General features: G+C 41.5%; 3 protein-coding genes across 6 annotated transcripts; all 3 read right to left on the bottom strand.

Annotated features, from left to right (window-relative positions):
• Window positions 1–11895: 11895 nt before the first annotated feature.
• Window positions 11896–36898, bottom strand: TRIM36 (tripartite motif containing 36). 2 transcript variants are annotated; one of them, XM_059874202.1, is made up of 10 exons: window positions 36740–36896; window positions 35558–35792; window positions 27655–27980; window positions 24290–24436; window positions 23159–23254; window positions 22017–22270; window positions 21289–21413; window positions 20184–20477; window positions 19628–19925; window positions 11896–16649 (listed from the first exon to the last, which is right to left on the bottom strand). In XM_059874202.1, the coding sequence occupies exons 1-10, from the start codon at window positions 36764–36766 to the stop codon at window positions 16295–16297; spliced, it is 2157 nt and encodes a 718-aa protein (XP_059730185.1). In that variant the 5' UTR covers window positions 36767–36896; the 3' UTR covers window positions 11896–16294. The 2 variants fall into 2 exon arrangements, with proteins under 2 accessions (XP_059730185.1, XP_059730186.1); XM_059874203.1 differs by lacking the exon at window positions 11896–16649 and adding an exon at window positions 16672–18872 and having other exon boundaries at window positions 36740–36898.
• A 21004-nt stretch (window positions 36899–57902) lies between these two features.
• On the bottom strand, window positions 57903–94535 carry PGGT1B (protein geranylgeranyltransferase type I subunit beta). Its single transcript, XM_059837197.1, is given in 10 exon segments — window positions 57903–62190; window positions 62193–62327; window positions 66026–66134; window positions 66421–66605; window positions 68282–68327; window positions 73917–74049; window positions 75483–75634; window positions 81281–81348; window positions 89499–89617; window positions 94392–94535. Coding segments are annotated over 10 exon segments (1128 nt in total). The 5' UTR covers window positions 94529–94535; the 3' UTR covers window positions 57903–62146.
• Window positions 94536–94748: 213 nt separating this feature from the next.
• Window positions 94749–103491, bottom strand: CCDC112 (coiled-coil domain containing 112). Of its 3 annotated transcripts, none has more exons than XM_059837194.1 (10): window positions 103424–103491; window positions 102957–103072; window positions 101704–101825; window positions 100019–100108; window positions 98638–98713; window positions 97668–98058; window positions 96479–96886; window positions 95647–95742; window positions 95036–95151; window positions 94749–94958 (listed from the first exon to the last, which is right to left on the bottom strand). In XM_059837194.1, the coding sequence occupies exons 1-10, from the start codon at window positions 103469–103471 to the stop codon at window positions 94928–94930; spliced, it is 1494 nt and encodes a 497-aa protein (XP_059693177.1). In that variant the 5' UTR covers window positions 103472–103491; the 3' UTR covers window positions 94749–94927. The 3 variants fall into 3 exon arrangements, with proteins under 3 accessions (XP_059693177.1, XP_059693179.1, XP_059693178.1); XM_059837196.1 differs by lacking the exon at window positions 103424–103491 and adding an exon at window positions 103263–103290; XM_059837195.1 differs by lacking the exon at window positions 95647–95742.
• Window positions 103492–134673: the final 31182 nt, after the last annotated feature.

The following is a 134673-nucleotide window of genomic DNA, read 5'->3' as shown; positions in this document are numbered from 1 at the left end:
ATTGAAGAACATGGTTAAAATCCTGTCTCCACTGAAAAGGAGAAATAATTATGTCTGCATCAGATATCGACTTCCTTTGCCTCAGTTCAGGAAGGTGTAATTAATAGATCACTTAGAATTCTGTCCTTTTTAAAATAGAATATAACTTTGTTTTGAAATTAGAAAAAATTGTAGGTTTGACAATTTGTTTTTTTCTCAACAGTACCTGTTTTTCTTATTGTTATCCTCCAAAAATGAGGGAATCATGGGGAGAAAAAAGTACTGTATCATTTTAAAAAAAATAATCAAGTGTAAAAAATTTACTTTTTGTGAATTCCACAGTAGGAACAAATGGCAACTAAGAAATCAAGTTAGTGACTAAGAAATCTTTCTCATATTGATAAAGAATATTGTTCCCTAGTGATGGCATAAAGACCTTGAGCAGATTTCTCAGTGTAGAACCCAAACCTAAATTTCTTCTGGCAAAAACATTGCAAATGGGAACAATATTGATGTGAACAGAGAAACAGAGTACAATCATCTATTGAGTCACTCTGGGGAAGGGCAAGATTTTAACTTAATTTTCAACAAGTTGGTCTCTGCAAACCTACTTGTTGAACTCCATTTCAAAAGGCCAAGTATTGCTTAGCATAATATCTGTGGAAAATAAGAATATGTTTCTCTCTTCCTTTGCTTCTCAAAACCTTTTGATAGTCACTCTCTAGAATACATTTGCATTGTATTGTGCCATATTAAAGGGAGCAGAGAGGCAGTCACTGGAGCAGTGGTTTTGTCATTGGGTTTGCATTTCAAAGGAGAAGAACAATTTCCCAGATTTACTTCTAAGCAGCCAGCCCTTGTGCCTTTGCCTTTCTTGTGTGGTCTGTTGAGGACAACCCAGTGCTACCAGCAGCACTGGAAAATACACGAAAGCCTCGTTAGTCCCAAGTCAAAGAGCACTTCACAGAGCTCTAAATCTTTCGCCTCTCCCTTGAGAAGTAAATGGGTACTTGTGAGAGTGCAGATTGTACAAAGCAAAGCACACACTGACTGTACATGAAGCAGAACAAAAAAGAGTCAGCCTGTTTCCCAGGAAAAACTACAGATGGCTTCTGTGAAAACAGATAGCCCATCTCTCCTAACTATTTTTGTTTCTGCTTATTCATCAATATGTGTTGACTATGCATTCTTAAAAATATTTCAACATTTCTTCCTTGCTGCCCTATTATGTGTTCCAGGCTCACCAGTACACACAATTGGCTTTATTAGGGTGAACTTGGAGCTAGCACACGCAGGTGTGTCCTGGAGTAGAGGATCACACCAGGGCACCTTGGGGAGTTTTCATAAACAGGCAAAACCTCAGTGTTGATACCAACAGAGGGATCCAAGACCCATGAGCAGGGAGAGCCAAAACTCTGAGGGACAGTGGCCATCCCTCCACGTGGACAACAGCAGAGCACAAGCAACCAGGATAAGAGGCCAGGGCATCTGCTCTGCTCCAAAATCAGCATCCAAGACCCAACAAAAAAACATGGCAGGGCCCCGTGGAAAGGCTCAACAAGACAGTATGTACTCACTGCTCTCACAGCAAGTCACAAAAGGGATGCTGGAAGATAAACTCATACTCAGTTACTCTTGAATGCATGTACACCACAAATCTATGATGGGTGTTACTGCCCCTTGGTTCAGAGCAGTAAGGCACCATTGTGGGTGCTGGGCCTGCCAGGTGCACATGTGCCTGGCTAGTGCAGGGGGAACTGGATGGGACTTAGAGCTGGCCAGCCTGCCTCCGTGCAGCCTCACAAAATACAAACTGCATAAAATTTAAAAAAAACACAAAAATCTGAGTTTGCAAGAGATTTATGGTATTTGGACAACAAATAGAATTTACACAGAAAAATCTTACTTTTCTCTCTAGCGTCTTGGAAACACATTTCTTATTCTTTTTTATGTCTGGGAAAAAATGGAGGGCTCTGAAATAAAATTAAAATAGTACAAACCTGGTACTATATGTGATTTTTTTTTTCTTCTCACAAGTCCCAGTCTTACCCTTCTTCATCTTTATCCTTCTGTCTCAGTGAGTCTCTAACATGATCTCTATTGTCATTTTAAAAAAGATAAGTCAACACTTTGGATTACATTTACTTTCTGTAAGGGTTTGTTTTCCTGTTTCCCTGTGGAAGCAGGAAAAAGTCACAATAAAACAGACATGAATGAATTCACACCTGCACAAATACCCGGAGTATCAGGAGGAACCTGATTTATAGCATTTTCTAAATAGGGAAATAAATGACAAGTTCAGCTCAAGTCTGGAATGCCTGTGGTAAACCTGTTTCCTTTGCTAGTTAGCTCCCAGGCAGTCCACAAAGAAAGTTTCTTCCAGACCCTGAATGGGCATCCTGTGGACATGGCCACAGAGAATGGCCATCTGCCAGGTTAGAGATACACAGGAATTGGGCTTGAAAGGTGCTCCTTAACATCATTCCCAACTCTAGAGTCTTATTACTCCCAAGAAACGGCAGGGAGGGAGCTGAAAGTGTCTGTGTTGTCTACAGGTTTGGTGAGGAAAAAAGTGAGAAAAAAGCAATCCTGTCAGCTTCACTGGGGTACAGTGCCACATCTTCACAACTTCTTTTGTCCTAATGTTCACAGGTGGAGGGGATGCACTGACCCAGTTCCTTCTGTCTCAAGTAAACTGTCCCTTCACCCTGTTCACTCCCAGGTGAGGAAAGGAAAGGACCACCCTCTGCCATCTTGATAATGTAAATACCTGGCTGCAGTGAGCACACTTAGCCCAACAATATGCACAGTTCTGAGTAACATGGGCCTAAGAACAATTATCAGTATTATCTGAATAAATCCTGCTGTCTTCTGGCTTTCCTAAAAATGCCGTGAGTAGTCAAGTAACTTTCCAGAAAAAAAGATACATACACTTAAGCACAAATATAAGCACATTTACCCAAAATATATACAGAGGTAGGTTCTATGAGAAATTAAATTAGCTTTTCCTAGCCAAGTACTTAGTTCAAATCCCTGCAATTCTGTTATGAAATGACTTCTCAAATGAATTCTCATTTTTCAACTTTCATTTATTGCTTACCTTGGTTTTGAAGGAGTATTTATGAGATTATTTCTCAAGCTTTTTTCTTCCACCCGTTTAGTTATGGTGTTTTTGTTGCATGCTATATAGCAAAAGCGTGATGACTCACTTAAATTAGATTGCTATAAATACTACTCTTAAAAGTTATACCTCAGTTCTCCTTTTAAGAAAGGATGGATACATATGGCGACAATGTTTTTGTTGGAGATGGACACCTTTTAAATCGACTAACACAGACAGTCTAAATGTATTCTTTTTATTCAAGTTCAGACAGACGCAAAGCCACTTGCACATTATACCAGAGGAAGAAACTGAATGTTCCCCTGTTTTAGCCCACCAGGTTGCAGTGGCTTACCAACCCCAGAAACAGTTCTGGACAATATGCCAAGCTGTTCTGCGCATTGTCCATGTTTAGAAGCACTGATGGGAGCCTCCTCTTCCCTGCTCAACCACCTACACAGAATGGTCACGCATAGAGTCCAAGGAAGGAAACAATTATTTTTCCTATCTTCTGAAAATACTTGTCCTTTCTTTCCTTTTTCTTTTCCTACCAAGTTGAATGTTGTCTGTTCTACGTAGGGCACTTACTCTCCACCTTCATCTAGTTTAAATATAGCTCTGTATTCTTTTTCTTTCTTTTCTTCATCAGTCAGAGTGAACAGAGGAGCAGAATACTGCTGCTTTAGTTGTTTTCAGGTCTGAGAAAAGAGCAGGAAACCAGCTATGATAGAGCAAAAGAGAGGAAGAATTTAACAAACAGACAGGAAAAAAATTAATTTTTGAGAAAAGTATTTTTTATAGTGTTTAAGTCCCCTACTTCTCCCATGCAAATGTCAAATGTCTTATGGGATACAGGAGGAATAAAATGGTTAAGAACAAGGACAAAGCCTGTCAAACCAGGCAGCCTTGCTAAAACAAATGGATCCTTTCAGGCTAACTTGCATTTTCTCAGTACAATGTTTATAGTTGGGCAATAAATACACAAAAAGCCTTACTATTTTACCAAGGAGCTAGAAATATCCTTCAAGCCGAATCAAAGCTACTTCTTTCTAATTTGAGACTCCAGTGCAAACTGAAATTCTCTCTCACACAGATGCACCATTTGTTTTTCTGAATCTCAAAATAGGCTTTCAGACACTTGGCTCTGAGCAGGAACTGAGCCAAAGACCACGAACCATCTCAGGTTTCCACTGATGGCAAACACCCTGGAAAGCACCAGACAGCTCTGCATTCATGTGCTGGTCGGGTGCTCAAAATATTCTTCACAGCCCTTTTCAAGTGCTTCCTCAGACACCCTTCTGTCTGTTTTACTACATTTCAGTCAAAAAACAAACCTGTCATTTATACCTTTGAACAACATACTGGAGAATGGCAGCCAAATCAAAAGCTTACTCATAGCGGGCAGCTCTCTACTAAGGGGCACTGCATGGCCCATCTGCCAGCCTGATGGAGAGGCAGAAGATCTGTGCTGCCTACTACGGGCTGAGGTCCATGATGTTGCCTGGAGAGCAGCCCAACTTGCCAAGTAGCCACTACTACCTTTTCATGTGGGTGCAGATGACGCCGCAAGCCAAAAAATAGGATCAAGGAAGGCTTTACAGCCTGGTGAGGTAGGTAGAAAATATCAGTGCCCCAGTCCTCTTCTCATCTATGCTGCCAGTTGGAGAAATAGAGACAGAAGACAAATAGAAAGACAGAGAGAAAGAAATAAGATACAGGGAAACAGACCCATGGTGCAGATAAAGATCTGGATTTGTTATGAACAATTTTATACGTTAACTCAGTTAATCAATAGTTACCGTGTTTGTGGGTTGCTAAATGTTGATCACCAGGTTGAAAGCATTGATTCTGTTAATTACCTGTATTGTTAATCACCCTATCCAACAGTCCCTTACCTGTACCCTTTTTCTTTATTCATCGAGTATTACCTCCTCTGCTTCCCAAAATGGCCCTAGTTATAAAGAAGAAGATAATGTCACAGGTGTATATGTAAACTGAGAGACATCTGGTACCCATCCGGTATTCAAAGGAATAATACCTCAGAAAAGACGAGCCAACCTGCAGTTCAAGAGGCCAAGTGACCTGTCCTACTTGAGAACTGTCCTTCTGTTCCATCAACGTAATTCCAGGTTGTCACCATAACCCAACAAGAATTGGACCAGGGTGAGGACTTTAGACAACGAATCCAAAGGCGTCTTTCTAGGCACACTCGAGAGGACTATACAGCAAAGCTGCCTACCTCCTCTTCCACATCACCAAAGGGAGCAGCAGCAGTGTGTGCGACCCCTCGGGCCCTCACCCAGAGCTGATTTCACAATAAAGGTGTCAAAAAGGAGCAGGTCTCCTTGCCCATTCATTTCAGCTGGAGACTCGTCTGGGATAGCCACATCTGAAGAAGACCAGAGACGGGACGGCCACCCGCCCTCTTGGGCCTCCAGGACAGCTGGCAATCTGGACCAGAGGAATCAGCCTGGGACCAGCGACGTCGAGGAGCGACGGAAGGATAAGAAATTCCAGTGGCGGGCATAGGAGGTGTGTGGGTGGTGTGTGAGTGAGACGAGGGCTGGCAGCTTGGACCCTCAAAGTGAGTGTGGCCCCCTCGTACCACGGTTCCGGACTCCCGTGATGGGGCCGGCTGGGAACTGAAAGAAATTGTTGAGTGAGGCACCTCCTGGAGACAAAGAGGGCCCCCCCCCGGGTGTGCAGGGGATATCTGGGTGTGAGTCCCACACATTAGGGCTGGGCCTCCCCTGGTAAGGCCATAGCGGCCTAGGCGGCTCCAGGAGCGTGGAGAGCCTTGGGTGTGGTGTGAGTCACGCACGTCCCTGCAGGAGGGGCAGACCGTACCAGGGTTTACAGGATGTCCCCTAGACACTGCCGATACCCAAGAGCCCACGAGAGTCCCTGCTTTCCAGGACTGGGCCAGACGCATGGTAGGTGGTGTGCTGCTGTGGTCCTAGGGAGGGGGCCATAAACCCATGGCCCGAGAGCACAGGGGTGGGGAGTCAGTGCTGGGAGCAAGGTGGGCACCACACATAAACACAATCATCCCTTTCCACAAGGATACTCTGCTAGGGGAGGAGTAGCCAAGCCAGACATGGTGGAAGGCAAAGGGGTCAGGCCCCGCTTTGGTTGATCTTGGTAACGAGGAAAAAGTGTACCCCCAGGTAATCCCACGGAGTCTCCTGTGCCCTCCTACCTCTGCAAAAAAAAGTCAGGAGGGAGACGGCACTAGGGTTAGGATGGTTCTAGCCTGGGGATCGGACTATAGGTCTGGCCTGGTGGGAGGCTAGGCAGGGAAGGTCCTGAGGCCTAAGGAGAGGACCCTAGTGCTAGGGACCCTGTTGTGTGCTGCAAAGCGTGCTCAGAGTGTCAGAGGTGAGGCGAGGTACATAGGGGGTAGGGTCACGAGGACCTACACCAAGGGAGAAGCAAGAAGTCCAAGCCCTTGGCCAAAGCGGAGGCAGGGTATTGCCGTAGGGGCCAACCAAGTGTGAGTGCAGTGTGTCTGCCTGGGCAAGGGAGAGAGAGGGTCCTCTCTCTCCCTTGAAGAAGAGTGTGTAAACCCTATCCTTTATTCCAATACCATATTCCCTGTGTGAGAGTGAATATGTGAAAGGTGTAGGAGTAGTAGAAAAAGTGTAAGTTCAGATCAGTAAAAGGATTTGTGTTTAAGTGTTACGAGTTAAGAATTCGAGGTAAAATAAGTAAGAGAAGTCAAATTTTTAATTGCTTACAAACTTGTGTTGCCCGTCAGTATATTTCTGTTCGGTAGGAGCACCTTTGAAGTTTTAGCTTACTGGTTTAAAAAATGGGTAAATGTGTTAGCAAAGAGGGAGGCCCCCTAAGAAGAAAGGAGAAAGTGAGAAGTATCCCCCTTGATAGCCCACTCGGGCAGTTGTTAAGACAAGTGGGATACTCGGAAGGCCACAAAAAGCCTAGACCAAATCAAGATGGTTCATTATTGTACAGAAGTCTGGCCAAAGTTAAAGTTACAGGGAGAGTAGCCTTGTTATGGAACACATCATCAATGGATGTTCTCCCAATTGAGTCAGCATTTAAGAACACAAGGAAGTCCAGATGTGGAACAACTAGCCTATGCTGCCTGTTGGCAGAAAAAGACCACAAGTGACAAAAGTATAAAAATTTGTAAATTGAAGAAAAAGGAAAAGGACAAGGAGAAAAGTGAGGGAGAAAAAGAAGTTAGTAGGAATTGGGATCCCCTCATGACTGGTGCCATCGAGTAGTTTTTGACTTTGATGACAATGGGTTGTACTTTAACCATGATAACCTATCAGGGATCTTTGGGAGTAGGCTGGCCATTTTGGTGAGACAGGCTTTAAATGGAAAGATTGAGGGCAGGGGATCTGTTGTGTCTGAAGTGGCAATGCTCCTGCCACTGCTTCCTCCTGGGGAGCCAGTGCAGTGACAAATCTCCCTTGGCTGCCTCTCAAGATGAGAACCATAGGGCTAACCACATCAAGGTGTGTATGGCTTTGGTAAATCCTTTCTAGGGACCCTGGATGCTGCATCACATCTCTGAAATGTCAGTACCCAAATGCACACAGCATGGGGAACAAAAAAGAACTAGAAACCAAAACATGGCCTTGAGGTCATTGCTTACATTACTGGAATGTTGTCATGGATAGCTGTGTACTTTATAGAAAGGATGGTGAAGTGTGGCGAGGTAATGGCATTGCTCCTTAAGTGAGAGAGCACCGGGCATGTATTGAGCACTTTCCAGGGGCATATGAAAGAGCTGACAATTTATGGGTAAGAAATAAGGGGCAAGCTGACAAGGGGGACGTTGCTGTAGGTGGTTGCTGCTGGCCACCTGATCGGGAGCAGGAAGTTGATGAGGCTTTCTGTGGGCAGCTGGAAGCAGCCTCACAGTCACAGACTCTAGTTTTCCTGGGGGACTTCAAACACATTGATACTGTTGGAGGGACAACACAGATCAGCACACCCAGTCCAGGAAGTTGACCATTGACAGTAACTTTTTGACGGAAGTGAAAGAGAACCCAAGAAGGAAAAGTATGTTGCTGGACCTTATACTAACAAATCAGGAGGGTCTGATCACAGACAAAAAGGCTGGGAACAGTCTTGGTTATAGTGACCATGAGATGGTGGAACTCGGGATCCTTCATGGAGGAAGCAAAGCACTAAGGACTAGAACCCTGAACTTCTAGAGAGCTAATTTCAGCCTCTTCTAAGATGAGCATGGGTTAGGGCCCTAGAAGAAAAGGGGGTCCATAAAAACTAGTCAATATTCAAACATCACTTCCTCCAAGCTCAAGATCAGTGTGCACCCATGATAAAAAATTCAAGCAAAGTGGGCAAGAGACCTCAATGGATGAGCAAGAAACTTCTAATTGATCTCAAACAGAAGAAAGCAATTTATGTGTTGCAGTGCTCTTGGTGTTATGCACTTGACAGGGGTGCAATACCTCCCCAGGACCCTGAACCTCCTAAGCAGTCGCCGAAGGAGAAAAGTAGAAAAGCAAGATGGACCTTGCTTGTTTATCCAAGGATCGTTTATTAAACCATAAGGGTGAAAATAAAAACCTCCATAACTCAAATGAAGAACACAGGCAAGGACATGAACAAGGGCAGTGGGTTTTAAAGGACAGGACAGGGCTGGATTTTAGGGTAGAGAACCGATAACAAAGGGACTTGGGTGGAACACAAGGCGGGGATTACAATGTTTAAACCAATAGAGAGTTACAGGGGAGGGGAATGGTTTAACTAAGCCAATGAGGCATCAAAGGGTACAAAATTGACAGGGAAATTTCTGGAAAAAGGGGTAGGCATGACAGAGGACTGACATCTGGACTAAACCAATACCTCGCCGGGGGGGGGGGGGATACAAAACCAACTATTGAAAACAATTACATACAAAAACACACCACAACATTTATGGGATGTAGAAAAAAGGACAGGCCACGTGGGAAAACGATAGGAGCATCATTAGAGTATGCAGGGATGCCATAAGAAAGGTCCACTTGAAATTGAATCTGGAAAAGGATATCAAGGACAACAAGAAGGGCTTCTGCAAGTACATCAGCAGCAAAAAGAACATTATGGAAAATTTGAGGTGGCTGCTGAACCAGTTGGGTGTTCTAGTGACAGAAGACACAGGTCAGGAAGGATTACTGCCTTCTTTGCCTCCACCTTTACTGCTGAGGCCAGCTCTCAGGAATCCCAGACCTCAGGGTTAAGAGAGGAATGCTGCAAAAAGGAAGATCTCCCCATGGTCACAGAGGGTTGGGAGCTGAGGGAGCCAGCAGATATCGCTGTTAAGATACTCTCCATCATCTTTGGAAAATGTTGGAGAGCAAGAATGGTTCCTAATAAGTGGAGAAAGACCAATGTAACCCCATCTTCAAAAAGGGAGTACACAGGAAACTACCAACCAGTCAGCTTCACCTCCCTCCCTGAAAGGGTGATGGAACAGGTATCTCTGGAAGTCATCACCAAGCATGTAAAAGAAAAGGTGATCAAAAGTAGTCAGTTTGGATATACCAAGGGGAAGTCATGCTTGACAAGTTTGATGGCCTTCTGTGATGGCATGGCAGGATGAGTTGGTGAGGGGAGCCTTGGAGGTTGTCTACCTTGGCTTTAGGGCTTTTGACACTGTCTCCTATAACATCCATGTATGTAAGCTCAGGAAATATGCATGAGGGCAATGGACAGTGAAGAAGATAAAGAAATGCATGTCAGAGCTCAGAGGGTCAGCGGAGTAGAATCCAGTTGGAGGCCTATGGTCTGTAGCATTCTCCAGGGATCAGTACTGGATCCAGCCTTGTTTAACTTGTTTATCAATGATCTGGACAAAGGTGTATAATTCACCCTCAACAAGTTTGCTGATGATATGAAACTGGGGCTGATGTATCAGAAGGCTGTGCTGCCATTCATTGAGTCCTTGGCAGGCTGGAGAGTTGAGTGGAGAGAAAACTAGTGAGATTCAGCAGGGTCAAGTGTACTACAACAGGGGAGGAATAACCCCAAGTACCAGCACAGGTCAAGGACTGACCCACTGGAGAGCAGCTCTGTGGAGAAGCACCTGGGAGTCTTTGTGAATGACTGACTGTGAGCCAGCAGTGCCCTTGGAGTCTGGAAGGCTAATGGGATCCTGCATCAGGAAGAGTACTGCCAGCAGTGCAGGTCAGGACGTGATCCTGCCCCTCTACTCAGCCCTAGTGAGGCCACATCTGCAGTGCTGTGTCCAGTTTCTCAGTACAAGAACAAGGAGCTAGTGAAGAGGTTCAGCAGGGGCCACAAAGATGATTAAGGGTCTGGAGCATCTCTCTTACAAGGAGAGACTGCAGGAGCTGGGCCTGTTTAGTCCAGAGCAGAGAAGACTGAGAGGGGACCTCATAAATACAAACATCTCAGATGTGGGAGCCAGAAGGATGGTGCCAGACTCTTTTTGTGGGGCCCAGTGACAGGACAAGGAATAATGGCCATAAAATCAAACACAAGAAGTTCCATGGTAACATGAGGAAGAACTTCAACTGAGACTGGGAAGGCACTGGAACAGGCTGCTCAGGGAGGTTGTGGAGTCTGCATCACTGGAGACATTCAAAACCCACCTGGAAGTGCTCCCATTCTCCCTGGCTCTGGGTGAATGCCTTGGTTCCACCCAGGGCAGAGTTAACCTTTGCAGCAGCCATAAGTGGCACAGCCAGGTTATTTTATTCCAGCTCAGGCCCTGCACAGTGGGGACAGGACAGAGGGCTGTGGGGTTTCTCACCGAGGTGTGCGGGGTGTGCCCTCAGGTGGCACCGGGTTCCATATGCTGAACAATCCCATGTCAATTATTCGCCTGTCTTCTATACTCTGTTATTAGCATTGCTGTGGTTGCTGTTAATTTTCTTATTTCATTGGTTTTTTCTAGTAAATTCTCTTTATCTCAACCTGTGATCTTTACCTCTTTGTGCCTCCAGTTCTCCTCTCCATCCTGCCACAGTGGGGAAGGAAGGGAGAAAGCAGCACATGTATGGGCTGTTTCCATGGGAACACTTAACTGAGGAACACCATTCCCAAACCATGACAGTGACCCTGCCTTTGCAGAGGTATTGGATTAGATGATCTCCAGAGGTCCCTTTGCACCTTAACTGTTCTGTGATTCTGTGAATATTCAGCAGAATACTGCTCCTGGTTTCACAGGAGTATCAGTCTGCCTCTCCTAGAACATCCACATCTCCATATTGGCTGCTTTAACTGCACAGGCACAGCTCACAGGAGATTCCCTGTGGATACAGCCTCTCTTGCTTCCATATGCACACACAGCTGGCCTGAAGGCAGCAACCACCGGAAGCTGGAACTTTAAAACGCCTTGCAAACAACAGCATCAACCAATGTAAACACTGAATGAAACAAGGAATGCAGATTTAAGCAGTGGCACCAATTTTCAGGACTGAAGAGACAGGCAGGTCCACCCAACCTGAGGTCTTTTGGCAGAGCTGTACAGGTTGAAGAGCTAAGCAGCATCTGCCTCCTCTGCTAGGGAAGGGGTAGGTCCCCTTGAAAAAGCTCAAGAGCCCGGTTCTTTCTGGATGCACATTTTCCTTCCCTCACAATGGAGGGAGGCTCAGATAGTCAAGTTCCTAACATCAACATCTTAAGTAAAAGCCTGGCAGTCAGTCCAAACTACTCTTTAGTCCTCCTAAAATCAGAGGTACTGGTATAGGAGAACACTTGAGAATCAAAGCAATGCTTTCTCCCCACAAGTCACCTGTTGTCATGTTTTGTAGGAAAAATTATTTCAACCAGGATACTCAGGAGCTGGGATGTAATAATGTGAATGACTAAGATACTGTATTTAAGCTTTTATTAAAAAAAAACCCAAGACATCACTTTTACATTTCAGAATATTTTCAAACAAGGCCTTTCTGTTAAAGCTTTAGGTATCTAAAAAGTGTCTACATGATTCACACCTGTATGTAGCTTTGCAAGTCACACCATAGTCACCAAACAGCTATATTGCACAAAGATCCACACAATACCACACCATTTTTAGCCTAGTCTACATTGTAAAGTGCTGTTTCATAGGGAGAAACTTGAAAAAATAATTATCTGGATAGGCAAGTACTGCTGAACTGTATTTCTGAAAGTTGCACTTCCATAGTAGTGGAAAAAATATCACAGCATGTTGTCAGTGCCTCTTGACAGTGTGTTTTTCATAAGCTGTAAGAAGAAGTAAGGAGTAAGCACCACAGAGTACTGTCTGGAATGCATACTAAGTATTCAAGTAACACCAAAAGCCAAATTAATTTTTAAATGAATGAGATAAATACAAACAGATATATCAAAAGGTAGATAAATGTTTAAAGTAGCATCAGTTTCTGTCCAGTAGAGTAATTGCATAGTAGAACACATGTTAAATTAATTTGAAACTCTAGTAGAAAAAGCCCCTAAATTTTGAATTTCTTACTTCTACAGTCCCAAACTAATAATCTTTTTTTTAGATCATTGAGTCTGAGACACTGCCTTCATTTCTGCAATAGACTGTTCCATTTATAAATATTTCTATAAAGTAAAAAAGGTCCAGTGATACAAATGCAGATGCTTATAAAAAATCTATATGTGGAAATGTGGAGGGCTAACCATGACATAAAGCCTCTAATTTAGACCAGTTTCTGAAACAGAGGAATCAAAAATGAAACATTTGTCTTTGGAAGGAGATTTGGTCTGGAAAAGAAAGTTCAGCCCTACAACCTACAGCTCTAAGCCAATTCCTGGTGTGGTAGATGAACTGACCATTGCCAGTTATAGAAGGGGAGAAGTCACAGCTACTGAAGTGAGTCCTTTCTCCTGGCTCTCTCTGACTGCTGCACTCACACATAAGATCATGACTCACATACTCAACAGAATATGCTAATGTAAGTTTTCAGTGCTTGACTTGGGGTTTAATAAATATTGGAGGGGGGGAAGAAGTGGAAGGAACAAAAAATCTTAACAGCAGAGAGATATTCTGAGTCTCACTACAACTTAGTTTGCTCCAAGACCTGGAAAAGCAAACAAACAAAAACATGGGCATGTTTGTGTTTCCAATTAAGCTACTCAGGAACATCCAAGTCTAGAAGTGACAGAAGGCCCTCAGAACTTAGTGACTAGGTAAACAAGCATTATCAACATAAACAAATGCAAAACAGCACACAAGGTGGGGAAAACCCTGCATGCACAGCTAACCATCAGGGCTGCAGGAAAAACACTGCAGAAGAAGCTTCATCATGAGCATGGTATTGGGTATCAACCAAATAAAAGGCAATTATGGTTTTAAGACGACAAGAAGAAGAAAAACACAAAACTTTACCATCCTTCACAGCAACAAAGTGTTTTATGGACGGACTGTTCAGTCGGTCTCAGCAGGCAAGAAGAGAGCAATAGCTTAAATCCAGTAAGAGAGATGAAAGGGAGGAAATGACAGAAATTAAAGGCTATAATGATAGCTATCTAAAAGAGAAGAAATTACTAAAAAGGCTAACTAGTAAGAGGCAGTTTGTCTTTTCTCCTGCAGGAGAAAATTCCAAATGGTACCTCATACTTCACACCTGCGTCTGGGACATCAAAGAGTTTCTCACACAACTCACACTGAATCTATGGAGTGTACTTTCACACAGCCTTATCAAGACAGAACATTTGCAGGTGAGATGCAGACAAGAAGTCACGCTTGCTCGGCCTTTCTGGCTGTCATGCTCGTGCTGACATACACAACTGCTTCTGACAGTTTTTCCAACAGTGGCCACAGTCAGAGGTTTAGGAGACAAGACACTGGGAGAGGTGGACTCCAGGACAGATCAGTTCAGACAGCAAAGCCTGCAAAAGATTTGCATTATGACCTACATTTACTTAACTGTATTGTGATTTTCAGGTACCATTTCAGAGCTCTGCAGCTGAATACATGTACTTAGTAAGCATACTTCATACACATTCATCAAGATGCAACACTATCCCCAAATTACAAAGCATATCCCCAAATTAGAAAGCATATCCCCAAATTAGAAAGCACCAAGTACTTACTAGAAACATCCTTCACTTTAAATCCTTATTTTTCCACAAGTCAACAGCGCACACACTCTACTTTTTTTTATACATGGGTTTCTATAAAGAGAGGCAGTTCACCTCCATTCTCAGTAAGATCATGTAACATATCCTCCTGGAAGATAGGTCGAAACTTATGAAAGACAAGAAGGTGATCAGGGACAGCCTGAGTTCACCAAGGGCAAGAACTGCCTGACTCACCTAGTGGTCTTCTGTGACCCAGTGACTGCAGCAGTGGATAAGGGAAAAGCTAAGAGATACCATGTACCTGGACTTCTGTAAGGCCTTTGATAAGATCCCCCACAACATTCTTACCTCTAAACTTGAAAAAGAAGGGTTTAAGTGTATGGACTGTTCAGTGAATAAGGAATTGACTGGATAGCTACACCCAAAGAATCACAGTCAACAGCTCAATATCCAAGCAGAAACCAGTAATGAGCAGTATCCCTCAAGGGTCTGTCCTGGCACCAGTGTTGATGTGGATCTCATGAGGTTCACCAACCACAGGGTACTGCACCTGGACCCAGGAAACTCCACTATCAATACTGGGGCATGGAGAGCAGCTCTGCAGAGAAGGACTTGGGCATCCTGATAGATGAAAAATTGGCCATGAACCAGCAATGTGTGCTTGCACACACTGCGTTCAGCTCTGGGGCCCCCAGTACAGAGTGGTTCCAGAGGAGAGGCACAAAAATTGTCAGAGGGCTGTAACACCTCTCCTGTGAAGATGCTGTAAGAGATGGAGTTATTCAGCATGGAGAAAGCGCCAGAAAGACCTTATTATGGCCTTTTAATATATAAAAAGGATTTTAAAACAATATGGAAGAAGGCTTTCTACCAAGGCCTGGAGAGACAGGACAAAGGGCAATGCTTTTAAACTAAAAAATGATAGATTTAAGTTGGAGATAAGGAAGAAATTTCTAACAATAAGGGTGGTGAGACATTGGAGAAGGTTTTCCAGAAATGCGGTGGATGCCCTGTTCCTGGAAGTGTTCAAGGTGAGGTTGGATGCAGCTTTGAGCAGCCTGGTTAGTAGAAGATGTCCCTGCCCATGGCAAGGGGGGTTGGAACTAGATGGTCTTTAAAGGTCCCTTCCAACTCAAGCTGTTCCCATGGTTCTATGATTCTGCAAAGGTGATACAGTTTTTAACATTAAAGGAACTGAAATTTGAAAGGAGACATCCTTTAAGGCAGAAATTAGGCCTCAAAACTTAACCAGTGCATTTTTAACATTCTTACTAAGAAAAATTCAAGCTGCTACTAGATTAAAAAAAAAATTAGAAAATCAGGTATTTCTTTAATAGTTGCTTTCATAGGTTAATTTTTTAAATTCACATATAATTACTCATGTCAGCAACTAACTTGCTTTTGCCTAAATACCAGGTACCATTATTCACACATGCAAACATTTCTGATTTTTTATTCCAAATTCTGACATTTAAGATGCAATTGCACTTAATTTTAGATAGCTTATAGTAAAAGCCTGGAAGAATAAAAAAACTTACCAATATGCCACCAACTATATGACACTGAGTGACAGAACTTGAGTTTTAACTAACAATCACATTAAGGGTATATAACATGCAATCAGATTCAAGTTTACCTTCATCATTCCAAGTATAAGTTAAACATTCAACACCATTTCTAATTTCTTCTTCTTTCATATTATTTTTTTTCAATATGCTATTCTGTGCTGAAAGGCCCAAGTGGTGCTCAGGGGTTGGTAACTGGAAAGCATTTAACCCTGCAGAGGCATTCAGGCAGATTTCTTAAAAGGAGAATGGCAATTACACACAGTCAGCTTTGACTTCATTAAATACAAAACTGACTATGTAACGATTTAAGTTAAATAAAAGGCAGATTTCTACCCCAAAGAGTAAGTTTTGGTTGCTAGTCCTGAAAAGTAAATTTTGGTTGCTAGTCAGACTTCTTCCCTGCTTCCCCCAGGAAAAGAAGTCTTTGGAGAACAGCATTGCACATATCACAAGAAAGGCAGGAGAATTCCTCTGGTGCAGGAAGTGTCTAGACCATTTATTTAAAAAAAATCACAGGCCAGAGGCTTGTGAGTAACATGTAGGTAGAATATAATTTATCAGGACTAGAAGCTAAGGTAGAATTCTTCTGCTTTCATTTTCTGTCTCAGAACAGCAATGGGAAGAGATTACCGCACTAGATGTCGTCGTGGTACTCCCTGTCGTTGGCTGTGACAGCCTCCTGCAGGCGCACTGCCGCACCACCCATCAAAGCAAACACTGGGTACATTAAGCCAGAGCAATCCACCTCACATTCGTACAGGCACTTCATACAGCCTGCATCGTAAAACCCTACCCTGCCTCTGTCACAGTCAAGGCAAATGCCCAAGCACAATGGCAAGGGAAGGATTCTGCTGGCTGGATCCTTGAGAGCAGCAGGTGTAGCAGGGATAAAGAACTTATTCATGCCTAAAGTGACCAGTGTGCAAGGCTGTGATGAGTCAAAGAAGGCATCTTCACTCCCACTGTCATGACCGCTGTCTTGCTCGTATCTGGAACACAAAAAAAAACCCCATGTTCTTTTGTCAAATGCTGAAGTGGGATCAGTGATGTGAACAGGAGAAGAACATTTCTGTAAGACAGACAACACATGATCACAGAAAAATCTTGGGTGGTAAAAAAAATCACAGAATCATAGAACATCCTGAATTAGAAGGAAAACACAAAAAACATTATATTCCAAGTCCTGGCCCAGCACAGGATAACCCCAAGAGTCACACAATGTGCCTGAGAGCATTGTCCAAATGCCTCTTAAGCTCAGGCAGGTTTGGTGCTGGGACCACTTCCCTGGGGAGCCTGCTATAGAGTCCAGCCACCCTCTGGGTGAAAAACGTTTTTCTAATATACAGCCTAAGCCTCCCATGACACAGTTTTATGTCATTCCTTTGGGTCCTGTCAATGGTCACCTAAAAGATGACATCAGTGTCTGCCTCTCTGCTACCCTCAATCTCCTCTTCCCCAGGTGGCACAAGCCAAGTGACTTCAGTCATTCCTTATAAGGCTTTCCCTCCAGACCCTTCAAAATCTTCATGGCCCTCCTTTGGACACTCTCAGCTCAATGCTGTTCTTGATCCCAGAACTGCCCCCTGCACTGGAGGTGAGGCTGCACCTGAGCAGAGCAGAGCGGGACAATCCCCTCCCTTGCCTGGCTGTGATGCTGTGCCTGATGCCCCCCAGGACACGGGGGCCCTCCTGGCTGCCAGGGCACTGTGGGCTCAGGTTCAATTTCCCATCAACCAGGACACCCAGGGCCTCTTCTAGAACACTGCTCTCCAGCCTCTCCTTTCCCAGTCTCTCTGTACATCCAGGGTTGCCCCATCCCAGGTGCAGACCCCAGCGCCTGCCCTTGCTGAATTTCATACATTTGGTGCCTGCCCCATCCTCTCATTCGGCAAGGTGTCTCTGCAGGGCCTCCCTGCCTTTGAGGGAGTCAGCTGAGGGAGTCAACACAGTTTTCTATCATCTGTGACCTTACTTAGTAACCCTTCCTGTCCTGTGTCCAAGCCATTGATGAAGCTGTTGAAGAGCACAGGGCTGAGCCTGGAGCCCTGTGGAACCCCCCAGTGACAGGTGACCAGTCTGGTGTCACCCCATTCACATTAACCCTTTGTGCCTGACGTGTGATCCGGTTGTTAACCAATCACATGATGTGTTTATCCAGCTGTGTGCCAGACAGTTTGTCCAGGAGGATCCTGGGAGACACAGCATCAAAAGCTTTACTGAAATCAAAAGAGATTACGCCAACTTGGTCAGCTCATGTGTCACGAAAGAAAAGTAAGTTTTCCAAGTCCTTTTCTAGAACTTTCCCCTGATGACTGCACTGTTCTTCAGTTGTCAAGTAATTCCCAGAAAAATCTTCTCCATATATTTACCAGTAACTGAAGTGAGACTGACAGGCCTGTAGTTACCAGGGTCATCTTTCCTGCCAGTCTTGAAAACTGGGACAACATTTGCCAGTTTCTAGTTGACTGGCACCTCCAAAGACCATTGAAACATCAGAGAGGTCTCACAATGATATCAGCCAGCTCAGTACCCTAGGATTAATCCCATCAAGCCCAACAGACTTATGGGGATTCGGGTGGAACAGCAAATCTTGCACAAATCTGGGATTGACTGGGAGTTAGTCATTCTCACAGTTGTGGTCCTTGAGTTCTGGGACCCCCAATGCCCACCACTGGTGTTGAAAACCAAGGTCAATAAAGCATTAAACATCCCTGTCTTGTCTCTGTCCCTTTTAGTGAGGTGAAAGTCCTCCTCCTATAACAGGCCTATGGTATTTCTGACTCCCTTGTGCTATTAACGTATTTTTAAAACACTCTTTTTATTGTTCCCAGCAGTTCTGGCCAGCTTCAGCTCCAGTTGATATGACCAATCCTTACAGACAAGAACATGTCCTGTGAGTTTTCCATGATGCTGCTATGTTACAGTATCTGTAAAATTACAAGACAAAAGGTAGTGTTTTAGTAGTTTAAGTCTGGGGACTTTTTTTAAAGTGTCCTTTCTGAAGACTTCCCTGAACAGTTTCCCAGATGGTTACTGGAGAGTCTGCAGACATATTTGGTCAGTCTACATGCTTTTCTCTCCACTTCTGTCCTCAGATAAAGACACATGGAGAAGCACACATTCTTCAGCAGAGACATTCCCTACTTAGGATTTCAGTTTTGGGATGCTTGTGGGGGCAGTTGTTTCTGTGTCAGCTAAAATTCCGCAGATATCTAGATGGAGAAGGAAAAAGAAATCAGGAAATTTAGATCTAATTTCTCACTTTGCAAATGGCTCCATCTGGCTTTAAGGAGCTCAAGATTGTGCTGTCACATTTTCCATGTGTTATACAGGAAGAAGGCAAACATTTGTTAAATTTCTGAATAAAGTCCCCAGGAGATAGCCTCCCTGCCTGCAGTTTCCACATATGTCCAGGCTTGCTACAATTGCTGGAATTGTGAGATGGAAATCTTTTTATTGGTTTGTCCACTGTACTTTGGCTTGAGCTCAGTAGCACTCCAATACAGTATGCAAGCATGTAGCCTGGGGTGAGCCAGTGACTTGGAATCCACTGTGACACAGTTACTGCAAAAACATACAAATATGTACAGTGAACACTGTTCCTCTGAAAGGCTGCCAAACCTTGTATGCCAAGGGAATTAAGGCAGAGCCTTACTACTGATAATCAAGCATTGCTTCAATCTGAAAACTTACACTTTTTTTTAACCTTCTTGCTTTAACTGACATTCCTTGGCATCTACAGGAACCTGACTTCTTTCCCAAAAAGAAAGAAAATAGGACTCTGGATAATCAGGACATCTTTCTGCTAATAACGGGACAACTTGCTTACACCAAACCCTTCAAACTTTTCACTGGTTAGGTTCACCTTGTGTACTAACTGAGAACAGACTTGCTCTTCATTTACTTTTTAAAAAAAAACCCATCCCCTTATGTAAAACATGCATTAAAGCAAGAGTATGCAATTTACCTTGGACTGATAACATCAGGGGTATTGTGGAACAGTTTCTGTATCTTGCTGCTAGGAACCACTCCCACTTTCACCAGGTACGAATAGGCTTCCACATTAAAAGCCCAGAAGTGTTTCCCTTTGGCAATCCCAGTGTCGCCAATGATGTAATCCAGGGTTGTGAAGCATCCAACCTGCAAGCGCTCAGATCCCAGAAGCAGAGGAAATCCAGCCCTACTTTCCACAGATGTTCTTCTGGGGTTCAGCTGGAGATGTTCATTGTTGTACCCACATTTGTCATCGAAAAGAAAACTGAAAACTGAAAAACAGTATCCCAAAAAAACTTCTGTTTAGTTATGTATTTGGCCTTCTGTACTTATAAACTACATTTTAAGTCATACTGGCATTAGAATTTGCCACTTTGTCACACAAGCTAACAGTCTCTGTATGTTACTGACTTAATCTATAACAGGGCTTCTAAACATTTGTGAAACTGGTAACAGTGCAGGAAATATTTGGGAGCTACTGGAAACTACTTTCAGCTCTTGACAATGACGGACATAAGAAAAACCCCTACCTGGAGCTGGAGGAGTACGCATAATAACTTCTCGGCTCCAAGGGCTACAGATGGACCCTTTGTAACCTCGAACTCTAAAGGCGTAGCTGCTGTCATCATCAAGATCTGATAATACTTTGCTCTTGCCACAAACTTCAATCTTCTGCCATGTCACACTCTCCTCTTCTTTATTAAGTTTATGATACTCAAGGACATAGATATCAGCTGAATCTGTCTTCCCAGGGCATTCCCAGCTGATCAGAGCTTTGTTGTACATTCTGCTTTGCTCTTCATTGATTACTGGTATTTCTAGACCTGAAACACATGAGGAAAAAAAGCTCTGAAATTTAGATACATGCTGTTTTGGAGTTAACCATACAACCAGTCCTGGCTGTATGGTTAACCCAAATTGTTACTGTATTCCAAATCTAGCTGTGCCCCAGTGAGATTTCAGCCACTTTGTAACTAGGGACTATTACAGTTATTTTTGACCCATTGCTATTTTGTTTTTTTAGTAAATTGTTATTTTTTTTCACTTCTATATTTTCATACTTGTTTTTCTTTATTGGTGGAAAGGGATTAGTTAAAACTATATTGGGAGGAAACTCATTTTAAAGCGTCCGCCTCTTAAAACTGTCTTAAACCAAGAGATAACTCCTTTGTTGAGCTATAGGACTGTTAAAGGAGAGCATCTGACTCTCAGTTAAAAGGAGTAGATGAGGATGGTTCTCTGTTCATACACTTAAATAAATCCCCTATTTTCTGTTTTTACTTAGAAAGGCTTGAGCCTTTTTTTTTCTGGCAACTTTAAAAACTATTACTTTCTGTCATGCAATAAAAAGCTTTTAGAAAGACTGGGTGTGATGTAAATACAGTATTTTGGAAGCCAGTGCAAACTGGTACTGAAGGAAATGTCATTTTAGCTTCTTTATGAAAGCTGAAACTAACACTGCTGGCAGGTAATGCCTTCTGAATCATGGAGACAGAAGGAACCATGCAAGTCACAACACTGAGCCCTGCAACTGCTGCCCTGTGCAAGTTCTGTCTTTCTCCAGAGAAGCCCTTAAAACTTGAGAAAGACCTAATGAAAAGAACTTGAGAAAGACCTAATGCTCTCAGAATTTACCATTGGAATGGAAGGACAAGTCACCAAGGATGTCTTCTTGCTTGGCAGTGTCCACCACAAAGTCTTCAAAAGTAGTTTCAGCTGCTGGCCTGAAGCTCTTCAGAGACTCTGTAGCTTTCTGGATTCTGAAAACACAAAAGTGGTATAGCACAAGAAAAAAAGAAAGGCAATTCAAGTGGGCCATTCCTTAAAGTAAAAATGCTAGGTTTTGCATTAAAAAAAGTTCTGCTTTCATATACATACTGATGTCTCCCAGAAATTTTCACTAGAATCTCTAGAAAGATTGTCAAATGCCAAATTTAAAGTCCTTTTGTGTATCAGTGTAAAGATAATGAACAGGTAGTCATTCAGTTGGCAAAACATTTAAACAATTTGGAACATTACATTCAAAGAGCAAAACTGATGTGGGGCATTAGTAGAAAACACAAAGATCAAAGAGCCTAAAGCCAGAAGAGCCCTGTTAGATTAACTTGCAAATACCTGATAAAATCTCTGAGACAAGGAATTTTTCAGGGAGTTAAACAGACTACCCTCCCACTGCAGTCCCACTGAACAAGGCTAGGCATTGTGGCAGGACAAGAGCACTCTTCTCCTGAGTATTGTTTCCTAAGGCACGCTCTAATGCAGGAGTTCCAGCTGAACATGACCAGGACCATCTCCTAGAGAATACAACTGCACAGACATCCTAGAACAGTACTTGCACCTCAAACAGAAGATATTTAAGATACCTGACATGAAGTTGTTTTGCTGTTTGAACAAAACAGGAGGGATCTGTTTCTTTAAGCACTTCTTGAGCATATCCTACAAGGCCATTATTTTCCAGGAGCCCTTGGTATTCTTCCATTTGTGTTTGCAATTTTTCCAACCTTATATTCTTAGAAGTTTCAATTGCCCTAAGAGCTGCAGACTTCTTCTCTTCCAGGACACAATATAATTTTTCAAAACTCTGAGATGCTTCTTGTTTAGCTCTTTCACTGTTGCACTAGGAGCAAACAAAAGACATTTCAGACAGATTCTACATCACTGTGACTCTGTACAGAAACATACTTAAGGTTGTTCAAGACATCACAGCCATCTAGTCATCCATTTGACAGGTAAGAATAATGAGCTTTGTTATGCTATTCAGCGCTGAAAATGAGATCAGCACACCACCCAAGCTAGTCAGCATTTGCTGTCTTTAACAGAGAATGAAGAGCAGGAAAGTATTCCTCTGATTATGCCTTGAGTTATGCATTACATTTGTCTAGATAGCTCATGAAAAAGCACTGTAAAAGCACGTCAGTCTCTCTGAAGTCTTCATGCCCAAGAGCTAGATGCTCTTCCACCTTCCCCAACCACCCTGACCTGAGGGTCCGGTCCAGCTTCTCGAGTACACCCTCTGAACCATAGTGCCACCCCTGAATACTGCCCTGGATAAAAGGAACTGCAAAACTCGGAGGCTGTCTGTAATCAAGACACACCAGTACTAGGAGCTTCTTCAATTTCTTCCTTCATGTTGTTCAGCTTGTATGTGACTCTTCTGCAGGGAGATTTTGCCCTTAATCCTGCCTTTGTCAAGGTAAACAGGCAGCGTAAATAGTGCACCATCATAAATACACAAATACCCTATGTTTAACCCATTTTGGTTAAGGTATCAAGTAAGCTTTATTCTATTTAAATTTGCACAAAAGTAAACTTCCCTTTGTCTGCTTCCCATACGGGCAGGACTAGGTCTTACCATGTGTGATTCAGTCTACCACAAACTGTTCAAAAATTATTTTACTACTTAACTGAAAAACTCAAAGTTTGAAACATTTCACTAAAAACAGTTTTGAATCCTTCCTGTGTCTGTACAAAGGCCAAACCCAGACAACCTTGAAGCCACTCTTACCTCTGTTTCTTTCATCAGCAGATCCAGCTGTGTGATGTGAGTTTTCACCTGGCTCTCCTTACTGATGAGGTACTGAATATCTTTTGAAAGTTTCTCCTGTTGAAGTAAAACAGCAAGAATAGGGCATCTCACACAAAGTGACAACCAGCACAGGCAGGTCATCCTGTTTGTCCTCAGTTTATCTAGCCACAAGGACAATAGCATGACACCAGTTATGAGCAGCAGTCCTGTGGAGAATTGTTTGGTGATCTGCAGTGACTGCAAAGCAACTGTGAGTGAGATTACTGGCACAGGCTCTAAGGATCAGAGGCAACAATGCCAGCTGGCTCCCAATCACCCAGGAATCACTCTCTCTTAGACTGGGAAAAAGAGACTTCGGGACATTAAACTTACAGAAAGGAGCTGATAGTTATTAAATCATTTGTAGTAAGAGTTGCTAGAAAAATTAGTAGTTCAAATCACAGGTTTGGCCCAGTGCTTCCTTAGCTGCAAGAGTTAGCAGGTGTACAGGAAAGGCCTTGGAAACCAGTGAGGAGGCCAAGTAGCACAAGGCAAGGTAATCTGGTCTTTTTTTTTTTTTTCCTTTTTTTTTTTTTTTCTCCTGAGAGCAAGAGAGGAAGAAAAGGAAGAAGAGGAAGTAGGTGCTGTCTTCAATAACAATCTGATGTTTGTAAGTCTTTACTGTAGTGCTTTGCTTAGGAAATTAACAGCTATGCAGCTTCAGAAACATACAAAGATCTCAACAGATACTTGAGAAGCCCATCTGAGAAATTTGCCTCTGAAGTATCCTCTACCACAAGCTACCTGAGCACTTATATTAAAAAAATTTGATTATAAAGTTGATTAACTAAAACCTTCTGTGTTGTCTGTACTGCTGTACAATTAGCTGAAATACGATGACAGCACTTTTCTAGGGTTAAGTTTCAAGCATCATAGCAAATAGTTTAGTTTCTAAAACATGCCCTATATCAGATAATATATACATTAACAAATGTTGCACAATGACAGGGCTCAAAACTAGTTCAGGGTCTCCTAAACACACATCCTGGCTTCTATCCAGTGGGAGTTTGCCCTCTCATCAAAAGTACTCTTTCCCTTCTTAAAGCCAGGTCCAATGATATTTTCTTTTACCTTAAGTGTTTTGTAGGCAGTGCTCATGGTTGTTACTCTATGGTTTGCATGACTTCCACCCAGTTTGCAAAGGTGACAAACAGGCCTTCTGCAGATTTCACAGTACATGTTTACTCTCTCCATTTCATGTTCTGGACACATCAAAATCTGTGGGGGAAAAAAAAAGAGCAGTAACAGTACAGGTGTACTTCCAAAAATTGAGGTTCTCAACAAAAAATCAAAACACACAACGAACCCTAAGCAGCCTGTGACTTCATCAGTGTATTTTTTATAGTCAGTTTATCTTCTACCTTTTATATTTGTCAATGCCATTGAAAGCCAGCAGATGAACACACACAGTTTCACAAGGTTTACAGTAAGTAAGCCTCTAGCAGTCTCTGTGTACCCTCCATATAGCAATCAATCTTTTGCTAAACCCTGCCCATGTTGTTTGCAATGCCTCCAGCACCCTACACTCCAACTCAGAGCTGTAAATGCAATATATAACACACCCAGACTGTCAAACTTAACCTTTCTCATGCCAACATCTCTTGCAAGAGCTATGAACTGTTTCTTAAAGCAAGAGATGATGTAACATTGTAGCAATGTTAAGTCCAAGCTAGATTTTGATAAACCACATAGCCATTGCTCTTGGAGCTACCAAGTGCAGCCACCACCTACAAGTACAGTCATTTAAAGAAAAAAGACTCCAGTGTTTCAATCTTTCCGTCTGACTCCAGTTACAAGCTGTTCACATGGGCTGCTACTTTCAGGATTAGCTCAAACAGCATTGCAAGAAAGCTGGTGTTTGCTAAAAATCACCTTTCAAAACCAGAACTTGTTGAAATAAATGCTCAAAGAGTTAAAAAAGTGCTGCTCAAGTCCAAGCTCAGGCAACAGATTAAACCATATAAAGCGCGTATGTGTGTTTGTGTTTTTAAAAAAAGAAACAATGCTTGCTTTGCCTCATTCTAGAGCACTGAAAGACAACATCTGGGTCATCTATTGCATTGAAGTTACCAAAGAGGAACTTTTGAGGAAGATTTTCAGTTTCAATATGCCCCCACACAAGAAAGGTCAGAAAAGGGCATAAAAATAGAAAACTGTGAGCAGCACAAATATGGACACAATAGGCTAAAACCTGAAACCAGCTTTCAAGTCTCAAGTGTTTTCTTAAGGTATGGTGAAAAGCCCAAAGGCACCAGTCTCACCAGCACCTTAAGACTGTCCTTAAACCAAATATGCAATTAGCGATCCCATTTGGATTGACTAGTGGATTTGGAAGAAAATAAAAAAGGGAAAAAAGGAAACTGCCAAGAAAATCAGCTGTGCAGGCAAACATCTTCAAAAGCTACAGTCATGCAGTTAATCTGTGGAAGTAATTTTTCCACAGCAGTGTACGGCCACACCTCACAGAAAATCCTTATTTTTATTCATCTCCTCATATAAGCAAGAACTGCAGCCTGCAAGCAAGAGACAGCAGAGGTCAGCAGACTGCCTTGTCTTCTCTCAAAACTCAAGAACAATCAGCCCAGTATGTTCTTCTCCCATCCCCACCACACAGGCTACAAAGTGCTCTCCAGCCTGGTTGCAAATTAAAGTGGTGACTGAGGACATTGTTTAGGAAATCAACAGATACTTCATGCTTTCAGCTCAGGTCTTAAAAATGCAGTGCAATGAAAAATGCACTTCTCTTTATATTAGGCTCAAACAGTCCTCAGAAAAGTTTCTGTAAGATGACAGTAAAGATCATCTTACCATGGTTGGGAAGTTTTTCAAAACAAGTAGATGTATCTAAAGTTAACTACACCATGCTTTTCTCCTTTTTTCCGTTCTTCCTGTCTTCACATATAATTAGAAATGCTAAATCCCACACATGCACACATAGTCAATACTTCAGTGTCACAATAATCTAAACCACTTCACCCCATTTTGCTCTGGTTCAAGAGAATTCAACTACTGACTCTTAATCCTGAATTCAGTCTGCATGTAGTGTAACACCACAGGGAACCTTTAGGAGTGCACAGGGATCAGAAGATGCCTTTGGTACTTTCCAATAGCAACACTGCAGCTGTGAGGGTTTAGATGCCATAGAAGAGAAGTTTTTAAGGAGCTGTATGGCATTTTAAAGAGCTAGAAGATAGTATGCAAACGTTCACCTTCCTCATTTATCCAATAGAGGGACAATTCACACAATGTGTGTGCAAGTACATTTGAAAGCATATGAAGCACGTGCTCACTTTTAACTGGAATTCATGTTTTAGACTCAAGGAAAACACCACCAAGTGGACTTCTGGATGTTCACTATCTCCCAGCCTGCTAACTTTAGAGGCGCCAATTTTTCCAGTCGCAGAAGGAAAGTACACCAGTCAAGAGCTTCTTACACATTGCATATTAATCAAATTTACTTAATCATAATTAATCAGGACTCCCTGACCATCAGCATTTCTGGCACCCTTGGGACATCAAGCAAGGAGGTTCAGGCACATGTCCTTTAATGTGCCCCCACATGTGCTGGGAAATTAAGGCCATTATTGTGGTCCCTGGTTAGCAAGACAGCATCAGTGACAGGTAACATCTGTGATCTAACAAATTCAATAAGGCACTGCCACATACTGTACCATGCTCAGCATAAGACACAAAGGTAGAGGCATTTTGTTATCACTGTTTTGTCTGAATGCAGTAACAGCAGCACCAGTGTAAAAAGGTTGGCATTTTGCTATAACATTTTTATCTCTTCTACTAAAGATAAAAAAAAATAATGGTGTCATAACAATGGAGACCATAACTCCACCTTTTACTCTTGTTAGATGCAAGGAAGGAGAGAAAGATGCTTGGTGATGGATCAAATTCAAGCACAAAGCATCCAAAGGGGATGTACCTAAAAGGGGCATGGAAGAGGCCAGGTGTGTTGGGGTTTTTAAGTTTACCACACACAGGCATCCTTCCTTGGCAGTCCATTCTAGATGCTCAAGACCAAGGTGCCAATAAGACCAAAGGCATGGATTCAATTCCTGTATGAATCATTCACTTAAAAGCTGAACTTGATGATTCTTGTGGTCCCTTCCAACTTAGAATATTCTGTTATTTGTGATCACTAATCCTTAAAAAAGAAAAAAAAAAAGAAAATAAAACAAAGACTCAAATCACAAGTAACACAATCCATTCCACAAAGTAAACCCCTTATTTTTACGGGACCCTTCAAGTATGTTCTCAATGTCCCCTTCAATGACAACAAGGAGCAAAAGCTTGTGGTTCGCTCAATAAATAACAGCAATTGTCAATAAAGCAATCATGGTCCTAAGAAGCAACTATCATGGCACAGATATGTCTGCAGCTACATGAGAATGCTGCAACCTGAATTCGGTAAGGTACAGTATACTTACCTTGGGTCTGAAGTTGGTGGTTGGTCCTACGTATTCATGCTGGGCTTTCACAGTTCCCCAAGGATGGTGTATTTTGAAACATTCATTGCAATAGCTTGCACTGCAGTCCATGCAACTCTTTGTGGACTCCTGAGGTGGAGGCTTGCAGAAATCACACATAATAGCAATGGCTGCCCTGGCTGCCTGTCTGTATCTTTCCACAATGGTTTCCAAAGTGAAGTTGCGAAATAAGCCATTGATGCCACGCTCCCCGAGATCAACATCCCGCTGGCAACTCGGACAAGGGAACAGAGTTGATCTGGGAGTCAGTGAATTGCGTTTTCTGCCTGTGTAGACACCAAAACCTAATTTAGGATGAGCGTAAACCAAACTGGCTTAGATTTTAAAAGAAGCACAGGAATTTACAAACCAATTCCAGACTGTAGCACATCATTCAAACCAGTACAACACCAATTCATATGCAGTCTGCCAAGCCAAAGAAAATTCAATTGCCCTGACAAGGTAGTGTAATGTCTGACTCCAAAGAACATTACAAACTACTACTCAAAAACTTAATTTTATGTTAAGATAAATTTAGCTCTTCCAATACCATTTTCTTTATCTAGTTTTGGATGCACTCAAGCTGTAACCTTTTGAAACAATAAACACAAAACTTTGTGGAAGCCAAGTGGTTTTAACTAACTGGTTACCCGTATAGAAAGCAAGAGCTTCCTAACATATTGAAGTGAAAGATGCTTACTCCCAGAGCAAAAAAAAACACATAGCCAATCTTGAGCTCCCTGAAATTTGCTTTGGCTGAGTTCAAACTTACTTTACTCATCCCAAGAGTAAAAAAATACTCATCCCGTGACAAAAAAACCCAGGAAAACGAGGGAACAGTGTGACATCTTGTGGATGTGACAGCCTGGTCAGAGAGTGAGGAAACTAGGTAAGTTTTCCCAAAATCAGCTTGAGACACTTTAGGGAGTTAAAGATAAACAATGATAGCTTATTAGTATAAAAAACCTGCAGGTGCTGCTTTCCTACTCTCTGTTTTCTTGATCTTCTCAAAGATTGTTAATAGCTAAGGTGTCTTGTTAATTAGCCCATCAGGTGGAATGTATTGATTAATTCACCAACCAGGTCAATCTGTATTGGAACAATGTATAAAAAAGAGGACCCAAAGTAAAGCTGCTATGCTGTGCAAACCAGTCTTCTAGTGAGTCTGTGACGTTTCTTACTCAACAGCAACATCACCTCAGCCAAATAATTTAGTCAAAAAATGCTGAGGCTCACTTGGCCCCTCCTGAAAGGCCTCAATAAAGGAGGGCTGCTAAATAAGCCCTGGGGAATCTGAGGCAGTTATGTCTTCAAGTTACTCTTCTCTGAACTGAGGAACCACAGATCTCCACAGGGATGCATACACAGCATACATCTACCTCTATTAATTTCTAAAGGGGGAGCTGCAGAGAAGCTGCACTCCTACCAAATAGCTACACACAAATTTCCCCCTCTCCTCAAAGTAAAATCACAGGCTCAAGAAAAGCCAATAAGTTAAGAAGCCTTTTGAGTCTGTAAGGAGATGTCTCATGCAGACTCAGAGGTTATTCCCGAGGTTATCAAACCAGGAGTGCATCCTGTCTCACTCATGAACCCACAGGCTGCAACTACCAGAAAGCATCCTTTATGTACTTCAAAAGCAGGCTAAGCCAGTCTTTAGGCTTAACTTGTATTCTCTCAGCTTCCCCTTAAAAAGAAACCCAAAACCCCTTATTCTGTAGTGCTGGTGTATTGCTTTAAGATCTCTTTGAGAGCACTGCATATTGGTATAACTAACTGTCCTGATTTCATCTGTGTCAGAGATCATTTTCTTAGTAGCGGGCACAGTGCTGTGGTTTGGATTCAGTATGAGGTTATTATACACTGATGTTTTGGCTGTTGCTAAGTAGTGCTGCCCCTAAATCCAGGACTTTGCAGTTTTCCATGCTTCACCAGAGAGCAGGTGCATGAAAAGCTGGGAGGGAGAACAGCCAGGACAGCTGACCCAAACAGCCAAAGAGATATTCCAAACCATAACATGTCCTGGACATGACATAAACTAGGATCAGTCAGGTGTGACAGGGTGGGCACTGGGTGAACAATTGTATTATGCATCACTTGTTTTTCTTAGATTTTATTCCTCTCTTTCTTTTGTATTACATTCTTTTTATTTTTGTTATCCCTCCAATATATATTCCAGCATATAATTAACTCTACTCCAGCTGAAACCAGAAAACTAACAAATTTGTAAATGGAGGTATGACTTATAGCTGAATTCTCAGTGTTGAAATCGGCTCTTCTTCAGAAAGGGAAATTTGTTCTTCTCTGCATATATTTTCCCATCAAAATTGCTAATGCTTTATTTCTTTCTGAAGCGTCCTGCGTTGCTACCCAAAATACACTTGCTGTGAGCTGCTTTCCTGTTGCTCCTTCACCTAACAATGCAAAACCTCCATTCCTATCATGCCCTTTCCAGTCTCTTCAAATAAAACACCAACACTCCTATGAGGAATCAGTTCCTTTAAATATCTTTGAAATGTAACCCGTGGTAGTTATGCATGACTGTCAGCTAAGAAGTCACAGTCAGAGCATGGATAAGTGTGCATGCACTGACAGTCTCCCACCCAGCTTGGTCCCATGCTTTTCTGTAAGTTCTGAGCAGAACAACTAGGCTGCATTTACAGAACAGGATGGGTGACACAAGGCACAGGTATGCAACTCTCTACCTAAGGGAGCAGAGATTGTTGCCTGATTTCACTTTTTTTTCATATTTACTTGAAATGAATTAATTACTGCACATCCTGCAGTACCTATAACTTGGCATACACATCAACACACGCATGCAAGGCACAGCAACAACAGTGAAACACAAACTTTATTTTCAGTGTATGCTCCAAGCTAGCACTGCACACAGGAACACAGAGAAATCTTCTATACAGACTTCTACAATGTCCTAGACAAAAAGATGACTTCACATGCAGTGCCATGCAGACAACAGCTACAAAAAGTGATCTAGAATACACACATTTGCTGAAACTAAGAAAATAATCATACAAAGCAGCACATATCGGGACTGCCTACAAGTAGTATGCTAGAGCAGGGAGTGAACAATGACAAAGCAAGATAACAAGGAGGAAAAAAACATGGTGCAGTGGTCAAGTTTAAAAATACAATCTGAAATTCATATCCATCCCAATGGAGGCCTTTCATTCTGCCTGTGGTGGACCAAAATGAGACTGTCATCATGAGCCATGCTCTGCAAAGACTGGTGACATTCTCCATGGAAAGCAATCCAGTACCAAGGAAGTCCTGCACAACTTCAGATGTCTCATCCCTTTTCATTGACAGAACTCTGAGAATCTAGGTTGGGGGTTTTTTTTCCTGTTTTAAATCCTGGAAATTTGTTTGCTAAGCTTCTTGGCATGTTCTGCCACTTCAATACTCAAAAATAAGGAGAACCATCCTCTTTTGGCCTAGTGAGTGTTAAAATGCTAACACTCTAGTTTGCTTTCTGCTTCAAGGATTTCTACACTAATATTTTAAGAAGTAAGCACTGATGAAGTAATGAATTACTTTGGACACTGTCTTTCCTATCTGTATTGTGTCCAACTTGCTGAAACTAAATTCTGGTAATATTAAAAAAAATCTAAACAAAAAAGAGCACACAAAAAAAAAAAAAAAACAGAGCAAAAAACCCCTTGGATTTTGTAGACGTATTTAGATGTGCAGCTCAGAGAAACTTAGCTCCTACCCACATTCTCTTCTGCACTTCGCCAATTCAGTTTACAACAATCAAATATGTATTTGGTGAAATATTAGAAATCATCACACAAAATTTTCCACTGTGATTTGTAAACCGATTGCTCGACTTGCAATAAGTTGCTCAATCAGTTGCAAAAAAAATCACAACATACACTCAGACTCACAAATATTACCATGCAGATTGCAAAGACTCAAGTCAAAAAACAATTTAAAGTATGTCCTGTAAAGGCAATGTCTAAACATCATCTTCCCAAGGAGAGGTACCAACACTTAAAATGTTGAAAAGTCCAAGCTGCAGTGAATGGTTTGCAAAGGGATAAGACATCTTAAAGTTGTGTTTTTCAAGTAAACAGTATTACCAGAATTCTATGGTTGTGGAAGACATGGACATTAAATGTGTGAAAGTCTAATAAAAAAAGATTTAAAAGTCAACTGGACTCTCTTGCAAGGTTGGGGCTTTTTTAAAATAGAAATGTATATGCCACACCATAACTCAGTTAATGTTTTTGGATGGGCTTTTAGGGGGAAGGAAGACGGGAACGGAAAATAAGTGGGTAGGGATAGCAAGGGGAAGGGGTAAAGAGGGAAGCAGGAGAGAAAGAGGGAGGGAAAGGGGAAAGGGGGAGGGGAGAGGCCTCCTAAGAGAAGCCAGCAGAGCTAAAATGTTACTTTCAGATACCTTAGTCTTTCACAAATCAAAAGCACTTTCTGCAAAAAGAGCAGACATGGACAGCTTTCCAAGAGGTCTGATGGTATTGTACGGTATCTCTGTTTAATGACACTTTCAGCCTTCAACTGAGGCAATTTAAACTTCCTCTTCCCATCAGCTGCTTTGTCCTCCACTGAGTGTGAAATTCAGATTTGTCTTTAGCTCAGTTCATATCTTTCTTGAAGGACACCATATTCTATGGATTATTCATGTGTCTCCCAATACTGTGGCAACAAGGAATTTGGGGACTTTTTCTCCCATTTTTGACCAACAATTACATTAAAAAAATGTAATCAGTATTAAAAAAGTCCACACAGTGGCTGAGCTGCTCAGACAAAGATCAATTTTGGAAATGAGATATAATTAAAAGACTGACTATCCTTCAATCTGATTGTGTCATTAGACACACCAAATACTACAAATCTAAGTGTAAAATATTTCATTTTCCTCACATATTCATGTGCTGTGGTAAACTGTGAGATTCATAACCACCTACTCATAGCAACATGGTGTAAATTTCAATCTTAAGCAGGCTTAAATACAATAATGAACCAATATTACATTCTATTTAGCAGTGATGGCCAAACACAACCTGTAAATATAAGGAAGATGAATCCAATAATCACACTTCATTACCAGTAAGACAGTTTCGTTGAAACTTGAGCATGTAAACTCCTGAAAATTAAAAAGCAGGGGCTGCAGGAGGCAGTGTGGTGATTGCTGGGGTTCTGTGTGCATTTTTGTATGCACCAATGTATATCTAGTCATATACACACACAAGGAAAAAAATATAATCCAATCCTTAACTTAATTCCAGTCCAGTTGACCTTTAAATCAGTCTTGCACAGAATGAAAAGCTGTCCTTATAGAACTTCTTTGCTGTACCTTTGCTCACTGCAAAAGAATTTTTGTGGACTTGACCACTGACAGAAAGCTATATGCTAATTGACAATATTTAACTTGAGATCTAAATGCTAGACTATCTCTAGCCAACACAAGAAGTGAAGCATTTCTACCTCTGCACCCAAAAGACCTCCTGTGTGAGGCTGCGAACAATGAACAGAGAGCTGTTTAGACATCAAAAAAAAAGAGATATACCATTGGTTTACAATGGTTCAAATGAAAAGCACCAACTCTTTTCTCTCCTGTGGCTGTTTAACTCCTGCAGGGTTAAAAGGCAAGAATGTTTAATTTCCTAGTATATCAAACAACAGTAAGATTTAAGCAGAGCAGGAAAAGGGAGAAAGAAGGCATTGGAGGGGGGAGGGTACAGGGAGAGATATTTCAAACATTCACACGAGTGTCAACATAACCACATTACACACTTTAATTGCACCAACACTGTAATTACAGTAACATTAGAGATAATTGAACAGCAATAAGAAATAGCCTTCATTTTCATGTTATATACAGCAAGACTTTGCTAATTAAAAATTATTTTAAATACAATACACACAGATAAGTATTTTTAAACCAAAACACTGGTTTTAAGCAGCACATACACTCCATTTCAACGAGTTTTGTCATTTTTACATTAAGATAAATTGTGCTTGTAAGTGCAAGCTGTGTGTGCACAACAAATACAGAACATGACCAAATACAGACCAACTCCTTCTGGCATACCAAGAATTTAAATGCCAACCCATTTTAAATAGATTATATTCCCTTATGGAGACATCAGGGATTCTTTAAGTGGGAAAAAAAAAATAAAACCAAAAAAACATAGTGGGAATAAGGTGTCATATGCATTTTGAAATGGGACACTAAGGTCTTGACACTGACATGCTCTGCACAAGCCTCTCAGAAGTTCTAGTGGACTTTTGTTATGCATGTGAGACTCCGCTTTGGATGTTTTCCTTGCATTGTCTCTCTTATGGAGCTGTTTTCTTGCAAATTCCCCTACAGATCACAAAGCATATTTAGCAAGGCAATGCACAGTATGAGTACTGCAGATGCAAGACAAGAACTATGCAAACGTAAATTGCAAGCTGGCGACCATTGCTGGTACCAAACTGGTCTGAGAGCAAATCTCACACCCAATATAGCAATGGAGCTATAATGCCTGTAACATTAGAAGCAAAGACAGTATAATCTGAATCTAAACATCTATTCTTTAATGCTTCAATTTCCATATGCTTTTTATTCTGCAAATTTGTAATGTCTGAGATTATAATTTTCCTGTGATGTGCATCTGCCCAACACTCTTTGAGGTAAGAGGGAGCAAGCTCATTATTTCCAAATCTCAACCCTCTCTTGCTACTCATCAAACAGGTCTTTAGGAAAGCCATTACCTCTCTGTTAGCATGTCAGATGAGGAGATATATTCCCATCAGTTTGCTGACATGGTGGCAGACCACAGTGGATTTAAAGATTTACAGCTCCTGCAACAACTTGTGTACATGTTTCTCAGGACAGGGTGGTGGTGGCAGGAGGAGGACCAAGAATTAGTGGCTTTTTGCTTAACAAACTGATTTGAAAGAGTACCAGTACTAATAATTCAGTACTAAACAGTACTAAATAGTTGTTTAAAAGAAGCTGGTGAAATTGCACATTTGATCTGCGAAAACTGGGAAGGATGAACTTTAGTAACATGAAATGTAAGATAAATGTAACAATGTCTTGTTGGTAACTCTTCCTCAGCACAGAGAGTGTGGTTTTAAAGTGGATAATTATGTCAGAAAAAAGCCTGAAAGCCAAGATCAGATATCTTTCAAGAAAGAAAGCATGCACAAAGCACTTTCAATGCATCTGTAGGAGAGCAGACCAACTCATCCATGGATTACAAAGACTGCAAGAATCTTTCTAGCACAATACCACAAAGAGCATGAGGAGTCCTAAAGCTAAGCACTCCTTAAATCTTCAAGCAGACCACAATGAAGGAGGCTGTTAGGGCTGTCTGCTTCCAGTCATCTGCCCTTCAAATCTGCAAACAGGCAATAATCATAACCAATCGAAAATTATTTACTGTATGCATAATGAAGTGGGCAGGACAAAACTAGCTTGCAAAATCTACACAGGCTCAGAAGGAAGTCAGAACTACTGCACTGGGGCTGGATGAAACCAGAGCAAACCATGGCAGGCAATGAAATAGTCAAAATTTACATTTCCATGCTACTGAACATGATGCTACTACATCACCATGTAGCTGAAATACAGAAATAAACAAACACAATGGTTATAAAGATTTATAGAATGCCACAAAGATGACTCTATTATAGATAGAACAGAGTGCATTGTCCTTAAAAATATTCCCATTGTTCTTGACACAAAATTAACAAGAGTAGCACTATCCCTAAGTTATCTCTGTAACTGCATCAGGAGTACCAGGAAGACATTTTACCAATGCAGACACCATTCAGCTCAAGCCAGTCTAATAATAAAATCAGGAAAACATGCACAATTTCTGATACATACCTGCTCTATTAATCCTGTCAATTCTGTCCATGCTAGAAGCAGCAATTCTAATTCGTGGGCTACTCTGATTAGAGGATTCAGAGCCTCCATCAGCAAAGGAGTCTTCACATGCAAAAAGTATTTCTTTCACACATTTGTGACAGACATTGTGCTGGCAGGGAATGATGAGTGGATGGGTAAACAATTCCTTGCATGCTGGGCAGATAAGTTCTCTTTCAATACCCTTAATGGCAACCTTCATGATAGAAAGAGGGAGAAACAAGTCTAAGTGCAAGAAAACATGAGCCACCAAGACTTATGGCACTGCTCTATGTCACCAAACCCCAGCTCTGCAGAACAAATACACACAATTTTATCTGGTTTGAGGCGCTTCTTTGGCTAAAACAAATATCAATTAACATTTATGAAAGCACTGACAGCATTCATTTCAACTGAAGTGAACATTGCCACCAGGCAAACTCAGTTCATCTTTAGGTCATGTCTGCATTGCAGGGGAGGAAAGGAGGGGAGTAGTCTTAATTCCACTCAAGGACCAAGTGAAATGCAACCGAACGCAACCATACTTCTTAACAATAGGAGTCCGTACGTTTAGCTTGCTCGCTGGCTTACGAAGAGGGAGAAGGGGAAAAAAAAGCAAAATTAAGTGTCAGACTGGTTAAACAACAGGCTTTCCTGAGGTGTCATTCACGTTTAAGGGCTGAAACTGTCTTGACTTCAGTAGCGTAATAATTCCGAGTCAGGAATATTATTTATTTATTTATTTATTTATTTATTTATTTACATGGTTATTTACGTCTTTTATCTGTCGCACAAAGAGCCGCCTGTGGATCGGTGCGGCTCTTCAGTAATTCCGCGACCCTCGCGGCCGCCCCGCCAAGCCCCGGGCGTCGGCAGCGGCAGCGGTAGCGCAGCGCCCGCTCCGCCCGGCGCCCTCCGGGAGCGCTTCCCCTCCGCGCACCGCGCCCGTCGGAGCTCCCTACGAACCCTGCCCGCCGTCCCGGCTGCGCCGACAGCCGCGCAGGGACGGACCTGTCGGCGCACACCGGGGGGGACTGACGGACTGACTGACAGACAGGCAGACAGACAGGCAGGTAGGCACACACCCTATAGCCCACCGCAGCACAAGAAGAACGACGCACTCCGCCCCGGCGGCCGCGCCCCGCCGGTCCCCCCCGCGCTCACCGGGCTCTCCAGCCGATCGCTCTCCATCCCTGCGCCTCTGCCTCCCCCTCCTCCTCCTGCGGCGGGGCGCCGTCAGCCCGGGCGGCGGCCGGGACACGGACTGTGCAGCGCCCGCGGCGGCGCCCGGCGCAAAATGGCGAGAGAGCGGGCGAGGGAGCGGACGGGCGGGCGGGCGCGGGGCAGCGCGGGCGGGGCGGGGCGGGGCGGGCGCGCCCGCGGCAGCAGCCGCACAGCGGAGCTGTCCAGCCGCCCCCGCCGCGCAGCTCCCCGCGGGACACCGGCTATCTCGCTCTGCTATTGTTTTGGTCCTTCTCGTTCGCCAAGCGGCGCCGGAAATGCCGCCCGTCCCGGCGGCCGGGAGTATTGAGTGCTTTCCCGCTCAGCCCCTGCCATTGATCATCTCCCGCGTGATTGAATCGCTGAGCCGCAAAACGGTTCGGATTGGAAGGGACCTCGAAGATCATAGAATCACAGAATCAATCAGGCTGTAAAAGACCTCTGAGACCATCGAGTCTACTCTGTGTCCTAGAGCCACCCTGTCAACTAGACCTTGGCACCAAGAGCCACATCCAGTCTTTTCTGAAATACCTTCACCACCTCCCTGGGCTTCGAAGAAATTCTCTCTCATGTCCAACCTATATTTCCCCTGACACAGCTTGTGTCCTCTCATCCTAAATGTCTAATTCCAATGCTCCCCAGTGGCCCGGGACACTTTCCAGGACAGATTGCTTAAGCCTTCTTCAACCTGGCCTTACTCCAGCGTTGCAGCACCAACAGCTACTCTGGGCAACTTGTGCCAGTGTCTCATCACCCTCTCAGTGAAGAATTTCTTCCTAATATATAATCTAAACCTGCCCTCTTAAAGTTTAAATTCATTATGCCTTTTTACACTACATGGCCATGTAATAACTCCCTCTCCCTCTTTTTCATAAGCCCCCTTTATGTACTGAAAGACCAATAAGGGCTCCATGGAACCTTCTCTTCTACATGCTCGATAGTCCCCTGCCAGCCTGTCTTCACAGGAGAGGTGCTATAGCCTTCTGATCATTTTTATGTCCCTCTTTTGGACTGACTCCAACAGATCTGTGTCTGTCTTGTGCTGAGAATTGCAGATCTGGATGCAGTACTCCGGGTGGATAGAGTAAGGGCAGAGTAGAGGGGGATAATTTCCTCCCTCAAGCTGCTGGCCACACTTCTGTTGCAGCCCAGGATACAATTGGCTTTCTGGGCTGCGTGTGACACTGGTGCCTGATATCCAACTTTTCATCCATGAGAACCCCCAAGCCCTTCTCCTCAGGGCTGCCCTCAATGACTCCTTCTCCCAGTCTGTCCTCACGTTTGGAATTTCCTCGATCCAGGTGCATCTCCTTGCACTTGCACTTGCTGAACTTCATAAGATTCTCATGAGCCCACTTCTCTGGTTTGTCCAGGTCCCCCTGGATGGCATCCCTTCCTTCTTTTGTGTCAGCTGCCCTGCTCAGCTTTGTGCCATCTGCAGATTTGCTGAGGGTGCCCTGGATCTCACTGTCCGTGTCATTAATAAAGATGCTGAAGAGCACCAGTCCCAAGAGAGAGCCCTGAGGAAAAACACTCATCACTGGTCTTCACCCGGACACAGAGCCATTGACCACAGCTCTCTGGTCAATTCCTTATCCACTGAGTAGTCCATGAATCAAATCCATGTCTCTCCAGTTTGGAGATAAGAATGTCATGTGGGACTGTCAAAGACCTTACAGAGGTCATCTTGGTCTTGCCTTGTCAACTTTTGCAGTCACCCCATCACAGAAGGTGACCAGTTTGATCAGGCACAATTTGCCTTTTCTGAAGCTGTGCTGGCTGTCTCAGACCACCTCCTTGTTTTTCATGTGCGTTAACATTTTTCCATGAGGACCTGTCCCATGATCTTCCCATGCAATGAGGTAAGGCTCACAAGTCTTTAATTACCCAGACCTTCCTTTGTCACCTAATTAAAAATAGGCATGGTGTTTCCCCTTTTCCTGTCACTGGGGGCTTTGCCTGATTGCCATGAGTTCTCAAATATCATGCAGGGGGCATGCACCAGGCACTTTTTGTGGCAGCTAGGATGAAAAAAAGGTGGGGAAGTGGTTATCACGGCCAGCACCTCCTACCCTTCCCTTACAGCATGTTTCCACTGGGAAAGGGGTGGCAAATACCCTTTTCACCAGCCACCAGAACAAACTTAAAATGCTTTTAAATTTACAGCACCTTCAAGGGTGCACACACAACTATTGCAATGGCAGTAGCTAACATAGCTTAAGCTAAGAGAGAAAGAACCAGTTAGCAAGCTTTGAGTGAAAGCATGCACTGTCCTCACGTTACACAGGGGAGGGAGGTCTAGTGAATTAAAATACATGAAGCCTGGGTTATGTGAATAATGAAATGTTGTCAGTTTGACAAACACCAAATTTGACCTACTTGCCTATTTGAAGAAAAACATCAGGATAAAAAGTTCCCTTTTCCCCTGAAAACTACTTTTCATATGAGTCAATAAAACAAACACTGTTGAAATGCCTTGCTTGGGCATTATTTACACCTGGGTTTCAGGGCCTGGATGTGAAACTGGAATGGAAATTTACACTCAGAAATCATGAAGACAGAGGTGAATTTTTACATGTCCAGTAAAACAAAGAAGAACTTTCTACAGAAGACTTATAAAGATATTATTCAGCATTTACTTTAGTAACCAGTGTAATAAAAATACAGAGTTGTCTGGTTGAAATTATTCTGATAATGCCAGTAAATGTACAGTATGTGTATTCAAACTGAAACATGTCACTTAACTGGGCGTAGGGAGAACAGGTTGGTAAGGTCATATGTTGTCAGCCTTCCAACTATGATTTGAATACTGATTTGCAAGCCTCTGAATATGGGTATTATCTCTTACCTACCTCTACTGCTCCCCAGCTTCCCTGATTCCAGCTTTCCTTACCAGCAGGCAGCTTTTAATAAGCACTTGTCTGCACTAGCACGCTACCCACCACTGACACTGGCTTGTGGTCGATGCAGGGCCAAAGAAACCATCAGCCTCAGACTAGAACAAAGACTCCTGGGCTCTAAGGCTGCCTTTGAAACAGTAGGAAGAACTTTTTTCTTTGGTGCCTCAGCAAGGAAAACCATTCTGCACTCCATGCCAAAGGTGTAGATGCCAGCGCAGGTGGATGTTGCTAGTGCAGACAAACACGGAGCACGCCTTCTGCCCTGTCCTCCTGAAGTCTTCACCTGGACCACAGTGCCAGCTACTGTTACTGCCAGGACTTATTGTTTGTTCAATCTCTTAATAGGTCCTTAAGGTATTATCTTGTTTGTGTACCTGTTTGCTCTGGCTTGAGGGTAATTTAGATCAAGGTTTTAATTACCACCTCCATCACATTAAGATATTACATGGAAGAAAATGTCCTTGAAGGTCTCCAAAGGGCAAAACTCCTTCTTTGGCACTCACACCTTTTTACTAGCCTTTTGATCCTCCCCCAACTCAGGACTACAAAATTTGCAGTGCCAAAATTCGCATTAGCTTCAGGTACTGAGAGGAGAAGCAACAGCTAGGATTGGCTAATACATTAAAAAGATAAGAGCACAAACCAATGTCAGAGAAGTCTCCTGTCCTTGGCTTCTGAAAAGGGGGTCAATAAGATCAGCATGACTACAGAAGTCAGACCCACCCTTCTGCTTTGTTTCCAGCCAAGGTTGTGCATCAGTCAGACACCCGTTCTGCTCACAAGGGACTCTTTTTGGATGGAGTAATGCCTGGGTAGTGTTTAAGTAGCTCTACACATCCTCCAAAATTCAGCCCAGTTGCTTTGGCAGACAGGGTCTGACCAGGATTTACAGCATGCCCTGCACTCCCAAGACAGCAGAAGAAAACAGTAATTGGGATGGGGGGGCTTTGCCTTCCTCTTTTCTGCCCTACCTCAGGTTAAATATGCTTGTTAATTAAATAATTGATATGCAGAAATCTCCCAAGTGCTCATTTGCATTAACTATTAAGATAGTTTCAAGAAGGATGCAGCACTGCTTTCCAACAAGCTGTAAAAATCCTACACTTGTTAAACAGTGCAGCTGGAGTCCTACTGCAGGAAAAAACACAAGCCTCTCCCAAAGCACCAGAAAGGTTCCATCAGCACCTCCCCTGCCTTCAGCAGGTCCTCAAACCAAAGCTTTCCAAGACATTTTGAACGGTTTTGCAACCACAGCTTGAGACTGAATCAGTTTCTTGCTTGTCTGCCTTCCTCTGACTGAAAACATTAGAGCCAGTGCATCACAGTGGAGATATGCTGAATGAGAGCAGAATTTTTCCTGAGCTAGTATGACTGACCTGGGGACTGAGCTATCACACAAACATTTTTCTCCCTGTGCAATGTGTTTTCTTCTAGCAGGAATTCAGAGGGGCGTTAGCCCTCATCCCGCTCTCTGTAAATTGTCAGTGATGCAATTTGCTTCTCTACTTACTTCTCTTCTCCTGAACAGTTGGACCTAATGAAGATGATTTTTACCCACAGGATTCTTTCAGTCATGCAGGCTAAAAATTAAGGCAGCAATAAGGCAGGAATTTATGCTGCCTGAGAGAAACCTGCTTGTTTTGGCTCAGGAATAGAGGGTCAGTTTTGTCTCCACAATGGCTGCCCTTCAACAGTGTGATCTTGAAGAGCTCTGTAGACCTTGGGTGTTTCAAAGTGAACAAAAACTATGGCCTTAGTATCTCATCATAAAACAAAAATATCAGTCCCTAATCCCTTGGTTCAGGGTTGTTTGTCTTCTCTGCACAGAAGTGCCACAGGTCCATAATCCTCAAGGCAGGACAGGTTTCCTAACAGATCCCATAACCTGATCAGCAGGACTGGACAAGTTCAGAAGGTCCCATGTGCCAGTGCTATGCACAGAGTACTGAGTCAGTAAAGACTGCACTCATTGAACTGCCAGGATACTGGGTCTGCAATTAGCTTTGGGTAGGATTTGTAGCTAGCATGCTTCAAAGTGTGCTAAACTGGTTCAGTGTGTCTTTACTTTTTAACTTACTGCCAAATGTACAGTACTCTGCTTCAGTTCCAGGACACCTGGAAAGCAGCAGAGGATCCAAGGAGGAGCTACACACAATAGTCCACACAGAGGACTCTGTTCTTTCCCTCCATATCTTGCAATCACTTACCAAGCAAATGAAAGAATTCTAATGAAAAAGCTTTCCAAAAATACAATGCATTAAAATCAAAATATCTCCTAGCCCTGAACTTAGAGACAATCTTACCTCTAAAGAAATTATTACTGTTTAGCAGAAAGAAGATGTAAGGTAATTTTGAAAAGGATTTAGAATATAAACCATTTATATGAAAAAGAAAAAAAAAAAAACCAAGAAAATCAGTCACGGGCTCAGTTTCTGACACTATAAGGAAAAGACACAACAAATAGTACAGTACACATGGAACACATGGGGAGCTTCTCTCCTTCTCTTTGGACTTCAGAGACTCCTGTCACAGAAGACAAAGCTGGCAGCTCACCCCTGCCACGTTGCATCCCATGTGCTTCTGGGTGCTTCAGGGAAACTGTTGGAGTGATGAGGACATGTCTGAAATGTAGAAACACACCTTTGTCACATCCAGTCAAGTAACTGATTAAAAGCTGTGAAGACAGGCAAATTGGATTTTAACTGTTCTTGACTGTTAGATTTCCATCTCAGACCCCTCTGGAATGCTGCTGCCTGACACTGAACTCCAAATTATCTTTACAGACTCTTTCAACCAGAGTCGCTTCTTTGTGCAAATACCCCTCACAATATACACATATTCTGGCATGCTTTTGAATACTCTGTAAAAGGAAGAAAATTGCTGTTAGAGGAGAATTCTCCTCATAGGGACCCAATCCCCAAAGAAGCATTTTCCTGCACATAAGCAAGAAATATGTAAAGCCTTAACTTCTTCCTCATGAGAAGCAGAGCTCCAGTCTGGCTGAGTCAGGCAGCCCAGAGCCACCTGCCAGCCACCACAGCCACTAGCAAATGTTGCATTTCTCCTCTCCAGCTCCTCATTTTGATTTCAGTTTGCACCCCTGTATAGCTCTATCCCTTTTTGTCACCTGGACAGAAGGTGAAATGCTTCCACAAGAGAATTTTACATTAGTCATTAGATGAAATGAGGCAGAAGGCAGGGACAGAAATCAGTGTCTCCTGCAGGTTGCAGGCAGAGAGCATGCAGAACTTGAAATGCTCTTAAAATTATTTTTATGTATTTTTAAAATTATTTTATGTATTTCTCGTGTTTATATCATATGGGGTTTAGAGCTTGTTTTCAGTAGTATCTATTTCTCTAAATGCTTTTTCTCAAAAATAGCTTTTAAAGTTGTTTCTTATAAACCACAAACTGTCAGTTTCTGCAAACCACGCAGAGTGTAGGAATAGATGGTAAAATAAAGCAAACAAGGGAGGAAAAAAAGAGAGAGTGAGGACCTTGATTAAAAAATGCCAAGATCCTTATTTCAATTAAATAAGGGGATCTCAGGGACAGTGTTGGAGTTGTTAGCTTCCCTCTGAAACTCCCATTGGTTTATATCAGCTTATTGATTGTATTCTGCTTACAGAAAAAATGCTCAAAAATGGTTTTACTGAACAGATGGCAAGTATTGTTATCATTTAGCCATCCAATATGATTGTTTCTTTACACCATCTAAAAATTCTCTGGAGTTAATACCACAAGAGAATCCTCTGCATTTCAAAAGAAGAAAACATACACATACGAAAGTCAAACAATTTGGAGTTTGGGTGAATAGCTGGGGTAGGACTGTGTGTGTTTTGACTTCTGCAAAAGTAAACTTACAGGGAATAATTTGGGGGAGGGTGAGGAAGGAGCCTGAGACCATTTCTGGAATGATACATTGTTTTGAGAGACATGAGTGTCCTTACTGTGTTTTAAATGGAGATTTCAGAGTTCTGAAAGAAGGTCATACAATCTCCTTCTGCACCAGTGCCTCTGACACAAAATGCTGTTAGTTGTTAATCTCTCTCTCAGGGGTATTTTGGAGTTCTCAGATGCTGCTGTGACATTTGTGACAGGTGCCACGGGGGCCCAGAATATCTCAGAGAGTATTGTAGTGAGCCTAAACAGATGTTGTGGATATATGGATTACACAAGGAGTGTCTTATTGGAACTAAAAGTGCTACATGCATCTTTCTGTTCTTGGTACTATGTTCAAGTTGTATGTGTGAAGGGGAGTCACAGGAAAATAATGAGTACAGATCATTAAAAGAGATAACAGGTTTTTGAAGTGACATTCCCCCAGGGAAAAGTGATATATAATGATTTGCCCTGTTTGAGAGGTCTGACGGAGGTTGCCAGCTAAGTGGAAAAACAGCATGCTTGCCAAAAGTGGTCATGTGCCCAGGGCTCAAGAGCTGATGCATCGTACCTGCAGGGACCCTGTGTATTGAGAGGTGAGTGTGCAAGTGTAAAGTATTCTTATTGTGTCCTGATTTTCTAATAGGTCTTTGTCCAGCGAAAGCCAGATGCTTAGCAGTTAACTCAGAGAATGTTAATGCTTCCAGGCTTATTGAAAAAGCTTTATTGATGGGGGGAAGTGGAAACAGGAAGACTGGAGTGCTGAAACCTCTAAGCAACAATACCCTGACCCCAAGCAAATACAGTTTAGCATGCAGAAGAGTCCTTTTGCTGGTATGATTTATGTCATCTGAGAAAGTAGTTTAATTATCCCAGCAGAATACCTCCAAGCTGCTGGATAGCATCAATAAATTACAAAGAGGCTGTAATCTAAAACCCTGGTCTGATGGTTCAGAAAATGCAAAAGGAAAATGTGGAGAGCAAAAGGTCTCAGAGCGGGGAGCTGGAGAAGCTCAAGCAGTGACTGCCACCATGGGAAGTGTGTGGCAGTCACACACAACTGCTGTTGCTCCCCTTTTCTTCATGTACCTCAAGTGTCTGTGATGATGGGACTTGGCAATGTCATTGTCTGTGTATAAACAACAGCACTGTTTGTAATAAACATGCATATTTCACACTACTGTGCCAACTCTGCTGTCTATCAAGCCATATGCTCTTGCAGAGGGTGTCTGAATTAAGTACAAACTGCTTAACTGTGGAATGGGGGACAGATGTAGCACTGTCCCATTACAGGGACGTTCCAGGCACAAGGAGTTTCTGACCTGAAACACTTTATGATTTTCTTTGGTGTGTAAAATGGACAGAACAGGACTGAATTTTCCTTTACAGCCTTGGCATGATTATACTCAGGCAAGAAGAAGCAGAAAATCACCCCGGAAACTCCTCATTCACCTGCTCTGAAGGTTCTTCCAGAACTTTTAGAAGAGGGAGTGGAGGAGAGGGAGGGGAAGAAAGATGTGCACTAAGAACTGGCTGTGAAGGCAGTCTTTGGAGACATTCTGGAAAGCCATCTGGATGAATCTGGAACAAGCAATATTTCTGATAGCACCATTGTTTGCCACAATTATTTTTAAGTTTAAAAAATATTGTGGCTGCTTCATTTTTTGAAGAAAACCCACTACGCCTGAATCTTTGGTGCACCCTGGTTTGCACACATATCAGCAGCTCAACAATACAATAGGTTGGATTTCCTCCTTTTTTCTTTTATTTTTTTCTTTCCTGCGAAATGCGCGCGCAAGTTTTCCCCAAAATACTTACCAAATCTGAATCGGCGCCTGGGGAAGACAGTTCTCTCTCCCGCGTTGCCCGCAGACGGTGGCTAGCGGCAGCAGCCCCCCGGGCAGGAGGCATCCCGTCCCCGCGCTGGAGCGGGGCATTCCGCCGCACACGGAGCAGAGCAGAGCCGCAAACACGACAGATGCGCGCCCAGCTGTGCTGGGCTTGGGGACACTTGGCGTGGAAATTATTTTTGAACTTTTTCACCTCGTAGCCTCGGAAGTGTGTGGCAAATATTAGTCGAACCTCCAGAGTACATTAGCTGTAAAGACGAGTCATTCCCGCCCCAACATTCCCCTAAAAAACCCGACAAACCACTTGCGAAGGGAGCCGTCTCTGCCCGCCGGCTCTGCCTGCCCGCCACGCCGCGTCCCGCTAGCCGTCCCTACCTTGTCCGGCTTCAGAAGCTTAGAGATGAAGCCGAACCGGGTGCTGTCCGCAGCTGTTTTCATGACTCCTCGCTCACTCCAGGCGGGATCACTCCGGAGCCGCCCCTGAGCTCCCGCCGCGCAGCCCGCTGCCGGCGCTCTCTGGGGCAGGACCGCGCTGGTGCCCCAGGTGCTCCGCCCGCCCACCCGGTCACTGGGCCCGGGATGCTCATGAGAACGTCTCATCCCGCAGCGTCGCGGCAGGACTGCCAGGCACCGGGAGGTGCCCAGGAGCACCGCCTCCGCTCAGGTGTCGCGGCCGCGGGAGCTGTGTTAAAGCCGACGAAGTTACACCTGCTGGTGGTCTCATCAAAACTGGGCGATGCTGCATCAATTACTGAGCCTGTGGCACTGGGCTGGGGCCCGTGTGTGCCCCCCAAGGCAATACCCAAGGCAGGTATGTCTCCTTTCAAAGTACAGCTTGCAGTGGATGTATGCTGAGGAACAGCATGATGCATTTGTACTCAGGGTCCATCTGGCTTTCTTAAATTCTAAGCTTTTGTTTAAATGACAAATCGTGTCTCAACAGAGAACACCTACTAAAATGTGCATAATTGCATACATGATCTCTCTTGTATGTTTGCACTTGACTGGTGATGTGTTTGTGAGGTAACTCAAACAGGAGAAAATTTTCCTGTCATCTCTTTTCTTCATCCAGGCCTGGTGAAACTTTTAGGGATGAAATGGATACAACATGCCTGTATACAACTGTGGCAGAAAAAGCAGTCCCAGCAACCCAAGTACCTTCCTCTGCTTGATGAAGGCAACCATCAGTGCCACTGAAATGTTCATATCAGGCATGAGGATCAGCTATCACGTGAGGCACTGCATAACCCCCCAGACACAGTGGGCAAGGGGGTTCCACAGGACAGCTGGGGAATGGTGTTTGACATGTGGCAGACATCATGTTTCTTCTCTGTGCCTGTCCCCACTCCATGCCTTATATACACCTTCCTTCTGGTAGAGGAACTGCAGTTTGCTTCAGCCAGCAGTAGCTCATTTCTTCCTGTTCTGGAGTCAAACTTCCTCAAACACAAAGGTCCCAGCTGCCTGCAAGACCCGGGGGAGAAGCACAGGTGAATGGACAGCCCACTGCTGTCTCATCAGTCCTCTTCCAAGCTGAGAGGTGGAAGGTGACAAGCCCTTCTTACGCTGTAGCTATCAGGTAGCCCATGGAGCACATCACCCCTGTGTGGTGAAAACACACCAAAGAGTATTTTATAACAGTATAATGTATCCCCTCAGAGGCTGCATTTCCTAAGATATTGATATAGTAGTAATGTTATCTCAAATTCTCTCTACAGGTTACTCACTGAAATAGTATATCCTTCCTTTCTCAGGAAACGGGACTCATGAATAGCTCGAGACTTTTCTGTTACTAGATATAGCACAATTATGTATATCAAATTACTCATTATTCAAATAGCTCATTATTATGATATAGACAGGCTTTCAGTGCACTCCTTGCTTTTGTGCAAACAGCCCAGGAAAAAACAATGGGCAGTGGCACTGGGGACAGTCAGATGTCATCACCCACACAGCTGAGAAGTCCTCCATATATAATTGAACTCCGTGTGAGATATTTTGCTTCCTGGTTTGATTTCAGCTCACCAAATGGCAGTCATGTAGGAAATTTTCACTACTGCAGATCCTTTGCCTCAGTGTGGAGTGCTGGTAGAGAGCAGGGCTGGCTGAGGCTGGGACAAGGGACTGCCTGAAGGAGTACCTTGCTTCTCCCACACTGCTCCAGCCCAGCAGCCATCTGCAGGAAGCCACGCTGGCGGTGGCCTCAGCGACAGCGGCACTCCTGCGTCAAGGAAGGCTGTACCACAGTATCAGTGTGAATCTCCAAACGACAACCAGCACCAAGAGCAAACATACCTTTGACCCTACGGCTCCTTAATGACAGGCTGTGTGAAAAGCCAGGGAATTTACAGCCATTCGTGCTCCACAGCACAGGCTGTGTAGTCCACTGGAACCCTTTCAGCGGAAGGCACGCCTGCACCTGAACCTCACCACAGCTTTGTCATGTCTTGGTTAAGCAACCCCCAACAGCCACCAGCCAAAGTATGTGAGACAAGTCTCCTCCCGTGCATGCACCATGGGTCTGCTCCAAATCAGAGTTCTGTCTTGTGTTCTTCAGCCACAAACCACGCCAGTATTGTGGCCTACGTGCTCTGAATTTCTGGCTGCTGTCTCATGATTTTTTTTTTCTTCAACAGTTGGATTTGGGTTGTGTGTTTTTTTCTCTATTTCCACCAAACCTTTTAGGTTATGGACAGACAGGGCTGCAATTCAAGGACTTAGGACAAAAAAGGATGATTCCTTGTTCCCCTTCCTTCACCTCCTCATGTCCCACTTCCATAAATTGATAAATGTAAATGTAAATGTAAAGAGATGTAAATGTAGCTCAAGTCATGAAATCAGCCAGGGTAAGACGGATACAGGAGAAGATGGAAGAAGCTGATGGTTCTTTCATGATCTCTTCCTGGAGTGGTTTTGTTTCAGGATTAGCTCTGTTAGCACTCTAGGTTCAGATGGCTGCCAGTGATAGTTAAGCATGGGGAAGCCACAAACCACTTTTGCATTGATTTCACAGCTTCAGCAATGGCTTTCCTCCCAGGAAGCTCTAGCCAGGATGATCCTGGCCCCTGCATGGCAGGGCTCTCTGCCAGCAGGCCTGCAGAAAAGTGTTTTTCTGCAAGTCCTGCAAGGCTGAGCAGTGGACAGCAGTGAGCCTGTGGACAGTTCAGCATCATTTACACAAGCTTTCTCCATATATCCAGACTAGCTAGGAATTTGGGACTATCCTCTGCAGAAGATATTGATTCCTGTAGCCATTCTGAAGGCTCCTGCTTACTTCTCCTTGGATAGCAGACAGTTTGTGCCAGCCTTTGCCTTGAGTGGCAGAAGACTGACAGGGGAATGCACACTTGGAAGGCCTTGGACAGATGGGGAAGCTTCAGGTTGCAGCTGTGGCCCAGGGGCTTTCACCCCTCTTGGTAACTGATGGCTGTGTTTCACACAACCTTTACTGAGGTGGGCAGTATGTTGAAAATAGCTGGAGCTCCTCACCAGTTCCACATAAATACGAGATATGAAACTGCTTTTCATACTTCTTCTTTTGCTTTGTGTTTTACATCAGTTCCTTTCTAAGGAACCAGGATCAATTAGAACCTGCTGTTGTCATGAAATTTTCTAACAGCATGTCATATTATGTTAAAGTGAAACATACAGGATAATGTTTGGTTTCTGTTACTTAAACTTGAAGCAGGTCTCCAAAAATAATAAGGATACCAGACAGATTACCAAATTATATAAACTATTTGGTATAATTTTATATCAGTGGAAAAACTGGTCCTGTATTTCAGTCCTGAAACGCCACGCAGCACAGGGTTCTGTTGTGGCATGTTGGTACACAAATTTAAACACAAAGGAAATCTGTGTTTCCCGACCTGTGAATCATGTTGATTCTCCCAGGACAATGACAACAGCTCTAGATTTCATCTTTGATCTCCTTCTCTGTCTTAGTTGACTTCTAAACTAGATCTGAACAGTGAAGCTTACTCAGATGCTTTTGTCTTTCTGTTCCCCTAGGACATGTGAGGTATTTTCCCATTTCCATGGCACAGGGAATCCAGTCAAGCACACACCCTCAGTAGCTGTCTAGCACCATGGTGAGATTGGTCTTCTCCCACTGCTCTCCTGTAAATACACTTGAACTTGTTGGCCATCATCTCCTGAGGAAATCTACTTAAAGGGTGTTTATAACCAGCTGCAGGTGATATAGTTAAGAGCTAGCACAAATAATTCAGTACTAAGGAGAGAAAGAGCACTTCCATTTCACAGGATGCCGGGGGAAAATGGATTCGTATAGATGTACTTTCATCTCAGACAACTCCTACATCACTGAACAATGGAGATGCAAGAAAGGTGATGTTAGTGATAGTAGAAAACTGTGCTAGTATCTGGCATGAAATGCTTCACTGTTGAATTGTACAAGTGAGAAAACATTTGAAATCATGGAAGAAACAGCTCTGAAATGTGAGTGTGCATGTCTCTGGTAGAGACTGTGACCTGCTTTTATTCTACAAACAGCTTTCAGAGGCCTGCATCCTGCTTGAGTAATATGAAAGAGAATCCATGTGAAGAGTTTATGAATTTTATATAAACTCCTTCCTTCTGCAGGGAGTGATGTAGATGTGAACTGTCACTGGCAGAAAAAAAACTGCCATGAAACAGATGAGACCTTATGATGACTGGAAGGATGTAGCAAGCAGGACAAATGAGACCAAACTATTTCAAAGAGCAGAGAACTTGCTTGCAGACATAAACCTCTCCCTGCAATAAACCCCATCTCTAGTTTTTCTAGGCACCACAGGGGCATTTTTTCCTGCCTTTTTTATTCCCCCCACCTGTGCTGCTCTCGGGTAAACAGAGGAGCAAAAGTTTCCAAAGTCTCTTGAGAAGCAGTCAGAAAACCATCTGCTTCTGCATCTCTCCCACATTTTAACTGATGTTATTTTCAAGGTGGCCAACTCCGCATCTTCACCTTGACAACCATGTTAATGAACTCCACTCAGGATTCAGATTTAGCCTGGGATCCCCAGTTATCTCGCACGATGCAGCTGTCAAATCACATCTTCACTTTCTGCTGGAGAGTTTGGTTTTTCAATGTCTCTAAACTTCCTTAGGGATCTTATTTTTATCCCTGATTATCACAGACTGAAACAGGGTTTTATTTATTTTCATGTACTTTAATAGAAAACTGCAAAAAGATGAAGGTCACTAAACACAGAGGACTTAATATGGCAAATAAACAACAGGAGGTACTGAAGCAGTGGCTAACACAACATACTTGGTTGTGAATGGCAAGAGGAAAGATTCTCACCTTTTGCCTGTACCTCTTGTTTCTCTTACTTCTGTCTGTAAATTAAAAAGTGAATTCCAAATCCATGATATATTGGAGCCAAATAATTTGTTCTACTGTGCTCAGAACTTTTTGACACTGGAGATACCTATCCCTAGGCTTTTTGTCTTGCTCCCTTTAAAGACCTCTGTTCAAGTTCCATTAATATATTCATTCAGTATTTTTGAGATACAAGCACACAAAATAAAATACAGAGAGAAAACTGCATCTGCACTGTTTGAAAAATTATTTTTATGTATGATTTCCTCCTAGCCTGTCCCATGTGACACTAGGAGAGTATCACATGCCCCTGGGAACAAGCTCATTTAAAAAATATGGGTTAAGTATGTAGACCATTATTAATATTTAATGTATGGAGTATGTTATTAGATATTTATGAGGAATAAAGTACATAATTATGCATGCCATGAATATATCATGTAATTGCCATTTTTTGTTGCAACTACTGTTAATCAAGTTTGACAATACAAAGAGAATTTGGGCTATCTAGAGTTTTAACAAATATTAATTGAGCAAAACCCAGCAAGCTTGAGTCTATTAATTTACTGGCTCTGATCAGTTACTTAAAACAATGTGTCTAATGAAGAAATCAGAGACATGCAAATCAGAGAAAGGTAAAGGAAAGATGATCACTGCTGAGATCTGCGTGCAAATGTTGTCATGTATGTTTTAGTAATTTTGTGTGTTTTGCAAAAGGGGCAGGTCTGTAATTGTGAAGACTCTGAAGAATGAAGTATAGACATGAAAGCTTTTTAGTTTCAGCTGGCCTTTGGAGGCTATTACACCCCTCTACAAGGCCTGTCCAATTCATGCCTTCAAGGTTTAAGTGTGTCAGCTGGGCTCTTACACTTTTCTTTCAGCTTAACTATACCAGGATTAGGTTTGAATTAACTTTCCTTTTTCAAAATGGCATGCTGTGCTCCTACAATAAAATTCATCCCCCACATGTACCCATGGGTTAATAAAGCCTTTAATCCCCTCTAAAGGTGGATTAAGCTCCCTGCAGATGGACTTTGCACAGAGCAAGGCCGATGCAGACCCTGCTGTGCCCAAGGGCTGACCCTCCCGGTGTCACACAGCACCAGAACGACCCTGCCCCTTTACCTGTGTGCCCGCTGGGCATCTGAGGCTCTCCAGAACCCCCACACCAACAGCTCCATTTAACACCAGTATCCAGCTGGGATCAGCATTTAGGCACACTGCTGGAGTAGCTGTCTGCAGGAGCACTGACTCTGCTGCCTCTGGGCAGCTGCCACTGCTGAGAGCTCCTGTGCCTCCTTCCCCCTCTGAAGGCTGACAAAGGCACAGGTGACCTGTCAAAGAACAAGTGGCTCAAACAAAGTTGGCTTATGTGTATAAAGGGATGTGCATCACAGAGCAAAAGGTCAGAAATGTCACTTGGGGGACTTCGTCTGAAATCACTGCAAAGAGATTTGCTCCTTTTAGTGCTAATAAAGAGCCAAGGATGGAGTACAGTGACACTCCTGCTCCCTAGTCCTGTTGTGTGGAATGTGGAGAGGATGTGGGGCATAAATTTCCTGTCCCTGACCAGCAGTATTTGGGGTCCAAACCCCCAAATCATGGCTCTGCCTGGTTCCCCATGTGTTTTGCTCTGCAGGGCAAGCCCAGCACCACAAGGTGCAGAGCCAGGCAGAGGGTGCAGAAGTAGAGAGCCATGGCTCCAGCTGTTTTGTCCCACAAATACCTCAGAGCAAACTGAGCCATTGCCAACCTTGCTGTGTGGCCTTGGTTGCCTTCATCTCATGGGTCACAGGCAGAAGCAGGGGTCCCCCATGATGTGAATCCCTGCCATGGGCCCACAAGTACTTACACATTCTTCTGGAGTTTCTAGGAAATTAAATCTCCCTGGATTCCCATGAAAATTTCTTTTCATTCCTTTGACTTCTACAGACTGCTTGACAAGTACAGCAGTTCTCATCAGGCCTCCCTGATGCAGCAGCCTAACTGAGCAGAACAGACTTCCCTCCAATTCAGTTACAACACACTGAATCCACAGAGGCACACTCACTTTGCCCTTCTGTGGAGAGGAAAGTCAAATGCCTGTTAGAGAGCCAAGGGTGACCCCTCTCAGTCCCCTCCCCAAATAACTTGTTGGGCAAGGATTTCAAAGAGGTCAAAGATAGACAAACTCATCCTAGTTTGGAATATTGTATTATTTATTACAATTTTACTGCATTCATGTTGAATGTGTGTAAAATGTTGGCAAAATGGAACATGTTACCCTGACCTAATTTTTCTTACCATTAGTTTAAAGCAAACAAGAATAATCTGTTCCAGAGTGACAGCAGTAGACGAGCAGAAGTGTTTAGGCTAGCGCTGTGTCAACCCATAAGACAAGGAACATCTAAAGTGCCTGAATCTTCATTTGCCAGTGTTTCCAGAGCACAAAACTTCATTGAAGTGACTGAGATCAGGGCATTTACTTGTTTAAAAAAGAAAACAAAAAAAAAAAAGTCTTGTTTTATGTCCCTGTTGACCCCAAATCCAGCTAGCATCAAAAAGCACCAAAAAGCTCAATTTGTTCTGACAGGACAAGTGGCCTGTGGGTAGCTGGAGTAGGCTGGGCAGCCAGTAAGGGGATGGGAGGAGGGTCCAGTCCAGACTGGCTATCATATCAACAGCTGCTGCAGAATTTAATTTCCTTTTATAGAAGGGAAACTGTGGGAACTGTTGGTCTCCAAAGTCAGTGGAGCCTTTGGTTTAAAAAACTGCCCTCCCTGGGGAACAGATGCTGCGTAACATTTCAAATGCCTGTGTGTTTGCTCAGGTTTCTGCTGCAGCCAAAAACAGTGTGCTTGTGTTTTCTTCATGCAGGGACCTGTGACGCCTGCCTTTTCTGTGGCTTCTGCACCATGACTTGGAGTTACAGGAGATGAGAAAGCCTGCAACAGTCCCAAGAGGTTACAGGTAGAGGCCAAGGGAAATGCAGTGTTAGGACCATCCAGGGGCAGGAGAAATATGCCAGGAGCATTCCTGCTGCTCTGCACGGGGCCCGTGGGGCACAGCCCAGGCTGGCATGCCTGGCCAGGTCTGTGCTGGTGGCCACTGAGCTCAGAAGCTGTCATATGGCTGGGGAACAGCTTTCCCACTGATAGCTGCCATTCCCAACTCGTGCTCAGAGCTGGCAACGCCCCTCAGCAGGGAGAAGTGTGCATCCTGGGCAGAGTAAACATGTGCCTCTGCAGTTCCCTCATTCCTGTGTTTAAAAAAACTAGGATAAAGCAGGGCTGGCAGAAGGGAAAGAGACAGGACTTGTCTTATGGCCAGGGAAGCTCACCTTGTTAACGCAGTTTTCTTCAGATGCCCACCACCATCATAGTCCTCACTTGCACCAGCAGCTCCTCATTCTGTAGAAAGAAGTTGTTGGAGGCTGGAGTTTTTTTACACTGAAAACAGATGTCAAGGCATGGAGCCATCAGAAAAATTTGGTGGTAGTAGCAGTTTGCATGGTGTGCACAGGAAGCTATCTATAGCAACTGGGAAGTCACAGAGGGCATGTTATCACTGCCCTGCAGGACTCATTCTGGCCACATACAGGGAGTTATATATAGAGCTGTATACAAAAATACAGAAGAGCCCTGTGCCTGTGTTGGAAAGCCTCATCAGGACTTCTCTTGAGCAGACTCCTGTCCTTGACCTCACCAGAGAACTGCATATTTCAGAGGATATTTTGGAAAGATGCTGGACAGCAAGTACCTCCCGAAGACAGCTGATCTGTAAAGTACAAGTGTACGGACCAGAGTGCATGTATGCCTACTCTAACTAAGATTTCTGATTCCCTTCTGAAGAATTTTTGTGCTATTTATAGAAACCTTCCCCCCGTGCCACCTTCCCATCTATGTACCTCACAGACTGGCTCCACAATAAACTGTCCCACCAGAGCAAAGCTCTCTTTGGTTTAAGAATCCACAGGTTGGGGGTTCCGCGGTGGTAAAATAAAAATTAAAATGGAGTCTAAATAACTGAAAGAAATAGTCCACTGAAGTACTCCAAGGCAGGACAAACTGCTCCTACACCATGCCCAACAGTTCTTAGTCTAACCTGCTGTGAAAGAGAACCCCTGACAAATGCTCCCTGGGCAACAGGTTTACACAGATGATCCCTTTCTCCGTTGCAGCATCTGAATTCAATTGAGGTTTTAATGATAAAATAAGCAGAATGGATGCTGAGACAAAGATGAAAATTCAGTTTGGTCAAGTGAGCTTATTTAAGTAAGGCTTGGCTGTAATTTAAAGAAGGTTGTTATACAAAGATTTCTGGACAGCAAATAAATATAGCTCTGTGCTTAGGGAAACCTTTAAATTAAACAAGGGCAGCATGTAATTTCAACAGCAGTCTTGCATATTTAGCTTTCTAGGCAGCATATGCACCTGTCCCACAAGCACTCATGAAGGGTGATAAACCACAGAAAATCTTGCCTCATTTTCACTTCAAATTTTTCTTTTGCAGATTTCACGTAAAAGGATAAGGTGGGATCTTCCCTCCCAGGGTGAGGCAGAGCCTTTGTCTCATGTCTGGAGCAAAGGGAACACAGAGAGAGTTCTGGATGGAAGCCCAGGCTGGATCTTGCAGAAACAGCCTCATGCAAGCCTCCATTCTCTCCCAGAATGAGGGTCTAAAGCGGTTGCTTTGGTGGTGCACAGGTGTGGTGGGCTGACCTGGGCTGGGCACCAGATGCTTACCAAACCACTTGATCATCCTCCTTCCCAGCTGGACAGGAGAGAGAAAATAAGATTGAAAAGGACTCACAGGTTCAGATAAGGCAGTTTACTAAAGAAAAAGTGAAAGTTTGCACGTACACAAGCAAAGAGGAAAATATAGGTTTATTCTCTGCTTCCCACTGTTGGAGAGCAATGTTCAGCCACTTCCCAGGAACAAGGCTTTAGCACCTGGAGTTGTTGCTCCAGAGGGCAAACATCGTAAATAAAAAGCATCCCCCTTCCTCCTCCTTTACTTAGCTTTTATATCTGAGCTAAAGTCATATGCTACGAAATATCCCTTGGGTCAGTTTGGATCAGCTGGCCTGGTTGTGTCTTCTCCCAGAACCCTGCCCAGTCCCAGCCTACTGATGGGCTAGGCAAGAAAGCTGGGGAGACAGTGCTGACACTGTGCCAGCACTGCCCAGCAGCAACCAAAGCACCACTGTGTTATCAGCACCTTTCCAGCTGCCAGTGAAAAGCACAGCACTGTGAGGGCTGCTAAGGGAAAATGAACTCAGCCAAACTCAACAGATTAACTCCTGGTCCTCCTACTAGGGCTTGGTTATCATCACTGTTAGGAGTTAACGTGGAATCCACTTTCACAAGCAGGATAAAATTGTCAAAACTCAGCTGCTACATTCACATCTCTCTCCTTGCATTTGTGAATTTAATATAAACAACTTCTTGTGGCAAGTTGAAAGCTCTTTCCTGAACATTTTTAATTCTCAAGTGAGAGAGCATGCAGATTATTTTCACGCAGATTTTCTCTTCTTCAATGAACTTTCTCTTTTTACTGCAAGTCAGGACCATATCCTGCCTTAGAATCCTACTTGTTCTCCAGTGATAGCAGCCTGTCCAGTTTCATTCCCAAGTACAGAGCCTGTATCTGCAGATAAACATTTTAAAGGATGCCAGTCTCACCTTAGTGAAAGGCAAGATCATGGAGCAAATCCTCCCAGAAATTATGGTAAGGCATGTGGAAAATAAATAGGTGATTTGTAACAGCCAGCATGGCTTCACTAAGGGCAAATAGTGCCTGACAATTTTGGTGGCCTTCTAAAATGGGCTTACACTGATGGATGTGTAAAGGACAACTGACATCCTACTCATGGACCTGTGTAAAGCCTTTGACATGACATCCTTGCTCTAAACTGGAGAGGGTGGACCACTCAATGGATAAGGAATGGGCTGTACAGTCTCACTCAAAAGAGTTGTGGTCAACACCAAATGTTCAAGCAGAGACCAGTGATGAGCGGCCTTTTGCAGGGCCTGGTGTTGGGACTGGCACTATTCCACATCCCTGTGGGCAGCAGGGACAGGGGGACTGAGTGCACCCTCAGCAGTGTCCCAATGACTCTGAGCTGCATGGTGCTACCCATGGAGGCCACCAGAAGGAAGGAATAGCATCCAGAGGGACCTGGACAGGCTTGAGAAAGGGGGTTGTGTGAACCTCATGGAGTTTGGTACAGCCAAGTGCAAGGTCCAGCAGACAGGAGTACAGGCAGGGCAACAAATGGACTGAGAGCAACTGTTCTGAGAAGGACTGGGGGATGCTGGTGGGTGAGAAGCTGGACATGACCCAGCCGTGGGCACTCACAGCCCAGACAGCCAAACATGTCCTGGGCTACATCCAAAGCAGCGTGGGCAGCAGGGGAGGGAGGGGATTCTGTTCCTCTGCTCTGGCGAGATCCTATTTGGAGTGCTGCATCCATCTCTGGGATCCCCATCATAAGAAGGACATGGACCTTTTGGAGTGCATCCAGAGGCCACAAAGGTGACAGAGAGCTGGAGCATCCTTCCTGTGAAGATGGGCTGAGAGGGGGCTGTTTGACCTGGGAAGGAGAAGGCTCTGGGGAGACCTACAGCACCTCCCAGTACATGAAGGGACCCTACAAAAAGTTGGAGAGGGCCTTCTTACAAGGGCATGTAGTGACAGGACAAGGGGGAATAGATTAAAACTGAGAAAGTAGGTATTAGGAAAAAAATCTTCACTGTTGAGGGTGGTGAGGCATTGGGAAAAGGTTTGCCCAGAGAAGCTGTGGATGCCCCATCCCTGGAAGTGTTCAAATCCAGGTTGGACTGGGCTTTGAGCAACATGATCTGGTGGGAAGTCTCTCTGCCCTTGGCAGGAGAGTTGGACGAGATGATTTTTAAGGTCCCTTCCAACCCAAACCATTCCATGATTCTATGTTCTCACAATGTAGTTATCAAACAAGGCACTTTTCCACCGCCTCAAAAATGAAGCAGTAGTGTCAGGGTTTGCTGCCTTTGATGGGTTCAGCTTGCAAACATTTGGAGGCTGTCATGCTCTGTGGCCTTGGGAAGACAGGTCCTCACCCAGAACGTGTAACTTGGGAAAAAAACACATAACAAGAGCTACAGTTAAAAAGAAATTACAGTTTTCCCTCATTTTCTCAACAGCTCATTGATTTTTATTAAACTCAGAAACTAATCAGGCAAATAGAGACCAGGAACACAAAAGCTTAAAAATGGTGAACAGAAAGTGTAAATCTACAACACATTGTAACCACTCAGTGGAGTAACTCAATAACCATTTAGTATATAGATGTTGAGACTATCTTATTTTTCACCCAGTGTCATCTGAAGTGAGGAAATCTTGTTAAGTGGTCTTTTTTTGCCATAGCAAAAAAAGAGCTTTTCAGAACCACCACAGTATTTAACATCAACGTAAACAGACCAATAATCTCTTTCAACTCATGAATTTTGGAGATGTCTCGTATTTAGTTGCAACAATAGCATCTTCTTACTTTGGGTCTCTCTGCTTCTTATGCATGCCCTGACATCTCTTTGACGTCCACAGGGACACTGATAGCAAGTTTCTCCAAAATGCCAGGAGATGGGCTCTCCATGAAAGGCTTTGACTTTGGAAATCACTGTTTCCTCCCTTCTGTATTAGGCAACCCCATACTGAATGGCTCACTCAGCACAAAGCTGAAATGTATTTTTTAGGGAGCATAACAGTTTCTACAGAATATTTTATTTCTATACTGACATCAATGGAGAAAGCAAATTTGATGCAGCTTCTTCAGCTCCTCTCAGGTTGTCTTATACCTTGGGCAATAGAGCATAGAGCACGGTACTCTTAATATGTGCTTCAGCATATGCATTTCAGATATTTCTGCAATACCCAATTTACTTGCTAGTTTTTTTCAGTGATGATGATTGTTCCATTTAGAAAAAACAGTTCTCAATATGAAAATTCATAAATACAAACATGCTTGGAAGCAGCCTTCCAAAATGGTGTTACCACATCTGTCAGCAGCTATGTACAAATCAAGGGGGCCTGAAAGCCCTAGTGACAATGCTTAAATCCCCAGTCCTCAGATCCCATGGAAAAGATACATTTGACTTCCTTTGTTCAACATACCATTTTAAAGCTGTTTTTCTGGAAGAGTAACTTGGGCCACACACAGAGTTTGGGAGTGTTTCAGATAGGATAGAGGCACTCACATTTGTCAGCCTGATAGCCAAGAGGTTTTACACTCTCAAGCACATGGTAAAGCCATTCAATGCATGAATTTCTTATGTACGTTCAGTCTCAGCAATGTAAAGCTGTGGTTAACACAAAATTATTAGAGGTAGGTAATAATCACATGGTTTGCTTTTTAGCTACATTTAAACTTCACACTTCACATTTAAGTTTTAGCTCTATTTTGACATATCCCCTTTAAAAGTGATTTTAGGTTATGGACTTATGTGAAACTCTTGTCCACTGATTTCTCATTTAACATTTTTCTAGTCAAAAGACACAATAAACCACAAAAATCAGAGAGACAATTCAATACAGTCAGAATCCAGATAACTGCTACACAGGAACATTCAATGTTCATAATTTGTTTGCCTGACATAAATTGGGACATTCAGAATGGCAAATCATGTATGCAGAGTTGGTTATTAGTACTGATTTTTATCAACCTAAAAAAGATTAAAGGTTTCAATTAGATACTCAGTGTGAGATGAAAGCATAGGTATTTTGCTGCCTTCATCAAACTTTGGGTTAATGAGAAACAAATTTGCCTTGTGCAACCTTTAGGAAAGGCTAGCTCTGCAGTCAACATGCAGCCTGAAAAGATGTTGTAGAATAACTGGGGGCCAAGGAAATAAGAAATGTAAAATCCATTTAAAGAACTCAGGGTAGCTTACAGAAAACACAGCAAGAAACATTACCTGTTTTTTGAGACAGAAGACTGTTAAATTACTTGCCATGAGAATTTTTCTTATTCACATAGTATGATTTTTCACTGTTACCCCCATATTTTCTGCAGAGGGACCCTGAAGTTCCTCACAGAAGAGAACGTGGTCACACACAGGACAACTCAGGAACCATAGCTCAGGATTTTGCAAGTATGGATTTGCCTCACAATAATCAAATACATAATTTTTCACTAAGCTAAGTAAGAACAAATATTTAGACTGTTTCCCAGCAGAGACTAAGAACACCTTATTCAACTCTTCTGAAACTCAAAGCTACTTACTCCCTCTACCAGGGTATGTAGTAATAGCTAAAAAACTCAAAGACTGTTCACCAGCAAGGCAGAGAAGCAGTGGTGGGGATGGATAGCTACAATTACATCTCATCTTCATTGTAACTACATCAGAAACCCATCCTATCCTGCCATGAAGTCAACTTGTCATTACCATCTGATGTAAAGACAAGGAAATACCATGCTTCTTTGACCAATTTTTACTTCAAGATTTTTGTTGGTTTTAAATGGGTCTTCATCTAAGTAGACCCCCATGACCTTAGAGACTTCTGCTCAGGGAAGCTACTTCAGCCTTTGCTGACCAACATCCCATTAAGCCTATCCAGGAAAATGGGATTCCCACAGGAACTGCAATAGTGAGCCTCCTGCCTGGGAGATCCTCTCTTTTAGGTATCTTGCTAGTTCTGTTTACTTGTGGCTGGATTTCTGGTCATCTCAGCATGTGGGCAATAAAACCAGTTCCCAAGCTCTATCTTCGCCCCATAACTCCTCCAAGTTCTTTGAGTCAGTACCTTTCTTTTGCTCCCTAATCTTACCCTAGACAGCTAAAATCCTTTCCACCAGGTTGGTTCCATTAGTACTCCACATTCTTTGCTCTTGCCTAAAGCCTCAGTATCTCTCAGTTTTCATTTCTCTCACTCTGCAATGTCCTACTCAAGCACCTCATTCCCCCTCTCCAGTACTGGCCTCACAGTTCTATTGGTTCCAGCCCTCTGGACTTCCCAGTTTTTACAACTACTGAGTCTCTCCTCCTCCAAGTAAAGTGTCTACTGAGATGTGTCTAGATCACACACACCCTTCCCCACCCCCACCCTGCTTTTCCAAGCAGACAAGTATCACTAGTTATGCTCCCAAGGCTGCCATGAAAATTAATCTGCTATAGAAATAAAACCTATCTATTTAGGTAGGAAGGCTGCTACAGGTTTGGACAATGGGATTGTTCTGGTAGCCTAAAGATACCTATTGGACCTCTCTGACATGTGTGCTAGGGGTACAACTTCCCTTTTCACTTGCCCTGCATTGCAAAACAGGAATCATATTTATCCCCAAAGCTCTTTTTGCTGGCCAAAAAGATTTACATCCTGTTTCTTTGGGCTCAGCAGTGGCAAATGGTGCACATAATCTGTTTTAGGAAGTCTTCAGTTATCTTTGGAACCTTTAGGAAAAAAAAGTGCTGCTAATGACTGGCAAGTAGAAAGACATTGTGGTGTCTACTGAATGCACAAACTGACCTGCCACAAACACACCAGCTGCTAAGTTACTTCCTTCAACTCTGAACAGCACTTCAAGCATACAAAGTAAGGCACTAGTAAAGCACTAAAGAAGCTGAGAATGTTCATCATTACTCTAATTTGAACAACTTCAGTGTATTGCAAAGGTTTGTCTTTGGAAGCAGGTTCTAATGCTACTCTTGCATACAGGTATGCTTCCAAAAGACCGGGCTGAATATCTCCTATTGATGAACATGAATATGCCACACTCTAAGAGAAATTCACATGAAGAAACTATTTCAGGTGAAAACTCTTTGTCTGGCTAACAATCCACTGTATCTGTGTAAAACCTTCTCAGAAGAATTATGAGATCCACTTAGTAAGGCCACACAACCTTAAAGTCCAGTATATTGAATAAAATAATTTTATTTATATTTAATTAACTTGTTTGTGAAAAACAAAGTTTATGGAATCTGAAAGTTGATGATAATAGGTAATTTTTAACTGAGACTTAATATGAGAGATTTTCTACCCAAAAATATGTCAGACAGATTATAAAGAACTTCAACGTTCTGTGCTATACTGTATGATATGTAAACAATTTTGAAAATATTTCCCCATTATATATTTTGACACAGTATGCACAAATTTAAAAAAATAAAATTAAAATGAAGTTTAAATGCCTCAAGGGATTTCTTAGAAGTAAAGCCATCTGAAAAGCCATTTACAGTCTGCGGTGACAAACTTCTATATAATCAAAATATTCCCCATTTCACAATGCAGAATAACCTGCTGAAGGCAACTCCCTATCAAAGTGATGCCAGCAACACAGATCTGATTGTATGACTCCAGCACTTAAAAGAGCACATTGGTTATACATGGCTTTAAACCCTGGGCTACAATTATGCTACCAGAACTAAATTCAAGTCTAAATCACTCATGTAGAGAGGTGTGTGTCGTCTGAACGCTGTTTAAAGTCCGTGTTTTCCAGATCTGATGAAGGTGGTGAAGACGCTCTGATGCTCTTGTGCTTACATTTAGGGCGGGATGAACTTTGCAAATACCAGATTCTCCAATTAATGACAAACCACAGATCCCAAAGTAGGCATGTAAAGCATCTGAAAGAAAGACAGAAAAGGAAAAAAAAAAAAAAAAATCAGGCTGTAACAGCCAATATTCAGCCCATATTCAAACACCTCTGAGTAATTACAACCAAGGAAAACAAATAATCAGGTGCCATATATTGGATTAGCAGGCAATCCCATGATCCTCAGGGAAGAATGATGCATCTTACTCCATTGATTTAGAGGCTAATTAATTACTTTATTACACTATATTAAAGAGATACATATTACACTACATCATACTTACTTCTAATTTCTAAACTGAAAACTCATGACTGTCAGATGACAGTCCTAACACACATACACAGATTCAACCGGTCAAAACTGAATCAAAACATCATCACCAGAACCCAATCATCAAATTCCTTCTGATCAATAATCTTCCAACACATTCTACATGTTCACAAAACAACAAGAGCAGCAAATGAAATAAGAATTGTTTTCCCTCTGTGCTTCTCCAGGAAAAAAAACTGAGAGAAGATTATGTCTCTCTCTGTTCAGAGGGCATGTGAATTCCAGAGCCGTAATTTAAACTTGAGTTTTCATGGAAGGAAAATATTTCTCCCCAGAGCAACCAGCATGAACTAAAGTCCAGATTTCTTTTAAAACAACTTGTGCACTACTTCATTTTTTCTGAGTGCCACAGCCAAAAAGCAAAAGGTTTAAAGTACCTGAAAATAAATAGTCTAGATAGCAAATTTTTTTTCTTGCAAGCATTTTTTGGCTGGTTACTTTATGAACAGCTAACTACTGAAACAACAAAATTAGTTCAAATAGCTACCAACAGCAAGACTTTGAGAAACTGAAGAAGGCATTACTTTTCCTAGCTTCCCATCTGCCTGAGAGATTAACCTAAGGATAGGAATTCATGCAGCTTGGTCAAGAGATGACTACCACCAAAATGGGATATTCTTACTCTCCTGTTCCATGCCCACCTTATACCAGGGTTGCAGCTTGTTGAGTCTACCTCCTCTGGGTAGCAGCAAGCTATCAGATTGGATTATCTGCCCATGAAATCACAGGTGAAAGATTGAAAGACAATGTGAATTTCATGTGCCCCTTGAAAAAGCTCAACATGTAGCACACTGTGTATGTGTCAATAATTTAGTATCTCACTAAAATGATGACAGAATCATTTAGGCTGGAAAAGACCTCTAAGACCAGACTCCAATCCTGAACCTAACAGTGCCAAGACCAGCACTAAACCCTGCCCCTAAGTATCATGTTGTATCTCCAGGGATGGTGACTCAAATATTGCCTGGAGTAGCCTGTTCCAATGTTTTACAAGCCTTCTGGTGAAGAAATGTTTCTTACTATTCAATCTACATCTCCTCTAGTGTAACCGGAGGCTGTTTCTTCTTGTCCTATCAGTTCTTTGTTAAATAATGCTAGTGGCCTCCACAACCAACAGTAACTTGATGTCTGTTAGCATGGGAACACAGTAAGACTACAAAATATTATTTCCCTGAATAATCAGCTGGAGTTACTTGTTAACATTGCAAGTCCATATAACACATAGATTATCACCAGCAGTTGACTGTCTTCTGAAATTTTTTCTAGTTCTTCTTAAAAACATTACTGCACAGCAAAGATAGCTTGAGACCCCAAATTTAAACAGAGCTTTTATAAAGTAGGAGCCACAGAAGTTAAAATTTAATTCTGACTAAGTCTTAGGAATCTTTGTAGTGTCAACATGATTGAAAGACAACTTGCCTTTCAGATATGAGACTGAGCTTGCAGGAAGCTCAGTTGCATATCTATAACAATGAAAACCCAGAAGAAATCTTTGCAATGTTGCATTTATAGTCTTTCTTTGTATCAGAACTGTACTAACTTTTTACTTTTTCCTTCAAAACATGACCACAGACTCATGCCACCATCTGCCTGAGGAAAAAATGCTACAGTAAGCCTGGAAAATACACAAACATGCATACACCCAGCAAAGAAAAACAATTATTACTTGTCTTGCCTTTCTAAAATCTTATCTCAAACAGTCATCACAACTACACTAAAAGACAGAATCATAGCATTATAAAATAGCCTGAGTTGGAAGGAACCCACAAAGGCAATCAAAGTCTGACTCCTGGCTCCGCATAGGACACACCAAGAGTTACAACACAATGCCCGAGAGCATTGTCCAAAAATTTCATGAACTCTCTCAGGTTGGTGCTATGACCACTTTTCTGAAAAGCCTGTACCAGTGCCCAACCACCCTCTGGAAGAGGAACCTTTTCCTAATATCCAATCTAAACCTCCCCTAATGCAACTTCAGGCCACTCCCTCACGTCCTGTCACTGTCACCAGAAAAGAAAGATCAGTGCCTGCCCCGCCTCTTCCCCTCACAAGAAGTTGTACCTGCAGTGAGGTCTGCCCTCAGTCTCCTCCAGGCTGAACAGACCAAGTGACCTCAGCTCACACAGCTTCACCCAAGGCCCTTCTCCATCCTCATGGCCTCCTTTGGACACTCTGTAACAGCTATTGAGCTGTTAGAGCTCAAGCTGTCTTTTTTGTGTTGTGGCACCCAAAACTGCCCCCAGCACTCGAGGTGCCATGTACTGGACAGTTTTTCCAGAAGAATCTTGGAAGGGACACTAGATTACATCAAATGACTTCCCTTGGTCAGCTAAGGGGACAACCTTGTCATAAAAAGGAAATTAAGTTTAAGACAGGTTTAACACATGATGGGTATTTGAAACAGACTTTTCTAATCTCTGACTCACAAAGTAAATGTTTCAGTAAGATAAACCAAAACATTTCCTCCAAATGATACTGCTAAATCTATATGATGAGGAGGAAATGCATCCAAATTCCTCAGAAATCCTAAACTGGTTTTCAGGGAAGAGGCAGAAGCAAACCTATCACAAGCACTGCATTTTCAGTGTGGGTTCATCTTGAAAAATTCTGAAATGTTGTTCAAAATGAAATTATCAACAGATTAAATACCAGGGCACAGATTCTAAACAAACTCTTCTTTTATTATGACTAAATTTTTATCTTATTTGGTCAGTTTACAAAGATTGTTTATCTTCCCTGTAAAAAATGCCATGGGCACTGAAAACACTACTGGCACAAGCTTTGTTTTCAGAAGCTTGCAATACCTTGATTGAATTCTAACAACTTTTAAAGGTAAAAGATTTTATTATCCTTTTGAGTTTTTTTCACTACTTCAAATTATCCACTTCTGAAAGCATAATAACTGTCAGACATACTTGTATAAACACAACCTGTAAATCATAGTACATAACTGCACAAACTTTGACTGTTTTTACTTATATCAATGACTTCTGAATAAGCTTAAATTATTAATTTACTAAAGAAACAAATATTTTGATATATTAAACCAAATTTACAGAGGTTCCTACAATGCAATGTATACTTTAAGCAGAACGGTTAAACACATACTAAATAGTGATACTCTTTTAACAGTAATCTAAACAACAACAGTTCACTTCCTCTGTAGCTGAACATGGACAAACTTCATCTCCCTCTTCCTACTTCAAGAATGAAAACCCTTTTATATTTTGAGGTTTTTTTTGGTTTTGGTTGTTTGGTTTTTTGTTTGTTTGTTTGTTTGTTTTTCTGGGGTTTTTTTTGGAAGGGTACGGTTTCCCTTACACCTCTCAGATGTCTGACTGCTGGAATTTATTTCTTACTTAGAACACATCCACTGAAATTTTGAGAAGTTATTTTACCTGGATGGCTGTCTGGCCACTTGGCAAATCCACCAACAAGGCGATCTTGAGTTGACAGGATGTAATTTCGGTTTTTCTCAAAATTTGTATATTGGAATATGTTCAAGAGCTGAAAACAAATTAGATTGTAACAGTAATATAGGTCTTAGTATACTTTTAAAACTAAGTCTTAACTAATTCTTAGTATATTTTTAACACTAGAATATAGTGCCTATTTTTGAGATATGCAGTAAACCTCCATTTCCTGCATTTTTTTCAAGATGAAAGACATTTATAGTCATTGGTGCACATTGGTGCACTTGTGTCAAATATCTAACTCTTTCAAGCAAAGGAAATAGTGCTTAAAGAAATCAAAACAAGTCAATAACTATCCTTACACCTGTTCTATACACTACCTTCAATGTTGCTCCCACCCAAAAGGAATAGCAAGTGTCTACAGGTTTGTTGGGTCGTCCATGGTAGCCATTCTGTTGCCTCATTATACACCATCTTCTTATTCTGTTCAGTTCCTTTTCTGAAAAAACTTCCTCCAGTTTGCCCATCAAACACAGTGATGCAATACCACAAAATGTAGAGCCCCCTGTGAAGAGAGAGGAGGGATTGCTATGCTTTGATACACAGATTTTCTGAAGCCTGTATTATCTCAGTCAGAACTTTAACTAAGCTATTAGCAATTAAATCAATGGGGTTTTAAAAGTATGAAAAAGTTAATTTTGAGTCTAAAATCCAAATAAATAAGAACATTCTAGTTCAGTAGGTATGTCAAAGGCGGCGGGGAGGGGGGGAAACCCCTTGACCCAGCTCTTGCAAAAATAAACCAGCTCATTTTCTTAAAACTGTTTCTTCTCACAATGCTGCACAATTTACATTACACAGCAGTCCAGAAACAAGTAAATGGAATTGCAACAGAAATATTTCTTCACTTGTAACTTAAAAAAGAAAGCTATTGGAATGCCGACAATCAGACTGAAGCAGAGATGCCAAAGCCAGCCTCAGACACAATCCCCCAGAGGATATAAACAGACAGAGGTGCCTGGAGAGCAGAAGGAAAAAAAATTTAAAAATAAAATTATTAAAAAAAAAGTGCACAGTTAATATGGTGAAGAGTCCTGGACTCTCATGGTTGTCATACAAACAAATTGTGCTTCTAGATAATTTTTTGTTGTCAAGGAAGCTGCACGGTAAGAAAGATAAACTCATGTTCTTTGTGTAGTCCAGCTACCACTTTTTAAAGCTCATCAAAGTTTATTTTGAGTCTAATACCTGATATGATAAATCAGAGGCTGGGAAAGACCATAAGCAAGCTGCTGACAGAAGACTTGGTCCCAAAAGTTCCTTACAATATTCTGGTGCTGGAAGACCACAGAAGCTGTAAGATTATTTCACTCTGATGCTGAAATGCAGTGCTGAAGTACTGCTATTTGTTATCACTAACATTTTACTGAAAGTTACTTGCTTAAGCAATTGTTTTAATACCTAGGGGTATAATTTAAATTTTTCAGCTTTATTGATCCAGCAAGAAGGAAACAGACAAAATCCTATCAAAGCTCAATACTAAGGGTAAAGATAACAAACATTTGATGGGATCATAGAATCATTTAGGTTGGAAAAGACCTCCAAGATCACTGAGTCCAACCTTGGACCAATCACCACCTCATCAAACAGACTACAGCACTAGATTTGGTATCAGTCACTTAAAAGCCAAAAACTCCTCTGTCACAAGCAGACTGCTACTTCATGGTGTAGAAACATTTTACTTAAAAACAGCAGTCTCTTCGGGATTCCTCTCTTCAGATCTATCAACTCTTTACAAAAATTAACTGTTGCTTCAAGCTTTGAACCCACAACAGATGCTGTATCTATCAGAGGAAATGTTTCGATGTTTTACCAAAGCTGTTGAAATTGGAAATTATCAGTTACATTGCACAAAACCTCTTGCAGATAAAATCCTCAGAGTAACAATGACACATGTGGAAAAACTTTGTCAGCAACAGCTGAGAACTACTAGCAACACCTTTCAACAAAACACTCATGAGGTAAGATTAATGGGAGTGATTAAAAAAAAGCCTGTCTGTTCAAATATTAAGCTAGATCTAAAGGAAGAAGAAGTGATATTTGGAGGCATGTTTTGGATTTGCTCCTCCTCACACAACTTCCTTAAAAATCCAAAAAGAAGGAAAGGTATGGCATACCCCACACCTGCTACAGCATTTTCAATACTACCCTGAAAGGTGTAGAACACTTTGACATCCTTACCATGAGATTCCAGTCCAGCTCCCTGTGCCAGGCCATTATCATAAGACTGAAGAAAAAAAAAAATCCCACAAAGTAGTTACTTTAAATCCACAGCACTTTGACAGACATTGCAATTTCTTAGTTTACCAACAAAATTATCATCAGATCATTGCCATGATTTAACCTCATTAAATTTTGAACCTCCAAAAGTTATTGCCACAACACAGTTAACAAATCAGCTCTTTTTCAATGCAGGAAGTTTTTATGACTTTCATGGAATTAATTTTAATTGTGACATATGTTAGAAACCTGAAAAAGGGTAAGCCACAAAGAAAAAATCATGTAAAGCAGGTATAAAAAGAAAAAAAAAAAAAAACAACCAACCACGGATATGTAAGCAAAACAAAACAGAATTAAATAGATAACTTGATCTGTCTCTGATCCAAGAGCATTTTAACATTAAAAAAAGGAGGCAAAATGCAAAGTACTACTGCGTAGAATACTCAAACCCAAGCAATTCTTTAGTAGGAAGCAAGTACATCAGGATCTAAAAAACAATGAGTAGGGAACCAGAAGCAAGAAGAAAATTGCAACATGCATTGGAATAAACTTAAATTGGTCTATAAAATATATTACTGTTAAAAAATATCATTACAGTGCTGAAAAATCACTCTGTTAAGTGTAAGAAAAGGGGAAACTCAAGTCTGACAAAGCACTGAGAATAGTATAGCTCATGTCTGTCATGAGCAATCTAAGAACACATGTATATGTAGGAATAATAATCCTTCTTCCCTAAAAATCCATTAAATCATTTTACTTGAAAAGAAGCAAAAGATCATGTAAGAAATTATTCATAAAATGGAAAACATTTCTTTTACAAGAGTTCACAGAATACTTTATGAATTATCTCTGAGCAAATACCAAATTGCTTAGTAGGAAAAATGAGTTGTAACTCTTGAAGTTAAATTACATAGCCCCTACGTATTCTACATCAGCTGCTCAACTAATGATTGGATCAGGATCAGATCAGACACAAAGCACCAAAAATCTTTCCTCCGCATCCTCCAAGTGCTGACTGTGAATTCCTCACATCTTCTCTAAAACAGTGGCTAGCAGATACAGGACACCCTGGCAAACCAACAATGACTCCCATAGTCCTAACCAAAGAATGGCTACAGGACTATCATAGAAACTACCTAAGGATTATTTTGCGCATCTACTTTGAAAGCTGACATTGAGAAGAAAAAAGTAAACAGAAGAAGACACAGAAGGTACACTAAAACTGTATTCCTAGTTTTGTGTTGTTGCTGCAAGATGAAGCAACTAAAAATAGTAATAACTGATACATACACTTCAAGGTGCAGCTTAATTTCTCAAGTTTGAACCAAAAAATATTAGTAATCTCTATGAACTTCTGAATGCTAAAGCACACAGTGTGAACTCTTCCTTTTTCAATGCCTTTTGAGAATGCAATACAAATGTGCTACCACACTCCACAGACGCATTAATTGCTAAGAAAAGGCAAGCTGATTAGCAAAGCTATGCTGACAGAGCTAATTAACTCTACAAACAGCAATTTTAAGAGGAGTTGGCTTGCTTTATGTATGACAAAGTAATTAGCTCTGGAGTAAAGCTGTTAAGTGCATCCCAGACACTACTATGTTGGGCTGTACAATGAGCTTTAAACTCTAATAGCCAATAGCTGACCCTTGGCTAACTGACACCTATTTATTTACAGACAGCAGCTGCTCTCTGGAGACTTGTGTGCTTTAAAGAGCTAAGGACTGCTTCCATTTCTTGGTCCTTTTGAAAAGACTCCAGAAATTGTATGCAAAAGGAGCTCTTGATTACTGCAACATAACAACTGCATAATTAAATACTATCCAAAGGAAATGTGTAAATCCAGTTTGGTAAAATCTTCACTTCAAAGTCTACAAGTTTTACAACCAGCTTAACTATATCAACAGACCAACACAAGTTCATTTGAATTAGACCATACTAGAAAAAGCAGATGATATTTTTAAAGCTTCTTGCAATATCCCTACTTCAAAAAAAAAAAAAAAAGAGCAGTGTTATTGAGTCTTTGGAAGTCATTCAAAATCTCAGCATCCTAGTATTTCTTGTCTTTTGATTAGTGATATACCTAAGTTTTGAATGTGAAACACAAGAGTGTGCTCAATCTACACTGCTAGAAATTGTGTGTTGAAATCTGACTTTTACTGCCAATAAAACTGGCCCAGAATTATTTTTGTGATCAGCGTTGTATGAACACTTTTTTAGTCAAATGACAAGAAGAAGGCTATCTATTCTGTATGAAGATTCAATTATTTTTAATATTTTAAACATGGTTTATGTTCCACTCTCCTGCTGTTCTTGACAAGCCTAACTAAACAAATGCACTCCCTCATTCAGCTGTATTGAATTGTATGTCACAATTCTTATACTGCTTCACTAAAGGCAACAAATTCCAAAGAATAAGCTACAAAACCCACAAGCTTATTACAAAGAGTACTGTGGTTAACCAGTTATGTTACTCTCAATCCAGATGAGTTGTACCTCACATGCATAGCAATCTGAAAAACTGAAAGCAGTTCTGCTAACTGTCACGTGCTTCATCTAGGTGCACACGAGTGACATACAACCGTAAATCAAAACCACACCTTTCTGTCAAAGCAGTTTGGTACTGAGCAATGCAATTGCCTTTTTTCTATAACTGAAGAAAGTGACAAATGAGATGACATTGTAACAAAACAGGAACAAGCATTTACAATAAAGCCGATAGTTATTAATCTTATAGTTAGTTACACAAGGAGTAACAAATGAAATAACCTTAAACATAATTTACTTTTAATTGTTCCATTTTATAGGTTAGTTTTAGCACCATCTACAAAATCTTAATGAGAGAAATCAAGCTAACATTCTTGGATGCCACATTTCACAGTCATTATGTTTATTTATGAGATACACTCTAAGAAATACCTGTCTCCTGTGATAAGTAATTAAACTGAAATATATCTCAAGGAAAGTGGTGGAAAGAGATGAATGAATGAAAGGAAAGAACAACCACTGTTGTGAAATGATCTTCACAATGGGCTACTCCCTGAATGTCTGAGACTTCTTCAGACACATTCGCAGCTCTAAATGTGACCAAGCAGGATGCAAAGGTTTTGTATCTTTTCCTAGAATTGCCAGACACCTTGCAACTGAGTTAATTCACAGAAATACTGGTGAACCAAGGAGTGAAAACCCAGTACACACAGACAGAACTAGAGTTCATGTGCATACCAACTCTGCAGTGAATTCACAGCACACAAGTGGTTTAAAGAAGTCCCACTGAACACAGTGTAGAGTTTGCATACCAAATCACAGTAATTCTGGACAAAAATACAGCGTGTCTTGCTGCACATTTCTACATGCTAGAATGACTGTTCCCTACAGAGCATTGCTTATAGGATCCCTCTAAGTTACTCTCTGAACTGGACAGGAAAAGACACAATCTTTATGATAAGCCACAGTGTCTTATGAACTTTGACCATGTCAAGACTTAGTTCTACTGTACTGGTAAACTGAAGTATTAGTAGGAGGCCTTCCAAGATGTCTTGCCATGGTAAGGCTTCAATTAGAGGGTTTTTTTAATGGTATCTGTTTTTACAATGGGAACATAATGACTGGAATTTGCAGGTGCAACAATTAACGCTAAACTCTAGAAGCAAAGTTTAAATTTGGTTCAAGATCACACTACACAATAAATCTCCAGTACCACTTCAAAGCTCTAAACTTTAAAAAAAGTTGCCTGTTCTGTTAATGGCCTCATCTGATGCTCTGTCTGTTCTGCCTTAGAAGAAATAGTTGCTTCTCCCTCTCTTTATTTTTTCAGTGCTGCCTGTTACATCACACATCTCTGTTACACTCCAGTTAACAATCTCATTTTCAGAATAAAGACTCCTAGTATATGAAATACACCTTTTACACAAGCTGATTCATACCTTTCAGAGTTCAACTCAACTTTCTTTGTACCCTTCCTAGTTCCACCACTTCCTTGGGGATCAAAACTGCACTCAAATGTTCACAAGGTTAACTAACAATGTGATGTACAATGAGGATTTTCCTCTTGGGTTTTGTTTTCTATTCTTTTGTAACACTTGATTCTCCTACTGTAACTCTGCTAAGCTATTTGACTAAAGAATGATCTCAGTAAACATTAAGGTCCAGAAATTACCAGAGGAGGAAGAATGCTCCCAACCTAATCAGTAAGAGCAAGCACTCTGTCTAAACTCCTCTCTCAGACTGCGAAAGGAGAATGGATAAATCATTTTCCTTAGGTGAAACCCACTGAAAGGATTCAGCAGGGATATTCTCATGCTGAGAACCCATGCTAACCAAGGTGAGCTGCTAACAATGGAAGAAGGGCTCTTACGGGATGCAGCAGAGGAAGATTCCATGATTGTATAGAAACCCCCTTATCATGGACTGTTTTCTGGGGAATGCAGGGGTGAGCATAACTTACTACAGGATGGCTAGGGAAAGGGCCAATGGTAAGAAACAGAAATATCAAAACAGACTGGGGAAGAACAAGTAAGGGGAAACAGAGGGGAAAACGGGATAAAAGGTGCTACTAGTGTATGAACAGACTACAGGTCCATATCCTTGTATGCCTGAGCCCTAGCCTTGATCATCTCTGTCTGTCCAGGACTATGGCAGTGTGCCAGAAAGTTTCTTGAGGTGTACAGTAAGAAATACTAAGACATCCAACTACCTCCTTTTAAAATAAACAACAAATAAAAACCAACTTAGTCTGAAGCAGAAGCTTTTGAAGTCTTTCTTTAAACTTGTTTCTCACATAAGTTTTACAATCTTCCTGCTGACAGCAGCTACTGAAAATGCTCATTTGCAACAGAAGTTGTGTGTCATCATAAATTTGGGTCTTCTTTGCGGACCACAAGAGTTTAATCTGTGTTTACTCACACCAAGGGAACTGCAAATTTCAAGCTTGCTCAGCTTCCTTAAAAACTTGTGTTTCAATCTTTGAAAATGTAACTCAATTAAACTAATGAAAAAACATAAAAAAATGTAAATCTCCTTTACTCAAATCGAATATGAAGGCAATATGCACAGACACAGAAAGAAAATGTGTACATACTCATGAATATATTTTTTCATTCCAAGTATCTAATAAATAAATTATGAAGTGCATGACTGGAAACACTTAAGCATGAACTGATGTCAACAATTAGTCTATTTGAATCTCTGTATCTTTTAAAAAGATACACAGATACTACAGCACAATGAAATATGAGGATTTTATTGGTACACTTTTCCAAAGTGCTTTATGCACTTCTAAACACAAACATCACACCTTAGTTTTCAAAAACTTGCTTTTCAATTGTTTATTTTAAATAAAGAGGCTTTTAAATACAATTTGCAGTGAACAAACACACCAAATAAAATTATCTTGCTAGCACACACATTTTAATGAAAATACAAATGCTAAAAACTTTACTTTGTAATTTTCAACTCACTAGAGCAGGAAGAAAAAATTACTGTAGAAAAAGAAATTACTGTAATACAGTTTGGATAGACTTTTTTTAGCCATAGTTAAGGAAAAAAGCTTAAAGGCTGAAAGCATAGGAAGAAGTAACATTTTGTGAACACTCACCATACTTCTTCTAATGTAGTCTATTGCTTTCTTCATATCCATGCCTGACCAGTTATCGAGCATGTAGCAGATACAGGAAGCACAGTACACAAACCTCATATCATTCTCACTTCCTTCCAGCACTGCACAGAAACTGAAAGAAACATTTCTGTCTTTAAACACTGTTTCGCCTGTTACACCAGAAAATACAAAATGCACTTCAAAGAATTGCACAGTGTTTTCTTTAAAGATTAGTTTACAGTAGTCTCAAAAATATAACCCAAAGCTATGCTAGATTTTCTTTTTAGAAGATGTGATTCGAAGCCAAGGAAAATGCATAGAACTCTAAACATTTAGGAGCCTGAGTAACTATTTCCAGCAACATAATGACACTAGTGTTTATTTATTCCAAGATGTTTATGCTTACAGTCTTTCACCTATTACAGTATATACAGACACTTGACTTACCATTTTACCTCCTTTGGCAGAATTCTTTGACTTCCTAGGAATCCTAACAGCTCACAAGGGTTTCTTTCCTTACTGCTACTTGAGGATGAGTTTCCCAGGTATGTATAAAGGTAATTGCTAATACTACCATTTCTAATACAAATGGTGAATCAGTTTTCAATTAGTTATTGTTACAATTGCACCAAACCCTATGAACTTTTTAAATTTTTTGTGTCTGGGTTATTTTGGCACAATCTCAGAGACTCTTAAGATGACGATGGACGCCGTGATTTGGACATTTGTATGAGAAAATGGCCAACAGAACCAGGGCAGTAACCATCCCCCTGTACTGGGCACTGGGGAGGCCACACTGCGAGCTTAGTGTTCTGTTTTGGCTCCTCAAGACAAGGAAGTCCATGGAGGTGCTAGAGTGTGTCCAGGGAAGGGCAGTGGAACTGGGAAGGGTTTGGAGCACAAATCTGATGAGGAGCAGCTGAAGGAGCCATAGAGAAAAGAAATCCAAGAGGACACCTTATCACTCAAATACCTGCAAGGTGGCAAGTTGGGGTTGGTTTCCTCTCCCATGTGGGACAGAGGAAATGGCTTCAAGTTGTACCAGGTGAGGTTTAGATTAGGTATTGGAAAAAATTTCTTCATCAGAAGGGTTGTCTAGAACTGGAACAGGCTGCCCAGGGAAATGGTGGAGTCACCATCCCTGAAGGTATTTAAAGGATGTGTAGATGTGTCACTTAAGGACATGGTTTAGTGATGGACTAGGCAGTGCTGGGTTAAAAGTTGGACTTCATGATCTCAAAGGTCTTTTACAACCTAAATGCTTCTACGATATACAAAACTAGGTAAACGGTTGAATTACCTGTGACAATAAACAAACCTTTAATTGCTCCTTCTAGGATTTGCTGCTTGGCAAGCCTCCATTTGGTTTGAAGAGCTAGTTAGTACCCTCTGATGACTTAACTACTTCCAAGAAGCCAGCATATGTTCTATGACTTATGTGACTACCAATCAAACTATTTTTCTAATAGAACTAAAATATTGTAGCTACTTCTATAAAAGACATGTTTCTTATGTTTCATTCCACATGTGGGTAGTGGGAGTTGCAGCATATAAAATATCTTTTACCTTCCATCCTCCAGTTGGAGAGCTCTCAGTCCTGCCAGTATGGCATCTTTATTTACTCGACTTAAATCATCTCCAAGAATAACCAGACATGATAGTCCTGTGTAAGTCATTGCTATGTGCCCACTATCATAGGGATGAGATATACCTGGACCCTAAAAAAAGAGGAAAAAAAATAGAAATATTGAAACATCACAAGAGCTTACACTATAGCAAAATTTTTTTTTTTTTAAGGTAAGAGGTAAACAAATTACTTTTCCCTCGACTCATTATGGTTAAACTGAAGGTATCCAGCTCAGCTTTCCTCATCAAACTCTGCTCAGCTTTCCTTATCAAACTAAGCTACTGCATAACTCTGCTGCTCTTGGAAACACCTGGTCAGTAGTAAGCTTAGGAAAAAAAGCTTTGCCAAGAGCTCCATTTGTGAAACAATTAAGGAAAAAATGGGGTGTCCTCAACTGTACACACAACTGGGCATTAGCTTCCTGGATGCTGGGTAAGCACTCTTACACAGCCAAACTCTGGAGGTCCCTCAGCAGAGATTTTACAACATAATGATCTACAACGAGAAACCAGTGTGAGGGATTATTAGTAATCTCTCTGTCAACTGGAGCAATAACAAATTAGCCACTTACCCACTTCCATCTCTATTTTAAAATAATAATAATGATCAGAGTTCAAACAAAGTATTTATATACCAAACAATCACAGAAACGTAGAATATCCTGAGTTGGAAGGGACTTGCAAGGATCCCTGAATGTCAACTGAGAAGCAAAAATTATGGTTAAAGCTTGACTAGTCCCACAATACAAGTCATAGAAATGGGGAAGGGATTGCTACAGCTGTGCTAAAACTACTATTTTTAAAATATTATTTTATAGGCCCATCCTGGACTGTACCACTCTATGAAAAGAGAGGCCACATGTAGCAAGATGACTGGATACTTGGGATGGTTCAGTTTGGAGCAACTGGAAGATAACTATTTTAAACACAATAAAAGCTATTTCAATACTGAGTAGCAGAGATAAGATTTCTAAATGATATTTTACTAGCATTATTGCCTAATCAGTTGCAAAACTTATTTTGCAATTTATCCTAAAAACACAAGAAAAAGCAGTATAAAACCAAACTTTATATTATGTTATGTGTAATTGGTATATAAAAGGCAAGTCATGCTTATTTCCAAAGCCAAAAGGCTTTGCTTCTAGTAAGAAATTGGGAAAAAAATTGTTATTACCCACTGGAAAGCAAGAGACTGCTTTCACACAAAGGAATCAAAGACAATTGGGAAAGGGAGGCAGAAAACAGGGTGAAATGGGTTCAGCAGCACTGAAAAAACTATGTAATAGAGAAGGAGAACAGGAGTGTATGTGCTGAGAGCTGCACCTCCTCTCCCTTATTTCCTGTTCTGGACTCTCTCTTGAGGTGGCATCACAAATTTCAACTGTTCCCACTGCCATCCCTGTACTGCTAGTGCCCCCATCACTGTCTCCTACCCTACACATTAAAAAGACATATAGGGCACATTAAATTGCTTTTGATAAGTGGTATCTACTGACGTGAGCTAATGCACTGGTGCAGACTTACTCTGAGAAGACAATAAAGGGGGTATGGCCAGGGTCTGTTCTCCATGCACTTTACATTTTAGAATTAGTCTGTAGGTCCCACAGGAAATAGATTTATTTGGATCTCAGAGATGAACTAAACAGTTCTGTTCTGTTGGAATTGCCATTATGTTCTTCACAATCTCAGCCTTCTTTAAAAGAATTAACACTTTAAAGATTTAAGCTGGGGGGGAGCTTTCAAACATTTAAACTTGGCTCAGTGATGTGACAGTGTTCCCTACTATATCAATTAGAACAGCTATTAAAACAACTCATGGCCACCAAGAATTCCCAGTGACCACTGCAGAGCCAAGAAATTCTCTCTGCTGCAGAAACATGGGCAAGATCTCGTCAAACACTAATAAAGAATGCTACCAAACATGCACTTGCACTGGCACAGTCCCACTTTCAAGACAGGGTTCCTTCATGCAGGTGCCAATTCACACATGGAGCAAAGTGGTTTTGACATGTTTGCTTAGTGCTATGTCCACCAAACCAACACACCTGGTTACAGCCAAGAAGCATAATTATGATTTCAAAATACACAAGTATGCAATTATCTAATTTCTAAATAAATGCCTACTTAATAGCCATATGACAATCTCTCTTTTGCATGTTTTGATGTACTTCACAACACATTTTGCAGGGGTTCAGCTAGTACGGATCTTCACCTGGACATGGGTAGCCACAGCTTTAGAGGTGTCTTTTTCATGTTATAATGACTTAAGTTCATCTAAAGCTCATGATTTTAGCTGGTTAAGCTAATTTGAGTAAAAATTACAGCAGTTTGCCAAATGCAGTATCTAGTCACTAATTCAAGGTGTCTCTGCTTCTGTAATCTCTTTAATAGTTCCGAAACTATTCTGCAAGATCTTGCCTTTTCTCACATTGTGGAGCCACAAAATGGTCTGGGTTGGAAGGGACCTTAAGGTCACCTCGTTGCAACTCCCCTGCCATGGACAGAGACACTTTTCAGTAGACCATATTACAGAGGACCTCTAAAAATATAATACAGAGGTGTTTGCTTAAACTAAAAAAATATGTACAAGTGAGATATTTTGGCCCAGGTTTACTTGGGTCTTTATAGTATTTTTTTTATCTTACATTTACTTTTATATTCTATTTATTGCTATCTTTTTTGTGATTCACTCTGTAAAACATTTATAACTATTCATCTTTCACCAGTATCAGTGTTGCAGCCTTGAGAAAATACAATGTTTTGTCAGGAACACAAAAGATATCTTTTTTCCCCCCAAGTGAAAGCATATGTTAATTACCACAATCTTACATAAAAGTTGCAGCTATTGAAAACTAAATTCTGATTCACAACACTTTCAACATACTAAAACTGAATCACAACACTTTCAACATACTGAAAAGACCTAGGCCTATCTGAAACTTTGAGGAGACTGTTTACCCCTAAATTAAAAAGCTTAAACTGCAGTAACAGCAAATCTGAGACATTTCAAAATCTGGAGTCATTTCAGTATACAATTATTTTCTAATTCTAAAAGTAATCATGTTTTGAATGTGACGATAGAGGACTCACTCTCAGCCTTCATTCACAGTTAAGACTGTCACAGTTGGTGAGGGCTGTGTTGTGAGTTGGTGGATATGCTTTTGTTTCACTTTTGTTTCTGTCCCAAAAAGATGCAAAGACACTACTGTCAAACATCTCAAAGGCAACAGCTAAAACACCACAACTCCCAAATCAAACCCAAATAACCTGCTCTTGAGAGATTTAGTAAAGCTGGATATTCTAACATAACCCTCACTTTTTTTCTATTATTTTGAAGGGCCTCTAGTGACTGAATAGATTTGGCCATCACTCTTAGAGTTCAAGAATGAAATCACTGTAGAGGCATGTGATAGATAGCAAATGTCAATGCAAATCCAAAATGCTTACAGGCTTTTTAAAAAAATATTTTTCACAGCAGACTTAACAGAACACTTTTAAATAATGAAAAAAGAAAAATGATGTGACTGTAAACACATCCCAGAGTCACAGCAGTGAATTTCCAACTCTTTTTTCTGAGCTATTTCAGAACATTTCAAGCAACAGTGCTGGAAATGCTTTTAACGTTTCTTTGCCAAAAAATCAAACAGATGCAATCCTTCAAATGCAGATACAATGAAGAAAGTACTGCAATGCTTGAATAAAAACCACATCCATGTGCGAACAATTTTCTAGAGATAGTGACCTTGTAGCTAATTTCACAAGTAACTTGATTCCAGCCCTTTATCTCATATGTATAGTGGCCAACACATACTAAGACACCAATGGACAGCAACATATTTCCAGTAAAGATAGTATTTCAGTATGAAGCAGTTACTATTGGAAGGTGAGAATTAAATTAAAACACCAGAAAGTGCTTGGAGGAGAAAACAATGCTCTGCCAATCTTACAGACTTTTGGCCCTCATGGTCCTTTACAAGATCTCAGAACTATATCCAGAATAAACTCTCCTAGCTTCATACACTGGGGAGGATATGAAACAGGCTTCCAAAAGTATGCACTACTACACTATTTAAAATAGAGCTGCTAAAGGTGTGATAGAGCTGGAAAGGGAAAGTAGAGGCCGGTGTGCAGGGAGGACAGCAAAAGAAGTACAGTAGTTCTATCCTGTGTTTGAGAGTGAAGAATCAAATAGTACTGAAAAGTGGATGAAAAATCTGTGAAAGCACAAAACTAGCCTCTGCTAACCTCATTTCTGTCTTTTATTAAAAGCTCTTCCTTTTCATACGGAAGTTTAACCCTCTTGAACCTCAGTTCACTGGGCTTTAAAGCATTTGTTCTTATCATCATGACAACCAGGGATGAACAGACATGCCTAAGCCTGGATGGGTATCAGGTGCAGTCAAATATGCATGATTCAACACAGGAAGAGAAATACCAGTTGCAGTTGCAGACATTGACTTTGGAAGAAACAGTCAGGCCCAGTCAATCAATACATGCCTCCCTGGCTGGTGTCACTGCCAAGATTTTAGGTGGTTTTTTGACAATGGGATGGCCTACATGGCACCAGACACATTGGCATCAGATCGGATTCACTTCTCTCAAAGGACCTGGACAAGCTCCAGAAGTGGGTCATGAGAACCTCATGAGATTTAACAAGACCAAGTGCAAGGTGCTATGCCCACGTCAGGAAAACCCCAGACTGGGAGAAGAAGAGAAGTCATTGAGAGCAAAGGGCTTGGGGGCCCTGGTGGGTGAGAGGCTGGACATGACCCGGCCACAAGCACTCACAGCCCAGAAAGCCAAACATGTCCTGGGCTGCATCCAAAGCAGTGTGGGCAGCAGGGGAGGGAGGGGATTCTGCTCTCCTCTGATGAGACCCCATGTGGAATGCTATGTCCAGCCCTGGGGTCTTCAGCACATGGTGCATGGGAACCCGCTGGAACACATTTAGAGGAGGCCACTAAGTTCATCAGAGGGCTGGGGCACCTCTCCTATATGAAAAGGCGACGAGAGTTGGGATTTGTCAGCCTGGAAAAGAGAAGGCTTTGACGAGACTTAATTGTGGTCTTCCAGTTCCTGAAGTGACCCTACAAGAAAGATGGAGAGAGAGCTTTTACCAGAGCCTGCAGTGACATACAAAGTGGGGATAGCTTCAAACTGAAAGAGGGCAGGTTTAGATTACGTATTAGGAATAAATTTTTTACTGTGAGGGTGGTGAGGCATCGGAACACATTGTCCAGAGCTGTGGAATCCCTATCCCTGGAAGCATCCAAGGCCAGGCTGAATGAGATCCTGAGTAATCTGGTCTAGTGGAAGGTGTCCCAGCATGCGGCAAGGGGACAGGAGCTAGATGATCTTAAGGGCCCTTTCCAGCCTGAATGTTTCTATGATACCAAAGAACAGCACGTTCTGCATCACTTAATTAGGACTATCCTGCCTGGCTTCTCTACCTCATGACAATTCTTCAGTTAGAGAAGTTTTCCTTTGTTAGGAGAAGACCAAAGAAGGAGGAGACTGAACTGAGATAAGCCACAATTTGTGCGTCAGTTTCTTCACGTATCATTTCTGTGTGTTTTTTAAGCAAATTTCTTAAAAGTTCGGCAAACATTTCAGTATTCACAGTACAAAATACCCTGCCTTCCACACATTCTGTAATTATGCAGTTTATATTATTAAAAAAAACACAAGATCATTTATTGCCTAATTGAAAGCATTTCACATACACATTCTTAACTGACCTTGGAGGGATTGAATGGCATCCCTAAATATGAAGAACCTCTGAATCCACAGCGATTCATATTTGATCCTGGAAAAGATTAAAACAATATACTCAACTAACTTGTTTTGTTGAAACATTTATTATAAACCATAATTATCTAATGAGATCAAGACCCATTAGTTTAACACTATTCACAGCCTTAATAAAGTGTGCACGTGTCTCTCAGTCCCCAACCTTAGTTTGGTATCTCTCTGATTAACAAAAAAAATAAAGAAAACCACGAGCAAACTTAACTTACTTATTGCTGTAGTGACAAAACACAAAGCATCAGTTTGTTTTTTTTTAATTTGGTGGAAATACAGTTTGTGTCACCACAGACTTGTCTTCCATGCTCACAAGGAAAAAAGAGAAAAGGACTGCTCCCCTGGGAAAATGGCCAGAGTTAACATATTTTTTTATTCCTCTCTGGATTCATGCCTGGTAATACCATCTGTTCCCAAGTAGAACTGTTTCGAGATACTTCACAACATGTTCAAGGATAAACAATTCAGTTTTAAGCACATTGTAGCTATCAAACATTTCTGTCAGTGACACAGTGTAATTTGTTTCAAACGCGTCACAATACCTGAGCCTGCAGCACATAGAACCATGAACCACACGCTGTCGAGAGTTTGAGTACAGCTTTGCAGGGCTCAAACTTGCTTTCACAGACAGCAAAATGTCAGTTTACTGCTCAGTGTGTCAAACTAAAAACCTAATGAATGCCACAGTCAAACAGCAGCAGGTTGTTCTTAAATACTATCCACCTCTTTTAAGTTACTCAGCCTTTAAGCTGAAAATCCTCACGGATATTAGAGAGAAAATTGCACCAGAATAAATAAGAATGAATAGTTTTACAGCTGAAAGCTCTAAGCAATGTCACCATGCAATGTGGGCTACAAGATCCGGCATAATTTAGCAGCATATTACCCTCTAATTCTAAATATACTCTGTATAGATGCAAAATTTAAACTAGAGAGGTTTTATTAGCTTAAGAATTTAAACTTGGCCTGAAGTATGTAAGTTTCTCTGCCAGACAAGTCTTTGGAGCTAACTGACACGGAGCAAAACACCTGCAATTCTCCACTTCCTCCACAGCTCAGTCAAAAGCACTTCTTAATGATTCTACACATGTAACAAAAGCAACTTCAGCCTGCTTAAAAGCTGGTGTGCCGCAGTCTGATCCACACAGAGGAAACAAAAATAACTGTTTTATTTTATTATAATATAGACATTCTCAGTAGAGAACATATGTCTATTCACTTGCAGAGTCAAAAACTTGCATTTCATGTTGCCTCAGCCTCTGGAAAGCACAAAAAATTAAATGAGTCTTAAAGACTAATCTAAGGTCCCAAAGGACACTGCCCAAAAACGCATCACAATTTCAAAAATGACACAATGTGAAAAAATCAATAAGAGAAGACCTAGAATTCCTGCCTGGTAAGTCATAAATTTCCTAGGCGACACCGTGTGGGGGAAAAAAAAAATCACTCTTCACATTCATTTTCAGTAAAATGAACCTGTGTCTTAAGTGCTTAAGCAAACTAGAACCTTCACTTTGAACTGATGTGAAAACCCTTTACCTAGAAAAGAGTTATTATGGTGCTAACACAGCTAAATTAAGGCAGCTGTGCAGTTGAACAGAACTCGGCTGACTGTTGCTAGATGGAAGGATTCATCCCAGAAATACTGATTCCCATAACTGGCCTTTTGGAGTGTAGCTTGTAATTCATTATAAAGGTAGAAATGGCAGCATGAAACCCAAGTTTGTGTGCTGTTAGTGGGTCAGTCTGATCGCCTTCCGAGTTCACAGATGCTACACAAACAGATTAAAAATAAAGCACATTAATGAAATCATGATCTATTATTGCTCCCTTTAGATGTTCAATTTTCATACAGTATTTCAAAACCTTTCTTATACTACTAAACTTCTATCAACTAGAAAACAGCATTTGCAATTTTAAAATTGCAAAGTTAAAGTTGGATTTTTAACTGTATTGCCAGAAATTTAAAATCTATTTTGACACTTTTTGTCAGTACTTCTCATCTCCCACTCCAAACTTCACACCCTGCCTCCTAGGAAAAACAGAAGACTGGCACACTCTTTTAGGAAAACTTTAGGGCAAACTTTGGAGGGAATTTGATCTTGTCCTTAAATGCATTGATGTGCTTGCAATAGATGCTTCCTAGACCTTCCCAGACTATTACAAGGAGTTGCTAAATCCCTAGTCACAGTATGTGAAGTAAAAAATAGAATTCTGAGTTTGTAAAGGAAGCATTAAAACAGGAAGTGAAAACAGCTTGTTTTTAACCACATGACTCTGGAACACTGATGTAGTGTCTCAAAATGGTTTTTTAGTATCCTGTGAGCATACTAGTTGAAAATCAAACGAAAACCAAAGGCAAGTTACAGGAAATGACTGTCAGTTTATGAAAGAAACTTTACCAAGTGAAATTTCATCTTCTGTAAAGTTGGCTTTAATAGTTTATTGCAATTTACTTGTACTTCTTGTTTTATGTAACAGTCTAGTATTGCTAATCAAACTCTTTACTTTCCTGAAAAAAAAAATGGGCTGTCAGAATCAGAAACAGAATTAAAAACGAGACAGACCCAAATTAAGAGTATGTGACTGCAGCCTATGTGACTGCAGTCTATGTCCCTTGGGAAAAAACTGCTGGAGTGGCCAGTTCAGTTCCATCAGTTTGCTGCGCCGCAGCTCAACTGCAGCTGTGAAATGGTACCACCTGCTGCTCACTTCCACCATCAACCTTACTTAGCCACTTTCTGCAGGAGCTTAAGACAGAGCAAAGAGTAACAAATACTTCTTAAACTGCTGCGTAACTATTTGTGGCCGTTTGAAAGCTGAAAAAACACACCTAAAAAAACTTTTCACATTTGACAACTAAAGAAAACTGACCCTTTTCCAAAACCAAAAGACTTCATGCTTAAATCAAGAGCTGAAAGTTTCCTGTGAAGAAAAAGATGTTACTCATATATCCTTAAACCAGAAAGTCCTTAAGATATGTAAAAGAGCTTCAAGCGATGACCACAAACAACTTATCCTAAGAGCTCTTTTTTTTCCAGACAGGGCATTTTTGTTAATTATATTTTATGATTTCTCTTGCATGGAAGGATTGATAAACTTTTACCACTAATTTTTCACATTCAGATTATCCATGCATTTCTCTGGCTGCAAGGCTTATCTCCTTTTGCTAAGTACAGGAGTTTACATACATTACTAAAATCTTATAACATATAAAAAAAATCATAGCTTTAATCATAGGCTGATTCAGTCCGTACATCCAGATAAAAGCAAGCAAAAGCTCTTCTCGCTGAACTAGACCTTGTAATTGCTCCTGTAAATCAAAGCAATAGAGGATGTCACTAATGCAAAGTTGCATTCTCTAAAATGTCTATTACACATGTAGATAAACACTTCAAATGCAGCCATAAAAGTTATACTGGAAGAAAATTTGCATTTCTTCTCAAGAAACTCATGATCAGAAAGCTCATATGTATCGATGATTCCAAAAAAGTCAATGTCATTTTATACTTTTTTTCCAGTACTGCCACGTAAGAAGAAAGAATCACTAATACAAATCTGAATTTAAAGCTGGATAGAAGTTTAAGGTCTGTATGTATCATGTATCATATTGGTTTTCAGTCTAGTATAAATAGGTCCTGGGGATTCAGACCAACAAATAAAATATGTTTTGGTATTCCTTTTGGTTACATTTTTTAGTACAGCAAAGCTAGTGAAGCATCCAGCTGTCAAAAAGTACAATTTTCTTCCTTCTCCTGTAGTGGGCTGGCATTGGCACTCCCAATCAACACAGTTCACCAATGCAACACAAAGCTAACCTTCTGTAAGATAAATAAATGTGTTTTTTTCTGCCACTGCAGCAAGCTCTCAAACAAATGCCACTGTTCCTGTGGGGGAGAATGGTGGATGAATATGGCCAAGCAGTGTGCTTCCACTGTGTAATTAGGTTAGTTGAGTACAAAGCTCTGGATTCACTTTCTTTTAAAAGTGCTGAACTGGCCCTGAACGTGACTTGCAAGAAACTAGAATAAATCTTTCTTGAATTGCTATGAGCTGCACATTAGTTAGTTAAAATAAACTTGAAATTCTGTCAAGGAGCTGCACTGTGAGAGGAAAAACAGTAAAATACTGACATGATTTTAAGAAAAAGCAATTAGCTAAAAGAGGGTGCTTTGTCAACCCTTTCTCAATTTCACTAACACTTCAAAAAGTAACATTTTAATCTAAAAATGTATCATTTCTGCTAGGCTTGTAAAAGAACATCACCTTCCTCAAAATTAAAAAAGAATAAAACACTTTTTAAGATTTCAACTTCTTTCTAATAGGAAACATAGTTAGGTCTTCTTGCAGCGACCACACAAAGAAAACAAAACTACATAGTAGCTATGGACCTAAGTAAAGCATTTTCTAAAAGGGAAGGAAAGGTAACAAAGGCCAAAATCTGCGAAAGTTAAAGCCAAACTATTTAGCATGAGTTACAGAAGACAGGGGTCCTTCAAACATGCAGAAGGCAGCAGTAAGTGAAAGCATTCAGCTAAGAATGTGTTTCTGTGTGAGGCTCAGTTTGCAAACAGGATCTGTTGCCATTCCCTCCTAATTAGAAGTGGTATTGATCCAGTCTCTGGAAGACTTGAGCTAAACTTATGGTACCAAAAGGACATTTTTTGTTTGAATCACAGCTACAATAAACCCATGGAAGAATACACTCTATCCTGACAGATCTTCAGCCTCCTTAGTGCATTTTGATTAGGCTGACAGAGCATATGTTTGCCTTCTTACTCAGACCAAGATCTCAACATCACTGTGCTTTAGTTTCAAAGGCTACAAACCACTGAAGTGAAGCTATCATTAGCCATCAGACATATTACATACCAATAAATACAAACATGTCACTTAATAATATCACAGGTTATTGTGAGACTTTATCTAGGAAGTGCTTGAAACCACGAAATTCTGAATTTTCTAGCAGGTTCTGTAACACTCTGCTGTAGTGGGTTGACTCCATCCAGCATCTGAGGCAAGAAAGAGAGATGAAGAGAAGACTCACAGAGTGAGACAGAGACAGTTTGATAGGTGAAGCAGAAGTTGTGGACGCACAGCAAGGCAAAGTAGGAATTAATTTACTACTTCCCATCAGCTGGGCAGGTGTATAGTTGCTTCCCAGAAAGTAGGGCCTCAGCAAGTGTCAGGGTTACTCAGGAAGACAAATGCCAGAACCACAAACATTGCCCCTTTCTCCTTCTCTTCCCAAGTTTTTATTTTTATTTTTATTGCTGAAAATGATGTTAGATGGTGTGGGGTGTCCCTCTGGACAGTCCTGAGGTCAGCCTGGGTCAGCTGTCCTGGCTGTGTCCCCTGCTATATCTGCCATGGGAAAAGGAATGCAGAGGAATCAAAAAGAGCCAGCCTTGAGTAGCACTGCTCAGCAATAGCTGAAAGACTAAAACATAAAACACTCTTTTAGTACCAGGCTCAGAACACAGCAGATTAGAGGCTGCTATTAAAAAAATTAATTCTAACCCAGCCAGTGCACCTACTATAACAGTTATTGATAAAAATAAACAGATACTACGTTTGCAGAGCACCAACTACTCAGTCTCTCATCCACTGGAAAAAAGACTCTAAGGTAGCAGTAGTTCTCAAAATAATATGAATTTACCATCTTAAAAAAATGCTTAAAATAAAAATCAAGTTAAGTGCTGTGCATAAAGGAACCTTTGGGGGGACAAACATGAAAAGCAAAGAAATTTATTTTTCTAATAAGAATTACAGGAATTCTCTTTTTGACTGATACCAAATTTTAGAAATTCAACCAATGATGCAATCAAGAACAAACCCCAAGATTCTGTAAAAACATATTACCATTTAGAATGCAGCTTTTAGATTGGTTTTCAGTCGCAGAGCCAAAGTTTGTGAAGACTTTTATTAAATACAATGCAGTTACTTTAGATTGGTGGAATTCATCATCATAAAAGAGTATTTTAATTTAAATTTTTATAAATCAATATTCTAGGGAAAGAGACATTTATCAGAATCCATAAAAAAATGCTGCAATAGCATTTTTCTTTAAAAGTAAAACATTGTGCTTTCTTGGTTTTGGTTTTTGTGTTTTTTTTCTTATCTGGACAGATTCAAAGCAATCGAGCTTGTAATCTCCTCTTTAACTAGAGATGCGCAAGCACTTTGAAACCAAAAACTTCAGTGCTGCAGCCTAGCACAGTTTAGTCACTTCTTCAAAGAGGCCAAAAGAGGGAGTAGGAGCTCTGCTGCTGGGAGGCTGCCAATTAACAAGCACTGCACCACGCAGGATTATAAACTAGAGAGTCAATACATTTTGCTGGAAGTAGACATTACCAGAGTGTAGGTGTTTTCCTTCTTCTCATTTAGTCATTCAATATCCAGCCTGCTGCTATCAACATCATTTACATTTTGCACTTTCTATTGTCCAACAGAAAAAGCAAAAATGAAATACAAATGACACTGAAGTTTTAGCAGACAAGTGACCAGATAAGAGCAGTGTTATTACCAAAAGCATAGGAAGAACAAGAGTTATTACAGTATGATACAAAAATACAGGACTGAAGGGCAGCTTGTTCTTCTAGTGAAAAGCAGATTTATTACTTGGAAAGCACAGAGTGCACTGCCAAAAGTGCCCTCCCCAAAACTCCTCTCAGTTTTATGAGGGGATGATAGCTAGAAAAAGAAGGAGCACATCTCTGCCAAACTGTCAGCCTCCACATCTGCACACTGATATTTTTACTGCCCTCCTTAGGAGGCTCCAGACAATGGCAATATGCTAAACACTGACCAGGTAGAATCCCCAGAGAATCCCCAGAGAAATACTGTTGAAGACAAACAAACAAACAGAAATGCCTGTTCTAATCTCTCTTCTTGCCAACTTTCCTCTTCTTTTGGAATCAAATCCTGAAAACTGGGATAAAAGTCACAAAGTGAGCAAACTCCTAGAAACAAAGCATGTACTGTGGAAAGATTTCTTAACAGTAAGGCACAGGAACCTACTAATCATTAAAAAACTCTGTCGGAATATTTATACAATCCAAACTCCTATTTTTCAAGAATCAATCCTTGAATGCAATACAAGAAAAGAGAAATCTATCAGAACTAGTTCCTGTGGTGGGTCTGATGGTTTCTAAATCTCCAGAGTATGAAAAAGGATTTTTATATTACTGTAAAAATAAAGCATCAGCAGTCCTGACGTCCATATACTTATTTCATAAAACTGATTTTAGAGACCTAATTTGTTGTATTTAGAGACCCTATTTGTTGTACATAACTAGAATAAATAATAGAAGGAAACACAGAATTATCTGCCTACATCCATCCAGACAGGCAGGCAACTGGAATTGCTTTTTCTCTGGAGACCACCAGCCTGGATTTGTGCCCACACCAGCATTTAATATGCCAGCACCTTCTGTCATAGAGCAGCAGTGCCTCACCCACATCTCCCTCCCTCCTTCCCACCCCTTGTACTGCCACCAGCCATTCACCTGGGCTGCCACACAAAAAACTGCCAACACCAACTAGTCCACAGAAACAGCACCTTCCTAACTTCTGTCAAATCAACCAGGAAAGGGACATTTCCTGCGAGTTCCCTTGACAGCTTTTCTGCTATGCACCTTTCAATCTGAGGACAGCTGGGATTCAGCAGCAGCATTATTCCTTCTCAAAACCTAGGGTAAATTCAGCCTTCAGAGATCTAAGGAACATCAGGCAGGGACTGTGTTTATCCTTTTTTCTTCTTACTCTTACACCTCTAAATCTCCAAAAGCTGTTGTAAAAAACCACACTTCCTGGCACTGAAGTGGAAGTCAATATAATCACTATTACACTTGTAATACTTTTACAACAAATGCATTTCTTTTAGAACCAGGTGAAACATTCCTCCGAAATGCCTAAGGTGTAACTTTATTATACTATTTTATACTGGCTGATCTTCAAATTGTATTTGGCTTTTTCTAGCTTTATTACTTGTGAGGGTACAAGATGTGCTCGACATCACTACCTGAAATTCAGGATTCACTTCAGGAAGGTCAACCTTGTATTTTATAAAAACAAGAGTTATCCACTATTCCCCAAGTAAAAAGCAAAAGTAAAAATGTTAATATCAATAAAAAAAACTAAAAACTCACTCACTGTCTTCTGTGGGAAGGACCTGCAGGGAATAAATCCATTCTATTATATCATCTTTGTTCACCACATCTAAGGAATCCAACATATCCAGACCAGAGAGTGCGAAAAATGCAATTGTCAACCTAAAAGAAAAAGATAAGACTTACACTTCCCACCATAAATATCATGGGGAAATTAACAAATGGTTGCAGCAACAGACACATCTATGAATTCTCAGCCTTTGACAGTGGTGCAACACAGAGCCTAGCTTAGAGTACATGAAAGTATTGGGCAAAACTGGACTGCACAAAATAATGTTCTTTGTACTGAAAACATTTCTCTGCCTCATCAAGGTTTTTCTTAAAAGCTGTCCCTCCTTTTATATAATAACATGATGTCAATTAAAAATTTACCTAAGGGCCTGCTTACCCAAAAGAAAACTCCAACAAAACAACCCACTATGAAATAAACTAGGTTATGATATTAACATATGGAGCACTAGTTCTCTGTGAGGAATTCTTACATGTACAATCCCCTAAATATGCATTAGGCGCATATGCAAGGTAACCCTTAACCACAGTAAGCTGCCTCTTATTGTGTCTCAAACACAATTTCAGATGCTTAGATGTCAATGTCAAACAGCAAAGCCTACTTCGTAAGCAAACAATGCATAAATAGGCATACAGCATGAATTAACATCTAGAGGTACTTATTTTTGGTCCTTGGGTGTAAAGCAGCCTAGATGACTACCTTACTTAAACATCTAAAATTAAGCCTGTCACATTCAAGTATCCAACAGAGCAGTGGAGTAGCTAGCTTGCTTAATGTCCTTCTTTCCTACAACTTGCGTCCTTCCATGAATGTGTGCTATCATACCTGCTAACTAACACCTTCTTTACTGGGTTTAACTCAAACCATTGCAGCCACCCATGGCATGGCCCTCTAGCAGTGCATTTCTAACTCTGAAAGAGCTCCAAAGTAACAGCACTGGGTTAGGAATGTGGGGGAATTTACTATGAGAGAAAATGCTCATGCAATGGTACCTTGGATGCTCTGACTCAGACTAAAATTAGCTGGATGTTTATTTTGCCACCCACACTTGTCTGCTGATCCTTCTAGAAATTCTTGCTCTCCATACACCAGATAAGATGATGGAATGTGAAACAACTGCTACACATGCAGAAACTAAAATTCAGTATGCCAAGGAAAGCCAACAGTTAATACCAACTTTCCTTACAAGATTAAGTTGTAATTTGTATTTACCTCACAAACTGGTGAGCCACCTTGGCCAGAGGTTGGTACCTCTGAAGTGATAGATGTGGACAGGAGCCTTCATAGCCACTTAATTTCTGCATGAGGTTCTGCACCAGAACCACAAACAGTAAGACCATGTGAGTCAGCCCAAAGCACACATCCAAAAGAATTATTCTAATTAAAACACAGCAGCCAAATGACAACGCAGCAGATGCTAATCTCAATACAGTGGTACAAACTCTCAGGGTCACATTCCTAACAGCAGGCTGGTAAAATATGTATATTTACTGTCATTATTTCAAATAAATTTTTCGAGAAAGCAAAAAAATATGCTGCACAAAAAAGCATTTCGATGTAGAACAAGAGTATATTTTAACCCTTCTGATGACTACGAAATTGCCTTTCAAACTGCAACATTAACACTTCAAGGCTTATATAAACTTTTTCCATTGATTCAGAATTTGACCCTGGATAATAAATTACTAATTTAAAAAAAAAAAGGATTTTACAATAAACTATTTCTTTGAAATACTGCCTGTATGTTCTAATTTTCCAAATACTGACAATCTTTTACTAGAACATTTTAACTCTATTTTACCCAGCCTAAGTTACTTCCAATGAGGCACAATCATGTCAACATCAGCACTAGAAACAGCTGCAAAGTCCAAAACCACAAGGCTATACATACAACACAGACAGCAAATCTCACCTACAGTTAAAAACGCATGTGTCAGATGTATGAACTTAAAAAGTGGTTTTAAATATAGTTAGGGTTCAGTTCATTTATTCAGAGTTGACTGTCTGTCTCTAGCATTACTAAAGAACAGCCTGTAGTGTGATGGAATTTATTTACAGTGGGCAAGAGTGTCTGGCAGCACTGGTCATACATAGGTTGCAATACAGCCGTTTAGGTACCACATCTTTACTCCATATGCTATCCTCCCTCTCAGACAATTAACAGACGTAAGTCCTAGCAAAAGCAACTCTTAGCAGCACTTCGGGTGACAGACACATGCTAAAAAGAGTAAAACTTTTTATCTACAGCCATTTCCACAGAGGATGGCCACCAGGACACTTTGGATGGCAGATTCAGATCCCTTTGTCTTCAAGCAAGGACAAAGACTACAGTTTTACAGAAGAATTCAAAAAGCATTGGAAGTGACAAATTTGAGAAACTGATTAAGTGTGCTATAAAGAGCACCGCGAAGTACCAGAATCTTAAAGACTCCGGAGACCAGAAAGTTGCATTCTCCTGCAAAACCTCACAGTGCTGACAATTTGTGTATATTAAACACTATCAATCAGAATGTTTAAAAACTATTCTTGCTGCAACTACTGTTGCATGTGAATAACTAGAGATAAAAATAATTACAAAGGCTTTGAGGCAAGAAGTTGAGTAGAGAACATGAAATGAACTTTCTTTATTCTCCGTTATTGCTTGACAATCTACAGTTTAAGTTGGAATGCACCATCACAGCAAGGAAAATTTCTCTACCATCCTTGTCTGGTGACAACACAGTTTTCTACTGCAGTGCAGTGGAAAAAAAATCTCACAAATGACCTTATTTATTTATTTATTTAACAAATCTGTCTTTAATTTAGTTGAGTTCCTCCATTTAACTCAAAACAGAACCATTCCAATTCATGAAGAGAGGAAATATGATAAAAGGGTAACGGCATTTCTTTCTACAGCTGAATCAGCTCCAGAGGTTTGCTGAAGGTTTGCTTAACTCAGTGACCTTGAACTTGGCAAAAAGGGAAACTTAATACCCTTGAAATCAAACTGGAGATGATGCATTTATGGTTCAATCTCCCGCTCAGAATTTGTCATGTGTACACCCCAGCAGAACATGCCTACATTGTCAAGGGCCTCTGGAGATCACTGGTCCCACCTTTTGAAGAACACAGGGCCTCAGAGGAGACGACCCAGGAGTCTGAGAAGCCACATCCTTAAAGGTGACTTCCTCACTTCAATGGGCAAGCTTTTTATGGTTAACTCTTCTAACAGCAAGGAACATTTTTTCTACAGACACACAATTCTCCCCTAAGCATCTCATTCCCATGGTCTCTGGCCCCATCACCACGATCCTTTGCAACAGTACACCTCCATCTTTCTTTGTAAGTAGCTTCCCACCCATGTAAGACTGTGATTAGATGCCTCCTTCTCTAGGCTGAAGACATCCCATTTCTTTCTCTTTTCAAATGTCAGTGGGGCTAAGGTTAGCTATTTGTGTTATTGCTCTAGTACACCTGTATGCTCTGGTCATTTTAAGGTCTATACAGAGCTAGGCACAGGATGCCTAGACTTCCCCTTGCTGTCACCTAAAATAAATGAGAAAGTAGACTAAAACACCAACTAATTTTTAATAAATAAATGATCTACAGCTCTGCAATCAAAATTCCACAAAATTAGCCTGGTTTGGAAAGGACCTCTGGAGATCATCTCATACAACCCCCTTCTCCTAATGAAGCGTTATCCAGAGCAGTTTCTACAGGATTGTGTCCAGGCAGGTTTTCAATATCTCCAGGGAAGAAAACTCCACAACCTCTCTGGGCAGTCTGTTTCAGTGATCAGCCCAGTGTGAGGAATTTTTTCTCACAGTGAGATGGACTTTCCTTTCTTTCTGTCTGCGGCCCTTTGCCCTGTCACAGGGACCACTTAAAGAGTCTGGCCCCATCCTCTCACCACCCACCCTTTAACATACTTGAATGCATTGTTAAGACCCTTTCTCAGTCATTTCTTCTTCTTGAGGCTGAACAGGCCCAGCTCACCCAACCTTTCCTCACAGGACAGATGCTCCAGTACCGTATCTTCTAAGCCCTCTGCTGGCTCCTCTCCAGCAGTTCCATTTCTAACTTTTCAATATAAAGTTGTGTTATTTCACACAGAGCTCAGCACTATCTGTTCTAGTCCTTACATGTTTATGCCACGTGTTTGTGCTCTCAAGCAAAATAAAGCAGGATGATCTGATCAAAGCAATGGAGCTTTCCGCACAGAATGACTTGCCAGACATTATAAAGTGGAAGGAATCTTACTATTTTATTAGCTGAATAAGATTATCAAACCAACTACTTGTCTCCAATATTTTATCAAGTGCAGCTTGATAATCACATTACTGGTATTCTTATGCTTCCGATGTAAGAATACCAAATAAGTTCATTCTGAAGCCACTAGAAGAACATATTTCACTAGTATTTTCTCTTTTATACTAGGTAATGAAGACTTAAAAATATTTGTTACAAGAAGAGGAGTCTTCTGCGTGCCGAAGTAAAGCTTAGGTGATTTATTTAAAATGGCTTCCAAGGCAGATTAAAAGAGTGAAGCACTGGATTTAAAACAGATTAGAAGGATCAACAAGTCTTCCCTCGTGGATGTCAAGGAGTTTACGCGAGCAGCGACAACACCCCTACGCTAACACATATTTTTTGAGAGCCGTCTGCTGGTGGGCAGATTTACAGGGATGTTTTTCCTTCCGGCCGCGGGGCGCTGCTCCCGGCGGCCGGAGACGGCAGCGCTCCGGGAGGGGCTTCCCGTCACCGCGACCGCCCGACGGGAGGGGAGCGCGGCCGGGCCCGGCCGGGCGGGGGGCGCCGGGCGGACACTGCGGCGCCCGTCCCGCCTCCCGCCGCGCGGCCCACCGCAGGAGCCCGGCCCGCTGCTACCTGCTGGTCTCCAGGGACGAGTAGCGCTCGGGCAGGATCTGGAGGCACCGCTGGAAGAAGCGCACGTGCCGCTCCCGCAGGAAGTCCAGCCGCTCCGGCTCCCCCGGGCACGGCGCCGCCGCCGCCGCCATCTCCATCTCGCCGCTGCTGCCCGCGCCCGGCGCGCCCGGATCGCGTCACCCGCGGCGCCCGCCCCGGGGCGGGGAAACGGAAGGGGGAAGCGGCGGGGAAAGGGAAAGGGGGAAAGGGAACGGGAGAAGGGGGGAAAGGTAACGGGGGAAAGGGAAGGGGCTCCTCAGTGCACTGCGGCGGGGGCCGGGGTGGCGACCCCACACTTAAGGGGCCGCCACAACCAGCTGCGGGAAGAAGGCGCTTTTAATGCCAAGGGACATCACAGCCGGCCGGTGTGACAGCCGGCGTGTCAAACCCGACACTCGCAAAATACAGAGGTAATACACGGCATGGGTCAGGCCGGCTCTGTGCCGGGAAGTGCTGGCTGCTGCTCCGTACTGCGGCAGGGACAGGCTGGCGCGCAGCTAGGACTCTCCTCTCCAGGCTGGGACAGCTCTGACAAGAAAAAAAAAAGGCTTAAAGTATAAAAGTGTGCTTGTGTCATGTTGCACGTCCATCGATCCCCTCCTCACCTCTGAGAAACGCGCAACAGCGGTTCTGCAGCTGCTGATGCCATCTCTTGACTGCGTTCCTCCCCCTTGGAAGGTGTGTTCCACCTGGATCGGTCTCTGGTGACCCGAACCTCGACCTCAGAGTGAAACAAACAACCAAAAATAATTGGCCTTTTTCATTCATCACAAAAGGAGTTCCATGATACTCACTGGCTGTTCACTGTAGAAGACAGTGACACCACTTGCTCTCATTAAATTTTAATAATTTAATAATTTAAAAGGTTAAAGTCTTGTTAAACCCAGTATATGCAAAATGCTTCTGGGAGACAGCCTACTAATGGAAGAAAACTATTTGAGAAAATTAAAGCCACCACCCATATAGGAGCTCACTGGCCCTACCCAGTGAAATACTACTGTGAGAGACATAAATTCTAGGGATTTTCTTCCATTTTTTAAAACAGGAACAACTATGCCTGCTGCAATTCTGTCTACTGATAACAGGCATGACTTTTTGTCTTCCTTTATCAACCACTTAGATAATTTAAAACAATTGCTTTTTAGATCAATGAAAAGAAACTCTGCTTAAACCACCAAGCTGCACACATCTCTGGTTAAAACAAACAGAAAGTTACCTTCTCTCTTAACTTTGCCAATCTTTTTTCTTTTTCTTGTTTCTCTATCTCTTTAGTGTGTTTCTGTAGAACCCTTAGCTCCAGTTTATGTAGATCCTGAAACATTATGAGTGGAAAAGCAAACTTTCTTTGGAAGTAAAACAAATGATGTAAAAATATACATGTAGCCTTTTCACAGCTTTTTTTTTTTGTTTAGTTTTGTTTATTTTTGGTTGGTTTTTTGTTTTTGTTTTGAAGTTACTGTAATAGTAAAAAATAAGGTTTCACTAGGTAGCTTTATGCTATAGCTTGTCCTGCACAAACAAATTATAGTTAGGTGGCTCTGAAATAAAAAAGTAGTTCATACTCTGTTTATAAAACTTTAGTATGAAGGCTGACAATAATACCAACTCTTCAGTAATTACATTTACATTGATATGGGATCTGACTTTGCCTAACAGATACTGAAACCTGCAGGATATTCAAACAACTCTTTCTATTTCCCATCTGAATAGAGCACTCAGTTCCTCTGAAGTCTCCTTAGGCAGCACAGCCCAAGTAGTTTTTCTCAAAAAATTATTTACTGAAGAAATAAAACCACTTCTATATGGATAAAGAAATGTGAGCTTGAGTAATCCTGCAGAGTTCAATATCTATTGAAGAAAATTAGCATCTTTGTCTAAAATCAACTTTTATACTGTTTATCTGCAGTAGATGCTGTTATTTGTAATGAATCAATAATGGATTTAGATGAATGGTACCTGGATTTTAAAACCTGTTTAACTGATTATATTGTAGTAGGACGTATCAAATTTAAAACAATGATATGCAAAATGGAGGTGAAATTACGCACATGCTCTTGAAACTTAGAAATTTCTTCTGCAGCAATTTTCTTCCTTCCCTCCGTTTCAGCTTTCTCTTTCTTCTCTATTTCAAGCTTTTCAAGTTCCTCCTTTAATTTTTTTTGCAAGGTATTCCTTTCCAGCAGTAACTTCACATGGCTTAGGTGCTCTTTTTGTTGCTTTTTCTCTTTCTCTTCTAGTTTTAGTTGTGATGCTTGATCTACTGCAAATGCTACTACTTTCTGTTTCTTCCAGACTTCAACTGCAGCTTGTTTTCTTTTTCTTTCATCTTCTGCTTTTTGCTTCTGAGCTTCTTCACCCTGTAGCCATCTTTCTTTAAGCATTTTTTCTGATTTCTCTTTATCCTTCAAGTTGCTTTCTTTTTCTTGCTGCTGCTTTTCTTTCCACTTTTTAATTGACTGTAAGAGACCATAGGAAAAAAAAAATCTAAGGTTTTCATGAAAATTTTACATATTCACATGGATTGTCTGATGAAGACATTTGTTCCAAGAACACAAAATGCACATAGGAATTAAAAGTCTACTGAAGGCAAAACCTTAAACCAAAAAGCACCTAAGTGTTTTGTGGGGTTTTTTTTTCTATTTTGTGGATCACACAAGCAGGCTTAACAGATGTCTGCTAAAACTGTTTCACTTACAGCAATCATAATAACTTCGGGTAGTTACGAATGTTGATGCAATATACTTTTAATGCAAACGTATTTCAGTTCTTGTTTTCTCTCCAACAGATTTTATAGTAGGTCTTATGCCAGTATATCTTATATTACTTAGAAAGTTCTTGAGGGAATCATAATTCTGCATGTCAGTCTTTCTTAGGTGTATTGCTTACACAGTGGGACACACATTCTTAGAGACATATGTAACAGGAAGACAGGATCACTAACTGCTCTGGGCTTGGCACCTAACTTGCTAGATCACTGATTTCAAAAGCATTTGTAATATACTTTGGCAATACACAGGTCACTTCTCTGTGTTTTTAGGTCTTTCCCTATTTGTAATTATTTATTAAAGACAAATACTTTGGCAGGTTGGGGATGCTAAAGACCTCAGTTACATACCATCAACTGTAAGAGAAATCTGCCTAGCACTACAACCTGAGAGGCAGATACAAAGACAGAGTATGCATTTCAAAAATAAATCTATTTTCTGAAATCTTCAAAAGCCTAAGGGGTTATTTTACCTCTTTCTTTCTTTCATGTAAAATTATGTATTCTTGATACCATTTGTCATGCTGTTCTATATCTTCTTTTGTTCTTCCGCTGAGATACTCAAGGGCTTCATCCATGTAAGACAGCCTTCCTCTGTATTTTGTCCGTATTTTCAGAAAATTTTGATGATCATAATCATCCCAGCCTCCTTGCCGCCCCCCTGTTCGCTGAAGAAATTTTTCAAACTCTATTACTTCTTTGGGTAGATGATTTTCCAGTGTTTTATCAACTGTGATCCTGGCTGATGGTAACTTCCAAACCTTTTCTGCTGTGGAGCTCCCTAATGCCCACAGTTCCACTTTTCTCTCAAAGAGACTGAGCTCATTAATGACAGCTTTTTCCTCTTTCAAAAGCTGTTGATATCTGAAAAGAGACAAACACTGAAATGTAAGGAAAAAAAAATCCAGTATTCATTGTCCATTCACCAAAAATGAATTTTGTAATTGTTCAATGACACACAAGAGCTATTCTTCAAAGATTAAGAACAGAAGTGGTAACAGCACAGTTGTAATGATCCGGTAATAAAGCCCTGCACAATGGGAATTAAGTTACCCTTTTACTGAAAGAACACATTTATGGCATGCATACAATTAACTCAATCGCCTCCTGACACCAGTAGAAGGAAAAAGAAACCCCCTAAACCCGATCAGAAAACACAACAGCAACAAAAAAATCCCCCACAATCTAATCTCTTCTACAGCCTCTCTAAAAAGCTATTCACAGGCAAATCGCTGTTACACTGGAATGCTGCAATAGCTGTGTAAATACCCTCTCTAAAAGTCAGTTTATCAAGATTCTAACGCTGACAGTTTGTCCTTTGATTTACATATCACAGGCATCACTACAAAAAGAGTAAATCATAAGAACAGTTTGCTAGGGAATGCAAAGTTTTCATTGTGTTTTACAACAGCCCTTTTTCTAGTAGCTGAAACATGTACATACATTTGCCTCTGTTCCTCTTTAAAAGCATTGATTGCATTTTCTATTTCTTCCATCATTTCCTTGATCTTGTCAACAACTAAAAAAGGAAAAGAAGAAAAAAAGCATATAACTTAAGAAGCCTGTGTTATTTATCAGCACTATCCAAAAATGCAGGACTTGTGGAGACCTTCAGGATACCTATCTCAGTGTACAAAAAAACATGCATTTCCATCTCAAACAGCCTTATAAGATAAATACTTATTTATTCAAAAGGTGTGTTTATGAAAGGACTTAGCTAACTGGATGCAAACGCCAATATAAATGTTTATTTCCCTTTGAGAAGTCTCATCTTGACTAACCTTCAACTGATGCTCAAATTATGACACTTATCCTAGAGTTGCACTTGTGTTTCTTACAGCAATGCAGTTAATGACTTAAGCACACTCATCTCTGGTTTATACCACATTACAGCAATCCTATTTAACCTGCAGGCAACTACTTCTACAAAGCTGACAAAGAAACATCAGAGTAAGACTTTGTCCTCTTCTGTCAGTGTGCTGTAGTCCTGACCTAAGATGGTAATACAGCTGTCCAGAGAAGATGTATTTTGCAGTGGAAGAAAATCCACCCATTAGATTAGATTGTATTATTAAACTAAAATCTCTTTTAAATCAGCCCAACATCTCTATGGGCACACTGAATGCAGTTCAACTAAGCTGTATTTTGGTAGAGTTATATAAACTAATTTTTCAGCTTTGATGCCTTGCTAGTTCTTAGTATGTTAACTGAAAGTTTAAGTAGATAATGAATTTTTTAATAGATAAAGCACTGAATAAATGAAATGGGATGCATTTTATCTAGCATCAGAAAGCCTTCAGCTAGCAGGAGGCCCTCATTCTGAGCTCTGCAAAAGGTAGTAGGTACCACATAAGGATGGTTCTTTCAGAACCTATTTCCCAAAAGTTTTAAAACATCCAAACTGAACAAACTGCTGCAGCATTTTCTGTGGAATATTCCAGTTTACATTTCAATCTGATGGCTAGAAATGAGTTCCCTGTAGAACCTACTCTGTGACCTCTTACCAGATCAAAGGGGTTACATGGTAGTAGAATACCAAGCTTATTTTGCATAAGGCAAATGTTACAGAAATCTGGCTTTCAACAACCTCAAGGAACGAACACACACCACTTGTAAGACCAAGTAAGTTTCTGTTTCCACGCAGAACTGCACAGTCTTTTACCATTACTTAGGTTTCTGCCATTTCTAGGTTTAGTCTTCCCTTTCCAGATTCCTGCAAAATCTTAAAGACTGGAGGAGTATCCCAAGTCTGCAGGAGAAAGACAACTATGCAAGAAACCTGTCTGTTGATGAAAATGTTTTTAAACCCGCCATCTTGACTTACACTCTGGTGTAGGCTTCACATCTTTCAATTGCTGCTGAAGTCTCTTCACGTTGTTTTGTATTTTTGATAGCTGCTGCAGGACTTTAGCTTCTGTTAAACAAAATAAGGTGCTGATAGTACTAACAGTTTCTTTGTTCATTACATTCAGTAAAAGAACAAGAGCAATGAAGTGTCCAAAATAAACCAGGGGTTTGATTTAAGCAGGGACACAAATTCTGTTTGATGATAAGAAACTGTCATAGTACTAAGCATTTTAACTGGTAATTGCATGTAGCTGACCACATGGTCTATGTTAGCTCCCTACACAGCATCCACAGATTTTAAAATTAGTAGCTGCTATTTCTAAAGGAGAACTTTGAAAATATTGCCTATGCAGGTGATAGCTTCTAGAGTTTTGAGGCAGACTTTGACCTAGGCTTCAAAACACCAATTTATGAAGAGAAAACAAACTCTGAAAGTGTATATGAATGTACTACTTCAACAAGATTCATTTATTTGTTGAGTTAAATAGCGAAGAATCAAGGCTTTCATGCGCTCCAAGCATGTGTGCACTCCTTTGCATTGTTACCACTGGGCTCCTTGTGAGTCCATAAATACACTGCTAAAGAGGATGAAGTTCTGGCTACTTCTTAGATACTAAGGACCTGCACCTTCTATCCTAAAAGACTTGCAGTAGGGAAAGTATAAGTCCCTGCTGAGACCACAGAAAATCTTACAGCATACAGATCATGCTGAAAGACTTCAACATAGTAAATGGGAACCTGGGGGGGGGGTAGTACACTTTTGTATCTTTTAGGATGCAGTCCTTCTCATCTGACATGTAGCGCTCTCATCACTGTCCTCTTTATTATCTCATAGCATCATTTCCATTCATATGCCATGCTCCCTTCTTACTCATGGAAAAAAAATTTCTGAACTTATTAGCTTAGTCATTCCTCAAAAATGTACATTTCTTAAAGACTGCAAGATGTAAAGAACATTCTAAGATTCCTTAAAGAAAAGGCACACATCAGAACACATGCAAATTTGTAAGAAAATATACTTTTAATTGTTTCTACATCCCTTTTCTTTCGCCAACTTATTTTGATCTGTATCAGATAGCATATCATGATTTATGTGATTATTGCTGAAAGAATTCAAGTACTGTGAGTAAAGGGAGTAACTTTTTTTCTTGAACTGCATTATAGTCTGTAAGTGGAACAGATACTGTAGCACAGACTGTGTACCAACTCACAGCACTATTTGAACTAAGAATATTCATTGCCCAAAACCTAAGAAAATGTAAACACAGAACAGTTTAAAGGGATATTTAAAGACAACAATCAGTGTGTAAATGTTGAGGTACGAATATTTTTATGGTACCTTAGCTGGACTATATTAGGTTTCACAATATACACACAAAACTGATTCCAAGTTTCTTGAACAGGACCTTTCCACCACGGTGGTTTTACATTGAAGATCAAAAGATCACAGTGAGTAACACATGAGGCCCAAAATGTTTATACTTCTGAATTTTGTAGTGAACTGTTTAGAAGTACAGTTTCCACACTTACCAGTATACATCTTCCATCTAAACTGATCTCTCTGTACTACTGATTTTTAACCCATTTAAAAAAACAACAGCATACTAAAAAAAAAAAAAAAAAAAAAAAAAGGCAAATAAGCCCAAATAAAACCTCACTTACTTTCCACCTTCCTGCTGACAGTCATGCTGTGGTCCAGTTCCTCAAGTAATCTGTATTCTACCCTGAAATCACTCTTCCTGTTATAAAGGTGTCCAGTTTTGTCTTTTTCCATATTTGCAAGCCTAGGAAGAAAGGGTGCCACAGTAAGTAACACTCAGCGAAGCCCCCAAGATTTTCCAAGGTTAGTGTGCAGGCTGTGTTAACAGGACTGTCTTAGATTTTATACAAATCCCTGGTTTGTTCTACAGCTGTTTTCAAGGAAAATATTTCTGCAGCTATTACTACACACCACAGTAACTCAAGATCTTTAACAAGAAGTTAAAAAGGAAATCACCTCAGTGGCATGCAGTGGTTTACACAGTGAAATTTTATGTGCAGGCATTCTCTCTGGGAGCCTTGCCAGAGTTTTCCTGGGGAAGTGCAGGCAGACAGGCTGTATTAATGCAGTGGCACACCTAGATGGAGCCCCAGCACAGACAACATTACAGTTGTTGTAATGTTAAATGGCATGCCTCACTTCAAATGGCTTGGGAACATTTACATTACCCAGCAGTCAAATTATCAGCTGCAACCCAGGATCCAGGGTCATCAAGGTGAACTCGATTCAGGCACACAGTGTAAAACACTGGTGTGAGACTTAAGTATCCTGTTCAATCAGGATTCACACCTGCAAACCTCTCCTTCAGTCAGACGGCTGCATTAGCTATTTCCCAGAAAGCTCGGGAAGAAAACTCCCTGTTCTTTCAGTTGCCATTGTATTTGTCATCAGCACTTGGTCAGGATGTGGGGAAGCAGATTTAAATCACTTCTGTGCCTGAGCTTGACCCCTTGTTTTTCAAAACAGTGGCCTAGATATTCTGGATGAAGTATTTCAATCTTCTGTGGCTGCAGTTCCCCTTTTGTTGGTATGTCTTAAGGGCTTTAGGTCCTCAGAGGGTAAGCACAGCTAAGCAGGAAGACTGAGAACTCAATTGTGCCTCACACATTTCTTTTCTCGTGCACCTAAGAGCAGCAATTCATACTAAAGTCTTACTACACCACTGGCATAAGTCCAAACGGTTACTCAAACAACAGGGCATTTTGGAGCTCATAAGCCTATCCTGAGCTACTATAATAACCAGAATAATGTGAGCTCCTGAAAAGGATACCTTTGGCCTAAAGATTTCATTACCATATGTTCTTTGAACCTTGAGTTAATAATGTTATCTCCAGAAGAGAATGAAAACGTATTTATGATAAAGTATTTAACTTACTGAGCTTTTAGCTTTTCTGCAGTTCTTATGAATTCAACTTTCTTAGCTCGTTCAGCTTTGATCTTCCAGCTCTGAGCCTGACGGCCAGCACCTGCAGTACTGGAACAGCTCTCATTCTGTAGATAACAAAACCAATTGTTATTAACAACTTTTTTTTTTTTCTTTTAAATGCTTACTAGTTACTTTCAAAAAGACAACACCCCAGTGCAGAGCTCGGTTTTCTACTAGCGCGATTTAAGTAACTTTAAGCGGCAGGGGCACGAAAGTGGAGCGAGGGTCGTGACACGCCCGCACACTCGAACGCACAGTTCAACAGAGAAACGCCGAGCCCGCCACACCGAAGGGCTGTCTCAGGCGCTGGGCACCGCGGCCAGCCCGACACACCCGCGCAGCCTGGGGCTCCTCCGGGAGGCTGCGCTCCTCCGGGAGGCTGCGCTCCGCCAGGCCGGGGTGCCGGCGGCCTTTACCTGCAGCCGCCCGGCCGCCGCCGCCAGCGCCGGGGCCAGCGCGGCCATGTTGCCGCCGGCCCGCCCAGGGGAGGGGCGGGCGCGCCCCTCGCTGCTGCCATTAACTCCTTCCTTCCTTCCTTCCTTCCTTCCTTCCTTCCTTCCTTCCTTCCTTCCTTCCTGTGCCCTCGCTAGGCCTTCTTCCCCTTATGTTCCAGGGTTTGTATGGAGTGCTTCCTTCAGGAGCACCGGGATATACCCTCATTGGCCTGTCAGAATGTGGAGAGTTCCACATGATTCAGTGAATTCTTGGGGGCGGGCTCTGAGGATCTTGTTTCTCACTCATGGACGCTAGGCAGACTTTCAAATGGATGGTCATTTAGCATTTCTGTGGAACAGAAATAATTATTTATCCAGTGGCGTTCCCGATAGGTTTTAGGAACCGGTGCTTTCCCGGCTGCAGGGCGCAAACGCATCCCCAGATGCTGCCCGAAGGGCTGTGCTGAGGACATTATATTGCCTAATGGATGTTCTTAACTGCACTTTCCAGATACATTTTTCGTCTTTGTATTTCATGACTACACTTGTTTTCTTGGCAAATTGTTCCTATTTTGCTGAATAGGAATTAAAAAGTAAAGGCGAGAACATTTCAAAGCCTGGAAATACTCTTCAGCATAAAATAAAGAGGGTTGTTCTCACAGATTGCTACCTGTAAAGCTTGTAAAAGTATTCTCAGCTGTGTTTCAAAGTCTTCTTTGCCCCTTTACAGTATTGGGTGATGAAAGAGAAAAAAAGTAAGTTATGTTAGCATTTGTTTTCTTTTTGTAGTTGTCAGCCCTTCCAAGTTTCCTGTTGCTGTGAGCAGCAAGTTGGTCACCTGTTGGGGACAGCTCTGCAGGAAGCGCCTTTTTTCAGAAAGTGCTTTAATAAGGTGTTTCCACTCATAGTGTAACTCAGGTACTGCTCAGTAGTTCGCCAGTTCCTGGCTGTCAATCTTTATGACTATTTTACTTTACTTGTGAATTACTCTGAATCCTGAGGACTTTACAGTGTTGTTCTGGAAAGCAAATGAAGGGATGTTTTGGGTATTGGAGATAGTTAGATTTGGTTTCTTCTGGCTTTGGGCAGCAGGGACTCGGATATTCACTTGCAACACTGGTATAAAGATGAAGACTGGCTTTCAGCTTCTTTCTCTCTGTGGAGAAAACTTCATTTCAGCCAGGATATGCCTGCAGTGGGTTCACCTTGACTGGGCACCAGGACTCCACAAAGATGCTCCACCACTTGCTCTGCTCAGCAGGACAGAGGAAGAAATGAGATGAAAAACTCAGTTGGTTGAGATCAAGGCAAAGGCCACATTGGGAAGAAAAAAATCCATTCTCTACTTGCTCTTAGCAAATGATGTCCAGCTACTTCCTGGGATTATGACCCCAGTACGTGTAGCAGTTGCTTTAAAAGACAAACACCTTAATAACAAAAATTCACCACCCCTTAGCTTTTTTTTTACATGTCATAAGATATGAAATGTCCTTCTGGTAAGTTCGAGCCAGCTGTTCCAGCTGTGTCTCCCTTCCCAGCCTCTCAAACGCTCCAGGCCTGCTGGCCTTTGTGGGAGGTGTTGGAGAGACAGCCCTGATGTCACTTGAGCAAGGTTTACCAGGAGCCCAGCACTACAGTGGTCTCAGCCATTGTGACTACAAAGACAAAGCACATCTGTTTGAATGTTAACTCCACCTCAGCCAGACCAAATACAATGCCACAACTCTTGGATGGCCTGTTTGGTTTGATACCAACAAGTAAACAGATAATGTGAATCCAGAAGAAGCAATCTAGATAATTATGTAATTTCCTTCTGACCCCTACCACATTATTTTTCAGCTTAGCTTGGTGTTTGAAGTCAACTAATCCCTGACTTCTCTGTGTGTTTTGCTTCATAAAATCTTCCAAGATCTGGCAGAAAAAGAAGGCACGGAGAAATGGAAATGCACAAAGGAAAAAAAATATAGGTGATAACATTTAAAGGGATAGAGTATACACAGAACAGGGGGAAAATAAAATAACAGGAAAAAAAACTGGAAGATGCAATGCCAGCAATCAAACTATTGATCATAGTCACCTTACTTATGGCAGAGGCCTCATATGTCACAGCATTGATTCAGCAGTATTTGACATTTTATGAAATCCTTTGAGCCAAATAGAGAGACAGGACTGCACCAGAACTTAGTATTCCTATCTATGAGATCCTTGAGGAAGCCACCTGTTTCGTCATAAGGTATAGGCATCCCCATAAGAAGCACTTTTCTAAGCACATGTTTCTCTTCAGAGTACCTTTTCCCCCCTTTTACATTGCTAGCTTATTTCTGAGACCTCAACAGGGATGCATTTGGGCAATTGCAAAAAAGACAGACACTGTAACAGAAGCAAACTGGAATTAGTTTAAAAGAGAAAATTAATAAACAGAAGAAACTAAGGCCTTTAACCCTCTGAGTGCAACTATCTACTTGTGAAGGCACTCATAAAATGGTCTAGTTATCCCACACCACAAAAGCACGCTGTTGCTGCTACCATGGGCTTTCCCTGTATTTTCCTTTGTGGAAGCGGTGTGTCCACTCTAGCCTAGCCTCAGACTTGCAAGTCAGAACTAAACAAACTCAGGACATGAGTCAGTGTAATAATTAAAGAATAAAGAAAATGGATATGAGTGCTGAAAAAGAGCTGTTGAAGATACATGGGTGATAAGTGCTAATTCTGGGAAACTATTAATGGACTGGGGGCGTGGGGTGGATTGGCAGAGTATGGAGGACAGCTGCACCTGCACTAAGTGCAGTAATGCAGTTGTGAATTAGTATCAAGGTTCTGCACTATGAAGGCAGAATGCTGTCATCTCTGTAGCTTCTGTCCACCAGGTGTCACCTGCGAATCACATGATAGCTACTAAGCTTAGCTTTTGGGTTGCTGGGGGTTTTTTGTTGTTGGGGTTTTTTGGTTGTGGTTTTTTTTTTTTTTTTTTTTTAAGAAACCAATATCAAGCTTTTAGTGACTGTAGATAGCAGAGCCTGCATTCACCCCTTTGGCTGTCTCTGTCCCTCCTTATGGGATGATCTGGCCCATATTCATGCCATCAGTTATTTGATGAGGACTGAGTGGTCATCACTTTTTCCTGTGAGTCCTGACCTGGAGTGCTGGCAGACCTGACAGCCTGGACACAGAGGGGGTTGTGGCTCTGCAGACTAGTGTCTGTGTACTTTCTCCTGCAAGTGCCTAACTTGCCCCAGAAGTCAAGGAGCTCCAAACTTGACAGTGGCATTATAGAAATTCATTGTCTGTGTCCCTAAATGAGTGCCTATTCCACTCACCCCAACTATAAAGCTGTGATTAAGGTAGAAGGGAATTTGGTTGGTGGCATGATGACAAGGAAAGGTAGCTTGGCTTTCATCTTTAGTACCCTGTAGATGTTCCAAAGAAACTTAAAGCACAAGACATGAAAAGAGGCTTGGGCTCTGTAACTTAGTTTTAGTATGTATTTGTAGGTGTGTTGGAATGCAAGCCTCTTGAGTTCCTCAGAGAGGGAGATGAATGCAGGGGTTGAATTAAAGCCTTTAGGGAAAATAAGATATATTAAGCCACGTAGATATAAAGTAGAAGTGTGGATTTAAGTTTTACATAAATAGAAGTGTAAATTAGTTTCAAGTAAGTTTAAGTTTTAGGTTTTAAGTAGAAATACATTCTAAGTGCCTTAAGAAACTGTATCAACTAGCAAAGGCCCTAAGGCCTTGTTAAAAGTTCAGCAACTTAGCCCTAGACATAATAAAAACATAGCAGAACCTTGCCACTAGAACAGGTAGAATTATTCACATAAAATAGAAAAAACTACATGCCTAAATAGATAGAACTATTCACATAAATAGATAAACTTATTCATGTAAATTTTAAGTAAGAAAACAGACAGGGCATTTATGTAAATAGATAATATTATGTATGTAGTTTTCCAAGTAAGAACTGACAGTACTTTTGTACTACTTTTGCACTTAGGAGTCAAGTTCATATTGGTTTAGAAAGAATGTTTTAGAATCATGTTTTTAGCTGATTGGATGTTTTATAAATAAAAAGTCGTGTAGTGGGGTACAATCATCTTCATCATCGGCAACAACATCTTCAGCATCAGCTTCACCGTCATCATCGATCATCACAGCATCAACACATCAGCAGCCGCAAGAAGAAGAAGAAGAAGACGACAGAAGAAGAAAGAAGAAAGGAAAAGCTGTGGTTCCTGCTGCTGCTGCCTGGAACATCAGACTCTACTACTGCTGCTGCTGCTGCCTGGGACATTGGACTCTGTGCCTGAGAACGACTGTTGCTGCTTCACCTGTTCCTGCACAGCACCTGGGACTTTATACCAGAAAGCAGCCCTGCAGCTACTGCTCCAGCTTGGGACTCTATACTAGAAAAGCTTTAACACAGACTCTAACACCTCAAACTCTTTGCCTTTGAGACTGACGTATAAACAACCTTATAACAACCAACAACTGCTCGTGACTCTTTGAAGACCCTAGGCTCAGTAACAATCTCGACGTAGGAGAATATAGGTGGTAGAAATAATGAAAATAAATTTAAAAACCTGTATTCTAATTATCCATTGAAATAGCTGCTCAAGTAAACCACTCTCCCCTCCCCTCCTCTCCCCTCCCCTCCCCTCCCAGTTTGAACCCTCATTGAAATCTAGATTTCACATTAAAATTGTAATGGAAACCAAAAGGGAAAAGAAAAAACCTTGGAAAAGTCCAAGGGTCCCAAGTGAACATAACTCTAGTTTTCTTCAACTTCTCCAGATTTAGAACTATATGAAAGACAACTGAATAATTATTAATCCTACTCATTCCTTTTCCCCCTCCAATTCTTCCCTTCTTTTTTTTTCTGTTTTGTGGAATTTTGAATATATTATCACATCATTTCTGACTCTCGCTGCTTTTGTAATTATCTCCTTGCTTATCTCTCTTTTCTGTTATAAAAGGAGAAAGAAAATAATTCCCGCAACTGTACTTGAAAGAAACAAAAAGAGATAGCAGACATGCCAGTAAACAAACAATTCCTAATGTCTCTTAAGTCTCAAAGGTTTTCTTGAAAATCATTCTGGATGTGATGAAGGTGTTAGTTCTAAGTTCAAGTCTCAGTGTTCCAAAATACTGCTCTTCTTAGTTCTTGGCAAGCAGAGGACAAAAAAGTGCTCTGGCAAAATTATAGAAGATTTTAGTCTTGGCCAAACCTCAACACAGCAGAAAGTTGGATGCTGTCCCTGGTACACATTTGTACATTCAATCAACAACCTTAGCAGCTGCTTATGTTGGGAACTGGCAGACTGTATAGGTCACACTACTACATCAGTCATGCTGGGGCTTTAAGACCTTACTCAGCAGCTGTCTCTGCCACTTTTTCAGCATGAGTTTTTAATTTATCAGCTCCTATACTGCCTTTCTGTAACTGGTTATTAATGCAATCAAGTGTGATTGACATTCTTATAGCCTTTTGTTGCCCTTTTCTGAAGCTTCTGCAAAAAGCTGGCTGCCTACTTTGGGCTCTTGGGAGCTTTTCTTCCTCCTGTCACCTGAAGGCCAAGATTTGACTAACTCAAGCCACACTGAGCAGCACTCAAAGATGACCTCAAATATGTCAGAGACAAATGAGAATGCCTTACCAATGTGATGGAGGGTTCTTTAGGGAAGTGTGTGCTGCAGAAAAGAGAGCTGCTAATGGGTACATTAAAACCCTTAAATTTTATGATTGTTTTTGTTTTTCTCAGTTCTGGTCCCTACCAGCTTGCCGTAGTATCTATGAGAGCTAAATGATTAAATTAATGATCAGAATTAGAAGGTGCAATTTAGAATGTAGTACTTCTATATTTTTTTTCTTTGTAGTTACTCTAAGTCCTTATGCTTAAGCAGCTGAAAGAGCATGTTCATAACTTGGTTGGAAAGAAACAGCATTGTGGGGCACCGTAGGGAAAGTGAGGGGCACATGCTTGCACAACCAGCACAGCAACACACATATGTCAGTCACAGTCACAATTTTCACCTCCATTATTCTGGATAAATGGCTGAAACGTACAAGACACATTCTCTGCTATTTAACATGTCTTTGTTGTTTAAAACAGGAACACATAAACATAGAGCCCATTTATAGCAAAAAAATAATATTTTCCAAATTCAGATTAGAAAATAAACTTGAAATAGGGGCAGCATTTACTGCTTTCATGGCCACCATAAGGCTACTCCAGTTTCATAGATTATTCCAGATTTCAGTAGCACAGAGTTAAACATTGTGGCTCTCACTGATTTACTCTTGTAATGAAAACAAGCAGTTTGCTAGCAGGTTTTATTCACATTCACTGAGTGCTCTTCGACCAACACCAATTTATCAAAGAGAAGCATCTTCCAGACCATATTAAATATTGCCTCTAATTTTATACCTGGCCTCAGAACAATTTGCTGGAAAATGTGACACTACATGTGCAAGAATATACCAGCCTGTGCTGATATTAAGTCAAGTAAGTTTTTGAGCTCAAGACATGGTAAAATTTTGTGGGTTTTAGATAGGATCTTGGTGCTATTTTAGAGGAAGGGATTTAGTGAAGTTCAAGTCTCAACATATTGAGTAAGACCCTCAACATATTGTCTGTTCCTCTGATCTTTCATGGTCTCTCTCTTGTGGAGCATACATTCTCAAAGTCGTGATTCTGGGATAAGTACTCCTGATTTCTGTCCTGATAACATCCCAGTGTAGTCATTAGGAATGTTGCTGTGTGAAAGAGTTGGCACAAGTGGTACTTGATGCTTTTGGCAAGGTTTTGGATAGGTTTTTCCGCCTCAGATACTACAGAAACAGCATTGACAAGAAGTGAGATGGGAAACAGAGGTCAGGAGGCTTTAAGAGCCTTCATTTAAGCTCTTGTCCTAATTTGTAATTTTCCTTGATTTTAAAATAGTACTTAGAGCAAAAAGACATCCAGTAGAAAATGTAAAAGTGGAAACAGATAGGCAACAGGGTAAGAAGAGAGACCACCTGTTACAAATGCAGGGACTGATCTGGTAGTCTGCTGCCATTCCCACAAAACTGTGCCTGTAGCAATACTTTTTGGCACCTCATGATGCCAGTCTTGTGGCTCCCAGCATTGTCCCAGGAAGCTGACACTGTAATAAGAACCTGAAACATACTCTGTGTTAATGACTTTGTAGATGTGTTTCAAGACAATGATCTCTCCTTACATATTTAGCCAACAAGAAGCACAAAGTGACGCAGATCCTTTTATTTTTGTGCTGTTACTCTGGCATAGCTACCTTAGAAGGATCTGCATAGCCATTATTGATTCCTATCTGCAGTAGACAGAAATTAATAGTTGAAATTACCAAGAAAGTGAAAATAGATCAAAGGAACATTATTTTTAATCATCTGTTGGACACCTTCAAACTCAGATAAGGATTGTGGTAACAAGGATTGAAAACAATTTAATTAGTAAGAAACTCACAGCCAAACACAGGTCAGTAACTATGTTTTTGCAATTTTTATTCTTTCCTATTTATGTTTTTTGCTTTCCTTGAGATAGCAGATTTTATCTCTTTTAAAGCAGAAAATGAAAGCGGAGCTCTTTTGATTAGTTCCTGCCTGTTGGCAGAACCACAAATTATCAAGCTGTTTTCAATGAAAATCAATGGGCTATCAGAATATATAAAACATGGTCACTTGCATCAAAGTGAAGAAAATCTTTACACACATAATGTGATATCAAATATGCCAGGTGCGGGAGATGGCTGGAGTGCAATAGCTCACAGTGGAGGCACAGTGATGCAGTGAGTCTGAAATATGTGACTTAGGTGAAAAAACCCATGCAAACATATGTGGAGTGTTTGTATAGTATGCTATCCTTGCTAACATGGACTATGAGCCTACACATCACAGTGGCCTTTAGTTAGATAATCCTGTCAGGACCAGAAATATATTTGGTTGGAAAAAAACAGCATTGTGGGGCACAGTAGAGAGAGTGAGGGGCACATGCTTGATTTCTCCTCAAACGAGCTCTTGAACCAGGCTAATCCTCACTTCAGGCACTGATAAGGAAATGCTGTAAGTCGTACAATGAGATTTTTTTCCATTGATGAAGTCTTTAAGAAAGAGTAATTCTGATGATTTAGTGTCTGAGAGAAAATAGCCTGCATGGGAAAGGTGAGAGGCTTGACTATTTAGAACTTATAGAACTTCCTGGCAGATTGGGACGAAAATATGTAGTGCAGTATGTTTGCTATTACCAGACTGTTAATAGGAGAATTTGCAAGGATTATTCATCTGCAGACTGCTTGGGTTAATTAGATGATTTTAGTTGTGTGTGTCCCAAAATCTAAAGGTCAGGGTGAGATTACAAGTGGTTTCAATGCTGTTAAGAGTAGTATGCTCACAAAGCCAGCTGGCAAACTGGTGGGTTTTGGGGTAGGCTGTTCTGTAGTATTGCTAAAAATTACATCTACATGTTTTCACTTCTTCCTGTGTTCAATGGGCAGTAATCACAGGCCCAATCTACTTCCCACATAAATCTTCACAGGATACTTCTGAGCTCCACACAGATGAGTTACACCCAGAGCTAAAGCAGCACAAAAGATTGTTTTAAGCCTCTGCTGCCACTGCCACTGCCCTCCTTGCCTTCTGGCTGAGTCATCACTTCAGTACCAATAGGATGGGGAACCAAAAATGAGCAGCTGGATGCCAGGACTTTTCTCTTGTCAGAAGGCACACTTCTGTAAATCGGTGAATACACACTGTCAGTGCCACATAAATAAAAAAAATAGCAGCTATTGCTCAAGGCAAAGAAAATACTGATGCGTGCCCTTTAGAGATATTTAGCTGAAGCTGTGTTGAGAGAGGTATTAAATGCCTGAGCATACAATAGTCCATTTGGAAGCATATTCTAGAGTGGTACATGATAATGGTGGAAAACATCTCTCAAGTTCAACATTTCCCTTAGAAACAATTTCACTGAGCAATTCCACCATTAAGCAAAATGTTATATGCTCTGACAGAACTTCTTAGGCAATTTTCTCCTTTCCCAAGCAAAGTTAATTTTTCTTTTTTTTCCACTGTGTCATTTTATTTATTGGAGAACTCCAGTAGGACTGACACACTGTCTCTCCCTCTGACATCTGTCAAGAGCTATTTCCAGTATACTTTTTTTTAGGGAGAGCAAATCTGGAGCAAATCCTGACCATTCCTACTTGTCAGAATACAAAATCAGAGCCTGCCACTCTCCTGAGAACTTTTAGTATCCCCATTGTATCCAGCAGTGCTGAAGATAATAAAAGTTTATGACAAAATACTGTGAGTTATCTGACCCTAGTGTGCTTAAGAGTAATTGCCTTTTTTTTTTTCTGCCTCTATTGACATTTTCAGGTTTTTGTTTGCAAAGTGGTGGGGTTTTGACACAGCAATGCTCAGAGCACTCAAATGAGTACCATTTTCTAGGACTCAGGGACATGAGCCAAGGCACGCTCCTGCACTGACAATGCTGATGTGATGTGATTTCAAGAGTTCCCTCACTTGGAGAACTATCCTGCAGTGAGATACATGGATTTAGCATAATCTTTGTGTCAGAGGCCTCTATTAACACATCACCACATACACACTAGCATTCACTACGTCTTCAAAAAAGAGCAGTCCTACTAACTCGGCTTTTGTGCCCATGGCACTAGATGCTGCTATGCACTAAAGGTCACTTTGTGTTGTTTCCCAAAGCTAGATGAATGGCCCAGAAGGATTTTCCCAATGCACCCATGTCCCAGGTGGCTAAGAGCTGACATGTTGTCTATTCCGTTCCCCAGCTGAAGGAATCCTACAGCCAGGGGTCGAAGCTTGTTCCAAAGTAAGAGGCCACATACCTGGAAATGGCTGACTTTGATGGCGATCTGGGACAATGAGTTCCCACCATCGGGAACATGGTTTACCTGCAGATCAGCATCAGTGGTTCTGCCTTCCGTCCTGCCCTCAGTCTCCTTCTGGATGCAATCAGTGTGATGTGTGTGTCTGAGTGCCAGATTATGTTTCACTTCACAACTGCTCTGATTGTGTTTGCACTTACACAAGTTCCTGCAGGGGCGAAGGGACAGGCACAGTCCACAGACATGAAGTCAAATTGGAATGCTGGGCCTTTCAAATCTGTCTATTATGTGTCATATCTCACCTTATTCCCAGGAATATGCAAATGAGAAATTACCAAAATGCATTGTAACCCTTTCTTTCATGCAGCTTTTACATAGCTTGGCTTTTCTCTGATGAGATTACACTTGGGTGGATGAAGAGGCAGATGCTGACAGAGCCCTCTCTAGCACTGCTGCTGGGTCATCTGCCAGAAATCAGAGTGGCTTCTTGGCAGTGGAGACACCCATTCAGACTGAGCCTGTGCCTGCCAGCTCTGTCCTGTCACATGTAGTGTCTGTTGGTGTCAAATCCTAACCCAAATGACAAGTCCTGTAACCAGGTACATGCATAGATAACTTGACATGGTTGAGTAGGTCTCCCATAAAACAAATGTTTGTGGTCTCAGATTCCAAGATACTGAGGAATATGTAACATGCCAATACTAATGGGTAGCCTCAGGACACATTCTTGTGGGAACCTGCTGATATGTATATGTGATCTGGTTTTAAGCACTTCCAAAAAGGACATTTACTGTCATTCCTTGTCTAACATCTCTATCTTATCTCTCTTAAAAGTATATCTTCAAACTGTTTTCTTATTTTGCTATGTCTGATTTGCCAGACAGGTTGAAATGCTCTTTGTAAAGGTCACAGAAGAGCAAGGAAATTAAAAGAAAGATCACTGCCTGGACCACAATCAGCAATTAGAGGAAAAAAAAATGGCAAGGGAATTTACAGGTGCTTGTGCAACCACCGTGTAACTCCTGATACTTAATGCACAGGAATTAGTATTAAACCAAAACATAAGAATCAAATTCTTCCAGATGCTTTTATTTATAATAGTAAAGCTTTGAACATTTCAATCATAGTGTGCTTTTCAGTGAGTCAGGCCATGCCTCTCCATTGGCCCTTTTTCTCAGTTAGGCCCCATCTGACCAAAAAATGCTGCATTAAACACTGTATCTAGAAGGAAATGCAACACAAAATTGTACAGAATTTGTACATCCCAGACCTGTGCCTGAGATGTATTTCTTCTGATGTGTGGAAAGCTTTCTGTGGGGGGCACCTGAGATGGCAGCTGCTGTCAGAGCTCACCAAAAAGTGTAAACAGTAAATGCCATTTTCTCTCATGCTCCAGTCCTGAGGACATTTCCATTCCATATTTGCCATCTGCTGCGTGTTGACTGGAGGGCATGAAATGTGCCTGTGCAGCTCCCCCATGCTGTCCTGGCTTGGGGCAGCTCTGCACACAGCTGCTGTGGTGGTGTGACTGCTGGGTGCCCAGAAATGGGCACCCTGAATGTTCAGGCATACTTTCTGTACTAGGAAAAAAAAAAAAAAAAAGCCCAAAACAAAACAAAACAAAAAAGCCAAAAAAAAACCCCAACAAAAACCCCCCAAAACCCCCACACCAGACTGTTATAAAATCCTTTTTGTCAGGTATTTATCTGGAGGTTCAGAATGCACCCTTCCCCACAGTATCTGTGCATGTCCCTAGATAGTGGCAGTAACCTCTGTCTTTACAAACCCCTCTCTGCATTATACTCACCTACATTTCAGTGTGTTACATTATTTTACAAAACTGGCCCTCTACTTAAAGTAAGACATAATTACATTGAAATACCTTTCGTTACAGTGATTAAGGACTATTGGGAAGTAAAATTTTGTACTTTACTTGAAATAGAAGTGTTCACTATTTTCTTGTGGAATAGAGACAATGACCACTGAGCCTCAGACATGCTGTACTATGCTAACAGTGTATGAGGATCAAATAAATTTTTGTTGAACAATAGTACCTGATCCCTGCAGAAATACCATGTCTAAGTCAGTTTGGACACATGGTCATGCACAAGTCTTTTAAAAATCTCTGCTAATCTGGGTTTAAATCATATCTGTCTTTTCTACAGAAACCAGTACCATGGGAGAGAGACCCATCTTAGGCTTTTTTGTTCCAAAGCCAAATGGACTAAATCAAATATTCCCCTGATTAAAAAAACTAGTAATAGTAAATTGATACATTTCATGCGTTTGCATTAGTAATCCCAGTAGATATAATTAAAAAGCTGGTTTAAAGCAGTTATCATTTTCATTTGAAATTGCTGAGCAAGATCCAGCTGTCTGAAAGCCAGAGATGGGTCAGTATTACAAAATTAATGCATTGCTTGCAGAACTGCTCCAGAAAGCTGCGTTGTCTGAAAGTATTAATGACAGAGCCAGAAATCAGGCAGTAAACACTTTTGGTGCTTGTTGAATTAAGGCACTAAACTGCTGTTATCTTCATAATTTCCTAAATTGTTAGCAGACCAGCAGTTAGGGGGGTTTATATTTTGAATACAATACAATCCGTTAAAAAGATTAATGTAAAATTTTAACTGAAAAAAGTCTTAAATGCCTTTGGTGAAACAGAAATAAGTTGATACAGGAAAATATATAATGGATACAGAAATTAATCAGATAATATGTTGAATTTGTTCTACAGAATGAATGCTCACCTTTTGAAAGTTTTATGCACAATCCAGAAATGTACAGGCTCTTGATGACAATAGTAAAAGTTTTATTTTTAAATCTTTTTAAAATTCTGTCTGTGAACAAGTAAGAATGTAACACCTGGACTATTACAATGTGAATCAGAAAGCCAAACATTAAAACTGCCACGCAAGCTGTCTGTTTCTTTAGTCCTAGGGACATTTTCATTTTTCTGGAATTTCATCAGTATATTAAAGGTGTTCAAGAAATTTATCTTGCAGAAAAATGTTAGCACCCTTTCACAATACCTAGATAAATCAATATGTTGCTATAATGTCTGCTCTAAAGTGCATCAAACTTCACAATGCTTGAGCAGGAGCTCAAATGATCTAAATAAATATACAGACCTCTGCTTTCTAGCTTGTTTTTTACTCTTTTTTACGCAGTTTGAAGGTACACTAACATAAATTTAAACATATGCTAAAATATTGGATGCATTAAACGAGTCAGCACCAGAAGTTATTGTCCCCATGCACAGGACATTAGGGTCACAAGAGGCACTTCAAAGGTGGTGGGTGAGCCTCTGAGGGGCAGCCTGGGAGGGAAACAAGAAAGGCAAAGGCTGCTGGTAAACCAGAGCCACGGCTCAAAGGGGAATAACCCCCTGCAGCAGGGTGCCCACCATCACCTGGAAGCTAATGCTGGGACAAATCCAGACGCTGCCTCCAGAGCTGCTGAAGGGCTGAAGTGCTGCATTTTTGGTGAAAACCTGCTCTTGGGATGGTGACCACCTGGAGACACACGGCTGTCCCAAAATAGCTTCCAAAGCTGATGAACGGACTGCACACCTCCCAAGTGCACATCTTTGCCAGGGGTCCCCTGTAAGGCATCTGACAGATATTTGCAGAAAAGGACTCAGTTGTTGTTCTCTGCATCATATAGTTCTTGCTATGAATGATATCTTCTAAATTTAGCTATTTGATTTCTTTAACAGCAGAAGACTTAGCTTTTCTCTTACCCGTTTTTTTGTATTTTGCTTTGTCAGCAGAGGCCAAGCCTGTTAAATGTTAGAAGAAAGACCTGATGCTCCTAAGTAAAATATAAATTTCTTATAGCAAATAAAATGGGTTATTAGTTTAACATAGATAATTTTTATTTCTTTTGATTGAGGGCAGTTCACAGCAGACATAAAATTATTTAATTCAGGTCAATCTTTCTGCTGGCTTAGGAAGCTGCAAATGTGCCAAGTATCTTCCTCCAGCTTGACTGAGCAATGTCAGGGTTTGAATTTTTGGGATTATATTCAACTTCCCTTGTCTGCCAGCATTTTCTGCATGTAGTGGGGTAACTCTGATTTAATCAGCATCTTTTTTGGCTGGTGTTCTCCTGTTGACTTTTAAACAGTTGATCTAGTTGATGCAGCTAGAAACTGTGCAACAAAGGGCCCTTCTACCTACAGCAGTACATCTGCAGCAGAATGCGCTAGAGACAAGCATAGATCTGCCAGGAATCCTATTTGAAGACCCAGCTGCTGAAGCCTGAAGTGTTACACTAATTTTACTTTCTTTCTTGTTAGTTAGATCTAATTTAATGTTCTGAGGAATGAATAGACAGCTGCCACAAAGAGAGTTGGTGATTATAAAGGCAGATGCCATGTCAATGAGACAAAATGAGCTATTTAAGTGGTTCTTCAAATGTTGTGGCATGAGAAGATATACAGGAAGGCCTGATCCAACACCTTCTTCTGGACTCAGGGATGGTCCTTTCCTGGCTTTACTGAAAGAGAACAAGCCAAGTAATAGCTGGGAAGTGTTTGAAAACATTCCTTTGACAAACAATGATAGTAACATAATCCCTTCTTTCTAACAGGAGGCTTTCCTTTATACAATTATGACTTCACTGCTCACTAAATATTCCTGTGATTCCGCATATTCCATGCCAATAAATTCATGGGGCCTTACTGCAAATATGTGTATGAGCTTTAGACCTGCCCACACAAGGACTAAGCCTGAGCAAAAGCTAGGGTTTGTAAAGCCACCTGAAATGAAAGATATGCAAATTAGTATTATTATAGTAATTTCTTTCCTCATCATGCATGATACTTGTCATCTTAGAAAATTTCACTTCTTCATAAAAAGTGTATACATATCCCATTTATTAGAATAGAAGAAGACAACATAAATATAAATGAAGTTTACCCTCAGATACGTGGACCTAAATGCAAAGCAGCATAGTAGGAAGTAGCAAGTTTTGTCCTGTTTTATTGGGAAGGCACTTTAAGAACCTGAAACAAAAACAACTGCCAATAAATCTTCAATTTCTAGGAGTATACCCATATTAGAGCATTAGCTAGCAATATTTCTGAATGTTGACCCTCCTTTAGAAGGGCATTTTCATGACATAGGTTTGAAATGACACACAGGCAAGCCAAGAGTGCTGCAGACACAGCTTCACCTGTTAGAGCTGCCTATGAGGCTCCAGACTGTGCAGGAATGTCTCTTTGATAATAAAGGATCACCACCTTACTACTTAAAATAGAATACATACACATTGTGTTTCCAATTATTTAATACCATGCCATTTCCATACCTTTAATACCGTGTAAGTACTGTGAAATTACTGCCTGCCACGGAAAAGGTCACAGAGGTAGAAAGAAGTCATCAGCTCTGAAATGTCCTGAGTCATCAGTTTCTAATGAGTCATCAGTTTCTGATGTTTCTGAAATGGTAGTGAAGGAGTAGGTGCAGGCTGGCTGTTTGCTGTGCCCTGAGGTTGTGACTGCATGGATGGCAGAGGGCTGGCACTGCACACTTTGCCTCCGAGAGCCCAGGGGTCATGCCCATGACAGCAAGTTGGCAGACACTGCCCTGAAATTTTTCCTATACCTGTTCTGAACAGGCTCACAGGCCCATTGAGGACGCCTCACAGGCCTACCCAGGGTGGCTATATATTTACCCATTGCTAGATATATCTATTTTGCACATGAAAAGGGAAGGACTAAAAACTAATTTTCCAAGAAAGGAAACATGCTTGGCCCACGGGGAAACAATGTAAATTTGTCACAAAAGAAAATCCAAAGCACATATTTAGTTTTTGCGCGTTTTCTTACGTCTCTGTCCAGAAAAGGACTTTTACTAAAACAGTGTAGGAGTCACTGAGTGTCCTTGGGCCAGACTGAAAGGCTGCTGTTCTCATCTGGTGAAAAGAAAGTTGGTTAGCTGTCTGACAGAAAGGGTCTTGCAGTAACTTGGGCACCACAGCTCTGCAGAGTTTGACAGTAAAATACACAACAGGGAAATGTGATTGATTGCTGAGGGTGAATGTATAGTCTAGTAGGCCTAGAAGGTTAATTATTAGTGTTATTAGTGTTGTTAGGATTAAAAATCATTTGTGTCCTCCCTTGTTTAGTGGGATCATTACTGTTTAGTAATTAAGTGGAAGAACTGTAGTTGGAGGGTGGAAGGATGTTTGGCAGTTCTCCGATTGTCATGGGTGCTGTGGGAAGTAGTAGGGCAGGAAATAATACTGAAAGAAGGATTAGAGGGATTCCTAAGAGGGGCAGGCTTGTGAATTTGTCAAAGTCCATGGTCAAGTTCAAGGTTTTTGGGTGGTTTTTATTTGGTTTTTTTTGTGGTTTTGTTTGTTTGTTTGTTTGTTTGTTTGTTTGTTTGTTTTTTGTTTTTTTGTGGTTGAGAGGGTTTTCTTACAGGGGGAATTGTTAGGGGTGAATGATGGGAGTTTGGACTGAATGATTATTGAAAAGGTCAGTCATGGTGTTAATGGAATGAACAGCCAGGGAAGCCCACATGGAGGGAATATGTGTGTGCAAATATGTGTTAAACATTCAGTCAGCATCAGTCCCTCTTTCACAGGGATCCAGTTTTGTATTGATTTTTTCCAGGATCTCTTAATTTTGTGGCATTACTACCAGTATGTGGTATTATTGTTATCAACATGGTAGTATTAGTAGGACTACGGTGTTATTATTACAGAGTAATATTCCAACATGTGATATTTTCTAAACCATAGGTGCATTTATAGTCCAAGACAGGAATGCATGGAGCTAATCAATATGCTTGCTGCAGACCTGCTACTCTAAGCTTCCTCCTCTGAAGGAAAAATGGGGGGAACATGTCTTCCAGATGAGGATGTTCTTGATTCCTGATTTTGTTCATATCACATATGCATTCCTTTTTTATGTATATAAAAGGCAGGACAGAAAAAAGTCCTCTTATTTGTCAGGTGAGAGAATGAAATACCATTAGGCTACAAAGCCCAGCTTTGCAGAACATGAGCTTTGAATCACTACAGAAACATCAGGTTTAACATCAGTCAGAATGTTCATCCATAAGCAACATTGCTCAATTTACCTTGCTTTGGTCATGTCACTTCATCTCCCGAGTTTATCTAGTGAGTGAAACAAGTGGTTGACAGAAGGCCTTGCCCAAGCAGAAAATGAACTGCAGTCAAATGGACTGCAGTCAATTATCAGGGAGCACATGTAAGTTACTGGATTTTTATTTTTATTTTTATTTATTTTGCTCAAAGCAAAATAAATTATCTACATTTTATTTCCAGTGTGGTGACCTTACAGAGTCCATATCAAATTTAAAATAAGAGATATGGTGTTTTAAAAACTCACAAATCATTGCAAACATAGACATAAATAAAGAAAAATAAACTGCAAAAACAATACTGCAGTGACTAAGCACTCTAGATTATGTGTTTTCTATACTTCAAAGTTCAAGAAAAAGTGGTTGTTGGAGAGAAAGTCAGCAGTGTGGATGGAATAGGCCTATATGGGGTTTTTTGAACAGTCAGAAGTTACAGGTCAATTTAATTTTGAACCCTCAAGAGAGCTATTTTGCTGAATTTGGTGCCATTTGATTAAACTGGCTATGATTTACTCTTAGCTATTTTCTCATTCATAGATGTCAACACGTGGCTGGGTGACCCAGTGTAATGCAAAATGTGACTTTAATTTTTTTTTTCAGTTTTCAGTGTTTGCTCTCTGTATTTTATCCTGAGGTATTTAAAAGTGATCAGAAGAGGGGTTGAAAAGCACCTGGATTTCTGTGAGGTTGGAGTCATGTCCATGGAGTCCCTTACAGAGCTCAGACAAGACCCACAGCTCTCATGCCACTGCCATTGGCCTTAGGACTCAAGGCAGTGACCATCCCAGTTTCTCAAAGGTCATGAGGCTTACGGGTTTTCTGTGCTCTCCCAAAAACGTCTTAAGGTTTACTGTCCAGGATACATGTTGCAAAACGCAGGGATCAAAATTATGGTAGACCAATTTTGCTTTCTGCTCATTTTGGGGTAGGTCTCACCACATCCGCAGCTTAGATCAGACTGACAATCTTTGTCCATTATGGATGGTAGCACGGCCACCTGGGGACTATTTCAGCAGCTTGAAGCTTCTGGGAAGGAGTAACTCTGCAGGGAACAAGAATGATGAGGCAGAGGCAGTGATGCGCTCTCTCCTGGAGGTCCACACATTGCTGCTGCGGGTGACACTGCTGAGCCAGGGTGGAGCAGCCACAGTGCAGAGTGGTGCCCTACATGTATTCACATTTTTCATGCCAGGTTTCTTATTGGGCACGAGTCACTTTTCAGTGGTTTGGCCTACTGAAAAAAATCAAAGGTCCTCATTTTTTTCAGGGCAGGATGCCTTTTAACATTAATACTGCTGCTGCAGATTCCTGTTTGGTTTATACAACAAGCTGCTCTCTTAAATGCACAGAGGATGGAAAGTTTGGAAATTTAAAATGTCCCTAGCAGGGGGGGGTGGGGGGGGGGAAATTAAAAAAATCCTCCTTCCTTGTTCCTCAGTATATACTCAAGAAATAAATGGGACACAGTTTTGGGAAGAGAACAAACATTACAGCCACCTGTCTTCTTTAGTGAAGAAAGCTGCTCCATTCTCAGCAGTGCAGGCTAGTGCAGTTTGCCCCCCACAAACCCTCTCTGAAGCAATCAATTTAACTCTAGCATCAGTCCTGTGAATGTGAACAAGTTATCATAGTAGCATAGAATGGTTTGGGTTGGAAGAGACCTTAAAGATCATTTTCTTCAACCCAGCCATGAGGGTAAGGGACATTTTCCACTAAACCAGGCTGCTCCATGAGGTACTCAGAGCTTTTCTGGGCACTCTGTTCCAGTGCCTCACCTCTCTACACTCTCTACAATAAGCATCTGTTAGCTCATATAGGCAATGTGAAATCCACACTCTTTACCTGTACAATTAATAGATCTTAGAGCTACAATTATGCTAATTAGATATGATTCAGATGAGATTTTCAGATAAAACAAGGCAGGCAATTTCACCTTTAACCTGATATATCTATCCTAACACCTTTAATTGAACTGCTTGCAATGTGTGCTTATAAGAAAATATGTTGTAACAAAAAGTTTTAGTAGAAAGTAATCCACTTTCCCTTCTCCTATTTAGTAGGCTGGGGGGAGGTGTTTCCCATCTGAATTTGACCATTGTTTAATTTAAACGGATAGGTTTTGTCTCTTTTCTGGATTAATCATTTTTTGCCTCTTTATCATTTCATTTAATACCAGGTTTGTGCAAATGGAAAGTGGTGACTCGGAAGGATTGTTCTGGGACTTTCTCTTTAGACTCTGCAGAAAACATCATGATGGCTTTTCCAGAGAGTTCCCTGAAAAAACACAGTGTACTAATTCAATGTTCTGCTCGGTGTGGCTGGGCTCTCTTGCTCTGTGTGCCTGTGTATCTTTCGGCCTGCCTCTGAACCAAGCTTATTTATGTAAGGCTACTTGTGCAAATGAAAATGCTGTTGTTCCAAAGAACACAGGCAAGCAGTCAAACAGTGTACTGAGTTTCTAGTTGGCACAAACCCAAGGCCTTGGTGCTTTGTACAAAGAGTCCCCAGCTTGTGAGTGCACAATATGACGGAAAGCAGAGACAGAATCTGTCATCAAAAAGATTTTGCATAATTTGGAGTCTCAATTACAAGAAACGCCCAAAAAGATGTATTTGCGGTATATCTGTCTGTGTATTAAGAATTTCTGCTGTCAATACTGTAAAGAATTAACATTTGAAAACAAAGGTCTAAAGGACTAACACAGCAATAAACAGAGACAAGCAGTTCCCTGAAGTGTTGTGAGGTAACAGAGTGGGAAACATACGCAATGAAACATCTACAACGCTCAAAACCACCATGTGGTGCTTTGCCAAGAACTCCAGCTGTGCCACTTTACTGTGCTGAGTATTAGTCATGAAGCAAGCCACCCTCCTGGGAGGGAATTGGGGTTAATGATCCTGCCTTTAAAGAGGCTTCATCATACAGGAACCATATCCAACCACCAGTTTGACATCTTCTTTTGCAGCAGGGGCCATCATCCTTTTTAAGACTTCTACTGTGGTATAGTCAATAAAAATAAACTTTACAAAACTAGTTAAAAAGTGATTTCTAATGCAATTCTGGAATAGCACCCCTCCACAAGCCTTGGGGCATTAATATCCCTTGATGCCTTTTGGAAACAAAAGACCTGCCCTAGTGGGTGCTAGGTCCCTCCAGCTCACCTTCCAACATAATGGGCAAGGGCATGCCTGGGAATCCAGGCAGGAGGTTTTGCCAGTGCCTGCCACTACACTGACTTGGTTCAGACTGATTCTTTTTCTCCATTAGGCAGATGTTGCTATTGCAAAGGGGCTCCAAATCTGCCAGATTGCTCTGCAAGGAATGTTGGTTCTCAGCACCATTCTGAAAATGGAAGGAAGAGGCAAGTTGTTCATGAAAGGGTAAAGGACTAAGCAGTGAATGCCATTATGCCACTGTATGTTTAGCTGTGATACAGCTTCGTATTAGACACTGTATTTTTTTTGAAAAAGCTCCAAAAAAGTCAAAGAATTGAGAAGATCCAAGGGAAAAAAAAGTGAGATTTGTGAAGATAGAGAACAGCTTTCCTATGTAAAAATTTGAGCAATTTAGCACACTTCAGAATGGAAAGGGGCAGAACTCAACTATACTCACTATAAAAAAAAAGAAAAAACATTTAGAAAAACCCCAACTCTTTTCACTGTAGGATATTGAGTGATTTGAAGGAGGTGACTGTTTTTCATGGGCTCTTCCAAGACATTACCTCAACAACACTGTCTGAAATAAACATAGGTGGTTCCAGAGAAGCCCAAGAGGTGGGTCTTCACAAAAACCAGCTAACTTGAGTCACTCATTTGTCTAAGACATTGTAAATGATAAAAGAGGCTTTTTTATGTAGATTATAAAAGTTTGGATTTTCAAAATAACTTAATACATTGCTGGGAAAAGTCCATCTAGGTTTACTAAGAAAACAAAATAAAATAAAACAAAACAAAAAGCCCCAAAACAAAACAAAAAACCAAAAAACCCAAAAAAACCCAAAAAACCCCCATCACCTAAAATTAGAATAACTCACCAAGTTTTTCTAGGTCTTCTCTGCCCTTTTATCCAGAAAAGAACTCTCATTAAAAGTGTTCTGGTCATATTTTCTAAGGCAATTTAAACCAGCTTTTCTGTTAGTAATATCAGTGCCCTTGGAGCTAGTCAGTAATCTGTCTTTTTCTGTGAAAATATTTATGACTTGCAAAATACTTTAAAATGCTAGGCAAATATTCATAAGTGGATGGAAAGAATTTTAATTTCTGTATGAAATGGTTAGTAAGATTAGTAAATCAATCTGCACACCTAAGTTTAGCTTTGAGGATGGAGGTTCTGACCAGTGTCACACGCTCATGATTGTGCAAATGCTTAGAGAAAACTGGTTTTAAAATGCACTGGACTGGCTTTCAGTCCTAACTATGCACATGGTCTAAGTCATTATCTCTTGAGCTTACTCAGAGGAATGCCAAAAGCAAAAGCAACTTCAGCCTCAAAATTGGAAGAGAATATTCCTGTGTAAGTCCTGACTTAGAAAAGCAAGACCAATATCAAGAAGCCTATGCAGATGATAATCTTTCTGTTTTCCCTGTCCACTTCTATCTGACCCTGATCAGGATGTTCCTGCTTGAGGTTATTCCTGAGATCTTGTTCATGTCTTAACAATTTATGGGGATTTTTCATACATATTCCAGGTGCTGTAATGGAATACAAAATGTATGTGTGGCTAAATTGTGATATGAAATCTCTAGTATCCAAGGAAACAGAGAAAACACATGAGCAACTCCTTTTGTGAAAAGTTAAACCAAATTATCTGTATCATTTTACTTCTTCAAAGGACTTACTATCTCACTCAGATAAGCAAGCGTAAAAATATTTTAAATGTCAAAGTGGAACTTGCAGAGCAAAATATAGATCCTAGTCTCAAGCACTCTAGTTCTTAACAGGGTTTTCATCCTTGGGTGTAATTTTGGCCTATTAAAATCACAAAGATGAATCACAGATAAAAAACCCTCCAAGATGAGATGGTGATTGCAGACAGCTTGAAACTGGACATATTTTCCCACAGCTTGCTAGTTTATGCCTGCCTGTGAAAAGAAGGATATAGTAATGAAGTAATTAAGCAAAAACTGAGATGTACTGGACGGAAAATACTAAAACACAATCCAGTAATCTCAAAAGAATCACAAAAGGAAAATGTCCCCTCATGTATTCACCACAGTTATCTACTGCTGCCCAGAAATGAGAACTGCTGGATTGCTAGGAAAAAAAGGTTCTGTCTGGAGCTTTCCATTGCAGGAGGGCGCTCACAATATGAGTGAAAAGGAGAAGAAATTTTTAGGCAAGATTTGATCTTTTGATCTTATGATCTGCTTTCGTATCCAGGCAAAAGCCATGTAATGCTTTTCAGTTCTGTTACTTGTTTTTAGACAGATATATAGATATAAAGCCAGTGTCATTACTCAGAGCTGCTATTTCAGTGAATAACTAGTTGTGGACAAACCCTCAGGCATAATGGAAAGGGGCCAAGATGGGGCACAGAAACTGTGTGTAAATTTCCATGCTTCTTTTCAGAGTTAGGGATCAAAAGAAATGCAAGACCTCCATGATAATCTGTGCAAGAGAGAGGTGCATTCCTGGGTTTAAAGTGTTGTGCTTTGGGGTTTCCCCACAGCACACACACACACTCCTAAGCCTGATGATCTGCCTGAGGGAGAGTTCACATTTTCCATGGATTTTCAGATCCAAGAGAGAGACTACAGTCTATTGGGAGTCCAAACTGTCCAAACATATCATGGCTTTTTGTCGGATCACCTATGAGGTAAAAAGCAGACAATCTGCCCAGTCCTGGGTCTAGACAGTCCCAGCCAGTCTAAATGCACACACATACCTGTGTGTGCACCTATAAGCATACACTCCTTAAGCACAGAGAAGAAAAGGCTAAATACATCTGGATATAAATGTAATCTCTATACAGGCATAAAAGTTGCACTGTGTTTCAGTGGGAGGAAGGTCAAAACCCTCTAACAGTGGTGCTGGAGCAGTGCACAGTCCATCTGACTTACCTGCAGACTCTAAGAAAGCTGCAGGCTTACAGAGAAACCACAGCTGTGATCTGACTCTCCACTTGCACATTAAAACAATTACTTTCTAGATGTCCCTGGTGTGATGAAAACCTTAGCTCTACAAAGGTGTGGAAATTCAAAAGGGGATAGACTAAAAATTTGCTGTTTGAATGACTTCAAAGTGAATCCAGCTATTGTGGGAGGGGGAGGTCTCTAACTGGTTGTTTGTTTTTGTTTGTTTTTTTTTTTTTTTTGCTGATCTGGGCTAGGTTCAACTTGCAAAAGAACGAATCTGGGCTCCACACTGCATAGCCAGGACTTCCTTGGTCAGTATTAAGGCCAGCAACCAACTCCAGCAGCTGTGGACACTAACACCCTACAGCTACACCAAAATGTGCAGTTAAACAAAACAAATTAATAGTTACCCCGTGTAATTTTCTTAGCTTAATCACTATCAAAGAGTCAAAAATGACCTGTTGTGAAGATGCACTTTATAGCCTGTGCTGGGGCAAATTTTCCTCCTGGGTAAGCTCTGCTCTTGAAACAATAATACCCAGGGACTGATGTGACTGAGAAATTCCTGTTAATGTTTACTGTGTTGCAGAGAAGAGGTTGTTCATTTCTGAGAAGAGTATCAGGTTCAACCTGATGTGGCCAACAAGAGCTCATTCTAGAACTGACCATTCTGGCACACATCTCCAGATGAGTGATTTCACTGAGGGGTGGCTTTCTGTGTCCCTGAACACTTTTAACAGATATGGTAAGAGACCTCACCTCTATTGAAGATTATTTCCCTCATTTTGAGGGTGTTTTCCACTATTTCTTGACTTTGTTCAGCTGTTCCTCTAATTTCTGTAGACAGGAGAAAGGACAAATGAATCAGGGGTGGTCTCAGCTATGTCATCATTTATCTGTGAGTTACAGCTGACGAGAAGCCAGGGAGTCAAGATTCCTTCTACATCATCCTTCTCAACACATCTCTCCTCACCTGCTGCCCCAAGAGATATGAGCAGAGACAGAAGCTCCATGTGAACTGGGTTATGTCACTTTCCATCCTGACATGAGTGTCTTTATGGGAGCACATAGGGACAGAATGGTATTCTAGTGATCTGATTCCAGATGTTTATAAATTATGGGACTGAGAAGAATAATACAACTAGCTAGAAAAAATAACAGAAGAATAAAATAAAGCTTGGGCTCTTTTTAGTTGCTGTTTAATTTTTTTTTTTTTTTTTGAGATTTAGAGCAGCATTTATGTTGGATTTTCCAGCTTTATCCACATCTCTGACAAATAGAAATATACATATATTTTCTGCTTAAAAAAAAAAAGAAAGCAAACTAAAACTACTTCCAAGTAGTTTAGGCATCTACATCTACATTGTTTGTGCCCCTGCTTCATCATTAACAAGATGAGATTCAGGGTCAGATCCTGAGAGGGATAGGAAATGCCGTTCTCACCTGACATACCTGCAGGCCACCCTTGCAGCAGAGCATGGTCCCCTGTGCTCTCACACTCCTCCTACTGTTCTTCACCTTTCCAAGTAAAAGGTGGTCTCATGAACTGGGATGATGGACAATCCACAGAATAGTAGAGAAGCATTTATAGTCTTATATTTTATGATCACAGAATCACAGAAGCAATTAGGTTGGAAAAGACCTTGGAGATCATCAGCTCCAACTTAACACCATCGTGTCAACTAAACCATGGCACTGAGTGCCATGTCCAGTCTTTTTTTAAACACTTCCAGGGACAGTGACTCCACCACCTCCCTGGGCAGTCCATTCCAGTGCCCAACTCCTCTTTCTACACAGAATTTTTTTTTTACACCCAGCCTAAACTTCCTCTGGCACAGCTTAAGACACTCCGTCCTCTCATCCTGTCACTGGGAGTAGAGACCAAATCCCACTTGGGTACGCCCTCCTTTCAGACACTTGTAGGGAGTGATAAGGTCACCTCTGAGTCTCCTTTTCTCCAGGCTAAACAACCCCAGCTCCCTCAGTCGTTCCTCACAGCCCTTGTGTTCCAAGCCCCTCACCAGCCTTGTTGCCTCGTCTGGATGCACTCAAGCATCTCGACATCCTTCCCAAACTGAGGGGTCAGAACTGGACACAGCACTCAAGGTGCAGCCTCACCAGAGCTGACTATAGAGGAAGGATGGCCTCACTGCTCCTGCTGGCCACACTATTCCTGACACAGGCCAGGATGCTCTTGGCCTTCTCGGCCACCAGGGCTCACTGCTGGCTCCTGTTCAGCCGGCTGTCCTCCAGTGCTCCCAGGTCCCTTTCTGCCTGGGCACTCTCCAGCCACACCGTCCCCAGCCTGTAGTGCTGCAGGGGGTTATTGTGGCCAAAATGTAGAACCTGGAACTCAGTCTTGTAAACTTCACATTGCTGGACTCTGCCCATCCATCCAGCTCCCTCTGCAGAGCCCTACTACTCTCCAGCAGATCCACACATGCTCCCAGCTGCAAATTTGCTGATGGTGGGCTCCATCCCCTCATCCAGATCACCAGTGAAGACATTAAACAGGACCAGCCCCAGCACAGACCCCTGAGGGACACCACTGCTGACTGGCCCCAGCTGGATGCAGCACTGTTCACCACCACCCTCTGGGCCAGCCAGTTCCTAACCCAGCAAAGAGTGCTCCTGTCCAAGCCATGGGCTGCCAGCTTTTCCAGGGGTGTGCTGTGGGAGATGATGTCAAAGGCCGTGCTGAAGTCCAGGCAGACACATCCACAGCCTTCCCAGCATCCAGGTGGGTCAGCTGGTCACAGAAGGAGATCAGGTTGGTCAGGCAGGACCTGCCCCTCCCAAACCCATGCTGGCTGGGTCTGATTTCCCGGCTGTCCTGCAGGTGCCGTTTGATCACACTTAAGATGATCTGCTCCATAACCTTGCCAGGCACTGAGGGCAGGCTGACAGGTCAGGCTGTAGATCATAGCATCATAAAATATCCTGGGCTGGAAGGAACCCAGATGGATCATCAGAGACCAACTCCTTACCATACACAGGACATGTGAATAGTTACACCATGTGCCTGAGAGTATTTTCCAAACACTTCTTGAACTCTCTCAGGCTAGTGCTGTGACAGCTTCCCTGGGGAGCCTGCTCCAGTGCCCAGCCTTCCTCTGGGTGAAGAACTTTTCCTGATATCCAACCTAAACCTCCCCTGAAACACCTCCAGGCCATTCCCTTGTCACTGTCACCAGAGAGAAGAGATCAGTGCCTGCCCCTCCTCTTCCCTCACAAGAAGTTGTACCTGCAGTGAGGTCTGCCCTCAGTCTCCTCCAGCCTGAACAGACCAAGTGACCTCAGCCACTCCTCACACGGCTTCACCCCAAGGTCCTTCACCTTCCTCGGGGCCTCCTTTGGACACTCTCTCACAGCTCAGTGTCTTTTTTGTGTTGTGGCACCCAGAACTGCCCCAGCACTGGAGGTGAGGCTGCCCCAGAGCAGAGCAGAGCGGGACCATGCCCTCCCTTGCCCGGCTGTGATGCTGTGCCTGATGCCCCCCAGGACACGGGGGCCCTCCTGGCTGCCAGGGCACTGCTGGCTCAGGTTCATCTTGACCAATAAGCCCAGTCCCTTTCTGCAGAGGTTTTTTCTTTCCTCTGTCTCCCCACTCCTCACTAACTACACCTTCTAGATTCTTCAGCATCCAAATGATGTTTCACAGCTGGAAAGGTGCGTGGGCTGCAGACAAAAGCACCCCACTGTCCAAAAAGACTTTCCTGCTCCTTGCATGAGCACTGCATTGATTTCAGTTTGAAGGTTTCTTGCTAAGAAAAGAAATGTCTGTAACTATAAGCTCTCTGATAAAATGTGAAATGTTCAGCATCACAGCAACCAAGATTAATTAATTAAAAGGGAGTCTGTTTTTCTTGATTTGAGAACAGCAGGAAGAGAACAGGAGGCAGAGAGCTGAAAATGCCCTGTCTGGCGATGAATAATGCACAGCATGAGGAAGAGGGAAGTTGAAGTGCTGGATTTTAATGTGTGAATTTTTTGAGCTGTGCAGTTATTTGCTGACCTTTTGCACCAGGGCTTCACTGCCATTACAGGACATCCAAATAGGATGTGTAGTGAGGTAAATGTGCTCTCACACTTAGAGGACTGCACCTCCCTTATAAACATCGTCCTTATATGCCGCTCAATATATTTAAAGTGATTAGCACCACAAAATATAAAGCTACCACGCATTCCGCTCCATGACGTCATCTGTCCTTTAGTTTGGGGACCATACTGAGACGTATCAAGCACACCATATGTAGAGGGAAGTCCTAAAGGGTTTCACTGAAATCCATCATTTTTTAGGCTTTTGAATCACTCTGTAGTATTTACTGGGCACGAGCATTGGAGGGGGCACTGATACAGTGTATTGTGGTGGTCCCAGGGAGAGAAATGCTGGTTTTACTGACACTGCTGACATTGTGAGCTGGCATTACTGAGTATGACAAAGAAGTTTGTGGACTGAAGAGGAATGTATGTGTTCTCTTCCTGCTTGACAACGAGTCATGCTGAAAGTTTTAGAGCAGTGGTGGCTGTGATGAGAAGTGTCACAGGATGGGGACTTACACAGATGCAGGGTTTGGTGCTGATGAGAGCTATCTAAGCGAGAGGGGCTTCCAAATCTGTGGTAATATGTGGCATTGTGGATGCTGGAATGGCTCTTTTCAGCTGACAATTTAGACTTGTTCAGGCAGCTTTGGCAACAGAGAATTTTTAGAATGGGAAGCTCTTGGTGCTGCTGAGGATCAGCCTGTACCTGCATGAAGGCAGGAAAAGGATGCTCGTAAGTATGATAGAAAGAAAAATAAGAAGCTGTTTCTCCCCTATGTCTGTTGTGTCCCAGGCAGGAATTCCAGCTCAGCAGCTCTGGCCTGGCCCAGTGGCAGCCCATGGAACAGGGCAGAGCTTCAGAGGGATGCCAGAGAGACCTGGAGCTAATGCCAGAGACCCCCTGTGGGGTGGAAAACGTGCTGTCCTCATCTCCATGTCCAGGTCCAAGCCCTGGGAGGAGTCCAGCCTGGCCTAAGGGCAATAAAGAAGGAAGTGCAGCTCCTTTATTATAGCATGATTTTGGGTAAGAAACAGAAAACTTCACCTCCCCTTTTCCTCTGGACTTTAGGCTGCCCATGTGAAAGGAGAGTGAGGCTGATGGTCTCACGTAGGCACACAGCACTCCTGAGTATGTGATCTCTGTGGCACTAGAGAAAGAAGCCCAGTGGGAAGCAACATGAAGGCCAAAAATTCTTGATTTTGTTACAAGAGTATGCTGCTTGTCATCCAAATCTCCCCTGTTAAATGAAAGAGCCTGCAACATCCTAATGAGTGTAAATGATGTTGAGTACACAGTGTCTGCCTCCTTTTCACCTTGAGACCCACTGCGCTTAATTTACTTGTTAGCATTTTGTGAAGAGAGCAGAAGAAAAGCACTACATAAAGCCAAAATCTGTTCATTTTAGTGCAGCAGATGTGGAAAAGTCAGCACTAGCAAGTCATGGGTGGACCTTAATTTTTTCCAATATGCCAAGGGAAAACAAGTCCTATTACTTTGCTCAGGGCTGTGGAAAAAATTAAAAAAGGTTAATAATTAAATGTCTACCCCTGATCCGGCAGCATATCCTTCAAATATCCAGAAGATGCAAAGAGGCTGCAACCCAGGTACAGAGTCCTGATCGCCCTTACTGACCTGGATGCTTTTTGCCCAGGCAAATAAACATTGTTGAAGTTAGGATAACTTCAGAATAAACTTTACCCTTGTACAGAAAAAGACTGGCAGACAGAAGTTAAAGTTTAGATAATCTTTTGCTACCTCCCATTCAATTAAAAAATATTTGTACATTAAAAGGAGAGGAAGATGAGAGGCAATACTGCCTGTTCATGAAATACACAAAACAGGCTCCTAGTTGTTATACAAAAATGCAGCAACTTTAATTACACCAAATGCTTTTGACAAAATTTTAAAATCTAAAGGATTAAAAGCTTTCTGACAGCTTTCTGCAGTCAGTTATGGCTGAGCCAGGCAATAGCAATGTATTGTGTGTTTGGGGAAGATAACTTTAACCCATATGAAAAACAGGAAGGAGGGGGGGAAAAAAGCCCCTATTGATTTTTCACTCTGCCACATGTCACAGCTCCCCTGAACAAAACTAGCAGATGCAGTGGGAAAGGAACAGCTTATCCAAAGCTGAGTGTGTTTAACCATTAATAATTACCATTACACTCCAAGGAAATAATTGCCCCTGCTATCACATGGTTTAGGAGAGTTTTCATTTTTATGCTGTGAAGGATATGATGTGAAAGTGGCTTTTTAGACAGAGCTTTGGTGAGGGGTTTGGGGAATTCCGAATCACCCCCCAAATAACATGAGGACTAGGAGAGGACTGTAGGGGAGGGGAAGGGCAGGGTGTTTTCAGACCCACTGCATCTCTCCAGAAGTGTGCTCTGCTCCAGTCCACAGTTATCCACAGCAGTGAAATTTTGCCACCCAGCACTTCCCTCAGTGCACACAAGCATGCCAAGTACCTGTTGTGGTGGCAGCCGTAATAAATTTAGAGACGCTTAAAAAAAAAGGCATCAGAAAATCATTGTCAATAGAAGTGAGCAAAAAAAGGCAAGGGAATTTGAAGCCTGAGAGCTTTTGTTAGGTCTTCTTTCTTTTCAACATCCCCGCCTCCCACACCTCCCCATCACTTTATAGCAATATATGCACATATTTTAAAACATGCAATTTTTCTGTGTGTTATCAGACATTTCAACTACACTGCTAGCAACATCAGCCTGACAGGGCTAAATTGGATGAGAGAATTGGTCTGCTGGCACAAATGGGCACAGCTCTGTTTAAACCAATGGACCTGCTTCAGTTCACATCTGCTGAGCCTTTTTCTTCTCTAGAAATCACCCTCTCATTTCATACCTCCCACAGTAAGTAAAATCAGGCCGGGATTTTTGGATTTGCTCTGGGAGACCCTGCAAACAGAGGCACAACGAGAGAGAGCTCCCATTGGTAAAGATTAACCCTCAAGTCCATTGCTTCTGGGGTCACTGCCTGCTTGTGCAGTGCCCTTGTGCATGGGGCCCTGAGGCTGTTGCTCCTGAGGGGCTCATGAGAATTAATGACCTTGTACTTGCATTTTGGTAGCACTAGCAAACCTGAAACCAGGAGGCTTCAACGCTCTAGGCACTGCACAAACATGGACTGGGACTCAAGTTGCAAAATAACCTTCTCTGTCATACCCACCACTCTGCAAAAATTATCTAGTTTTCACTGACAAGCAGTCCTCTAAGCTGTCAAACTCTGCCTCACATGTTCAGCACTCAAAATTGAAAATCTTAAATAAAACGGGTATTTTAGAAAGACAAATATATTCTAGAGATGAGAAAAGTTATTTTTACATATCTAATTAGTCACACTTGGGAGTAATAATAGCACTACTTGGGTTATGCTAAGTTATTAATACTATGCAAAATACAAGATAGCGGTTGTGTCACCATCTTTTTTTTTTTTTTTTAATCACTCAATCACAATTTCATCAAACAATAAATTGTCATGTAAGCTTCTTTTCCCCCCTAATTTTACCTCTCATATGTGAAGGTGCAAGTGTACTCATGCTAGAGGAGCAGGAAGGAGCAGAAATCCTGTCAGGAATTGAGCCGCCAGGTGAGACCCCCACACTGGCTGGAGAGCCCTGAGCACAGGAGCTGCTGCTTTCTCAAAGATGCTGATTTGGAAGTACAATTGTTTGGTGCTGACCCCTGGAAAAAGGCAGTTGCCTTCTTTATTAAGGAATCAGCCAGTTTAGCTGGAGAGGGTGGTGCTGTAGGGCTGGAAACCTCTCACACGGGGAGGAGGGCTCCAGCTGAAGCGCCTGGCCCCTCGGGCACACTGGCTTGCTCATGCTGCTGCAGTGTGATGGACAGGACAGAGATGCTGGACACTCCTTGGGTGGTCTGCTCCTGGTTTTTTTTGGCAAGTTGAAAGCCCCAGTTGCAGGACGTGTGCAATGGAGACAGGCACAGAGACAGACCTGGTTTGGCACAGACTGGTCTCACAAGCAGTGAGATGTCTTGTGCCTGGAGGGAAGGTCACTGCCCCAGGCACTGACCAGGAGTGGAACCAGGAGCTGCATGCACACAGACCCCAGCCCTCAAGATCAAATCAGCCCTCCCATGTCACA

This window comes from Haemorhous mexicanus, chromosome Z (assembly GCF_027477595.1).
Source record: "Haemorhous mexicanus isolate bHaeMex1 chromosome Z, bHaeMex1.pri, whole genome shotgun sequence".
Taxonomy (NCBI): domain Eukaryota; kingdom Metazoa; phylum Chordata; class Aves; order Passeriformes; family Fringillidae; genus Haemorhous; species Haemorhous mexicanus.
This window is presented reverse-complemented; position numbering and strand designations above follow the sequence as displayed.

Bases quoted from the DNA above. Each gene is read 5' to 3' on its own strand.
- TRIM36 (XM_059874202.1), bottom strand. From the start codon at position 36,766: ATGGAGAGCGATCGGCTGGAGAGCCCG. The intron at 19,926-20,183 runs GTAGGGGTTTTT...ACTGTTTTTCAG, and splicing joins GCGTACTCCTCCAGCTCCAG to TTTTCAGTTTTCTTTTCGAT. The intron at 16,650-19,627 runs GTAAATTGCATA...TTTGTGTTCCAG, and splicing joins CCTGATGTTATCAGTCCAAG to ATACGAGCAAGACAGCGGTC.
- CCDC112 (XM_059837194.1), bottom strand. From the start codon at position 103,471: ATGGCCGCGCTGGCCCCGGCGCTGGCGGCGGCGGCCGGGCGGCTGCAG. The intron at 101,826-102,956 runs GTAAGTTAAATA...CTTTCTTCCTAG, and splicing joins GCAGAAAAGCTAAAAGCTCA to GCTTGCAAATATGGAAAAAG. The intron at 95,152-95,646 runs GTAACTTTCTGT...TTTCACTCTGAG, and splicing joins TGGCAAAGTTAAGAGAGAAG to GTCGAGGTTCGGGTCACCAG.